Source organism: Curcuma longa, unplaced genomic scaffold (assembly GCF_044706935.1).
Source record: "Curcuma longa cultivar G26 ecotype Majalengka, Jawa Barat unplaced genomic scaffold, ITB_CL_G26_1.1 utg2798_np1212_758248_RagTag, whole genome shotgun sequence".
In the NCBI taxonomy this organism is placed as follows: Eukaryota; Viridiplantae; Streptophyta; class Magnoliopsida; order Zingiberales; family Zingiberaceae; genus Curcuma; species Curcuma longa.
Window position 1 is genome coordinate 288,364 of NW_027435600.1, and position 107,622 is coordinate 395,985.

The window sequence follows — 107,622 nt, forward strand, 5'->3', positions numbered from 1 at the left end:
TCTAAAATTACTCAATCTCTTTATGTATCATCTGATCAGATTATCCCCAAAACTAGATAATTATTTCACTTATTTTATGTTCCTTATTGCCTATTTAAAATCCTTCCCTTCACCATTCATGTATTCATTTCATTCTTGTGTTGAAAATGGATACTTTGGCTTCCACTAGATTGCGAAAAAAAATGAGGAACCAACCTTTACATCAGGCAATCACTCTCTTTCTCTTCTTAGGTATCTTCTTTGGGAAATCTCATTTTCCCTCATGTGCTAATGTTCAAGATGGTCGCTTTATAACATTGCAATTGAGGAGTTATATCATCATTAATTTTGTTTTATCTGAATCCTTGGGATAAATTATCGTCATTGATGATTCCTTGTACTATTTTCTCTTTCCTTTTGTCTGTTTCACCTTAAAAACTTGGAACAATCTTTGACCAATCACATTGGTAGATTAGTTGGCTTACTCAAATTAGTTACAACTGTTGTCTTTCTTTGGCGTTTTCACCAAGTGTTTTCTTAATGATTATCTCACACTAAAAAATAACCATAAATAACGACGGATTTAATGATCGATTTATAATCGGTCACTAATTTAGCAACCGATTTTTAAATTCGATCGCTAAATAGCGACCGATTTATAATCGATCGCTAAATTAGCGACGAAATTATAATCGATCGTTATTTAGCGACGGATTTTTTAAAAATCGATCGTTAATTAGCGACGAAACTTAAAAATCAATCGCTAAATTAGCGACGGAATGTATATTGGGTCGTTAATTTTTGAATTAGACGGTATCTACTTGAAATAAAGCTGAATTTTAGCTACCGACTAAGGTTCGGTCGCTAAAATTAGCGATCGAAACTTGTTTCGGTGGTTAAATCGATCTAATTACAATAAATTTTTTGTGATTTTTTTATCTGTCGCTAATCGATCGTTAATCGAATTTAACGACCGATTAGCAATCAAAAATTCAGTTGCTAATCATGTTTTTTTTAGTGTCATAGGAGTACAAATTCTTAAGGGCGAAAAAATTAAATAATACCTCTCGATATCGCTGGTGGGCGATAATAAATTGGTAGAGATTGACGACGATCGGATGGAGAAGAGTTTCTTAATGCTTTCTTAATGGTTGTCTCACATTACAAAAATAACTATAAATAACGATGGATTTAATGATCGATTTATTATCGGTCGCTAATTTAGCGATCAATTTTTAATCGGTCGCTAAATTAGCGATCGATTATAAATCGATCGTTAAATTAGCGACGGAATTATAATCGATCGTTATTTAGCGTCGGAATTTAAAAATCGATTGTTAATTAACGACGGAACTTAAACTAGAGTGATATCTTCTTCTAGTTCATGAATGCGTTTTCTAATTGATCGTTCAATAGCTTAATAACAAAAAATAATAATAATAATTTATTTTAACATAGAATCTAATAGTACATAAGTTCTGAATTTTATTACTTGGCACAGTTTCCACAGCCTTCTCTTTCCCTTTACCTTTCAATTTTGCTATATCATTTCTCATAGCATCAATTTCTGCAGCAATATCTTTGAAACCTTCTCGTATCCTAGCAAAGTGTAGACGATATTGATCAAATCGTTTATATATATCATCTGTTGTTCTGTCGGTCTGTGATTTGATAGCATTATTGTTAGGTTGCAAGAGTGTAAATATAGTCCCACATCTAAAGTACATGAAAAAGATCATGGGATTAAAAGGATGGAAAGTATCTCTATTGACATGAGACCTTTTGGGGAGAGCCCAAGAATAAAGCCATGAGGGTTTAGGCCCAAAGTGGACAATATCATACGATTGTGGAGATATTTTGATTCATCGGTTCTAACAATTATAAGTATTAAAAAAAAAACAAAAAGAATACAAAAAAAACCCCCAACTTATCTATGCAGTAACATTTTCACCTTGAGTACTACTAGAATCCCAATTTCAAGATTTTCACCAAGATTTTAGAATCCCAATTTCAAGATTACATTTTCACCTTGAGTACTACTAGAACCCCAATTTCAAGATTAGCTGTATCAAAAGCTTCATCAATTAAAAAATAATAAAATATATTATAAACAATAAAATGCATGTATCTAAATGTTTGACTATATTATAAATATGATTATTTAAAATGTTAAGTAATAAGTGGTAACAAAAATAATAAAAAATTTTAAATAATACCTGATCTGTTCTTCTGCACTATCAGATACATAAACAAGATGGTTGGGACTAACATTGTTTGACGATGATGTAGATGGCATTAGGCAAAGTCGAGATTAAGAAATAATGAAGGGACGACAATTAAAGGCTTCTTTGTTATCAATTCTTATCACAATCAAACAGTGCTAACAAGGAATAGACAAACTAATTCACCTTAAAAACTTGCAAACAATCTTTGACCAATCACATTGATAGATTAGTTGGCTTATTCAAATTACTTACAACTGTTGTCTTTCTTTGGCGTTTTCCCCAAGTGTTGTAGTTGTGTAATTCTTTATGTTTTCTTAATGATTATCTTACACTACAAAAATAACCATAAATAATGACGGATTTAATGATCGATTTATAATCGGTCGCTAATTTAGCAATCGATTTTTAAATTCGATCGCTAAATAGCGACCAATTTATAATCAGTCGCTAAATTAGCGATCGATTATAAATCGATCGTTAAATTAGCGACGGAATTATAATCGATCGTTATTTAGCGACGAAATTTAAAAATTGATCGTTAATTAGCGACGAAACTTAAAAATCGATCGCTAAATTAGCGACAGAATGTATATTGGGTCGTTAATTTTTGAATTAGACCGTATCTACTTGAAATAAAGCCAAATTTTAGCGATTGACTAAGGTTCGGTCGCTAAAATTAGCGACCGAAACTTGTTTCGGTGGTTAAATCTAATTTTTGATGAATTTTTTTATGATTTTTTTATCGCTCGTTAATCGAATTTAGCGACCGATTAGCGATCGAAAATTCATGCTAATCATGTTTTTTTAGTGTCATAGGAGTACAAATTTTTATGGGCAAAAAAATTAAATAATACCTCTTGATATCGCTGGTGGGCGATAATAAATTGATAGAGATTGACGACGATCGGGTGAGAGAAGAGTTTCTTCATGTTTTCTTAATGGTTGTCTCACACTACAATAATAACTATAAATAACGACGGATTTAATGATCAATTTATAATCGGTCGCTAATTTAGCGATCGATTTTAAAGTTCAATCGCTAAATTAGCGATCGATTATAAATCAATCATTAAATTAGCGACAGAATTATAATTGATCGTTATTTACCGATGGAATTTAATAATCGATCGTTAATTAGCGACGGAACTTAAACTAGAGTGATATCTTTTCTACAAAAGGTGGAATCCGCCATCTTAGCGGCCCCACACGGTCGGCCCCACGACCATCTGTGAGGAGGTAAATCGAGAAACTATAGAGTGATATCTTCTTCTGGTTCATGAATGCGTTTTCCAATTGATCGTTCAATAGCTTAATAACAAAAAATAATAATAATAATTTATTTTAACATAGAATCTAATAGTACATAAACTCTGAATTTTATTACTTGGCGTAGTTTCAACAGCCTTCTCTTTCTCTTTACCTTTCAATTTTGTTATATCATTTCTCATAACATCAATTTCTGCAGCAATATCTTTGAAACCTTCTTGTATCCCTGCAAAGTGTAGACAATATTGATCAAATTGTTTATATATATCATCTATTATTCTGTCGGTCTGTGATTTGATAGCATTATAAGTTTTTTTTAAAAAAAAACAAAACGAATATAAAAAAAAGCCCCCAACTTACCTGTGCGGTAACATTTTCACCTTGAGTACTACTAGAACCCCCAATTTCAAGATTAGCTGTATCAGAAGCTTCATCAATTAAAAAATAATAAAATATATTGTAAACAATAAAATGCATATATCTAAATGTTTGACTATATTATAAATATGATTATTTAAAATGTTAAGTAATAAGTGGTAACAAAAATAATAAAAAATTTTAAATAATACCTCTGTTCTTTTGCACTATCAGATACATAAACAAGATGGTTGAGACTAACATAGTTTGACGATGATGTAGATGGCATTAGGCAAAGTCGAGATTAAGAAATAATGAAGGGACGACAATTAAAGGCTTCTTTGTTATCAATTCTTATCACAATCAAACAGTGCTAACAAGGAATAGACAAACTGACTTATAAAATGCTATACAAATGGGCTACTTGGTACCTCAATAATCACAAAAATTTCAAAGCTGAGATGAGCATCTAAAATTACTCAATCTCTTTATGTATCATCTGATCAGATTATCCCCCATAAATATATAATTATTTAACTTATTTTATGTTCCTTATTGCCTATTTAGAATCCTTCCCTTCACCATTCATGTATTCATTTCATTTTTGTGTTGAAAATGGATGCGTTTTGGTAGGACACTCACCACTGAGCAGCAAACCAGCCTCATCAAACCACCATCGGATGACGAGATCAGAAGGGTCTTGTTTGATATTGGTGATCTTAAGGCGCCAGGGCCTGATGGGTATAGTTCTAAGTTTTTCAAGCATGCGTGGGATATCATCAGTGAGGACTTCCTTGCATGCATCCGGAAGTACTTCACGACGGGCAGGCTGCTCCGCTCTTAGAAGTTAGAACCATACACTTATTGCCTTAGTGCCTAATACTGCACATGCTACTACAGTGATAGAGTACAGGCCCATCTCTTGCTGTACAGTTTTCTACAAGGTGAAATCGAAGCTCTTAGCTAGTAGATTAGCTGACATATCAGATCACCTACTGCATCTTGCTCAGACAACGTTTGTCAATGGTCGTGCTATAGCAGATAACATCCACCTTGCACAGGAGTTACTTCGGAGATATACGAGGAAACGCATTTCCCCACGTTGCACACTCAAGGTGGACTTACAGAAGACCTTTGACTCAGTTCATTGGGATTTCCTTTTTGAGGTACTTACAGCACTATAGTTCCCTGCCACATTCATCACATGGATCAGAGAGTGTATCACTACGACAACATTCTCTGTAGTGATTAATGTCAGTCCATATAGTTTCTTTCGGGGTGGTCGTGGACTTCGACAGGGGGATCCACTGTCTCCATATCTATTTGGTTTTTGCATGGAGTACTTGTCACGATCCCTAGCGTGCCGTACAGTTAGATCAGATTTTCACTTCCACCCGATGTGCGAGAGTCTGCGGATTTCCCACCTGATGTATGTGGATGACCTGCTACTGTTCTGTCGGAGGGATGTATCATCGGTTACTCAGCTAGTTGACTGCTTACAAAGGTTTGCTCAGATGGTCGGCCTCACGGCTAATCTAACCAAATCGAGCATATACATGGCGGGAGTTGATAAGACCGTATGTCACAGACTATTGCAGATCACTGGATTCCAACAGGGGGAGATGCCTTTCAGATACCTCGGGATCCCCATTGCATCTCAGAAGCTGCGGATATCAGACTACACTATACTTTTGGATACTCTGACGAGGCGGGTCACTTCTTGGCCTAAGGTGACTCTATCTTATGCTGGAAAGGCCCAACTGGTGACCTTAGTTCTTCAGGGGATGGAGTGCTATTGGATGTCAGTATTGCCCCTACCCAGTGGAGTGATAGACCGTATATATAGGATTTGTCGTGCTTTTATGTGGACTACATCACATCCGCCGATTGCATGGAGTGAGTTGTGCAGACCCAGGGAAGAGGGTGGACTTGGCTTGAGGGATTTGAGTGTCTGGAACCGTGCCTTGCTGGCAAAGGTTCTATGGCGCATTCAGGACAAGCAGGACACACTCTGGATACGATGGGTTCATCACACATACTTGCAGCAGACTGACATATGGACATGGACAATGAGACACGGTGACTCACCGCTTATTAAGCAGTTACTCCAGATCCGCGATAGCATCCTAGTGGCATCAGGCAGCCCATCGGCAGCAGAGCGCTTATTGGCAAATTGGTTTCAGCAGCCTAGGGGAGTCGCACGAGCGTACGATCACTTCTGGGATGGTCGCCCACCGCAGCCATGGGTGCGGACAGTCTGGCGATCACCCATTCAACCGAGCCATGCTTTCACCTTGTGGCTCCTGGCACGTGGGCATTTACCAGTGAGGGCTCGGCAGGAGTATATGCATGATCGGCTATGCATTTTTTGTAGGCAATCGGAGGAGACGCTGGAGCACCTTTTCTTTCGGTGTGACGTCACTAGCAGGTTATGGAGGAGGACTTGTGAGTGGCTACAGATGAGACCGGAGATGAGCACTTACCGGGGCATGCTACGTACTTTCAGACGGCTATACTGGAAGACCTCCATTGCGTCATCGGCGAGACATGTGGCTATGGCGGCCTTAGTATACCACCTATGGGGTGCTAGGAATGCCTGGGTGCATGAGGGACGACGACTGGATGAGGGGCTCCTGTTCAGGCGAGTTCAGATACATGTATACCGGACACTTGGAGTCTACAATGACCGGGAGCTATGTCAGGGGTAGCGCCTTTACTGGAGCATTTGCATTTTGCCAGACTGTATACATATGCATGCATCCTCGTAACCTCACATATATACTGGAGACTTATGTCCGGTTGAGGTAACGAGCATCTCATTCATTCTCACATTCATGTACAGAGTCACATCCATGCATTTAGTGTTGACACATGTATTATTTTTCCATTTGAGCATTACATTATACACACATTCCCTGCATCTACATACATGCATACATATACATTGTGTATTATAAAAAAATAGTGAATGGATCCACCATGATTGATCCATCTAGTCCACAGCAAACGGCTCGTGGTAGAGACACTTCAAACCCGTTGATGGTTGAGGCTTTGCCAAAAAACCTATGAGGGTGAATAGATCCACCATGACTGATCCATCTAGTCCACAGCAAACGGCTCGTGGTAAAGACATTCCAAATCCGTTTATGGCTGAGGCTTTGTCAAAAAACCTAAAAGGGTGAATGAGTCCACCAGAATGACTCATCTAGTCCGTAGGTACAGCTATGGTAAAGACACATCAAATCCGTTGACAGCTGGTCACTTGCTAAAAGTGTGCAGTTTGTTGGAGGTGACATTGGTGATGCTGGTTGATTGGTGGCTACTAGGAGTTGACGGCGGTGTTGTGGACACGGTGGGCTGCGGATTGCATACATCGGCTAACTGTGGAGGACACGATCTCTGCTGGGAGGTGTTGTTGTCAGGTGGCAGACCTATGGAGGGTGCTGAGGCACAGCTCGGGGATACCATGTGGGCTGATGCAGAGGAAGGATGATGGTGTAGTGACTGATGGTTTGATGACCAGGTAGCTGTGATGGTGGCTCATGATGCACGATGTGATTGCCTCACTGCTGCGGATGTTGACAGGATGAGTGCAGTGACATAGGTACCTGCACGAGAGACAGAGTATGAGTGACATAGGATAGTGTTGGTTCACATGTGAGCACGTGTATTATGCACCATTGACGCTTACTCATATCTGACACTTCGTCAGACATGACGTGAGATAGAGTCATTGGTTATTTTGTATACTTGTGCTTTTTCTTTAATGATATACATTTTACCTTCATCAAAAAAAAAAAATCTTAACTTCGACTTTTCATCTCATGCCAAGTATCTAATCCTCCATGATCCACTTAGATTTTATATCTCATATCAAGTGTATAGTCTTCTATGACTCACTTGACTTTCCACCATCAAGTATTCAGTCAACCTGGACCTACTTGACACTTAACCAACATATTGATCAAACATCAAAATCTAACTCGATTCAAATCGAATTTGATCAACAAGATCAACCTTGACCTGAGATCGATTGCACTAACAAAATTAATAATTTTTCAATCAATTTGATTCAAACCTAGAGCGATATATTTTTACTTTAATTTATTAAATTATTATTCAATCCTTCAGATGGAACAAAATATTTTTTTTTCATAAGAAAAACATCTAATGTCAACTACCTATCCGGACCTATGACTCGTTAGAGGGGTGAATAGTTATTCATAATTTTCACTCGTTGTATTTGTCTACAAAGAATTAATACGCAACATAAATAAAGAAATAAAAATTACATAAAACACAAGTACAAGATTTCAATTTCAAGCGGTTTAAAATCTTCGATTCCTTTACAACACCTATTCTTATCGGCACACAAGTACAATCTGACTGCCAGGTTGATTGAATATATGCCGACTAAAATTCTATTTAAAAATCCAATTAGATTATAATCTTTCATCACACTTGTCTTCATCGATAGCACATATTGTGCTTTGTTCTGACTTACCTCTCTCTCATCCTACAAACACTCCTCAGTGAATCGTTGAACAGCTAGCAGGACCTTTAATGGATTAAACAAATAGTCTGTTCCAACTTGCAGTAGTTGGATTAGATGGATTGAAAATAAATAAATACATGAGAAATATTTTGATTAAATAACGATAATTTTTAATCATTCTATAATTCGTCTTGTCAAGTGATGATTTGACAAACTAATTTTCCACTGTGCATCCAAAAGCCATTGTCAATTCAAGAAATGAAGTTGTAACAATTTCGTCACTTGTAAGATGAGTTCAAAACTTCAAATGATAGATACTCTTAATTTGGAATTTGATAAAGCGATCGATACTGACTTCTCATTCTTTATTAAAAAAAAAGGAATGAAACTCGCATGAGCTACGAAAACGCAATTAGACAGAATCATTAGCTTGCTAATGCCAACTTAATATATATATTATTGGGTTGAAATGAGCCCATGAAGAAATGCTAGGCCCATTTAGCAAGCAGCGACATGAGACCTGCACCTACCAAAACTGCAAGATGGCACCACAGTTGCAGCCTCCCATTGCTCTGTAGCCTGGGATTTGTGAAGTCCGTCGCCAGCAGATCGACCAGCGCCATGTACACCAGGATGCCTGCAGACGCCGCATTGAAGACGCCCTCAACTATGAGCGCTGTCGTGCTCGTCTCGTCGTAGATGGAGGAGACGGCGATGCCCAGAGCAATCCCCATGGGAGCCGTGAAGGAGAAGAACACTGCCATCACCACCGTGGACTTAGCTCTGAAGCTCGCCTGCATTGCCACGACAATAAAGTAAACACGGTGACATACTCCATTAGATATTTGGATCGGCTTCGTCGCCAAACAGCTACCTACCTGAACAATGCATCCACCAAGTCCTATCCCCTCAAAGAATTGGTGGAAGCTCAAGGCCCCGACAAGAGGCCTAATCGTGGAGGGGTTCCCTGACGCACCTAACGAGATGCCGATAATTATTGAATGGACCAGGATGCCAAGCTCCAGTACCTGCACTAATGGCAGATCAAATCGTTGGCTCAGAGTTTGAGGAAGCATGCGAGCTATTTACCACATACTTGGGAAATCACTTGGTGCCTAATCCGCTCCGAGAGCGAGGCCTCCTCTGCTGCGGCCTCCGAGGAGCCGTGGCCGTGGCCGTGGCTGTGGCCGTGGCCGTCGAAGGGATGCACTTGCTCCGGCGAGGCCGCGCCCCCGTTCTCCTCGTCTTCTTCCCCCACTGGCCGCGCCTTGCTGAAGTGGGACCGCTTGTAGTAGCTGGTGGCGAAGGAGTCGATCATCATCGTAACGATGGCCGACGACATGACCACGAACCCTGTGACTGGGAACCGCCGCCAGGGCCGCTGGGCGAGGCACGGCGACGTCAAGCTCTGGAACGCCTCCGGGAGGATGTGAATCAACCCCGTGGCGAGGATGACCCCGGCGGCGAAGGCCTTGATGACGAAGAACAGATTGGACTCTGGGCGCAAGGCCGAGACAGATCTGCCGAGGATGGGGATGATCACGCCGACGGCGCCGGCAGCTAGGATGGAGGCGATGGCGACGAATTTTAGGCGCAGCGCCGCGGCGCTGTCGCGGCCTTGGACGTCTCGAGCACACTCGCACTCAGCAAGAGCTCCAAGAGGGAGGAGGAAGAAGAAGCAGAAGCAGAGTCGGGGCAGAAGCAGAAGCTTCATGGCTCGGTTTCCTCTCACAGGGACTGAGTAAAATTAAAAGCAGGTGAATAATACCGACGGCGTTGATGTGATGGAAGATTTAAATAGAGCACTGGAATGGGATTTGCCATGGACGATGGGCTCATCTTCGATTGTTGATGGGACAACGGAAGGATAAGTGGAAGGTTTGCAGCGTGGCATGAACTATTTGAGAGGGCCTACGCTGAGAAGGGAGGAAGCTTTTTTGTCCTCTTAGTGTTGACATAATGTTGTCATGATACGTAAAAGTAATAAAGAAGTATCTGCCAGCCAAAAATTCTTAAGTGTGAGCTCAATTCTTAACTATTTCCGAAATCAGATCATCAAATAGACGGACGTTTAGCATTCACTGAGCCACTCACTCACCACCATGTTCGTCATTCAATACTCTGAAGTCTGACCCACCCAAAGTTTACTATCTCATTGCACGGTTTACCAAGGAGAGGGGAGCAGTGCAGTTCAAACTTGCCCAGCAGCTGCGTCCTTTTCCTACCTTCTAATCCATAGTTTCACTGAGGAAGAAAGACCTGAAGCCAACATTAATCTGAGATGCAAGCACCATGAGGATGGTCTGTTCTGTCCAAAGATATTCTGAAATTTCAATTTCACTAGCTACGATCTAACTCCATCTCAGTTCAGACAGAGAGGGATGGAGGCATGAACACTGACCCTCCAGAAATTTTCCTCCTTGAAGCCATGGAAGGCCCCTTGGCTTTGAGGACTGAGAAGTGAGAACTAAACTAAACTCTAGGATTTCCATCATTAATTCTATTTTGGCGCCTGCCTTGACTTGGTGCTCCAAAATTGGCATGACCTCTGTAAGTATTTCTTTCTCCTATAAATATTAGAGGTGTGCAAACCTTCTAGTCTATCGAATTATGGGAATTAATTAATTCTATGCATGTTTCTTCTCTATTCTTGCTAACCACACGTATATAGAAACTTAAGCAATAACTCTGGTGCTCTTTGACATGTGTTGATTCACATAGATGCATCATCAACAGTGGTAGAGGTCGATCACTATCTCGACGTCACAGATTTTCACTGCATTATAGATAGATCTATCATTGCGGAATCATTATATCCTAGCTAAATTAGATCCTCAGCTAGTTCACTCAGTTTAGTGCGAGACTTTATTTATAAGTTTAAGATTGAGCTTATTTACTATATTTTACTTTGATGATGCACTATACTCGAAGAATTAATTTAATTTGTTACAAAGGATTATATATACATTTGTTTTCAAATGTATGAAAAAAAAATTATAATATAATTTATTTTCTCTAAATATGCACCTAATAACATGTGTGGGCATGCATATATCACGCCACTCACACTGGTGTATAGATAATAGGTTGTTCTTGACTATTTGTCGAGGAATAGAGTACCAACTACCAAGGGACATTAATAGAGCTGAGTCAGCTGACGTTGAAAGGTAAGAAACATTTCTATATGGAATCTAGTGGCCTAGGTAGCTTGGTCACGTACGTGGAGAAGCAGTGTCTTCTCTGACTTTCATGCCATCTTTTGTATGACTTCCTAACAAACACACGAATTGTGCAGTGATGAAACAACACACGTTTTAAATTAGACAAAAAATGAAAAGGGCATCCAATTAATCAATAAATCATAAAAAAATAATCTTTTAACAAAACAATCTAAGTCGAGAATATCTTTATCTTTATTTTTCATAATATTATAACAATTACCACTAACTATTATAATATATAGAAACTATTGAATAATTATTACAATATATAATATTTAATATAATATTATTATAGTATAGTAGGTACTTAATAGATTTTACATAATTGTAGTGGTTACTAAATAACTACTGTAATCATTTTTAAATGATTTAATCAATTTTAACTAAATTGATTAATTCTAATGATGTTTAAAATTTTAAGAGTCACAATATTGTTTATTGATTTATAATAACTGTTACGATTAAATGATTTTTATTACAGTCGCTACGACTAATTTTAATGATATTTAAATAAGATTGACTAAATTGATAAAAAGTATTTTAATATAATAATATTCAAAATTTATGATTAAGGATTTATAATTTTAATGAAATAGTTAATTTTGCTACCGAATAATTTTTATATTTATATATCATGATTAAATCCTAAATCTTAAACTCTGAATACTGAAATAGTTGATTTTTCCTAAAGTAGCAGCTATTAGATAGTTTTTATATACTCTAGTAGCTATTGAGTAGCTTCTGTGCCCTATAGCAACTATCGAATCACCTCTACACATTATGGTTAAATTCTAAATCTTAAAATTTTAAACCATAAATTTTTAATTTTGAACGCTATCATATCAAAATATTTTTTATCAACTTGATCAAAAATATTTAAACTTCAATAAATCATTTTAAATTTATTAAAATAGTTATAACAACTACTTAATTAATAATTTTTACATATTGTAAGAGTTACAAAGCAGTTTATATATATGTTGTACTTACTAATCTTCACAGTTAAAAAACTGCAGGAGTAATATTAGATAAAGGGCATTTTAAGATATCTTTTGACTTTTTTTTTTTAAGGAAACGTCTGTTTAATGATTTATATTCCAATCTAAGACGCTTTTTTTTATTTCTACCCTTTTAAATTTGACGTGGGGGACAAGATCGATCTAACTAGATTTTCCAATATATTGCCCACTATTCCCTTCACTGCTCTGGAATTTTTGAAAATCATCCCGGCTCACCCGATCGACTACACTAGTTCGAATCAGAAAATCTAGTCGAACCCAACAGACCACTTTCCTTTTTGGCGAATGATTCGGTCCAGTTAGGAATGAAAGCGAGATTTGATAGGACTGTCAATTGAACTTCTTCGTTTGCGTGAATCATGACTCAACAGAACGCATTCTCTCTTCTTTTTCCTGTTTTTCTGTGACTTGACGTGGGACTTCAAATTGCACAGGAGTCACCACAGAGACGTCCTGTCCTCGTCCTCCAATTATTCAGCTCTCTCGTGCCTAAAATAATGGGGGGTGCAACAGCTTGTGTAACAGTGAGGAGATATGCAAACACTGCTCGACAGGCGAAAGGGGCGGATGTGAATTTGCCCAGTAACATGGGACGTCGACTTTCGAACAATCAACTACGTACGACGCTTCGTGAGGTGATGCGGGTGGCAAGTATGGTGCAGACAGCAGAGAGAGGCTCCAGTGTCGTTAGGTCTACTGGACTCCACTTGTACGAATTCCCTATCACGCCACGCCTCTCCGCTCTGCGCCTCTGCCTATGTTTGCATTGTCATTTAAGAATATAGTTGCTCTCGAGGAAAGAAAATTGAAAAAGAGGAACATGAAAAGAGAGGTTGAGGAGGAAATGAAATGAGCAGGAAGAGTGAGTTTTGTTATTTTTTTTAATTGACATCAGTTATTCAAATGTCTGAAAAACTATAGAGATAATGGCTCTCAATCTCATGCTGCCATCGTTGACGTTGAGAGTCTGTAATCTCACTTGAATCCCTCTGGCGTACCTCTACCTTCGATTATCATTCTCTTATCGATCATTTTGCGAGTTTTAAAGATTTTGCAATTCAATTTCTCGGAACAAGACACTGTTGAATTGCAACTTTGTAGAAATCAGAGGATCGTTCTCACACAGTTTATTTCTAGCAGCACCACTAGCTTCACCGTCGCCAGCTGCAGCATCACATGAAGAATCAAGTTTCATTGCTTCATCCTCTTGGAGCCCAAAGTGCGAGATAGTTAGGGTAAAAATCAGAGGGAGGGTAATCTTATTGAATGTTTGACAGAAATGATGAACTCATAGGGTAATCCTATCGAATGAAACGATGAGATACCAGGAGCTTTGAATTCTCAACAAGTTACTACTGAATGCACTTCTAAATTGGCAATACTGGGATTGGTTCGAGTGATTATATTTACTGGGTTTGAAATGACGGATGAGAATGAGGTAGGTCCGAGCATATCTAAGATAAATTCAATTGGGAGATGGCGTGAGAAATGAAGGAACAGAAGAAGTTGAAATCGATACAAACCTCACATAGTTCAACGAAACAGAGGCCAGAGTGGCAAATACAATCTTGCAAGGAAAACATACGGCTAAGTTTTGTAGGCAATGTATACAGATCTCGAACCCTCACCCCATTTTGAGGCACAAGTGTTTTCATCCTCCTTTCCTGAGCTATCCATGTAAGATCAAATGAAGGTACATTTGCTACTAAAACAGATCTAAAAAGGAAGTGGTTATGGGAAAGATAATCATCAGGAGAAAATAGTGGATAAAAAATTATCAATCCAGCAGTGCAGGAAAGTGGTGAGGTGGAATCTATGGGTAGAATGGTGGCATCTATTAGAAAATAGAGCTTCTTTTGATAACTAAACATTGAACAAGTGGGTCTGGTAAACTTTGTATTCGTCTTGTAATATTAGAGGTGTGTGTCAGTTGGGCAAGCAGAAATTGCTTACATATAAGCTTGTAGTGGATGGTCTAACACTTCAGTTGGCACAGCAATTGCGTTTGTTTTGAGTTGTAATTTAGAGCAAACTCAGGACACTGCTTTCTTTACTTCTGGAGGAAGCAACATGTTGCATGTCTTATTAGAACTTTCCACTGAGCTTCATTGTAGATGTGCCGCCAGGTCATTAATCTCTACATAGATTGATGATGATACTCAAGACTTACATGGAGACATTTCACTGCTTTCATAGATTCTGAAACTGCAGTTAAGTATCAACAAATGTTTAGGGAAACATCCTGCTTTTGGCTGTTGAGTAGAACTCTAAATATTTTACTTTCGAGTTTTATTTTAGACAGTGATAGAGTTAGACTTTGTTATTCAATTCAAGAGGCCACAAGTTTACAATCTCTTACGTGACAATTTAAACTACTGTACTGATTGAATTACTGATATTTTCTGTCTGGCCAACGAGGGCAAATGGTGACTTGCGGTGTTAGTTGGGACATTGATGAAAATTAAAGGGCCCTCTGAAAATAGAATATTGAAGTCAACTCGGTCGATCCATGCAGATTGCAGTGTGGAAATTGTCAAAGGGAGAAAGGGTCGATCCATGGGAAACGGACAAACAGTTGAACGAGTCAACACGGTTTTCAGAATATTGAGCCTCACTTGCTTTTCTTCTGAACTTGCAACATCAGTGCAATCTTCATAATCTACTGATATTATTTTATATAATTTTATTATTGAGAAACATACTGATTTTAGCTTTCTAAGTTATTCTTTTCCAAAATGTGTATATATAAAGATCTATCTCAATAGTTAGTCCATGGAAATATGTAAGAAATAAAGCTTTTGTTGAGACAACACTACCGTTTTATTAAGCAATATTAAAAGCCTCAAAATCATGAAACAAAACAAGGAAAATAGCATAGAACTTAAGAAACCACTAGATATGAACAAGCCATCCAGGATCGTCAAAAAACTTTATCGAAAAATGTTTGATGGTGAGCATGCAGTTAACGAGTTAGTCGAGTGAGAATTGAACAAAAAGTTTTTATTGAGTCAGCAACTATATTTGATTAACTGATCAAACGATTGATATTTATCAAGAAATTTTGGAAGTCTTGTTCAAGAGATCAGTACTAATTAAAAAGGGAAAAGTCAAAAGGTGCCAATTATGATATAACTATAATTAAGAGATAGGGATTTTCGATTAGAAGAGCAATAAGAGAGTGAATTATGCAACTTTGATAAAGTTAAAAGAGAGAATAAGAGGTGCGTACACAAGTAGTAATTCAGAAGAAAGTAGAATAATACTTTAATAAGAGGACGAATAAGAAATTTAGATAAATACTAGACAAAAGAAAAAGGCATTTTTTAAAAATATATAAAAGTAAATAATATGTTCTTCGATAAATGCTGAAATATAATGCAATATATATATATTGTCTTTGAATCCTTTGGTTGTAAAAAATAATTTTTTGGTAAATGAAAATCCTTAACCATTAAAGAAAACCAAATTATGTATGTGACGATGAATTAAATGTCTCGTACCACACCAGCTAGCTCTTAAATATTTGACTTGGAACAATTAAATGGACAAAGCCATGGCTTGGATTTAGGGTTTGGAAGAATGATTTAGAAAGAGGAACAAGTACAGGGTTAACGAAATTAAACTTTCATTTTTCGCATAAAAAGATACAACACCGAGTTGAATTTGTCTGCTCGTCGGCTCTACGTACCAGATACGAGATCTTTCCTAGCTCGGCGGAAAAAACAAATTACAAAAGAAAGAGATTAAACTATAGATTAAACACAAAGATTTAAACTAATTAATTATATATATAGATATATATGTCGAGATCCGTGGACGTTTGGTTCACGCCACCTCCGGCGGCGGTGGTCGGTTGAGGTCGACATCGAAGGGGAGTCTTCCCTTTGACGCCTGAGATATCCCGAACTCAATTAAGGAGGCAGCCGCCGGCGCCCGATCCATCATCAGGAGGTGGTAATTGACGTTTGCTTGTTTCAACCTCGCCGTCGTCGCGACCGGGATGGGCGCGAGCCGATCGGAGGCGTGGCGGAGCTCGAGATCCAGATCCGGGTGGACGGCGGCGGCCGCGTGGGGGGAGGGAGTGGAGGACCCGAAGCTGCTGTTGCCGGGGCTGGAGGCGGCAGCGGGAGGCAGAATTATGGATGGGCAGGAGAAATTGGTCTTGGCCTTAAGGCCGCGGAAATGGATGGCGGCGGCATCGTAGGCACGCGCCGCCTCCTCTGCGGTGTCGAAGGTGCCGAGCCACACGCGGCTCTTGCCCTCCGGGTCACGGATCTCCGCCGCGTACCGCCCCCACGGCCGCTTCCTCACGCCCCTGAATCGCGGTTCTGTCCCCTTTCCTCGACCTCCCTCGCCCGCCTCGTCGAGAGCCTTCACCATCAGGTTCAGGTTAGGCGCGTAACCTGGCTGGAGAAGAAGAGCTAATGGAGGGGTTAATTAGGCAGCGGTGGAAGGAGAGGATGATCGAGGTGGAATATATAAGCGACGAAAGAGACGTGAAGAGGAAAGAAATTAAAGGGAGAGGTGGAGCGGCGAAGTTGAAGGGAAAAAACAATGGGCGCGTTAGACGGGCGGATTGACCGACCGCGGCCGCCGCCGCCCCTCTCTCTTTCTCGTGATCTATCGGATATATCTTACGTGTTTATCACTGCAGGATTCGGGTGGCAAGGCAAGGCAAGGCAAGGCACGTTAGAGATTAAACATGACTATTTTGGTTGATTAAGGAAGCGGCCAGGCCATCCGCCATCATTTTCACATCCATCCACTCGGATCGAGCCACTCGGTGGCGTGCTGGATCAGTCTCCTACGCTTTTGTCGGGCCACGACGGTCAGGGCGGCCGCGCCTGTCGCTGCCTCCTTCTCCGCGACTTCCTCGCGCGGTCCTGACGACGGCTAGGTGACGGCTGTCAAGGTTGTCGTTGCACGCGGAGAAAGCAGGGTGACGGCCGCGGTGGCGGAGGAGAAGGATGGTGGGCCAGCGGGTGGGGGCCCGCTACAGCTGTTCGAACTGGCTTCCGCGTGGCGTCGTCTCCGTTTCCGCGGCGTCGGCGCGGTTGGGTGGTTCCCACTGCGCGCTCGTCCGCGTGTGGCATTTAATTATTTGAGGTCGCGGCTACAGTGTTCTGACCCACTCGAACCAGGATCCACGAAATTTGGTAGGGCGACGGCCAATCAAATTTAATTAAAGTTACAATAATAAATAAATATTAATATGATATAAAAATAGTGGATAATTTATATGTGGTACGATTACATATAATTAATTTTCGTCCTTTTGGTTTTCTTTCAGTTTATGTCTTCGTCAAAATTACAAACATATTCATACGAGCTGAGTATGAACTATGAAGCAATTGCTTGCATAAGTACACACCTGCATTCGCACCACTAAAATGTGGAAATTTTAAAAATAAATATTTTTTAGTTTGTTATATTAGATTATTTTATGTAAAAATAAAATAAATAAAATTTAAGTAAAAGATACACTTAGAAAAAGTAAGTTTACAAAATCATCAGGAATTAAATTTTAATGATGTTTTTAAAATTAAAGGATGAAATCATTAAGAAAAATGGTGAGGGAAGCTATTTGAAAATTGTGACTATTTCATCGTGTTTTTAGTTTTATAAACAAATAATTACAAAGATTTGGTCAAATTGACATAAGTACATTGAAATTTATTAATTATAATTCATATATTCGAATTTCATCTGATTAATTCTAAAGGTAGACTATTTTTTTTTATTTGCTTATCTAGTAAATCCGAATTATAATTTATGCACGTTCAAAAATAATTTTTATAGTATTCGTTTCTAGTGAAATTCAAATTTTAATTCTCATATTTATTTGCTTAAGTGTTTTATCATTGCACTATATCCGCCAGAAGATTAATTGTGACTTCTAAACTATAGTAGGTGTTGTCGTTGCAAGTTTTTTGGCTAATAAGTATTATATATAATACTATAACGTGGTTTGATATGTCATCCATAAATATGCACTAAATTACCTCTTAAAACGAGGCAACAGAGTATTTGGTAAACTTTCCAAGGGATTTCATCAAGTTCTGATTTAATTTTTGATTTTCAAACTCTAAATATTTAATCCTAGAATTATAATGTCTACTAACACATGGGAAATGAATTAACTTTAATCAGAATCATACTGATTCAATTTCTAGGGAGTCTTTTTCCTAGACCCATCTTATTGCTTGGAATAAATGTACATTAAATCAAGAAACTTAGTAGAGAAAGAGTATTTTTTATTCCCATTGGAACTTCTCTTTGAGGTTCCCCTTAATTTAAGATTGCTCTCTCTTTGTTGAATTTGATTAAGCATGCTTGGTACCATATGCTATTTGGATTGCTCCCTTCCTTTTTTTTCTTCTTCTTCTCCTTTAGGTCTGAATATTTATCTAGAGCAATGGAATTGTGGTGGTGGTGGAGTATATATAATTGACCATCATAGCAAGTGCACAAATTATGAAAAATATAAGGATGAAATATCACAACTCACAAAAAATTAATATAGTTCTTATATAGACTTTAGAATAATAAATAATTTCCCAAAATTAGAGAATTTTGAAAAGTATTTTACGAACAAATTTAAACCTTTTACATCCATGCCAAATATGTTCTTTATATTATTTTTTAGGGTTTAACTCTAAAATTTAATCTTAAACAATTTGTAAGACTATGCAGTCGATGCCATAATTTATGATATATTTAATTTGCCGTTCACTTGAACCCTAAAATAAGAAACAAATCAGCCCGGCCCATTAAGTCAACCCACCCGCCTTTTAAGTTTAAAATTTTGCCCAGCGACTCGGCGAGAGCGCGGAAGATTACCGCGATGTAAAAGCCAATCTCGACCGTCGGATATCAAAATTTCGCACATCATCTGACGCCTTTCGTCGTTCCACGCTGGCAATCCGCGGGACGACCCATTCCCAATGGCGCCTTGGGCGCTCAACGCATCTATAAATTTCTGCGCAAACCCTCCCGATCTGGCATCCATCTCTGCAGTTTCTTCTCCCGGCGAATAGCTTCGATCTCGAGCGACGCGATGAGTTCGACGGCTGCGGGGGCGACGACGACTAAGGGTGGCCGCGGCAAGGCCAAGGGCACGAAGGCTGTTTCTCGGTCGCAGAAGGCCGGCCTCCAGTTTCCGGTGGGTCGCATCGCTCGCTACCTTAAGGCCGGCCGATACGCTCAGCGCGTCGGTTCCGGCGCGCCTGTCTATCTCTCTGCCGTCCTCGAGTACCTCGCTGCTGAGGTAAATCGCTTCGTTGTTTCACTTGGGATCCCCTTCTCTACCCAAACTTACATTTCTTGATTATTCTAGGTGTTGGAGTTGGCCGGAAACGCCGCCAGGGATAATAAGAAGAACCGCATCATCCCGAGGCACATTCAGTTGGCCGTGAAGAACGATGAGGAGCTTGGCAAGCTCCTATCCGGTGCGACGATCTCTAGTGGCGGGGTGGTGCCCAACATCCACCAGGCTTTGCTGCCCAAGAAGCAAGGCGGAGGGAAGGGGAAACCAGAGATCGGATCAGCCTCACAAGAATTCTAGGCTTTTTGCTTCTGTTCATCTTCCTGTTTTGGTTGCAAAGGAATCTTTGGAGTTGTAATTAGAAACCTCTTTCAATGGCAGTCGCTTTATATGCGCAATTATCTGATCTAAAATCATGTTTATTAGTCATTATCATACACGGTTAATACGATAATTTCGATTGACATAATCGATCAGGTAGCTTTACAGGATAGTCCTTGTTCTTGATATTACATGCTTTTGATCATAACTTGCCTTCTGCTGCAGAAGGATTGAATCCTATCACAGGCCTCTGTTAGTAGATCAGCAGGAATTCCAAAGAATATTCTTATCCAGTTCTTAAGTCCTAATACGGAGCCTGCAGTGGTACTTTTAAGAATTAATACTGTGAAATTTTTTTTCCATCTACTCTTTTGATCAGGAAAATCATGGATGTGCATTACCTGGTAGAACTAAGACTGATTCTTCTCTCATTAACTCGGTTACAAAATCCATATCATTTTCAATGCCAAACAGAAGTGTAGTGTTGATCTCAACCTACAATCGAAGGCAAGGTTAGTGACTGAATTCCATTGGACAAGACTGTGGTAGAGATGAATAAGAACTAACCATCATGAACATTGAACCTTGAGGTTTGGAGTGGCATTGCAGTGGTTTGATTTGCTCAATCTTTGTAAAGAGAGCATTTAGTGAGGATTCTAACACTGCCATGACTTCGGAATGGAAATCCTCATGAGCATCAGAAAGAATATTGGGAACTGCTGCCTGTTTGTTGAAAAAAAAAACACATGTAATAATATTGTATTCATTTTGCGGTATTGAATTTATTAGATAGAATCTACCTGAATCATTGATACTGGTCCTGCAGTAACATTCATAAGCATCTCTGTTGCCACCTTTATCTGTCACACAAAAGACAGAACCTTTCAGTTGAAGCAGATCTATTTTACAGTTTAGGCTCAAATAAGTATTACGATGAAAGATCTTGCAGCTCTTACCTGTTTGATAATCCCATAAGGATCACAAAAGGCCAGCCATCCGAGACGCCAACCCGGGAGCATCCAGCGTTTGGACAAGGCTCCAATTGTGATGACCGGCGTCGAGTGTGCAAAGGACGCCATTCGGACAAATTTGCTTCCGCCAAAAACCATATTCTCATATATCTCGTCTGCGATAACAGGAATGCCCAAGTCTCCTGCAGTTTCCGCAATCTGCCATCAACGAAACCTCGAAAGTTAATCAAAATATTGCACATACAGTGGAGCTCAATGACTGAGTTACGGCGCACCTGTTGGAGATGTGCAGGCGAGTAGACAGCACCACAGGGGTTGTTGGGGTTGATGATGACTAATCCGGCAGTGTTGGCGTCGGCCAGCCTGCGGATTTGCGAGAGGTCGAGCCCCCAGCCTCGGTGGGGCGCCAGGTCGTAGAACCTGGGCTCGATGCCTACGATCTCGCAGATGGCTTCGTAAGGAGGGAAGCCTGGGCGAGGGAGGAGCAGGTTGCAGCCAGGGCTTGCCAGCACCGTGAGACAGATCTGGATGGCTTGCGTTCCGCCCACCGTCATGTACACATCGTCCTCTCGGATTCCATGCTCCACTCCCTTCGACAGGTGCCCTGCCACTGCCCTGTTCATTCATTTCCAAGTCGTATAAGCTCTCCTAATTCATTCATATGAATGCTAATTAGTCCCATTGATTATTTCTGGAGATGATCGATCGTCCTACGAAAGTTTTCCACTAGCCATCAGGATAAATCAGAAAATACACGAAACGGTCAATTCAAGTCTAGTATCCTTTGATTGTGATCCCCATTTAAAAAAAAATTCCTACAAATACGTCGTAACTGAGATCGAACTGTAGGTACATAGATGATAACTTAGATGTCCTACCACGGCATTATTGCTCCGGGGACTCCTAATTCATTCATAAGATGTTTGAGTGATTGAGTCTATATCATCACTGTCATGATTCAGCCTCATAGATTTAGTTGCCATTGTTTTAGATTTTTTTTCCCAAAAAAATACTGGAGGGTATTTTGGTAAAAATGAAACGTCTGCTTTACAAAAGCCCAATTTGATAATTTCAATGTTAGTGGTCGATTTGGATATCTATCTAGCCAAGAAAATTTAACAATTCTAGTGGTCGAGAATTGAAATGGGGAAATCTCTAGAAGTAGAGACAAAAGACAAACTATATATTTACACACAATAATTGATAGAAAACAACGCATGGGAAAGTCACCACGTGGCAACATGGAGATTAAAAGTAGATTCATATGTTTAAGTAGAAACAAGCACACTAATTAACTAGAGGTAGAGATATATTCTATAGCTACACTAATTTAATCTCCACCTTAATTTATCGGGTATTTGTACTATATGGACTATTTAAAATATGAGAGAGCCAAAGAAAACAAAAAGATAAATTGGAATTTTTGCTAAATCAGAATTTTTTCAATAAAATTTGATAAAAAGACAACTGGTTGGCAGGTGAGGCGAATACAATCAATATACGTGGCGTGCTGGGCTCCTAGTGATGGTGTTGGATTGGACTAGCGATAGACTAGTTTGAAAAATGTACTCCTGCTTTTGTCATCCACGCGCCTGCTTCTCCATTTCTTTTATTTGTATTGGGTCCACACCACACGCTAATTCAATTAAAAATAAAAAAAATAAAAAAGAGACTTTTTGCCAAATCTAAACGTGTGCCATAGTTGAAAAGTATTTTATCTTTCAATTAACTACTGTTAAATTTTTATATTTAATTATATGATAATATAAGTTAGCTAAGATGGCCACCTCCTTGCTCTGTCATGAAAGATTAATAATGTGATAAGGAATGATATTGGTCCTACGTGTATTATCAGTATTGAATTATTTATATTTTATTAATTTAGAAACGATTCACAATTATACCAATATTATACCTATATTTGCACTGTATAGCTAAATTATTTTCTCCTAAATTAAGAAGTAGGATTTCTAAATAACTATAATCTAGAATTAATTTTAATTTTAAAGATGCGGGAATGCAAGCAAGCAAGCAACACGTGAACTCGAATGCGAAGGAGAATTAAAAAGAAGAAGAAAATTATGAAAATTAATTAATTACCAACCGACCTGCGGGCGAAGGGAAATCCGTAGGAAGGGGGGTAGCAATCGAAGGTGGCGGCGGAGACGATGGCGACGAGGGAGTCGGAGAAGCGCTTGCCCTGCTTGAAGCAGGAGAAGGCCGAAGCGTCGCCGACGCCGAGCGATATCAGCGGCTTGTTCTCCGTCTGGCGGGCCACCGCCAGCAGCTGCGCCACCAGTCCCCGTATCGACGTCTTGCTCTCCGACAGGATCGGGTTGCACCTGGCCGCCGCTGCGGTCGCCAGGGGGCCGTTCGCCTTCTGGGCGGCAACCCCAATATTGCTGTCGGCATCGGATGCAATAGGTTCCTGCGGAAACTGGTTGCTCGAGATGCGTAACTGGGACGTGGGCGCCATTGAAGGGTAGAGAGAGAGAGAGAGAGAGAGAGAGAGAGAGAGAGAGGAAGCGAGATTTGGGAGAGCTGCAAGTTCTTCTGTGATGAATTGGCTGCTTCGGGGAAGCGTCGCTTCAATTGTTCTGTTTATTTTGGGACCACGGACATAAATCACGTACAAGGCGTGGGCTATTTTCAATTTCTAGCCGGTTTGGTTCAATTGAAACCGCAACCGACCCGGGTGAGTTTGGTTCAAGATTACACGAATAATCTTTATTATGTGTAAATTATACAGAATAAAATATAATTTAATATTATTTATCAAGTAATATAATAAAAATTTTAATATATAATTTATTTTAAAATAATAATAATATAATTCATAATTATTAAGGAAATAAATTTCTATGAATATATAGAAATTATTAGATTTTTTGTCAAAAATTTTCAAGAATTTTGAAATATATTAAAAGGATTAAATCAGTTGTGTTTAAATTAAAAAAAAAATCTGCAGTTTTATTATCCTATTTAAATTGGGAGTTGATTGGAAGTTAATCATAAATTTTAAAAATTAAAATTTAAGTTTTAATTAAACTCTCCTGTGGTCGTTCCTTTTTAGTTCCTCACGAGCGCTTGTAACATTGTCGTCGCCTCGTCGGAGTAGTCGCCGATCGAGTTCACGTTTGCCAGTGTCGCCTCTGTCCACGCATGACGTCGGCGTCCCATCTTTCTCCTTCTCGAGCCACGCGAGACGTCGGCTGACATGCTCCTTTCCAGCTCCGACCCCCAGCGAGCTTTTGCGAAGGAATGGCGGCGACGTCGAGCCGACACCGCTCGTCGCCATGAATGGCCCAAGCGGTGAAAGAAAAGACTCTAAGTCGTTATCCTTTATATGGGGGGAAAACTTTGAATCAAACACGCCTTTCATCACCATCTCTAAGTTATCCTTTATCGTTAATTCTGAATAAATTTCAAGTAAAGATTGTAGTGAGGTCAACAGTAGTAGTGAAAGAAAAGAAGGAAACAAATTAAAAGCAACAGAAACATTGACGTTTTAGAATTAATTAGCAACTCTGAGATTTCAATGGAGACATAAGATCGATTAATAAATATATATTAGTGTATATACATATATGAGATTTCCGGCCTGCGTGTCAGTCGTTTGGATAAGAAGTGTACGTCCCAACTGTGGAATGGCCCTATGATTCTGAGCACATTATATTCCAATTAAGTGCTGGGAAACTTCCAAACTGCCATCCTGCCGACAGCCTGTTCGACGATCGAACCCTAAAGAACCTGCCAACCTCTCGACCTCCATTTTGTACTTGCTTTCAGTTAAGCCACCATGCACGGTCTGTCTCACTCGACTCAATTCCAAAATAACTCGACGTTCATGCATGTGCATTGAGGAAGACCAACAGCGACAGAGTTAATTAACATCTTACCATGGCACCGATCCATATTAATTTTCTGCCGCAGTCTTCTGATGATGATGGATTAAAGATTCTGTTATAATTAAGATAAACTTAATTAACTTATTAAAAGACTATATTATAGCTTTTCAAATATATTAATTGAAAAGTTTATTTGTTCTTACTATAGATAATAGTTTAAAGTCACAAATAATCTTAAATAGTTTTCATTTATCTTTGCGATGTAACGTACGACTCAGTTATCTCAAAACTTGTTTGATAGATTCTAATTTCTTTTATATAAATTGACAGCGTTACTTATTCTTTGTAAAACAAAAAATTATTTTTAATAAAATTTTAATATATTAGCCTAATGAAAAATCTAATATTATTTTCTAAAATGCTACATAACTTTTGTTTTAAATTTTTTTAATAAATTATAAAAATTAGCAACATGGATAACTTTAAATAAAATGAAATAATCCTTGACTGTGATTGCTAGACTATTAACAACTTTTATCTCAATAACAACTCATGAAGATATCAACAAGCAAATCATTTATCGAGATATAAGACACTAGTAATTGTTGAGCCACGTATTCTCGAATAATATGAAAATTAATCTCCATATATTTTATGCAGCATAAAAAATTAAATTATATTATTGTAAATATGTTGCTCTAATATTGCCACATCAAAATTTAAGTGTAATATTAATAGGGAGATATAATGATATAGTAGATTGCTTCTTAAAGTTCCATGAAATAATCTTTTGTCCAAGAAACATTACATATCTATTAATAAAGTATTTGCCATCAAGAGAGTTGACCCCATCTGTATATGCAATTCTTGAGATGACTAAGACTAATAATATTAGAAGAACATCATGTAAAATAGTATCTTTGAAGTATCAAAAAAATCCTTTCCATACATTTTCATTTTTTAGTGGGAGCCTGCATAAACTAACAAATATAGTTTACGACAAACGCAATATTAGATTGTGTGATTGTGATATATTGTAAGGTTTTAATAATGTTTTAGTAGATCTAAGGACCAATTATGACAAAAAAGGATGAAGGTGCAGAGAAAAGTTACTTATAAAGAGGAGAATAAAAAATTCGTGATTAAGAAAATAAAGTAAAGTTGGAATGCTTTCATCACAGCTAATTATTAAATTATCATCCATATAAATAAAGAAGAATATCATAAATCTATTATTGCATATGTAGAATAGTTCAAGCTTGAGAATTCACAGTGGAATATTTGAATCAAGTTTGACGTCATATATATAACTCTGAGATTTATTCTGTATCCATTTCCTTAAGGATGGGGCGGACTACGGAGAAGCCACTTACAAACGGTTTTTATAACAAATATAACAAGATAATAAATATAAATATAAATATAATTAAAGTAAACTACTTTGTATATCTTGCCTTAAGCATTTTCTTATTATTTGAAATTACTTCTTGTTGGTTTAAAAATGCATCAATACTTTATCCTCAAATCTCCAAGAATCGACCCCTTCTAATTATCACGAAATCCCTTTTTCTAAAGTTACAATCGGGTTGATTTCCACCTACCAATCGATCGATCTTATTCATAAATCAATTGTCACGTCAGATCTGGCCTTTTAAATATGTAGAACGGCTATTTTTTGCTTTACCAATCAATTGCTTTAGACGAATCGATTCGAAAGCATCCTGTTCACTGGGCACCTTTTTCCAATCGATTTCAAAATATTCTGTTCATGGCTAGATAAGCTACGAATCGATTGCACCTCAAGTAGCAAACTTAGAATTTCAAGTTTAAGATTTGTCAATTGATTGCTAACCTTGATTTCAGCCTTTTCAAGGTTGAATTCGCGTTTTGCTTAGTATTCGGTTGACCTCAACCAATCAATATTTCCTTTGCTCAATATCTAGTCGCCCTTAATCTGTTGAGATTTTTCATTGCCCCAACCTTGATCTACTGGGACTTTATCGTTGCCTAGTATCTAGTTACTTTAGCCTACCAGGACTTTGTTATCGTCTAGTATCCGATCGACCTTGATTTGTCAGGACTTTCTCATTCATTCCAAGTGTTCAGTCCTTCATGATCTATTTCGATTTTTTTTTTGTTAATTTCCTATTGGATTTTCAATCATCAGTGTCCGATCGACTATGACCCACTTGGACTTTCCTCTTGTTAATTTTCCGTTGGACTTCTGATCACCAAGTGTCCGATCAACCTTAATCCATTTAAATTTTCCTCTACTGTCAAGTATCTAATTAACCTTGAACTACTTGATATCAAACTAATTAACATATTAATTAAACATCAAAATCCAACTTTAGTCAACTCAAGTTTGACCAACTTGGTTAACCTTGACCTGAGATTAATTGCACCAATAATAACTCTTCTCCACCAACAATCTATCTTATAAATATTTCTCACGTTTCTGTGAGTTTCATCTCATAGTCCAATATTGACTTGACCATTAGAGGGGCTGCGCCGACAACGTTGACCCTCCAATAACGCATTTTGATTTGCAAGCCACCGAGAGCACATCGGAGGACGATCTAAGTTTACTTGGCAAAGGAAGTAGAGGAGTCCAAGTGGGTGAAAAAAGACATCTTCAAATTGACATCATGGAAAAGATACAAAAACTATACAATTAATAAGTTACATGATGAAGCAGCATCGTCCTGTTCTTCTAGAGACTACGACGAAAAAGGACAAGGAATTGAAGCCTCCTTCTTGGATCCCTCATGCCTGCCCATTCCGCAGCCTTTCTCTCCTCTGATAGCAGGATGAGTGGCTAGCTTGAGTCTGCCCACAACCACTCGCTTTGTAATGGGAAATATGAAACAGTTAAGCTTTCTATTTCAATTGTTATCAAACCTATGTCCACTCAAAATTTAATTGACTTTTAAAATATTTATCCCATTTAGGATTGTTAGTTTACATCGATTAATTTAGGATTGACGGTATCAAACATATGACTTTTGACGTGACATCCAACTTTATTAATTGTTCGAATGAATGATGTTTATATATGTGATGTGTGAATTTCACTTTATTATTTGAGGAAAATATTTTATACCTTAAATATGACAGAAACATGCCTCGATAAGAACTTGACATATTTTATTGCCATCTCATGAAATTGATTTTGAGAATTTCTTTGAATCTCGCCATGACAATATATAAATACGGCCACAATAAATATTACAATAAAATTGTCATTGGCCTTGTCGCTATTGTTCAAACTATGCTCTAGTCAAATGATGAACTCATTATTTGTCAATAGCTCAGTCTGAAGGACTCGTCAGCAACATGAGTCCTCATTGATCATTTATCAACTCGCCCCCGCACATGATGCAACGGCAACGACGTGCACACAAACTTAGACATATCTTAATTCCTGATAAAATTAAGCTTCTATATTTCTCCAACGAACAAACATGCATGATTTAATAATCATGTCTTATTTTTATAAGAGAGTCTTTACTAAGTAATTAATGCATATCTACAATATGCGATGAGCTTCCAACTCCCCTCATCGATTGCTCTCATAATTGAGGTTAGACAATATCTAACTCCATAATCATAATTAAAGATGCAAAATTAAAATGCTCATCCACCATTAACGATTTTCAATTCACTTCTTTACCACCGGAAGTTGCCTCTGTCGATATTGGGCTGGGCCGGTCCTGGGCCGAACAAGAACACGTCGCCCATATCCGAACTTGTTGTTGGGCCGGAATTATTGGGCTGGAGATACACTTCGTCCGCCTTCGGAAATTGCTGCTGCTGCTGCTGATGATGATGCGAGAACTGAAGTTGCGGAACAGCTGAGGCTGCGGGAAGTGCAGCGTCGGAGGAGGCATCACGATGGCCGGCGCCGCGTCGTGGAAGCCCGGCCGGTACTGTGGACCGGACGGGAAGCCGGTGAACTGCTGCACCATCGCGCGGAAGTTGGTGATGTCGGTGTTGAGCAGCGTCACCGGCGCCTTCCTCGACGCCCTCGTCCGCCGCCTCGCCGGCCGCGCCACCCTCCCGCCAGACGACGCGGCCGCCACCGCTGTCGACTCCGTCGCCGCGTCGAGCGCAGGAGGCAGGGCCGCGCTGCGCCCGCTGAACGGTACCCACTGGGCTGGACTCGAGGACGCCTCGCTCGCTGCCTCCATCGCTACGCTAGCTTGCGTGATAGAGGGAGGAGAGAAGAGAAGGCGTTGCATTTTATATTTACAGCGGGAGGAACTGGCGAAGGCTGACCGAGACACTACGACTGCCGTCGATTCGATTGGCTCGACGGTTGAAACAAATGCCACGTGGGAAGTTGTTTTGACCTTCTGGATGGAGCGAGGATGAGGGTTCGAGGAAAGGTCGTGGTTGATGAGCACCGGCGGTGGCGTGACATGTGAAACAGGCCGTGGATTTGGGTGCCGTCTCGTTTGTGACGTGTTGTTTTTGGAATTGGACCGGTCTTGGAATTAAAAATAAAAAACAAACCACCATCATGTCATACATTTTAGTTTTCTTTTAAAATAATTTAAAAAAAAAAAGAAAAGGGCACGAGGCGATTAATTAATTCGTTCAGCAGTCACACACCAAACGTCCTTTCGCCCACGATTGAGAAAGCATGGGTTCGTCTTAATATAATTTGAATTGATTATGATATAATAAAATTATAAAAGAGGATAAAAGTTTAAATTTTGATGAAGTTAGATAATATTTTCTTGTATCGTAATTAACTATAATTTTTTAATTTAACTTTTTACATATAATCATGAGATCGACTGTGTGAATTGTTAAGATGACAGATTCATCCTTCATTAAGAGAAAAGGACGATGAAGAACCCTTTATTAATTGCCGTACGTGTTCTTTAATACCCGTTGCATTCTTCTGATCTGGCATGGCTAATCACCATAGTTCAAAATCGACCATTCAAAATAAAAATATAATTTTATTTTTTATGCACCTTTTGTGCCTCTTGCTCTTGCACATGATTCTAATGATTTTTTTTAAAAAAAATCTAATATTAATATTATTATATTTTAGTATAAATAATTTTAGCTAAAATCACTTAATAATTTTGGTCAAAATTGCTCAAATATATAGAAATTTGGGTCAAAATTACTCTGAATAATTTTAATTAAATATTGGAAGTTGTAAGAATTTTTAATTAAAATTACTATAATAATATTTTGATTAAATTAGAACCGTTTTAATAAATTAAAATAATTTTAATCAATATTTAAATAATCTTGAATAATATTAAAATAATTTTAACTAAAATCAAATAAATTAATTGTCAGCATACCCTATTAATTTTGGCATGTTATAACAATGCTAGAATAAAAATGTTATTTTTAAGTATGCATGAGTTATGTTTTTAATTTATCTATGATGAATCCAAAAAAAATCATCTATCTAATATAAAAATAATAATAGATACTCTTAATTTGATGATAACAAAGTTGAAAGACATTTTTTGATTTTTATCCTAAATTATAAAACTCGAATGTGTCCTTAGTTATCCCTATTCAAACTAAGACATAACTTTTGATCCGAATCCAATAAAATTGACCGGTTTGACAATTCTCGGACCGTGTTTGATTCTATTGAAAATTCACGTGTTTGGAATCAGCATGGAGGCGAACCGGATGAGACGGCGCCGCCGACCATGCACATGTTACGGGCCGAACTCGAAAATGAAAAGCATGACATGGGTAGGAGAGTCAAAGGCCGGCCCCACCGTTTTTTAATTTATTCAAAAGAGAATTTGACTTTTGTTACACCACGCCGTCAATCCATCGACAAGGTTTCTGATACCGCGAATATATTAATTTTCCTTTCTCACCTACCTGCGAAGAAGCTCGAGACTGCAGTGAATTTTTCCGTTTTAAGGCTTTATTTTGAAACGTGGTGGCATGTCGGAGGAGCAGAGTCAACGGCAGAGTTAAAAATATTATAGCCCTCTGCCCTCGGATTAATCTTCAAAATCTTCTACCAACGTCTATTTTGATTTAATATAGTAGTTATATACTTGTCTTATTATTAGAGCTAGACATAGAAGATATATAGTTCATATGTAAATATATATTATTATTATTTACTAAAATTAATATATAAACTCGTACTATTATATATATATAATCACAAATATGAACTTTGATATATTTTATTATTTGGATCTACTAAATTTGTACCATTTTTTTTGTAATCTTAAATAGTTTAGGTCCATGTATTAGTTTTGTCAAAATTATTATATAAAGCTAAACTACCCAAATCTTAAATATGAACTCTCTATTTTAGTTACTCTTAAACAATTTAAATTAATTTAATTTTTGACAAAGCTAATATATAAACCTAAATTTGTCAAATTTAAAAACTGGACTCCGATCTAGTGGTTTCTTCGAGTATTTATTGGATTAGTACAGTGTTTCAATATTTACAATTTTGAACCGTTTATACTTATGAATCCACATTAATTACCTAAATCTCAAATAACCATAATTTTGGATTAGTCGGTTTTTGGAAGTTTGAGGACGAAGTGTTGGTGCATTTCTAGACCAACAAGAGACATTCTAATGCTAGCAACCAATCGCAATTAAAAATAAGATTCTTATAAAATTGTTACTTTTTTGTATTTACTTTTGTGTTTTTATTTTCTTGTTGGTTGTGAAAAAGTTGTAATTAAAAGATTTCTCTGTCTTTGAAAGATATATGAGAACAGGAAATAATAGTGAGAATAGTCGTTATGACTAGGTCTTGAATTGGTAGGTGGCGAACCAAGTAAAATTTTAGAGTTGTACATATGACATCGATTTTGATTCAAGTTTTTGTTGTGTATTCAAATGACAAGCACAAAATAGATAAAGTAATTAGAGTCGTTATGACTAGGTCTTGATTTGGTAGGTGGCGAACCAAGTAAAATTTTAGAGTTGTACATATGACATCGATTTTGATTCAAGTTTTTGTTGTGTATTCAAATGACGAGCACAAAATAAATAAAGTAATTAGAGCTATTTAATCCTCCTCCCTCTCTAGCTCGTAAGATTCTAACACTTACACCTTCATAAGTCTGCATGAAGTCCTAGAACCAAACTCAGCTATAAAAAACAACTCAAGATATGTTGTCCCTCAATCGAAGGATTCAACTACGCTAGTAGGTAGTCTACCCCTACCTAACTAATTAAATACATTACCTCTAATGATGTTGTCCAAATTAAAGTACTAAGAAATCTTCAATTACAATCACCTTCATAATCTCTTATGACTTTCACGTCTCTAGGTTTTGAACCTTGTCGATTCTCTTAATTGCCCTTCAGTCAACCTCAAGTTAGTCCTTCAGTCCATTAGATGCACAAAGTTAGTGAGATTGCTCCAAGTGTCATCCTTCTCCCCTCGCCCATGTCTTGTATTAGAACAATCTCCTTGTTCATATATATATATATATATATATATATATATATATATATATATATATATATATATATATCCATAACCACATAAAAACATCTCTGTTAGCATATATTATTCATAACTTGTGTTTGCTCAAATTTTATTTCTACCACCGATCATCATTCACATTGATATATATCTAGTAACAATTACGTCTATATTGTTGTAAATATATATATGTAATTAGCCTGTCAACATTAATTATTACTTTTTGAACCGTACCCTTTGGTTTAGTGTATTATATGCATACATGGATATTCTTTTTTCATATTAAAAAAAATGCCATGATGATAAGTATGTTGATGGAAGATTGAACAAGTCACCTAGCTATAAAAGTACTGAAAATATAATTTTTAAGTTTACTAAATTGACAAAATTAAAGAAGCTAAGGCCATATGTCCAAACGTGTGGTTTCCTAACTTTCCAGAGCTTGGAGATCTTTCAATCACAAAGTACGTAATATATGATATATATTATACATATATGAGGAACTCTCCATCAGCTTTTGGTGGATCAATAATCAATGTTTGGCTGCAAATAATATGCTTAGTGATTCAAGTCATCCACATTCTTGAAATGGGCAATGAACCTTCCTCTTTTGGCTTCCACGCCAATTCATGCTCCACTGCCTGTCATTGTTAAGAAACACAATTGTACTCTGAATTCTTTTCTTGTCAAAAACCAGTAATTATGAAGTACTTTTTGCCACTCTTGGTTAGGTTACAGAAATCTATGAGCAAAGTACCATGGTACTGATGCTTATCTAGAGCAAATTGAGAAGATAAAATTGCAGGCCACTTAATTAATATATAATCAATCAGTTTTCTCAAAATCCTAGTTTCTCATTTTCTGAATTTAGTAATAACCATGAAAAACACACTTGAATGAAATTGTATGAGGCCATTTAACTAACCCCTACAACACTGTTTTTTTCTTTCTTTTCTGTAAATAATAATAATAATAATAATAATACTTTCATTGCTAGCAGAAGAAGAAGAAAAAAAAAGAAGAAACAAATTTAAAAGAGAGCTCAAAGGGGCACAGTTTATTTCTCACCAAAGCTTTCTCTCCATCTTTAATTTTTCTACTCCAAGACATTCAGCTGATTCAAGGATCGACATGAACTCCAGTTAGTTTTGAAGCAAATAAATATTTATCTATAAATAACATGTTCACTTGAACATTAATTATCTAATGTGAAGAATTAACAAACACTATATCTCCACTGAAACAACCAATTTTGTTTACTAAGTTTTGATTATTGTTATCCTTAGCAACACTATACAGGGAATATGACAGTAACCACAATTACATCGATCTTTAATTGGTTCGCCTTGAAAGTATTGTACAATTTCACTTTCTAATTAGCACAACATCAATATGAATCCTATGAAATGAATTCTGAATTAATCAAGTATATAATTACTGTGATCTATGGTTTAGGTAACTTGTGATGGACAACATGGATTGATCAAAAGCTAAGGCATTGAAGAAGGGAAGGTGTGAAACCTGGAAATCTCTGACATCAAAGTCTTTGGGTACCCTAAACAAGAAAGGTGCTCAAGTAAAGGCATTACACATACCATGTGCATGCAGCACATATATTTAAGAAGAATTACAACTCTCTGCCTGTTCCTATCTGGGTTGAGGTTTCAGCTGTCCATTCCACATTTTCCCCCTTGAGGCAAAACCCTAATTACCTAGGCATCATGTGTTTACAAAAAAATGGAAACAATGGCTGAACAAGGAAGGGCCACCAGGTCAGAGGCAGTTAACAGTCCACAACAAGCTCCACTTAATAACAACTAAACTATATGCAGAAGAAATTAATTAGTTTTACTTAGAGTCAGGATTTTACTTAGTTAATTACTGTGCATATACAAAGGCCAAAACTCATAACATGGTGGATTAGAGTTACCAAAAGAAAGAAAACATATGAATTGTTATCTTAGTTGATGATCAAAACTAGTAAAGTCATGTAGAAATAAAAGACCTTGCTATATATATTTAGTGCCTTTCCTTCCCTACTTCTCATTCTTCAACAAGTCTGAGTTGCAGGTAGGCTCAAAAAGCCAGCTCTCTTCTTCTTCCTTAATACTACATCCTCCTCAATTCTTGTTCTATCAACTTTATTTCAAGAGAAAGAAAGAGTTGTTTTGTGATGCTTCTAACAAATTTTCTACTTCTGCTGGCAGTAATTACAGCAAGTAATCTTCTACAAATATAAGGCCGGATCCTGGATCAGCTTGTTTTTCTAGGTCATCACTTTTTTCCCCTCTATTTGATCGATATCTTTTAGTTATAATCAGCTTCTATGATCTCAAACTTGGAACTTTATGCTATAAAAAAAGGGGGACTGGCTAACTTTAAATGGGTTGATTTTTTTCTTCTTCTTCTTTTTTCCTTCAGAGGAGTGGATCAATCAATATGGGTCGCGGGAAGATAGAAATCAAGAGGATCGAGAACCCGACCAACCGCCAAGTTACCTTCTCGAAGAGGCGAGGAGGGCTGCTAAAGAAGGCCAATGAGCTTGCGATACTATGTGATGCACAGGTAGGACTTGTGATCTTCTCCAGCACAGGCAAGATGTTTGAGTACTGCAGCCCACACTTGAGGTATTGACATATAACTATCTTGTTCTTGGATTATATATGAAACAATTTCTTGGTTATCTTAATGAAAAATCCCAAATTCTTTTCATAATTAATTGCAATCTTTATCTGCAATATCTTTGAATTTATGTAAGATGGTGATCTGATACGCAATGATTACTTTTCTGCCTTTGCCATTGATTGCCACCAACTAGCTAAAGGCGAAGTTGGCATGATTAGGGTTTTTTATCTGATCTCTTACATGAGCAGATGTTTGTCGTTCTATACAGGCCTTCATTCAATAGTCATGTTTGGGAAAAAAAATTCTGTAAATTAATGTTAAAGGATTTTTTTTTCAATAATATTCTTAGTTCCCCCTTGCGTTCCAAAAATGTTGTCATCAGTTGGCCTGTAATTAAATCCTTCTGCTAATTTAGAGCTAAGTTTTGATCATGTCTAAATTTTGGTCTTTTCTTAATGAAATGTTATGAGAATTTAAGTTGTTATATATCATCATTAACAAGCTCATGCTTGATCAAGACTAACATTCCTCTTACCTTTCTTTTATTTTTGTTTAATTTAATGTGATCCAGAAGAACTTAAGAAGTCAATAAGTGTCATATATTAATCTAAAGACTTTTTTCACCATAAACAGAATACTTAACAAAATCAGTGATTTGTAGAGAATGAAATTTGACACAATTATATAACAATGTTGGCTCAATTAACTCAAGTCATAATATCAGCAGAAAGAGATTAAAGACAAGTTTATATCAACCTTCAATTTTTACAAAACACAAAACTGATTGATGAGCTACATCATATGACAATTTACTCTTAATTAGGAGCCATTTAAATAGGCAAGTGTATATATGATTTGCTAATTTGTTATCACTTGCTTTCAAACTATTAGTTATAGTTGTTTCAACGTATTTATATATAAAAGCAAATTTGGATGGATTTTTTTTTTAATAAACCATAATTTGAATGGAATGTTTTACTCTAACTCATACATAATAATATTCATTTTTTTTCTTTTGCAGCATGAGGCAACTCATAGATAGGTATCAAAGAACCACTAACACTAGTTTTGAGGAGATCAACAATCAACAGGTATCATCTTAATTATTTAAAATATCACTTAGTTTGGTAGGTTATGAAAATACCAAATTAATTGTTTATAATTTTCACTGTATTAGCATATGTTTTTTGAGATATCCCGGATGAGAGATGAAAACCACAAGCTTCAAGCCAGCATGAGGCAGTTCATTGGGGAAGACTTGGCTTCCATGACTTTGAATGAAGTGAATCAACTGGAAGAGCAGCTTGAGTTCTCTGTCAACAAAGTTCGAGCAAGAAAGGTAGCATTAACAGATAATGTTTCTTCTATTGCTGTTGGAATAAGATCTAGAATAGATTCATTCATCTGTAATTAAGTATGTAATGGAAACTGGTACTCTCTCTCTATTTGCAGCATCAATTGCTGAATCAACAACTGGAAAATCTGCGCCGAAAGGTACGTAATTCAATCAAGCAATATTGATCAACTCGACTTGTTCTTCTAATATATTGATCAACTACTGTGTGTTTGTGCAGGAACACATTTTAGAAGATGAGCATCAACACCTTTGCCGCATGGTAACTAATTCTGCAAACCCTCCCTTCTCAGCTCAAACTTATAATAATCGATCGATACATATAATTTTTGATTCTGTTGCTGACTTAATAATTAATGTCGTATATGGTACACAAAAACATATATACATATATATATAGATAGCAGAGCATCAGGTGGCCATAGAGCAGCAAGCGCAGCAGGTGGAGGTAGTGATGGAGCACAAGGTGGGCGATGTGCCGATGCTCGAACACTTCGGCCACTTCTATGCCGAGGAGACATCGAGGAACTTGCTGCAGCTCTCGCCGCAGATTCACGAGTTCCGGCTGCAGCCAACCCAACCCAACTTGCAGGATGCCACCTTCCAAGCAGGCCACGGCCTCCAGCTTTGGTATCTATCCATCTATCTATCTATAAACTAATGCTTTGATTTTCATAATTAGGGTTCTATATATATATATATGTACTCTGTCGAGTTTGATGATTAGAATATTGCACTTGATTTCTAGGTTTTGACTTCTTGCATCGGCTTATTGAACAGATCGATCGATCCTGCAGATGCCGATCGAGGAGGAGAGTGATGAATGATCGATGGTGGATAAGTACTTATAGTTTGTCATAAATTTTAGTTTCTGTGCGTGGTTAGTTTGGGAGAAGTGTGAAACACATATGTAATGTTTAAGTTAGAACGTATATCAACTTTGTGACATGCACGCTGCACTCTGTGTTCTGGCCTTTCTCTTTCTCTGCACGAGACAGCACTGGTTTAATTTTAAATCTAATAATTAAAGTTAGATCAAATTTAAGTATATTCACATGCATGATTAATTTAAGATTTATTATCTTTTGTGCACTTAGTTAAATCAAGATTATTATTCTACATGAATGGCGAATTATTTTTCAAATATCTCGTAAAAGAGATGCATGTGGTGTCAAAAATTCAATAGTAAAAAAAAAGTGGATTTCTAAATTATATTTTTCTGTATATTCACCTTAGAGATCATTAAATATATATGTACGATAATTAAAATCTAGTTGAAAGGTGAAAAATACAATTTCTATATTAATTTATTCTCTAAAATTCTAAAAGTTGTAATTTATTTTATACAAAGCAGAAAATATATTTAAATTACTAAAAAAAATTAAAAAATAATAAATCATTGCAATAAAAATCTTTCCTTTAACACTTCTTCTCATGTTGGAGCATGTGAATGTCAATAATTAACGCTTATCTTGCCAACTAATCGATAAAATATTATTTTACTTAATACTTTAGTAAATATATGTCTTTAATTTGATTTTCACTTGATATATAATTCATTTTAATTTCTCCTTTATCAATTTATTCTTTAATAATATGACAATGCAATTTTTTACTTAAAATATATTTTATATTCTCTTATGAAAGATAGGATTGATCTATACTCTTATTTGGCTGAAGGTCTTGAAACACTAATTTGCTTTTATAGAAAATTGAGGATCTTTTCAAGAAACATATAATAATAAATTGCTTATCGTCACGTAGTAATATCGCTAGCTTAATTTGTGTCATTTTAATTTCTCCTATTATGTTTAAATTGTTTTTATAAAGGAAAAGTAAACCTTGTTAGGTGAACCCTTTAAGTATATGAGTAAATAGTAAATAATGAATAAGTTTAATTTTCCTTTGTTTGCATCAACCTTGGTGAACCCTTTAAGGGTAAATAATGAATTGCATCAAAATAATTAGGCTTTAAAGATTTTTCATAGGAAACTTAGGGCATTTCCAATATAAGATTTTTGAAGAGGATAGATTGGAGAATAATAAATTTTTATACATTTGATGTGGCATATTAAGAATTAAAAAAAAACTCATTTAGAGCTATCCTCATTATGACTCCAACTAATCAAATCATATTTATAAACATTTTATGCAAAATTGCAACAATAATAACAACGTTAAGAATAAAGAGAAGTTTAGTTTTACTAGGGACACTGTTGAAACTATAAATTAAATTGTTTGGGTCAAAAAGTTTTCATTAAGTCCAAGTTCAAATTTTTACGAAGAAATATTTTTTTTACTAAATTAAGTTGTCTTAAAAATATAATGATTTATTTAGTATAGCTATTTGAATATAATCTTTTAGACTTATTTTGTAATGACTATATATAACTTAGTTATTTTTGTTAAAGAATAGAAAAAAAAATTCTTAGTTATTTTTCTCTTATAAATTTCAAAATATCGATAAAATTAAGTTAAGGGTGCAAACACTGATGGATTATTATTATTGAATGTCTCAATTTCAAAAAATATCTTAATTTTTGAATGTCTTAAACACTTCATCGTTCTATTTATTATTATTATTATTATTTATGTATTTGGATATGTAATTATTTTATCGGTAAGATTTATGGATGTGGATACTTATCAGAACCCGATCCATGCCATGCCTGTTACGGATCCTCAGTCCTACTTCCTAACCCGATAAGATGGGTCGGGTGGTAGGCGTCGGAAAAAAATCCGCGCCGCTGCCACCCCTGCCCTCTTCGACGGGTCGGAGATGGTGAAGGACGACACGGGCGGCGAGGAGAAGTCGCGTAGGCTGCATCGGAGGCGCTCGCTGTCTCCAGGTCGGCACCAGAGAAATCTCTGAAGTTTTTTCTGTTGATTTCTTTCCTGTCACTATGATTTTGGTTTGGTTGTTTTTTTTTTCTGATCCAGATGAGGAAGAGCGGAGCAGAAAGCATCGGAAGAGAGACGGGCAGGAAAGGAAGATCCGGAAGGACGAGAGTAGTAGTAAGGAGAAGAAGCGTGATAAGTCCCATAAGCATTCCAGGAGTGGGGACGGGAAAGGTTAGGGTTTGAATTTCTATTGATATTGAGGTTCATATTCAAATTTCTCTTGTGTAAGTATTTCGATTTCCCATTATGACTGAGTAAATTTTCGTGTTTGGTGCTAGCAATTTGGTTATTTGAAGAGGCTGGAAATTTAGTGCCTTTTTTCTCTGTAGATATTCTTATGTCGGAATAAGCGTAAGTGAGTTTCTTTTCTACTTTGCCTCTCCTTCTTTTGACAGGTAAGAAGTCAAAGGAGAAGCATAAGAGAAGCAAAAAGGATTCAGATTCAGTGAGTTCCCTTTCTATTTAAATAGCTACGTTGCTTGCTTAGTTTATAGCAATGCAATTTTTCTCGCCATATGATCCACTACACCTTTAATTTTGTAAGTTGTGGTTATGACTTGGGATATTTCGGAACTTCATCTCTAGGTGACAAATTCTTTGCATTTGATATTGTTTTTGGTTGATTGCTCCATCCGATTAAATTACTCCAATACATTTAATTTTTAATTATCTCTCATTCCTGTTAATGTCTCACTTCCCCAAAACAAAGAAATGCATGATTGGACAGATGATACACGTGTTTGATTTAAGGTAATGTCACTTAAGGTGGACATTGATACACAAAATGATTGATCAAGAACTTTTTACATAGTTTATATATGGAATGATTATGATGATCTTCTTAGTTTATTCACTATCATTAAGCCATCTGGCGATGTTGTCCTAACTGTACAAGATTAAATCATTAAAACTATTTAAATTGAATTGCATTTTTATTCACTAGTTTATTGTTTTCTGAGATTCAGCATCCACTTCTTGCACTTTGCCTTATTTTTTTATCAGTATATCATATAGGACTTTCTTTCTTGCATATTAGTATACATGTTTTCCTTAAGTCAAGATTAAGTCCCTCTAATTATCAGTATAAACAAAAAACAAGCAGTTTTTCATGGTATCAAGCACAAAAGACTACATATTCGGTAGATGCCTATCTCCAAGGTAGAAAGCAGGATGTTTATAAATGAGCACATCAGTCCTGATACTGCCAAGAATATGTCCATTCAGGTTGTTGCATTACGATGTTCTGTTTTCTGAACATCTCCAATTATATAAGGTCCTAATTTGCTGTCAAATGATCTAGTCCAAAATTTTACCATTAAATAATACCTAGATCCTTAATGTTTCATAGTATTTGGCCTAGAGGTGGTAGTCAGAGATTTTCTGTAGCCGTGGTTAACCATCCAGTTATCACCTACTCCGTCACATAATTCAACTAGTTTGTAACCATCCCATACCCAATGAATGTATATGAATGTATAGCAAGTTTTTTTAAAATTTTTTTTTGATTGGGGTGTCACCAATTACAATCATTTTCTATTGCTAGTGACTTGCCAACATGATGCTACCCCATAATCTTCTGATATGATTATGATTAATCAAATCCCTTCTCTATCGTAGTAATTTTACATCTTTTGTCTTCTATTTCATATTTTTTTGCTTTGTGCCTCAACTTTATCAGCTAGAAGCATATTGTCTCTGAAGTTCCTGAGGCTGAGTGGCAGAGAAGAATGTGTTGATTTACGACATCACAATGTACATTTGATATGTTACTACTAGACGAATGATCATTTTGGCAGATGATTAGGCCAAGCAAGTTAATTGATTAGTTCTCTCATCTTAGGAGATTGCGACAATTGGTATACCTAATCTTTGACATAGTGAGGTGTTATATCTGATGACAGAGCCATTGTTGGGCTTGACATGTGACAAGGATGTAAACCTTGAGTAGGAGAAATTGTGATAGTCCAATTTTGTCCCGTATGATGAGTTGTGGACTAATGAAGTTGGATGAAGTTAGTTAGGTCAGCTACTATTAACTTAGGCTTAAACATCATGGGCCAATGGTGGGTCTGACAAGCTAACAGATGGATTCTCTCATCTATGTGAGCCGTAACATGGTACAACAGGATCTTAGCTAGATTATTTTACTATGTTGAACCTTCATTTTTGGTATGGTAATCATGTGATTTGGTTCATGTATGACATATTGACTATGAAAGGTTTCTGTTCTTTGTTGGAATTGATTATGAAATCCTTATCTGTTGGAATCTTTAAACTAAAATGTGAATTCCATATGATTACATAAAAAATATAATGTGGGCATTTATAAGCAGAACTGCTGATTACTTTTTCCCAGAATAATTATTTGGAATCTGATATTTTGTAGTAGCATGACTAAGAGTTATAACTTACATGTCCCTAAATTCAAGGAACAATCCCTTCTCTTCTAATTTTTTTTTTACTTGTGCAAGTAAAGTTTGAAGAGCTCTCCAAGGATGACTACTTTTCAAAAAGCAACGAGTTTGCAACCTGGTTGAAGGAAAAGCGAGGGATCTATTTCTCTGACCTGACATCTGAGAAAGCTCGAGAGATTTTCATTTCTTTTGTGAAGGAATGGAATAAGGGAAACCTACAGCCACAATACTACGAAGGCATTTCTACTGGACCTCGAACAGCTCATAACTGGAAAATTAAACATGATGAATAGGTCTAGGGAACTGAGTGTTCTGAAGGTTCAAATTGCCTACTGCTGCTTTCTTAGCTAGATCAAGTTTGCTTATTTTGTAACCAAGCACATCTATTTTAGCAGATGCATATTTTGTACTGAGGAGGTTTGTTCTCATTATTGCTGTTCAAAAGTCGAGTAGAACTGTCAACTTTCCATATTTTAGAATAGATAAAGAAGACGTGTGCATGGCTTTACCAGATTTTGGTCTAATGAAACAAAACCTCGAGACGAATGTTGATTGTTGCAGTAACAATGGTACAACTTTGATGTCCGTGTGTAATGACTCAGAATTGTTCACTAGTTTTGTAAGAAATTCATGCAAGTAAAATTTTCTATTTATTACAATTTTTGGCTTAATCTTTTTGAGTTTCTTAATGTATTTTGATTTCTCAATTTTCAAGTTAGAGAATTTCTTTACAGCCCGCATGCTGAAAATTCTGTAATTTCACACTCAAAGTCAATGGATTTGGCAACTGCCTGAAATGTACTACTCCATGGAATACTGAATTTTCAGATTTAAAATTCACTGATACAGATCACATTTGCCTGATACAGTTGGATCGTCCCCAACACACAGGAGAAAATCAACTTCTTGCTACACGAGTTAAACAAGAACTTCAATGTGCAGAAAAGGATGTAGAGAAGAGCTCTCTGTTCTCAGAAGCACATATCAAGAAGGCAGCAGCAGCAGAGTGCAGCACAACTACAAACAGCATGAAATGAAAAGAAGGCATAAGATGACTTAATCATAAGCATTTAGCAGCTGAAGAGAGTTACTGGAGTTTCATTGAACAATTAAGTCAATAAATACCATCCTCTCCAGAAGCCATCCCCTCGGCTCTGCGTCTCTACTGGAGCATCACCCTTGGCTGGATAACCTGGCTGAGGCTGAGGAGGTGGTGCATACGACTGAGGGTAAGCTTGCCCTGGCGGAGGCAGTGGCGGCGGCGGCGGCGGCGCTGCTGCAACAGCAGCAGCAGAGTAAGTTTCTAGCTGCCGAGAGAAAAATTTTGTTGTTAAAATGAATGCAAACTGAATCACCTTGTGGAGGTGCTTGTGGCTGACCGTAGTGACTCATTCTTGGGATCTAGATACGAACCAGAAAGAAAACAAAAGTGAGAACAGAAAAGAATGCTATGGATGTGATTTATAGACGAGGATTGCTTGGTGCTGAGGGAATTGGAACCGGTGACAGTGGGTTGGAAAACTAAATGGAACTTTGTCGCCTTGCCGGCGTCGGAAGCGCCGGGAAACATGGCCGTAGCTTTCTAGCCGCTTAGTCTTCAACTGCTCCACTAACAGACTAACTAGGTAATAAATCTAGTTTCGGAGGTGGAGTTAAGTAATCCTTAATTATATATATCTCAGTTTTGCCCATGTTATATGATATCTTAGTTAAGTAATGTTTAAAATTTTAACATAAAGATTAATTTCACAATAACAACATTGTTATAGAATCAATATTTAAAAAAAATTATTATTTGATATGTGATTGTTGTAGTCATTGTTAGGAAGTCATGTATTAGTGTTATTAGTTTTTGAATGATGACGATGCCAACAACTTGAAGTAATAATATAAGAAAAAGTTTGGAATTTATATTGGTTCTGATAAAAAAATGTTTTTAAGAATTACTCAAAAAAATCTCTAACCTGATACCACTTTATTGAGAAAGAATATATATTTTGTAGAAGTTAGAAGAAAACTCTCTATATATATATATATATTTTGAATGATGAAAAAAATTCTTCTTTTAATTATATTGGTTAATGTCAATGCTAAGAGTACTATTCAGTTTATCTCGGGTTTTATAAAACATGCATATCATTTTCCCTTCATAAATGGAGTGATCAACCTAATGGATAAGTTTCATAAATTGATTTCGGGCACCTCCAAGCTAAGGTGCAACAACAATGACGTTTCAATGATGATTCGATTTGACTATTATCAGAATATACTCTGATAGTGGAATGAAAAATTTTCATAAGATCCATCATTTTGAAGATTAATTAATTCTAAAATTAAATATTTAAATTATAAAAAAAATTTGATTGGTCGATGGTCAATCTAAAAATACATGAATTAGGGTTTTAAAAATGATGTCAAGCGTGGAGAAAAACTATAACAACTGATCGCCGTCTGTGGGAATCGAACCCACGACCACGTGGTTAAAAGCCACGCGCTCTACCAGCTGAGCTAAGACGGCTTACGACACATTTTATCTATAAATTTTAATAATTTATATTTACATCTCAATTAATAAAACAAACCATCTGACAATGAATAATTGATCTTTGGTTTTAGTTGGCTTAGTGCTCTCAGTCCACCTAGTTTGACCAACTGAACCAGACATGCTAGATCAGTATATGTAGCTCAACTCAGAAGCCTGACCAAACTATTCCATCTAACTTGATTGACCCATAACTTTGTTCGACCCAATCGGTCCACTCCTCTTCCATACAATTCATTGGATTTGCTGACCTTGATCAATTTGCACAATACATGGTTCCCTCAACCTAACCAACTCCATCTAACTACTAACCAATCAACCTCACATATATCATCAATGACAAACCTATACAAACTTGGTTTTCTTGTTAATTAATGAAACTCTCTTTAAATTTAAAATTTCTAAATTAAATCAACACTGACAAGTATAGTATTATCGATGGCAATATTAATGGGATTTAGATTTCAGGACAAATTAACATTAGATAGACAATTGCTTGGACCTTCTTCTTCACATGAGTGGACACACAATTCATATTACCTTTAACAAGCAAATAACAAAGTTTTTAATTAAAAAGATAAAAGCCGGCCTTATTATAGTTTAACAAAACTAATTCGCCTTCCATGAGCTCTTGAGAATGGATTTTCTTTCTTCTCTCATCTCCAATATCTACTGTAATTTACATCTGGAAACACTTCACATGTTCATCTGCAGCTCGCAAAAAGTAGTTCTTTTGCTGTCCAAGTCACTTGAGAAAGATCTTGCAGTGAGTAAACTGTTTCTTTGTCCAATGGAAAAAGCTTTGGAAGGCACTCTGTTGAGAGATGAACAGAGAAATGAGAAACAGATGCATATATATAAAATAGCATCGACCACAATTCCTATACTTTCTGGAAATATGAGCTCTAGAGAATAATTGCATGAAACCATGAAGAAAAAGGTTCATTTAAGTAGACGAGACATTGCCTGGATATCTAACAAAGTTGAATAGGGAGAGTGAAGCCAACACCCTCTCATCCTGGGCTTTGTGATAGCTCAGGCTTTCAAACAAGCGCGGCGCGAGAGTCGAACAAGCATGAAACAGCAAATGGTTTGCATTCTGCCATGAAGCCAGAGAGCTGCTCATCCATGCCACTGTGACAAGGCATGAGCGCGAGAGACTCGGGATTCCTTCAGATATGCAATTTGAAAGAGCCACTAAGAACCTTTTATTACCACTGCTGAGCAAGGTGATGGCCAACTTCCTTAGCCACTCTTCGGTCACCTTTTCTTCTTCTTCCTGTTAGTTGTAGAAGGAAAATCTATAATTGGAAACTAAAAGAATAAGATGGTTATGAACAAATCAATCTCGAAACATACCGGTCTCACAGTTTCATCTAAAAATATCTCTCTGCTTCTAAATGAGTCTGAAAAACTATCTTGTAGACCTGCTCTCCTAAGTAACCATGCCTCAGCAGTGTCCTCCCCGAAACAAGAGAATCTGCCTGCCAAGAGCAAAAGAGCTCTGCTGCACTTCTCTTGGATCTTTCTGTTGTGTAAATTGTGTTCCAAGGCTGTGATTAGAGCATCAACCGCATCTTCTCTGTACATACTATGCCGCAAAGGATCTCCCTGAAACAGAACTGCCATATCGAGACCGCACATAGAACTAAACTGGAAACTTTTAACAAAGCAACAAAATGATGAAGATTTTGGTTGGAATTTGTACCAGCTGATCAAGCTGCAGTAGAAGAGCTGCAGCTAGTGGACGCTGTTCATTAGGCGCTTGTTGTAGATAAACCAACAGAACATGCATTGCATTCATGTAACCAGCATTTCTGAATTCATTCAGGAAGGTAATAATCTGTGTTGTTCTGTGTAATTAGAAGAATGGATGAGATTGAAGTTTAAGACAAGAATGTTGCATTGAACACGACTACAATCGAATTACAAGTTCACTAGAGTTGAACAAACCTGTTGAGACAAACCATCTCACTCAGTAAAGTAATTGCACTGCTGTTGGAATTCATTTGGTTGCGTAGAAGGAGTTGAACTATCGATGCTTTATTTATGTTTTCTGCCAAGTACTCCCTACAGCTTCCATCTGCTCTGACACATCTTGCTAAGAGTGAAGCACAGTGCGTCTCATGAGAATCACCTACTTCAAGTCTTCTCATCAACAGGTCCAGTCCACCAAGAGCGACCAACTGTTTCGAGTTCTCTACATTTCTGTCCACATCAAAGCCCGTGAGAAGCTGATCTAAGAGGTAGAATGCAGCCGTTCTGGGATGACATTTTATAGCAAACAGAGTTTGTGAAGCATCGCCATGGTCCATAACCCGCAATACCAATGGTATCCAGTCGACAGATAGCATTTGCTTAGCCTTTGGTCGTAACAGGTAAAGGACTACTGCTGCCTTTAAGAACAGATTTTTACTTCTCAACAGTCTTAAGAAAATTTCAAGCTGTGGATCTGCATGAAGTACTATCTGTCTGTTCACGTCGTTTCTTGCAACCAACTCTGCTAATATAGAGATCGATAACTCTAGCACATCATCATCTGTAGAAGTGAAATTTACCTCAAGAAGGCCCTCAATCACAGATGATGTAGACAGTGCTGTCACAAGTGTAGCATCTCTATGTGAATCACGCCAAGCTTTTGCAATTATGTGAATTGCAGCTTCGCATTCTTTGAGATTATCAGATTCTGAAATTAAGCCAATTGCTTTGCTAAGATTCAGTGGTCGCATGTTATTGTCTGGCTTTTGAGCAACCACAGCAAATTCCTTCTTGGGAGTTTGCACATGATGAACTGTAGCAGCATCTGGCATGCTCCGACATGAGAATAACCTAAAAGAATGTGATTTGTGTGGTATCGATTCTGCTCTAGAGATTAAATGCTCTTGCACTTTATCCGGTTCTCTTTGCTTAACACCAACATCACTCTGTCTACTCAAAACGAAGAACATGTAAGAAAACATCCAAAAGTTACTAGTTCATACAAGAGACTACTTTTCCACCTTAAATGAAAAAGCACAACATAACCATCTCTAAAATTTGAAGATTTTCAACGATATCAGGGTGCTTGTTTACTTCCGCCTTTCATATTTGACGAAAAAAGTGAAAAAACAATTCAGATAATGCTAATGACGTGCATGATCTGAAGAAAATCATGAACCAAGATAGAGAAGAATCTATATTCTATAGCACAAGAGCAAACATCTAAAGTATCAAAATCTCTTGCTACTATGATTAATTAAGTAAAGTAGCTGAAACCAGCATGGCAGCATACTAACAAAACTAAGCAGTTTCTTACTTGATGTCTAGACATGGATGCAGGACCATATCGACAAAATTCATTGAGCAGTATCTAGGAAGAGGATTTAACAACAATGAAGAGAACAACTCCTAATAATGCATTTTCTTTTGGTGTCAAGGACCCAAACAAATCTATCTACTGTAACTACATTGCTTGTATGAGAAGCAATCCAGCATGTTTGTGTCTCTATACTCACAATCATATACTTCAAGTACATTCCATTGCACAGAAGATCAATAATGCGAATAGGAGAATGAACCATTTGTTGAATTATTTACCGAGAGAAGCCGCATTGACTCACATGGACACGGTTTCCACGATCGGTGCTATCTGAATCAGCAGCCAATTGAGTTTCTGAGACTAATTTCGCGTCATCAATGAGGATGCCATCGCCGGTTTCTTCTCGTTCCAATGACGGACCAAAAACTGCTTGATATCTTCATGGAATTTAGAGTAACAAAAACATAAGAAAAGAGAGATTTTAAGCTTAAAGAAGAAGGGATTTCATGAAATTTACAGTGGCATGAACATAAAAGATTGTTTTCCAAGGACATTATCACATACAGGTTCTTATTGATGGAACTCCGTGAGAGTGATAGAGATCTCTTCCCCCATGGTTCGAGGTAGCTGGGCCTCGGTGGCAAAGACACGGTGGGAATGGGCGGCGCCTTGCCCTCGACCTTGATCCAGTCCCTGTAGTATACTGCGAATTGAGCGGTGCCGGCGTCCATCTGATCGTTGTAAGCCATGTTCAAGCTTTTCATTTTCTGCTCCCTGTCCTCCGCCTCCCAGCTGGCGACGAGCTCCACTTCTTTGGTGTACCACACCTTCAGATGCAGCAGGTGCGGAAGCAGGAAATGATCCCATAGATCGGGAAGAAGGTTCTTGCGCGCAAGGTAGGGCGCATCCACGAACACCTGGAGGAGGTGCTTGGCAGAGACGCGGTCGTTCCTCTCGATCTTGTACACGACGGCGAGGTAGAGTTGGGCACAAGCGGAGAGGTGGGCGTTGGGCACGCCGCAGGTGTAGAGGCCGGCCCGCGACCTGGGGGAGTTGAGCGACGCCACCACGCTCAGCAGACGAATGGAGTTCCTCAAAGATCGGATCTTGGAGTCCCCATCGCCGCCGATGTGGGGCCCTTCCTCCGCCAGCCTCTCGATGCTCTCGATCCCCAGCTCCAGGTTCGTGAGCACGGCGTGGGTGGCGGCGCCCTTCCGGGCCGTGACGATGCACGCAGCGCATTTGTCCCGCAACCGCCTCCGGAAGTCAGAATCCTTCAGGAACCGACCGGCGTAGCCGGAGAGGACGGAGACGACAGCGCAGAGCGCGGCCTCATCGGCAACCGGGTCACCATCGTCGTAGCCAGCAGCATCGACGGCAGTTGACCTGGAATTGGAGTTGGAAGGTTCGGAATGTTGGCCGGCGCAGCGGCGGGGACGGTCGAAGCTCCGGCGCCTGGCGGAGAGAAGCGGGGAGGAGCTCGTAGATTTACTGCGGTTGGAGTAAAGCTGTGAGCTTTCCTGAGCGAGGAGTTCCCGGAGAGAAGCAGCCATGGACGCGGTTGGCTCCGGATCGGATAGCTAAGTGAAAACAATGGGACCTTGTGAAGGGCATCGCTTATGGAGCAGTGAAAAAGATGCTACCTGAGTTTAACACAGCATGGCCGGAGGATGAAGACAAAGAGCGGAGTCCATTTCAGGGAACACAAACCGCAAGCGCAGTTGTCATACCCTCTGTCGCCACTCGGCACGCTGCACTCGCTCCATCTCTCTCCCTGAACAAATTTACAGCATAAAATAAACGAAATCCCATGATGGGTAACACGTGAAGAAGAGCGGTTGTCTTCGTAGAAACTCGGAGGGGGAAAACCAAAAATTACTGACCAAGACTGAGTCATCTTCTTTTCCATGCTCGATCGTTCCATTGTCCGTTGCAGGGGGCTGTTCTTGACTGCATGGTGACATGTGTGATTCTCTCAGGTTACGAGGAAAGGTTCGAAAGCTAAACACTTCCAAGTAATCTGCATGGTGACATGTGTGATTCTCTCAAGCTACGAGGAAAAGTGCGAAAGCTAAAAACTTCCAAGTAATCCAAGTTTGGTGGGGTTTGGCAGCAGGTGGCTACTTGTCTCTGAGGGGGACTATTCAAGGTACGCCATGCCTTCTCGCACTAGCCACTTGAGCTCGATTCTCTCAGCCTCACTTTGATTGGATCAGTATGTTCCACAAAGAGCTAGCGAAGGGTAATAAAAGTTAGAAAGTTGATGGGTAAAACTTGCAGGCGGCAGCTTCGTTGATGGAGATTGCTCAGGGGCTATTAAGTGATCGCCATTTGGCAGCCTGCAGATATCTTTATGAAACATTCAATCTCTGTGCTGGAGTTTGGACCCCCAATCTTGTTTTTGTTGGAGAAGAGAAGAGAAGAAGAGCAGAGAAAGACGAGAAGAGTATTTATAATCTCATTTTCATAGGCATGCACGAAGAAATTTAGATGACAGGTCCATAGATCTACTATGCTCACAGTTGTGTATCTGTCTCAATTATTCACTTGTGTCACAATATTTTGGAAAACATTCAGAAAGCTATTCTGATTGACAGCCTTACATTCTCGTTTCATTTTTATGCCAAGTAACAAATAAATTTGGCAAAACACTAAAAGGTGTTCCTTTTATTACTATTAAATTATCAAAATTATTATATATTTATTTTTAATTAAAATTTAAATTTAAATATACAGATGAGCTACAGAAGGTTCACTCGTTCTTGCAATGTAACCAGACAATTTAAAAACAATCATATAATAATTTTATCCAAAATAATTATATGGTTCATTTCTAAATTTTCTAAATTTGAATGCAAAAATATTTGATCCCAAATGATTGGTCGTCGTATGCGCTTCCCAATTTACTCTGATGGTCGGTGGAAAACTTCCGTGGGACCGAACTGACCATCCCAGGGATTGAATCCACTGAGATTTATTTATTTTTAATACAAAAATAGATATACTTTAAAAAGGTCATTATAAAGGATTTTTAAATGATCATTTATAGTTTTGATCAAAACTATTATAGATATTAATGTGTCGAAAATCTATCTTTACATTGGATGCTAGAGTCATCAAAGGGTATCAAAATTATCTTTTGATGCTTAAGTTACAAAATACTCAACAACACAATAATATAATACGATTAGGGTTAGATGTTCATTCCTTCCGTCGACTTTAATATTTATAAAAAATCAACATACTAAATACTAGGGTTGTTGGGCTTTGGAGATCATGGGTTTTAGTATGGGTGGTTGGGCCCATACTAAAAACTTTCTTGGTCAGGGTGCTTTTCCCTAAAACTCAATCTTTTAGTGTAACTTAAGCATATAACTAAGATTCAAAATTCACACAACATATGCAAACGACAAATGACATTTAAACAATTAGTGATACTAGGATGCCATATCAAGAGCCACCTCATTTTCTAGATTTACTTAGTATGCAAAATTTTGGTATGTACCATACATTTAAGGATTAATTGGCTCGTAAGATCTGGATACTTTGTAAACAAAAATAATAATAACAACAACATAGGGTACTTCATATGCCCGTGGTATTCGAATCACTCATGATGTTGGACTATCTATTAGGACTCACCCGTGCTTTTCAAATTTATCCTGAAGGTAGTCATAGAGTCGGATCGATCATTTTCAAGATTAATCAGTTTGAAGAATTGAATACTTGGATTAATATAAATAAATAAATGCATTGGATATACTGATGTTGAATGAGATATCATGTTTAAGAAAATTAATACAAGAAAACATACGCCAAAAAAAAAACATATCAAGAATGAAGAATTGAAACCTAAGGATATATTACTATATGCAATTGTAGAAGCAAAAGAAAACCAAAACGGGATTATTTGTTCTCTATCTTCCAATACTCCAGTTCCAAACATAGAACACTATAAAACTCATATTGAGACTGTGAAACTCTGAGAGAACTTAATTGAAAGGATATATGCACACATACACACCTATATAAATAGATTGATAGATATTGATATATCTATATATAGGACTCACTAATCGGTTACCTGCTCCACTTGTTACGCCCCGGAAGACGGCTTTCCGAGAAATTTTGACAGCATCTTTCCTGTAACAATGGACTTTCCCTGAATACATACACATATATAAGGCCCACACGGCCAATCCATAACAAGCTATGGATTTATGCAAGTAAAATAGAAATAAATGTGATCCACACGGCACTCAACACATCCTACTATAGTATCACAACCACGCATGTATATCAAATCCGTCCAGGAATTCGATAAACAACTCGAAATGGAAATCAAAAATATCGGATCAGCGGAAAAATCAAGTACTGAAGGAAAAACACATCCAAAAGTCTAACATGTCCAAATACACGTAAACTGTAAAGTAAATAAACCAAAGCATGGTTCGGGACTAGCAGTGCAGCTCTCCAGACGGCATCAACCTGAAACAGATACAGGTAAACGGGGTGAGTTCCAAAAGAAACTCAGCGAGTATCTAGCAGATATGTGTATAAAATGCTATCAACAGTAATAACATGCTGTACAGTCTACCGGAAGGTAAATAAGGTAGAAAACTGAATAACAGTAGATCTGTACATACCAGAGTCCATTAAACAATAATAAGGTGAAAGAGAATCCCCAAACCAACACATAGGTATCCTGTGCATGCATGTCATCCAAGTGCATCAAACAAGTGCAGCAATCACAAACAAATGCAATAGTGCAGTATGCACATGGTGCAATGCATGTCCTGGTCACCCCTGACGCCAGTCGGATCAGTCACCCCTCTAGTGGTGAGGTCGCATGGGAGCCAAAACCCGTCTGAGTACTCATCCACAGTGGTGAAGTCGTCGAGTGGGTAGGGCTGTGACCTCTGTGCACTCTGCCGTCACTGCTCCTGCGTGACCGAGTGGACAGGATGCCCTCGAGGTGTACACCTATCCTGGTACCCAAATCATAAGTGGGCGAGCAAGCTCTCATCTCCTGGTCACAATGACAGAGGAGGGATCCATGTAATGCTACCACGCTATGAAACCACTATCCTGGGTGGCCTAGCGGAGCTCCTATCAGGGCAAGTATGCACCAACCTAAAGGTTCCACTAACCCATGAGCGGAGTGTGTGTATAAATCATATACGAGTGACGGGCTCAAACTGTGCTACCTATAATAGGAGCGACTCGACTAAGATAGGAGCAGGAGCCGATGATCACAAGACATGCAATTATACACACCCTTTGGTTGGTAGCCCGCATGTAACTGACGCCGGACTCAACAACAATGGAATCCCGCACGTCAGCATGCAATATATGCAAGTATGATGTATGACACTAGTCCATGCAGCATATATCCAACTACATATCCATAAGTATAGTTCATGCACCACCTATCCAACTACCAGTCCATGTCATAAGCTCCAATAACCATAATGAGGTAAAGTCTAATGTTTATCACAAACACCGATACAGAATAAACTAAAACAAGCTAAGACATGTGAACAGGTATCAGGTGGTATCAAACTCAATAAGTATCAGATAATCAAACATGGTATAGGTATCAGATGGATTTCAAAAGGAGTAAATAACTGATAACCACAATATGAGTAAGTATCCAATACTATCAAATAGCACTAATAACTGGTATAGAAAGCAGATCATGGTATCAAGAGAGATAGATATAAACAGGATCATGGGTTACTGATAGCATGCAATACACATATCAATAAAGACATATCTATAGAAGATAAGTCAAGGTACCCGCCTTCCGATTGGTTGCGCGTAATCGCAAAGGATCCGAATCTGATAACGTCCGCAACCATTCAAAATCCTGCAATAAGGATAACTAACATTTATTAACAATCTAAAATCTCAACCACATCTTAAAGTTAGTTTAATCCTATCCAAGTTAACTCTTAATCCTCTACCTCTAAATATCTATTACCTTCTACTAATCCACCAAATCTGACTCAATCAGATAAATACCAATTCCAGCCAATAGAGCCTCACCTCGTAAGACGATCTGATCAGTACCAAATCTGAATTTCCCCCACTGTCTGTGATATCAATCTAACCTGAAATCCAACACCCAAAAACTCAGTAACAGCTCCTAACCAATTAGGAATCCAAATTGCTACTTCCTTACCCACATGGGACAGCACAAAGTTGAGTAGATGCTCACTAGCAGAGAAAGCAACAAGCGAATGCCTTCTACTTGCACAGCCGAACCCTATAGCTCCTGCCGATTCCAAATCCAACTCCCACAAGCTGTGAATTCCATCCAAAAATCAGGAATCATCATTCCAGATCCAAAGGTAACAAGAACTCCAACGAAAACACCATGATTCAGCCCCTTACCGGTCTTCCTCTTCGATTAGCGCTGAACCAGCACTCCTGAAGCTCGCGGCGGTGTCCGGCTCCAAGCGGAGGAAAGGATGCAAGAAGGAAGGCACGGCACAGCAAAGGGACACACGCCGAGCAAAATCCAAGGTCTGAAAATCCGAAGACCTTAGATCTACGATCAAACCAAACATGAATCGGAAAATCCAACTTCGATTCTTACCGATTTCTCCTCTTCCGATTTGCTGCCCGCTCACGCTCGCGCTCGCCCCAAATCGCCGCCGACCGAGGTCCCTCCGGCGAGAACCAAGGTCCAATCCCTCTCACAGTTGATCGCCGGTCCCTCCTTCGGTTTCCAGCTCCGGCGTCGGCCTGTTCTCTCTCGATTCCGGCGGAGAAGCAGAGAAGGCGTTGCGATCGGGAAGAGGCGGAATACGCGAGGAGAGGTACTGTAGCTTTCTTATAGGGTGGGTTTAACTTAACGGGTAGGGTAGGATCCAATAAACCGTTACTCCTTTAAACCCAACTCAACTGATCTGGTCAAGCCAACTTAAATCAGTCGAACCCAAATCGAACTCAATCTGACCTGAATCGGTACTGTAGCAAACCAACTCAAGTTTGGTTCGCTTGGTTCAGAGGTCAAACGATCTCCGTTTTGGTCCAAACAAATTCCGTTTGGTTCGTCTTCGCGAGACGAATCTTTTCGTATCCATGGAAAAAAAATTTTCGATATCTTACACTACTGGCCGGGAATTGCAAGAGACAAACCATTAATGATGAATATGAAATAATTTAAGTAAAATTACTATTATATGTTATAACTTATAATACAACTTCTACTACACGAATTATAATCATAGACGCTGTTAAAATAAATAGATTTATAGAATAAAAATAAAATAAGGCAGTTTTTATTTAAAAATAAAATAAAATATTTTTTAAAGATCACGAAAATAAGCGTCGCACTTTTTTGACTTGAGTTTTTTTCCCGCGAGGGTTGCAGGTAAAAAATTCCAACGCTTGGGAATTTTGCCGCATAAATTTTCTGGCTCATTCATTTCCCGCCACGAGTCTGCACTGCTACACAGAAGGCCCGGAGAGAAGTCGGCGGCGGAGAACGGAGGGACATACAGTGATGGAGAAGAGGGGTTCGGGAGGCGGGACGAAGGCTGCCCCGACGGGTTGCTTCAAGTGCGGGAGTACGGGGCACTGGTCTCGGGATTGTCCTTCCTCTTCTTCAAACCCTAATGAGCCTAGCCCTAATCTCGTCGCTACTCAGCCTCTCGGTAAGGCCTCGGCGGCCGCCAAGCCCTCCATGAAGAAGGCTCCTAGAACGAGGCCCAAGCTCACCCCGCAGCTCTTGCTCTCGGAGGATGGCCTTGGTTATGTGCTTCGCCATTTCCCCCGCGCCTTCAAGTACCGCGGCCGCGGCCATGAAGTAAAACAAATATTATATTTGTTCTCTTTCTTCTTTAGTTTATTTTTTTCTTGAAATCATTGTTTGCTCTCCCTAGTTGAGAGCTTAGACGAATGATTACCTTACTTCCTTTTCCTTCTTTTCTATTTATTTTTGTGCTTCAACTAATGGACAAAATCTTTGATATTAGTGACATACTTAATTCACCTTCACCGTTGATATGCGATAAATTATTCTTCTCAAAGTTAGATAATGTGATTTGGTGAATTTTGAGTTATTTGAGATGCATTTTTGAATGATTCTCTTCTTTAGACTGGATTATAACTCAGTTAACGTAGATGTCAGCTTGAAGCAATTTGAATCTGATCCAAAAGTAAAATTTATGTGGGGATTTTTCATGAAAGAAAGGGTTCATTTTTTTTTTTTTGGGTGTGTGTGTGTGTGTGTGCTTAGACACAGGCGATTAAGCTACATTCTATTTTTTCCAGGTTGCTGATCTTGGTAACTTGATTGGTCTTTACGCACAGTGGCATTCTCAGTTAATCCCTTACTATTCCTTTGATCAGTTTGTTCGCAAGGTTGAGCAAGTTGGTGCCACTGCACGAGTTAGGGTAAGTTAATTATCCTGTATAAATTATAAGGTAAATTTTTTATAGTGTGTTGTACTTTTGTTTATCCTCTTTTGTGAAGCTGCATATATGTTCATGATGTACCACTGTTGTTTAAAATTGACAGCTAAGATAAAACAAAATCACTAGATTTTCCTATTTTAAGTTAGTTGGTGTAGGTGCTCTACAAAGCAAAGCCTACCAGAGCACCTTAAATCTGGTTAGGAAAGAGAATTCAGTCTGGTATGCTCTATAGGTGCTCACATAGATGTTTCATACTTTTTTCAATATAAACAAGTGATGTTGTAACGATGTGAAGATCATTACAATTTTGAACAACAGTTAATAGTTTTTACTTGCTCCCTTATTTGTTTCTCTTCTATTCCCTTCTACTACATTAGTCACCCCTTTTTCTTCTTTATTCTCTTTAACAAATGTTTGTTCTGTTAATAAAGACGCTGAGGATGCAATTTTCTGGCATTCTTTTATTGAAAATTTGAATTGCTTATTATTGCCCCTTTAGTCATGCTAACTCAAATATAAACTACTATCAAACTTGCATGCCGAAGTAAAATTTTAAACTATCCACAAGTTTGCTCTAGTAAACATAGATATGCTTGAATGGTCATCTTTCTCTTCAACTTTTTTTACTTTCATGTCAAAGGAACAAAACATTAAATGTGAAATATGATTATTAAAATAAATGCACTTGATTTGTTTGTGCTCTCACCTAGCACCTTTGGTAATCCAGGGCTTGGCACCTTAAAGTATGAAGACCTTTTAACAACACTTGATTTCCTTAACATGCCTTGTCTACTATGTGAACATCAGATACAGTTTTGTTTGTGTTTACTTCAATAACTTCTGTTGGAACTTCAAATCCTTATCGAGCTCAATGTTTCTTTACATGTTCAAAATATGGGATATTGATTATCTTCACCTTGCCCTTTTTCTTTTCGTTCTTAAATGGTTATTCACATTGACATAAGTTTATCATGACTAGTCTAAGACATCAATGCTTTGCATGAACTATTCAATCAATTTTTAACTTCATGTGATTTTAGTATACTTTATTCATACAAAATATGAAATATGCTAATATATCTGTTCTACAAGTAATGATGAGGCCGCTTGAAAAATTACTTTTTTTCCATTACAACTATGATTTCAATAGTTTTTCTGTTTAAACTCCTTGAAAAATTTGTGTACTTGTGAAATTTAAGTAATGAACAACAACTTAAAATGCTAGATATTGTCTTAGGTAGTAGTATTTGAAACTTCATTAATCTAGATTGAATTTTGGGATAATAACATGATTTTCTTAGGATAAAATGATGACAGATTTGGACTAACAAATAATATTAATCCGATGTGCCTTTGATGGCTACTAAGATTAAGGTTATGGAAAAAACATTTCATAGTGTTGGAAGTTCTAATATGAAGAGAAATTTGAGTCGTGTGTTGAACACAAAAGATTGTCAACATAAGGAAAACACTTTATGCTTAACAAACTTTATTAGAAAAGCTGGAAGAAAGTATAAGGTAGCTAAAATAAGGATGGAGATGTTGTCAACAAAGCTGTCATACTTCAGATAGAGAAGTTATGTATTAGAAGTTATAAAAGGTTCCTCAAATTTCTAAATTTTGTTTTTAAGTGTAACTTTAGATAACAGCTAATATATAAAAGAGTGAGATGAGATAAGTTCTTGTTAACAATAATGAGTTCTATGATATCATGATTTACACTAAACATGCAAAACCATTACATGATAGAAATTATAATGTTTTGTAGATTTAATCAAACAAGATATAAGCTTTTAAGAAAGTAAATAGAAATGTTGATTTTGATGGACGCTTGGGGGGTATAGGGCAGAATAATTTGGATAACTTGTTATATATATTATAATAATAAAAGAGAGTGTACAAATGGAGGTAAAAATGGTCATCACCCATTTATCAGATTAAGAAAGAAAACATAGAGAAATTTAAGTCATTGTTTCAATATTCAACTTTGATAATAGAAGGTGCATTGACTGTTTCAAAGCATCTATTTAATTTTACAAATGAAAGATCAATACTAGGTTATAGGAGTTCAATTGAAATTTTACTTAACCAAGATTTCAATTGATCTTAGTATTGCTATGGTTAAAGACATGACGTTACACAGCTCAATGGTAAGTGAAATCAATGTATAGATCTGAACTTGTTGTATTGGTCATGGAGTACCAATACCAAGGATGAATGCATGATGTTAAATATTTAATATTAATATTTAATTCACTTTGTTTGTCATTATAATTGGTGAGCAAATTCATCTGTAGATTTCTGAGTGTTTCTTTCTTTCTTTTTAAATTTCTTATATTTGAAAGATAGAGTTGCCACCTAATGAAGTAGCTTGCTATTATTTGCAATGAAAATTTGTATTGGTCATGAAAAAATAAGGATACATACTTGAAGGCAGTTTTCTACCTAGTTGTTCCATATACTATTACTCTACAAATTCTTTCAGGTAAATGCATATTAATATTTTCTGATTTCTTTATTTTCAAGAGATGCATATCAGAATTGAAGGATAGGGTTGCCAATGGTGGGGACCCCTCAAAGCTTCATGAATCCCCTATTGAAGAAGTTGCCCCTGAAATTGAACTAGGTATAACATAATTGTGATAATTGCATGAAGTTGAAGGTATATTTTAGTCGTACGTACTGTATTAAGCTAAAATCTCTAATTTATACTTCAATTGTTTTACCATGGACTGGGTTTATCCAAAATCACACCTCACTTAAGTGATAAAATATCAACTATTTCCAAAGGCTTTATGTTTTGCCACTGTAGATGATCCAACTGCTGGAGAACCAGTTGCAGATGCAGTAGATCCATTATTTGACTCCATTGAAGCAGACCACATACAGGAGGATGAGATTTTCAATGAGATTTATCACAAAGCTACTGAAGTAAGTCATTATATTTTCTTTTCCTGCAGTAAGTCATTGTATTTATTGCAATGAAAAGGTGCTGTAGCATGATTTAAGTTAACCTCTTGATACAATATCTGCATCACTGACTTTTATCTTATAGTTCTTAACCCATCGTCAAACAGATAACAACAAACAAATCCAGTGATTAGAAGCATGCAGGCCAGCATCCTGTGAGGAGTGCATGAGTAGCTGTGAGTTGCAACATTTAGGGGCAACTTGAATAAGTAATAATTGAGTTGTTCTAATCTTGTAATTTTAAAAGTTTTCATCAATCGAGTAGTGTTCAGTTTGAATAAATAAGTCAAATTATGATCTGGTGTGTAGCAGCACCCTACGTTTCTATTTCTATAAAAGAAGTCAAATTAAGCAAATGCTTTTGTACACTTCATCATGTCTGCTCTAAAATCAGGTCCCCATTCACCTAACCACTTGTTCTGCTAGTTGTGAATTATTTGTATCTAGTAATGATATGTTTAATATTGTCCAGGTTAGCTGAATGTGCTGGAGAGTAGATCTATCTCCTGAGCAATTAGTACACATTTTGGAAGTATGAATACAAAAAAGTTTCTGAGAATTGGCTTACTTTCATGATATGTTAAATTCGGATTGGAGTATGGAGTAGGTCTTCTAGTCATATGTCAGCACCAATAAGATTTGATTTTTAGGACTGCCACATAATTAGTACATTGTTATGGATTCTGATTTGGTTGTTTTTTAAAATATTTACACGTTTTAGGAAGATATCAGTTCTGTCTGAGTCCCATTGTCAAAGTTTCTAGTCTCTAACAAGGTTGGAAATAGATTAAGAGTTTGGAGTATCACCTACTGTCATAAGAAGCGAGATCAGTTTAGTAATCTACTACCTATGTGTTAATCTGTTTTTAAAAAAGTACACCTTAATGCAGGAACCTCATCATCCTTCAGCAATCCTGGTTGCTACTCGGACAAATGAATCAGCACCACAAGAACAAGTGCCAGACGGTGGTGCCTCTGTGCCTAGCAAAGTTCAGATTTCAGAAGAACAAAGGGCGCGGATGGAAGCCAACCGCCTGAAAGCACTAGAAAGGGCTGCAGCTCGTGCTCGTTCACAGTCACATGCATCTTGAATGCTTCTAGTAGAGTGTATTCGAAGCTCTCCACAGCATTAGCTTTGAATGTCCATTGCAATCTAGTTTGTGTTGTTTGCTAAGCATCTCCACCTTGTGATCATGCCAACCATTTCTTTCTTTATCTTCAGATGGCCAGAGAGTGAGGAAGTGTTCAATTGCTGCGGTTGGGTTTGCACTTTGCATATCCTGTCAAGTATAGCAGTAGCCCTAAAGTTGACTTGGGTATGTTTAAATAGTTTTGTTTTGACAAGATTGTTGTTATTGGCTGTTTGTAGGCTTTCCAAATGTGAACCAAGAAAATTTCTGTGATTTCTTGAGATCTGATACTCATGGTATCTACCTTGCTCTGAGTTCTGTTGAGTCTCTTGAGTTGTTTTTTGGAGCTCAATCTTGCTAGCCATGTGTTGCATACCTCATTCCCTTTGAACAGCAAAGACTGCCATTCCTCACCTGCTTGAAGTATTGTTTCTATGAATCCATATATTCCATAGCCAATTTTGGCATCGGGTTAAGATGATTCTTCTATTTCTATTACTTAGTTACTCCTAAAAAAAGATTGGTTGACACAATCTTCCATCTGTAAGCCAAAAGTATTTGCCAGGCAATACCAACTTGTTTGTCATATTGTTTTATAATTTAGATATTTAGTTCTTTCAAACTGATGAAGTCCTAGAGGTGATCAGCTTAGTCCTTCAGAAAATTTTTACCAACTATTAGGGTAGATTCAGAAGTGCACATAGCTCTTCATCTGCTAATGTTTTAGGTTTTTTATTCCAGAGGAAAATGTTTTGTAATGTGACGTAGTTGAAATCTGAACATGCACGTGGCTCTTCACCTGCTAATGTTTTAGATTTTTTATCCTATTAGAATAGAAAATATCTTGGAATACGTTGTAGTTGGAAATTAAATCAAATATCTTACCACTGCAGTATTGCTGGGGGCTGTCTTTATCAACTTTTGAATAGATGGAACATGGATTCATCTCATGAATTGCAGAAGATACAGAGGATCAATCATTGGTGTTCCTACTCTGACGAGCCATGCCTTAGAGTTCAGTCTATTATTTAGCAACCAGATAAAGGACTGACCACTGAGTGGCCATCTGAGAGTTTTTAGAACAATTATTAGTTGAGTAGAATAAAGATCTTATCCTCTTTGGAGCAAAGGATGAGCATGTTCTAGGAAATATATGTTCTAGGAAGTGTGCTAAACTTAAGCATTATAAACATTTTTATCATCTTTGGAGCCACAGATGAGCATGCTCTAGGAAGTATAAGTTCTAGGAAGTATGTTAAACTTGTGCATTCTGCCTTGATATTTCAAGTTCACTGATATGTCTGGCATTCAACCCAAGTCCAATATCATGTAATTGATAGATGAGATGACTGATATCAGACCTGCCACAAGCTTTTAACAGATTTGGAACTTCAATCTAATGTGCCTGGGCACATAGACCATCCATCTATTCAGTCAAAACCAAGGGTTCTGACCATCTTGAATTGTTAGTTGATAAGATCTTTAACCCAGAAAATCGTAGATAGGATCATCGCCTATTGTTCATCTTCACCATGTTGTAACGAATGTCTAAACATTGCAACCTCTGAAATTTCATGCCAAGCAAGATTATGACATCTAAGAACAACCTATATATTTAGTCTACCAAAGCACCATTAGATTAATTAATGGATAACTTTTATATATATAACAATCAATCAATTTGATGATCATTATCCATGAGTGTGGTCTACTAACAATGAACAATAATTTGTTGGCAATCAATTTTTTTAGGGTGCTAATATACTTTTTTATTATCATTATAGTGTATTATGTTCAAATCAAATATTTTGGGCATCCTTTCAAGGACAAAAGCTTTATTCCAACTTATCCATCCATCTAATAATTATTAGTTGATCGATCTATGTACTTAACCTTATCAACTAATTTATCAAACATAAACTACTCAAATATGGTAGTAGTCAAGGATCAAAGCCCGTGATGGACTAACATGTTATGTATCTGAAAGTTCAAATTGGATTAATAAGTGCAAACTTGAGCTATTGTCTAATTGTATTGTGTCAAAACCATAGTAAGCCAGTACTATTTCTGTAAGGATGCCATAGTCTAACATGGCATCACGAGTCATTGTAAAATCTAGGTACTTTCATAGACAAGGAATCTAATGGTGTCATATATATGCAGACTGATTGGTGTGGACAGTGCTCCAGAGGTAGAGGTAAGAATGCAAAAATTATGAGTTGAGTTGGTTACGACGGAATAAAGTTGTTGAAGTGGATAAGGGTTAATCTTGATAAAGTCAAGGTAATGCCCTCCTCTGTCGTGGCTAACTGCAGCTTCTTGATTTACCTCTTCACAAATGGTCATGGAACCGACCGTGTGTGGCCGTTGGGGTGACGGATTTCACTTTTTCTTGCTGAAGAATGCAAAAATTACTAATAAAATTTGAGTTTAAACTCTTATAATATTCATGAACAAAATTATATAAATATATGATATATAATATTAATTATCTAACTACAAATATGATAAATAGAAATTTTGAAACTTAATTGATGAATAGTTAGATTGCACATTAATTTCCTTCTATGATTCATGCTCTCTATGTGTTGATTAGGAAGGTTTATAGAGTCAATTTTTTCTCTCTAGAAATTAGTGCAATTATCTAAAACCATCATTTAATTATTTATTTAAAATTTTAATAATTTATATATATGATTCATTACAATAGACTAGAATATACGCTCCAGAATTCAAACTAAATTACTGTAAATTTGTCATTCCTATATATCTAATGTAAAGACTGTTTGAATCTTCGAATGAATGATCAAAATTGTAAACTTATAAGATCTGAAAATTAACTATACACCATAAAAATTAAATCTTTTGGTAGCATTGTCGAGAGAGAATCAATCAACAGTAGTCTCTCTCTCTCACACACAAACACACACAACTACAAGTTGTCAAGCTTCGCGCCGTCCAATGCCGCTCTCTCACATGTAAACAGGCATACCACAGTGTGGAGAGGAAAGGGCCAAATTCCATGAAGACAAAGCACAAGAAACATCCCTTGTCTTGGAATCCCTGCCACCTCTCTTCCCTTTAGGTGGAAAGCCATCTGCCTGGTCTTTTCTGAAACCCTAAACGTGCATGCGTTTCCTTTCAGGCGAGCAGAAGAAGGGACACATGGGCCAGTACTGTGAGTTTGCATTATTGAGATATATATAATTCATCAGCTTGCTAGCTAGCTTTAATATTATATTCATAATCTTCTCGATCTCTTTGATTTCCAATGGTATATATCAAGCATATATTTAATTCTTGGAGATTTCAATAATTAAGAACGTCAAATTGTAGTGAAAGATAGGAAAGCAATGAGCCAGTCGGTAGCATCTCAATTGTGGATGTGCCAAGGAATGATCAACGTTTTTAAGGTGGTAAGTGATCAGTGAAAGAAAAGCTGCTGCACTTTCCCATCGTTTCATGGCTTACTTTATATCTGCAATCTATATACCACTTGATGCATTCTTTGAGAATGTGCCTGATCATATGTACATGTCCCCCAAACTTTTTATTTTAGGACTTTGAAAGTAAAAGAGACGAAACTATATATAATTAATGTATTTTCTTGAGTGTCATAGTCGTCGAAAAAGCCTAAAATATTGAAAAGAGTCTTTACCTTCACTTGTGTGAATGGTCAACACCCTAAAGTGAAAACATATATAAGGGTTCTAATTAAAGCCCTTTATCGACACGCATTAAGAACAAAACCTTGATAAAATATAAGATCCACAGTAATCCTACTAAGGCGGCGCTAGTGGACCAAATTAACTTTCCCCTAAATTATGAGCGTGTTGCTCGAAATCTTAAAGTTTGGTTCATAATTTTTACTATCATTACTTTATGATTCACATTACTAAATCTTTAATTTGTTATTGTCATTATTGATCGATGCACTTTTATTGTTTCTATTTATGTTCAAAATATGGCATGTTCATTTTCTTCTGCATAAGGTGGAATTCACCACCCCCAACGATCCCACACGGTTGATCCCACAACCATTTATAAAGAGGTAAATTGAAAAGTTACAATTGACCATGACGAAAGAAGGTCAAAATATGTCATGCTCCATTCATTATTAATGCTCCATAATTCATGATTTATCCATCAGATAAATCTGATAATGTGAGCAGTTCGATGATCCAATAGTCCAGTTGTCTCAGTAATTCATATTCAATAACAAATTTTTTATTGGTCCTAAGATTTAATTGTCTTATGTAGAGCTGCCCTATTAAATAATTAAGCAGATTTGATTGAAATTTTATCAACATATTTTAAAGTGGATGTAGATGAGCCGACCTGTCTAAGTCCGTGACTTACATGGATCGGCCCGTGACGGATTTGAGTTGTCTGCAGATTGAAAATTTTATTTTTTTTCAAAATTTAAAATTAAAATAAAAAATTTAATGGATTAATGAGTTTGACTTTTCTAAATTGTAATTCAAATTTAAAAATTTAATTTAATCTATTTAAATTATAATCCATCATGTTTAATCTGATGAAATCTGTTAGGTTTTAACTGCATTTCATCGAGGGGTTAAATAAAAAATTATTGCGTGGTCTTGAATGCAAATATAAGTACAAATACAAGCTACAAGCCTCTCCCTGTCTGGGCCCCACCAAGGTGACATAGGCTCTTCTCCCTCATCATCTCATCAACCACATTCTCCTCCTCCTCCCTCCCATCGCCCCTTACTTACTTGTCATCCTCCTCTCATCTGACTAACCTTTTTGTGGTGCAAATTAAAGGGCAAAGGAAAGATGGCTAAAAGAGAGGTTTGGAGGAGGAGAAATCCATGAGAAAGACTACCTTCTCTCTCCCCCTCTTTCTCGTTTTCTCCCTCTTCATACTACTCGTCACTCGAGTGCAACAGTTAGTTTAATTTGGATCCTTGCCTCCTCTTTAATTTGTTGTGTAGCACAAGCAGAATTTGGAGGCTTTTCGGTGGCTGTCTTCCTCTTGTTCGTATAGTTCCTGTACTTAGATTTGGGGATCTTCCCTCGTCTTTATCCTCTTGTTGATTAAATAGATTCAGAACGAGATCGAACAAACTGTTATTCCGCCCGGAGAAGCAACCAAAAGACAGGTAGCTGGAATTAAGAGAAAATTAGTTTCGTGTTGCTTTCCTGCATGCTTCCATCCAAACCCATGGCAGCAGCTTCTTCGTCGGTTCCTTGCTTTGGAATTAGAGACAAAGACGAGCACGAGCTCAGCCAGCAACAGTCGTCGGCCGCCGCTGTCGCTTCTGCACCAGCTGCTCCTAAGAAGAAGCGAAATCAGGCTGGAAATCCGAGTAACTCATCTGTCTTCTTTATTTTGTTTCGAGTATTTACAGTGTTTTTTTATGGTGATGGACGGCGGCGGTCGAATGATCAGATCCGGACGCGGAGGTGATCGCGCTGTCGCCGAATACGCTGCTGGCGACGAACCGGTTCATCTGCGAGGTGTGCAGCAAGGGGTTCCAGAGGGAGCAGAATCTGCAGCTGCACCGGCGGGGGCACAACCTGCCGTGGAAGCTGAAGCAGAGGAACCCGAAGGAAGCGCGGCGGCGGGTCTACCTCTGCCCCGAGCCCTCCTGCGCCCACCACGACCCCTCCCGTGCCCTCGGCGACCTCACCGGCGTCAAGAAGCACTACTGCCGCAAGCACGGCGAGAAGAAGTGGAAGTGCGACAAGTGCTCCAAGAAGTACGCCGTCCAGTCCGACTGGAAGGCCCACTCCAAGACCTGCGGCACTCGCGAGTATCGCTGCGACTGCGGCACTCCCTTTTCCAGGTCCCCCTCGCCTATTTCCGTGTCCATTCCTTCACCTGCACTAACTCACATGCAAAAAGGTGAGCTTCGATTAGGGTTCCGTGATCTAGGGATAGGGTTAGGGGGTTTGATGTAGCCGGAAGGGGAAATCAAGAAACCAACTCTTGCTGCTTTTCTCTCCTCCTGATCATTTCTTCTTCTTCTCTCTCTCTCCTCGGTTCACGTGGTCAAGGGCATTTTGTTGGGTTGTGGTTTGGAGAGATGCGGGTAGCAGCACTGCCGTCTCTGACCTCTGTCGACGAGTAAAACTTGGATTTGACCGAACGCTATCCTTGTCCGCCGATCAATCAGAATCGAGATGACATGATTTGGTACAGCTCGATCGGTAAACCCGTGGAGCTTGATTCCGGCCGGTTGATTAATGCTTTCATGGATTTGGTACAGCGTCGCGGCGTGCGTCGAATAGTTCATGAGCTGGATTTGCCGTTTGACTTTAGATAGATTTATTCCTCTTTCGTTTCAGTGGATTTGAATTGTTTTCCTCTTTCGTGTTTCATGAAATCGAAGAGTGTTCATTAAATGCAGGCGCGACAGCTTCATCACGCACAGAGCCTTCTGCGACGCGCTGGCTCAAGAGACGGCGAGGCTCCCCCACGGCATTTCCGCCATCGGAGCCGCCGGCGGCGGAGGAAGCGGCGGACACTTGTATGGCGACGATGCCGGCGGCGGCGGGATCAATTTGGACCTTGTTCCTCCCCCGAATCCACAGTTCGGCCACTTGATCACTGCGACCTCTTCCTTGTTCCGGCCGACGCAATCCTACCACGCCGGCGCCGGATTCGGCCACGACTTAAATAGCTTGATCCAAGACACGCAGAGCAACATAAATTCCTGGCCGGGAAGTCTTTACAACCTCAGTTTCTTCTCCAACAACGCAGCCACCGGTGGTGCCGGCGGCGCCCCTCACTTACTCATCCCTTCAGATCAATTCAACAATTCAAGATCCGCCGGCAGTCTTTTCCCCAGCATCGGCATGAGCAACGACGACGCCTCTCCTTTACTCGCTGCCGGCCCCACCGAGCCCGCTGCTGCAGCTCCGGCGGCGCAGATGTCCGCCACCGCGTTGCTTCAGAAGGCCGCGCAGATGGGCGCCGCGACGCAGAACAGACGCGGCTCCTTGCTGGCCGGCGCCGCCTACAACTCAGACATCTCGAGAGCGCAACCGATGGACACCGACAGGACCTTTCAAACCCTAATAGATTCCCTAAGCGGCGGTGGCGTATACGGCAACAACAACGCTAACGTGGTAGACGACGCCGCCAAGTTGCACCACGCCGCCGCCGTCACGGGCACGCCGCCGGCCGACAACAGGCTGACGAGGGACTTCCTTGGCGTCGCCAATTTAAACGTGTTGGAGTCGGAGATGAAGTCGGCTTTTTCCAGGAGGAGCAACCCGTGAGAATATAATATATGTAATCTCATTATAATTAGAATCATTAATAATAATTAGTACTTAATTGCATGATCGTATTCGTAGCAGTAGTGTGATATGTGGAAGATTAGTGTTAATTAAAATGATTAAAAGTTGATTTGAATTAAAATCATCATAATTACGATGCATGAGACTGCTCCGCTACGCTACGTTTTGTTGTTTGCATGGTGACGGCTGGTGGCACAGAGGGGAGGTTCACGTGCATGGGAGCGTGACCACTGACGAGTCCATGCAACACTGCAAACTGTACTCCTCCTGAGTACAATTTTAATCTTCACTGGAAGAATGCTAATTACTTCTCTTCCTCGATCTCTCGCTTCATCATAATCGTCTGAGAAGTGTCTTCGGTGCAATTAAGAAAATTAATTTGATTAGTTAAATAAAATTGATTCTGTGTCAGTGAGCAATTTGATACATGAATCTTTTGTATCATACTTTGGGATCTAAATAAAACATATATACTCAAATCTTTTTTCCAAAAAATACTTATTTGGAAATCTTTTATTATTATTTCCAATACAATGCATGTGTGTTTTTTAATTTTTTTATTATAGTATATATCTTTATTTAGTTGTAGTAAATTGATTCATTTGATAAAAAAAATCACTAAAATGTAAAATATATTTTGGTTTATGTTATAATTATAACATATGTGTTTTTAATTATTTAGTTATAGAAGATGTCTCTATTTTGATAAAAAAATTTGGATCAAAATTTAAATTTTAAATAGAATGAATATTTTAAAAATAGATTTCTGAATATACATAAAATAAAATAAAATGTACGTGCTCTCTATTTACATTTCAAAACTGATCACGTTGACCGACCAACTACGTTGACCATTGGCCCCACCTGGGACGATTCTGCTTGTCCTGCGTACGTCTTCTTGTCGTCGGAATCTCGGGCGGCGCGGCGCGGCCATGACTCGCCGGCAAACTGTACACCCGATGCGATGGAATTTTACTCGAAGAGGATGCTAACTTTTACCCTCTCGATCGCTTGCAACAAAAAATTGAATACGACTTGTGATATTTGCGAAAATCGGTGGTTCACATGGAGAACAGTGAGCAGCTAGCAGAAGTCTGCCTGCAGGGCCCCCAGAATATATTCCTTCTTCACATATTGTCAAATTAGGGTTTCTTGTGTGTGTGTAGCAGTGGACATGTATATATATTTATATATTCCTTCAATTTCTAAACTGAAACTGATCAATTATTGAACTATGGATGAAAGTATAGCGAGTTCAATAATATATTTGGTCGTCGTCTTCTTCATCGATCATTGAAAAAGATGAAGCATTATTGATCCACTGGAGTGGAAGATCAGTACGTACGTGTGAGGTAAGTGATATATCACCATGCATTTTCATGGAGAATCCGATGCGAGGGTGTGCATTCTAGATAGCTCCTGAAAGTAGTGTACCATATTGTGAGGATCGGACGATCGAGTTAGGAAACTAAGTTTATATGTGTAGTCAATCTACACATACATCAATAATAATTTTATCATTTTACTCTGGATGAAATCAAGAATTTTGAATAGCATGATACTTAATTATGAGACATTAACAAAGAAGATAATTTAAAAATCATCTTGTGCACCAACTCGTGGACATTTTATTTTCATGCAAAATAATGTATAAATTAGATCGTGCCAAGAATTTTTAAATAAAAATAGGTATCTAAGTCCTTTGTAATCCAAGATCATAATCAATAACGAGTCTATCAAATTTCAATTTGACATCAACTATGAGCTTTGACTACCCAAGCAAATTCACAAATCTTCTCACATCATGATTCATCAACAAGAGAATAATATTTGAGTTCCTTTCAACCTAAGATAATCAATTTGTGGTCATCCGCAACTCAAGCATGCACAAACTTAAGGTGCCCCTGCGAGTAGAGCTGAGTTGATACTTAAGTGGTAGATTATCACAAGCAGAGAGCAAAAGTCGAATCCTCAAGGAAATAATCTTTTGAGAAATAAAATTTCTTCCACTTGAAAAGGCCTCATTCAGTCACTATAATTTATCTCCCTTTAAATTGGTGTGGCAACTGATATTGAGAGGCTAGCTTGAGATGAATGTTATCATCTTTCGCCACAAACTAAAGGTTTTTATAGTTGTAGATTGATTTGCTTGCATGGTAAAAAATGCAAGATGACTCGCAAATAAAGTTAAAGCATCTGACAACTTAATTTTGCAAGAGCTTGCTAAATTTTTACCTTGCAAATTGATTCACAGAGCTGCTTTGTAGGACATTTTATGTCAATGCGACTCCACCTCTTAAATGCCATATCTTCATATCTACAGGTGAAAATGAAGCAGCTGAGCACAAACATGCCTAGTGGTTGTCCTTCAGATAATAAATGCATAGATTAAGTCAAATGAGAACAGTATGGTATTAACTTTAAAAAGTGTGATGTGATTGAGATATGGAAGAAGAGTTCAACCAGCAGTTGTTTGGGCAAAAATTAAATGAGTGTTCATCATTTACAAAGTCTTTAAATAGATCCTTTTAATAATGGATATCCTTTTAATTAAAATTAAATGGATATCCTTTTAATAATTTTATTTTAAAAATATCTTTTTTAATCCAATATTATTATAGTAGTTATCGGTAACTGCTACAACATATAAAAGTTACCAAGTAGTTGCTATAACATATAGAAGCTATCAAGTAACTGTTATAACATATTTAAAATGAGTTTATGATTTATGATTTAAGATTTATAATGTATAGAAATTACTCAGTAGTTGTTACAACGTATTTAAAGTGAGTTTAGAATTTAGAATTTAAGATAATTTACACCGTGTAAAAACTATCCAGTATCTACTACAACGTGTTTAAGATGAGTTTATGATTTAAGATTTTGAATTTAGGATCTCTGAATATTATTATATCAAAATATTATTTACCAACTTGATCAAAATAATTGAAACTTTATAAAAATTATTTTAAAATAGTTGTAGAAACTATTATATAGCTGCTACAATCCTACATTATAAACTCTAAACTAATCCTAAGTAAGTTGTAGTCACTAGTGGGTAGCTTCTGCATATTATAGCAACTAGCTTTTATACGGTGTAAAATATAAATCTTAAATCCACTCTAAATATGTTGTATTAATTATTGGATAGTTTCTACATATTGTAACAGCTTTTGAATAACTTTTATACATTATAGCAGCTAGTAACTGCTACAAGAGTATTGGATTAAGGGGTATTTTTAAAATAAATCATTGATGGGCGTTTATTTGAATTTTTTGAAAAACAGATGCTCATTTGATGTTTCTCTTGACTTGATACGTCATTTTCATTTTTTTCCCCCTAATTGTTTCCTATGTGAGACAGTGAGAGGGGATGATATGTTTGAAAAACTAATATGCCAAACTCCATTTCCATTACTACACCAAGCTTCTATTATATAAATATTTTTCTTTTACCTTTTCTTTCCTTTATTTTTTTTCCTTCCTTTTCTCTAGAAAATTTTCCCCTTTTTTCTATTTTGTTTTCACCTTAGAGTTCTTTCTAATTTTCTCAATCCATACCTCGGAGTAAATAGAACATAAATGACTAGGTGAAGATAAGAAAATGAGTCATCAAATTACTCCACACACGCTTCTAAGAGTTTATTCATGTCCTCCTTCATTTGGGGTTCACATTGATGATAGTAAATAGGTCACCATCAAACTACAAATTAAATACACTCAATATTCCATCTATCCATGGTCTGGCAGGCTCACCCATATGAGAAATAGAATTGATGAAAAATACAAATGCAATAATATGTTTTTTCAGGCATCAAGGGGCCAAGAAGGGTCAAGAACAAGCTTTAAGGGATAAAAATCTAAATATTTCTGGGAATAAAAAAATCATCAATATCTTGACCTGACTTTTTATTTATTTATTTTATTAATCAAATATCTAATTTTTTAAATTAATTAATTTTAGATGTGACTAAATCCTATAAAAAGTTTTCATTAATCATTAAGATAAATGCTTGCGTAGTCAACGTCCTAAAATTATTTTTTCATTAAAAAAATTAATCTATAATATATACGTCACAATTAAAAACCGATCCACTAATCGACTACGAAAACTTCTTGCCGTTGCATCGTAGCGCGGAAGGGGGGAGGGGGGCTTTTGTTTTCTTGAATTTGCCTCGTCATTCAACTTTAATGATTATGAATGTTAATATTGAGTCCTAAACAAACAGATCTAATTCTAACAGTAAATACAATCAACATTTTCAATTCTGTCATAAATCAATGAATAATCTTAAATATTAAATTCTCGAACTTAATTTACAACTGTCTACTTATGAAATTAATTTAAAGAATCAATTATCCAACACAACCAAGCTGAGCAAGTCACACATGCTAACAAAATGAGCAAGCAAAGATGGCGTCAGTTAATAATTTAATAAATTAGAATCAGAAACAGTAGAACAGTTCTATAATTTGAGTTGCAGTAAATTGGTGATTCAATTAAAAAAGTGTCACAATCGTTTTGTACGTAGTCAAATATAGGATATATCAAAACAATGAACAGAATGCTGTCCCGTTAAATTAGACAAAGAATGATATAATGAGATTGGTGTGTTCTCAGATAATATTTGCCAATAAGCAAAAAAATTGGAATCACAATTCTGACTTGCGTGCCTGTGTGCCCAGTTGGCTGAATAAAATGGCCATATCCATCCCTTGTATCATGGTAGGCATAGCTGTTTCGTAGGGACACTCTTTGGAGAACCCAACCTTGTTGGTCTTTTTCACCTTCTTGATGCAGCTCTTGAACTTGTCGTGACATGGAACACTCATCAGACCTGGAATTAGTCAACAGTGGCAACATCAGAATATGAACTGCAGAAAAACAAGAGAATGATATAGGCTGGACATGGAGGATGTATCTCAATATGCAAGCATGAGAAAGAGTCCATGCTTATAGATAAATAACTAACACGAGTCCTATAAGCTCAAAGCTAGTAGAGCAGAGCTGTAAACAATGAATGGAGAGTAACAAGTAATATCTTCTTGATCAACAACCTCACACCATTGCTTCTTCATAGTTCTGCATTCCCATTGTCGATGATTCACTACGAGGACAAATTTTTATTTTAAGAGAAACTCATGATAAGGCTTTATTAGCATAACAGGTTGATACACAGGTATAGTTGATCACCAGCCAATGCTAAGACACTTCACACAAAAGTGGCATACTAAAAACTTCCCGCAGGAATGTTTTTGGTCAATCACAGCACATGCTTAAGTGGCATTTGGTTGGTCAGCCAATTGATTGCCAGAAAAGTGGCTAGGTTTTCGGTTTTTATGTGTGCCAGTCCTTTTTACACTGTAAACTAATACTTAGTACAGTCTATTTTGAAACGGAGAGTAGAAACCCTCCTGATTCATCTCATAGACAAGCTGCGTTCCCAATATGATCTGAGTCATGTGGGACCTCCTCGGCAATGCAAACTCAAGAAATTCAGCACAACCATGACTAAAAAAATGTATAATTTGGATAACTAAATGCTGGCTTGATTCGGATGACCACTGAAAATAACTAATCACAATACCCCATTAAGGCTTGAAAGGCTCACGGAGCCTGCCTCATAAATGGGTGGATCATGAGCCCATTTGCACAAGTAGCAATTTAGTTATAACCCATCTATTATACTTGCAATATCAAGGACAAACACTACTTCGATACTTTCTATTATGCGCATTACACGTTGAAAGATTGAACATCAGATGCACGGGGATGAACCATAATGGATCCCCCATTGCCTAGATGCTAGGTAGTTGGTCGACTATCCACTGCCGATAATCATCTTTTATTAATATCTTGTTCATAACTTTTTCTGAAAGCTAACCACAAACAATTAAGTTTGTCATTTTCCCCAGCATTCTATGCTAAGTTTAGTTGAAGAGCAGATCATTATCCTCTACCCTTAGCAGATTGAGTATGGCTTCAAGTATTATCTACTTTCCATATTACCATTGGAAAACCATATGCATATGTAGTGTTGCAGCATTACAGACATGCAATCACATAAAATTTTATTTTTCAAATGGTTTACCTACACCACCCTTATCTATAAGTTCAATCCACTTTATGCCTTAGAATAAACTAGAAATGAACATAGTGCATCTTATTAATCACTAATTTTATTTAGATATAAATAATAAAAATAAAAAGGAAATCATATCCTTGTATGAAAAAGACATGATTATGTTAAAGGAATATCTACAATGATTAGTAACAAAATGAGACTACACTAGCATATAATTTGGCTTCAGATTCGGCTGTAAAAGTTTCACAATGTTTAGATAAATAAAAGGAATGTGATGATTAAGAGGAATTCACAGATGATTATCCTTTCTGAAGATTGCCAACTTTGCAGATTAAACTACGAATCTATTTACTTAAGCACTACATGTTTTCCAGATTGGTGAGTACTTAAAAACTTATCTTATTTGCATTTTCCACTAACCAATAATCATTATTTGGTAGGTGGAACTTCTATATTTATCAACCTTTCGTTTTGACAAAGTTATTAACAATTCAAGCTACATTTTATAAATTGATTTTCTTAATATCATTCACATAAGCATCAACATAAGTGATTGCATTCAGCATCTGCACTATGTGTGATACAATCACCTCACTGGGCATAGGTTTTTCCCAACCATGATATAATCAATTTATCCCATTCTTCTAAAGATCTAGACACGAAGGGGAGCCTTGGTGCTAGGGGTGTCAAAAATGAACTTGACCACCCAATCCAACCCGAGTCGACCCAAAAATATTAGGTTAGGATTGAAGGTTTTAGGGTTTGGGTTGGACCCAAAATCTGACAAGGGAATTTTTTTTGAGTTTGGTTGGATTCAGGTTGACCTGAATTTAGGATGGAGTCTAGGGTTTTAGAGTTTAAGGTATAGGGGAAAAATATTATTATTATGTGTTTTGAATTTTTATTTAATTATTTTGTTAAAGAATAAAAGAATAATATTTAGATCGAGTTAGTTGAGTTATTCGGGTTGGTCGGATTATCCGAGTTCGGGTTCATAGTTTTCAGGTTGGTTCGGGTTCAAGTCTGGTTCGGATTGGAAATTTTTTTGTAAAACCTTGCTTCAACCCGATCTGAACCCACCCGACCCACTCGAATTGACACCCCTACTCGGTGCAATGGTAAAGTTGTTGCAGCATAACTTGAAAATCACAGGTTCGAGTCTCGAAAACAACCTCTTGCAAAGCAGTGTAAGACTGCGTACAGTAGACCCTTCTCCGGGATCCCACATTCATGCACTGGGCTGCCCTTCTAAAGATCTAGAAGCATAAATTTTATCCATCAAGCAAATATCCATATTGGCTATCAGCTCACCAAACAGGGGCATGATAGTCATAGTATAATTGTCTGAGATGACATTTATCTATTGTGACATTTATTTTATCTTATTCGTATTAGTCAATTAGAGTTTCACAAGAGACCTTATAAACTCCCTCAATCTACAGGTAGAGATACCAATGCTTTATCTACTTTTCCCCTTTTTTTCTTTTCATAAAAATGAGGAATATCTATAAAGCTAGAAACTTCCTCAATCTACAGGTAAAGATATCAATGCATTATAAACTTTTTCCTCCCTTTTTCTTTCGTAAAAATGATGAGCATCCATAAAGCTTAATCTATACTACATTATTCAGGTGGAATACAAAAAAGTTCAATTTCTAGATCTATTATACTAAGATAAAAGAAAACCAGGCGAGACGTGAGAAAACAAAAACGCCAACCTTTTTTCTCAACACACTCGTCGTGGGCTTTGCAACAAGCATCGAGCTCATCACAGGGTTTCTCCCCAGGGCAACCAGTCCAACCCACGCCACAGAACTTCCCATATCGAATACCAATGGCTGATCAAACCAACAACCCAAAAAACGTCAATTTATTTTAAATTTTAACCCCAAGACGTCCGATCCCTGAGCCAAAAATAACTCACAGTTGCAGTTCTCCGCTACGCATCTCCTGCTGCAATTGATCTGCGAGTACAAGTTAAGATCTCAGAAATAAAGCCAAACCTAGAAGCTAAGATCACGATGCGAGGAAAAAGATGGATCGGTACATCGGCGTGGGAGTGGCTAGCAGCGATGCGCTGGAAGAAGACTGCGAGGAGGAGGAAGCAGGCAACGAGGGAGACGGGAGATCTCTGCCGATGGCTCTGCATTCTCCCTCTCGGGGATTCTGCCTTCTGCGCCGCGTCCGACCGCGTCGAGGTCGCTCGCTCGCCGGGCTCCGTCACTCGCCCAATTCCTAATTGCCAACCGCCCCCTCCGGCCCCTTTCTTGGTTTTTCTGAACCGGACGGGCCGTTGAGACCTAGACCTAAAATTTTCAGTAAATTTTTCAATAAGCACCGCTATAGTTGATAATTTCTGAAATTAGATTATTAGTATCATTTAAATTAATTAATGGCTAGAATTATATTTTGGTATAATAGGCTTAGATGAGTTTGGAATGAAAAATCAACCTCTTGTCTTAATTTAATTGTGAAATATAAATTAATACTCGTCTCACCAATAGTTTATCTCATTCCTTTTTCAAAACATCCAATCATAGAATATTCGAATCATCCAAATATCATGTTGAACTATGTGCTTATCTTATTCATATTTGCTCATTTGATATTTTCTTATTAATTCTCTTCAAATTTTAGGCGAGTCAACTTGCATATATTGGATGTTAGATCAATTTTGGTCAAGGGTAGTTATTTATCGACAAGGATACCTTAAGTGTCTCTCAATACCAATTCTTTGTTTTTATCCATTCATAAGAGTACCAATGATTCCTTGTTGAATCATTAGTAAAAAGGGTTGTTCACTTGGCAATATCTTACATTAATTTATATTAAGTTAATCGATTGTTAGGGTGTTGATACCTCAATGCTTGTTAGGATAATTAGTAATTAATCATCAAAGAGAAAAAAAAGGTAAGATAGGGAACGTGAAGCATCATGAGAATAATCAATGCACAACACATGCCACCATCATGTCTCAACTAAACAAGCATCTTTCGGCTTTTGCCCCACAATGTGCAAGGCACTTCCTGATCTCTTAAGCTAACCTCATTAAATTTAGTTAATTTCTTTTAGATTAATAAGTACTTAATTCTAATAACCACTTAACATTTTGATTATGATAGGATAGAAGATTTGCCATGCCTTTTCTAACTCAAATAATTACATACTATTTTTAGGGGTTTCTTACTCTTTACCATTATACAAATAAGGGTAATTAAGGAATCTCATGGATGACTTAGTCCTGCCTCTTAATTATTTTATATTTTATCCTCAACATTAACAAATATAAATGATGAAAAATAGATAATGAGATCCAACTTGAGCTAGTAGAAAATATATTTGTTCTTTAAAAACAACCTATGAAATAAGGTTAGTCAACTATGGCCTTAACAATCTAACTATTTGGTGTTTGTAGAGATAATATATATCTAATTTTCAAATGTGTCATGTTGCACTTGATGATTGCATCGAATGCTTAATCATAATTCATGTTACACAATATACACTTAATTAATAAAAGCTTTTAACCAAGCACACTAAATTAATAAAAATGAGATTGCATATAAGCTAATAAAAATGAGGGTGTTAATTAATGTGATAGTTTACTTGGATATTAAATATTTTATTTATGATCCATTGGTATATTAATTTATTGTTATTATCATCATTATATATACATATATATTTAAAAAAATAAAATAAAAAGAATAATTTGCTTAATTAAAAGAATTAAATAGCAGGCCATATAATTCTCCAACGTCATCCCGCGGAATGCCTGGGAAGGCGGCGACGGAGCACGGAAACCGTTATATAAAATGGCGCCAAATGTAGCGCGGCAAAGCAACGGCCAATCAACCTCCGTTCCCGGCTGAGCTGTGAGCCTGTGACAGCCTTCGCAAACGCCCGCACGTTTAATTAGTCTCTTTGATCCGATCGAAATAAGTTTTTAATTCTGAAACAAAACCCAAAATTATAATCTCCTACGGAGAATCAAAAAAATAACAATAAAATGCCACTACATGATGAGCACGAGCAAGCTTTTAGGGATAAAAAACGCCGGCTTTAACCGCGACGCTCTTTTGCTTCCTTCTTTTGCTCTAAAAAGCTCGACTTCTCCTCGATTTCTATCATTGATCCATGTCTCCTTCTCCCCCTCATCTGCTTCCTGCTTAGATCCTCGCGGAAACAAGCGCTGAGAAAGGAAACGGGAGAATATTTACCAAAAAGGTTCGAGCTTTTCTTGATGAATTTGGAGAGATTTTGATCGATCTTCGCTGTCTCTAGTTATCTATAGTTTGATGCTTTGTATTTATCTTGCCAGGAACTTGTGTTCCTGTAGTTTTAACAGAAAAACTTAGCATCAAGTGCGCGAGCAAGATGCTTAAAGATTTTTTTTTCTTCCCTTCTTCTTGTCATTCTTTCTAATCCTTGTTCCAATGATTCTGCTGATAGGGATTTGTGCCTGCAAATCGGTTAATCCATCTCTTCTTTTTTTCTTGAGAATTGCACATTGAGTTTGAGTTATATTTTCCTTGTCGATCTTCATCAGCATCCACTCCATGTCATCTGTCTGAGTCTGAAGATTCAGAAATCAACCAGTGGCCTCCTCTGGCAGTTGAATCTTAAGTTATTATTTCGTGGAAAAGGAAATAACAACACTCTACTTCAATCATGCAATTTCTGATCCAAAATTGCTGTCCTGAGAGTGCATATACATGAAGGATCACATATTCAGAATACAAGGAGGATGCCAGGGCATATTGGAGGAATAGCTTACTTTTTCGACTCCAGCAAAATGGATAAATCCCACAGATGGGCACAGAAGAAGCATGGAGATGGTAAGGACTCAACTCACAATGCTGCTCAAGTTTTCATTTCAGAAGACACTGGAAAGTTTATTGCAGTTTATTCAATTTATTTATTTTTCTCTCTTTACTCTCTTGGCTAAGTTCTTGTTGATCATGGTAGGTTACGAAGCTCCCCGGAATAGCTTGGACATATCCAGTGCATCTAGAGGGTATCACTCTGTCACTGGAGATGTTCAGGTAAGCTTTATGTGTCATATCTAAGTTTCAAATGGTGAGAAATATATGATCAAGGATCCCTTGTTATGCTTCTCATCACTGATGACATCCTTTTATTCTGACACTCAATGTGTCGACTTACATAGATAGGCAATCTGATTTATGTTTTTTTTTCTTGGATCCAGTTCTATAATTAATCATGCTCTTGATTATATTATTGTCAAATTCTAGATCTAATATGACTACTCTTTCTAGGTGAAAGCCCGTTTCTCTGAAGTGAACCATCGTCGCAATGGAACCTCTATGAAGAGGTTGATTGATGGAGAGACTTGTAGGCAAACAAGTGATAGTTCCGTTGGACCGAGTGTCGTTGCCCGATTAATGGGAATGGACTCAATTCCAGAACAAAGTCTGAAAGTTCACACAAAGGAACATGAAATCTATAGATCAAGAAGATCTATGGAAATTAGCAAAGCCACTGTGATCAGTTCAGGTACGCAAAATCCATGCAGTTCTACACCCTCCAGGGAATCAAAGGACAGCTTACTTGTAAATAGTAAAGGAAGGCATTCAAAAGCTGAGAGCAGAGGAAAGCCACAACGACGACAACATCCACAAGAAGAGCAGCTGAAGAAGTTCAAGGTGGAGTTTGAGGCATGGCAGGCTTCCAAGGATTACCGAACCCTTGCACAAGAAATTCTGAACAGGGAAAAAATGGCCAAGTATTTGGATACCAAGAACAAAATGACCAAAAAGAATCCTACTGGCCTCATAGATGTTGCTTCTCCAGGAAAACAAATAATCGATACGAAAGAAGAGACCACTCTTTCTTTCAGTAACTCTAGCATGCCTATGAAACTTACTACTGAGGAGGACAGTATTGATTGCTTCCGAGTTACTGAGACTGATAGGAAACAAGAGAGAACTAGTTCAGCAACGCGAATTGTGATACTGAAACCTAGTTTTGACAGGATTGACGGCGACGAGGAGAAATTAGCTGCATTGTCTGATCAGTTAGGGAAGGACTGTAGTATGGAAGATTTTCTTGAAGAGGTGAAGCAAAGGCTCAGAACTGAAGTTCAAGGAAGGAGCAGTAACAATTTTGTATGCAGAGGAAATGTAGTGAGGACTTCATTTGATGAAAGTTCGATGAATCCAAAACAAATTACTCATGACATAGCAAAACAAATAAGAGAAAGTGTGTCCAGAGACATGGGAATGAATCTGATGCGATCAAACTCTACTAGAACTGTTAGGAGTGACACACAAATTAGTCCGGTTGACTCACCAGAGTTCATTGGAAGAGATATGAGGAAATTTCTATCCCAGAAATCAAAGAATGTACTAAAAAATGAGTTACTTTTGGAGAATCCTTCAACTAACCATGGAGATTCAGGTGCTTCCTCCAACAAAGGAAAGGAAATACCAAAGTTGATATCTGATTTCTCAGACAAAGCGAAAAATGTAGACTACTGGAAAAACAGCAAAGTGAATGAATCAGATCCAATTCCAACTCAGAAATTTCTGACAATCAACTCAGACTCAGAACCACAACGTAACCTGATCAGATCATTTTCTGCACCAATGTCCGGAACAGCTTTCGGGAAGCTCTTCTTAGAGGACCAGCATATTGCGTCTGCTCAATTTCACAGGAAGCATGAACCATCTGATAATAATTTTTCAGAATCGAGGAAGCAAAGAAAGGATAGTTTTAATTTGAAAGGAACAGTAGCCAATCTGAAACATAATTTAAATCTTAAAGGAATGTTGTTTAGGAGAAAGAATCAGCCAATAAAGGAATCGACTCCAGGCCAATTCATTTCAGTGGACAAACCAGCTGCACCAACTATGGTTACCAATTTTGGCATGGCTCAGGCAAGGCCGTTCTTAACTTTGTCGAAACTAGTTTAATTATCTGCTATTAGCAAGTTGTATCATTGTTTTGATGCAAACAATTTGTTCTCAGGATAATGCTACAGATGTGCCTCCCAGTCCAGCATCTGTATCAAGAAGTTCTGAAGAGTTTTGCAGGCAAGACAACCCGAGTCCGATATCACCACTTGAGGTCATGGCATACCACACTTCACCCTGCATCTCAGAAGAGTTGAGTTCCAATGCTCCAGGAAGAGGTAGAAAGTTATCATCTGTTTTGAGTGCACTTAATTCAAACTAGAATTGCGTTCTCAAGACTTGAAGTTGTTTCATCTTATCTAAACTGTGCACCTTTATTGTCACACACTAAGATCGCGACACCTCTATCGCAGAACCAGATTTATCAGAAAATCTAGAGCATGGTGGAGCTGAAACGGCAGTATCAGAGCAGCCTCAAAAGCAAGAAATAACTGACATGGAGAACAAGGATGTGTCTCCCTTGCGTGGTATCCTTGCAACTGCTGGGTTTTATGACTCAAAGTTGGATGAATTATCAAGGCCAATCTCATACCAGGATTTTGAAGTGGAAGAAGCATACAGCAAATACGGCAAGGTGGATACTGATTCTTCTATACCTCGCAATGATGATGTAACTATACGACACAAACTTCTATTTGACTTGGTGAATGAGTCTATGCAAAGTCTGCTCGGTCCTACCATAAAATGCTCCATGTTCAAGAGATGGATTCTAGGCCCAACTTCCTCATCACAAGGAAAAAGATTGTTGGAAGACTTGTGGAATCAGATTCAGTTGCTCTTAAATTCTTCCATTGATGGGTCGTCTAATGCTCTAGATAGCATGGTGGCTCAAGATTTGAAGATGACAACTTGGCCGACGATGTCGTACGAAGACATGGATGTCGTAGGAAGGCAGATCGAGAGGGTCATTCTACTGAATTTGATCGACGATATTGTGAGAGATCTGTGCCTTTGGCACCATTAGAACAGTGCTTTATCTTATATTTTATTCTAAGAATATGGTTATTTCAGTGTCATTGTAACAGTTCAGGAGCATATCTGTTACCATATAAAAAAATTTATTCTAACTTGATTTCAGTAACCGGTGGCCCCACGAAAGTTTCCCACCAGTCACCAGGGTAAATCGAGAAGTGCACACAGCAGCCAGCCCAGACACTCAGTATCCTTTGATTGAGCTTTCCATTTGGAGAAAAATTCATATAAATACGTCATAGTTGGGGATCGCACCTATAAATAGGCCGTAGCTGGGATCAAATCGCAGGTGCCTAAGTGACAACCTAGATATTCTACCATGACACCATGGTCTTCGGGACTTTTTTTGTTTCTTCCACATTCTAGCTAGTAGTTATGCCCTCTAATTAATAGAAAAGTATTAGAAGAATAATATTCTCCGGATAAAAATATAGGATTGTGCATTGCTTTTTTTTTTTTGAAAACAAAAACCCTTTTTTACTTATACCAATTAAAAGTGAGTTTTTTTTTTATTTTTGCCAAAACTAAATCTAATCATTTAAAAAAACTTAATGACTAAACTTGCCTAGACTACATAAATATCTTCATGTTTATCAATTCTAGTTCATTCTCAAAATCTATATAAGCACATGGAAAATATTCAGATGTAAAATTAAATTCATTCTTGAATATTTTTAACAAGAAAAACTTTAAATCAGTCACCACACCTTTTAACAACAGCATTTATTAACTTATTCAATAAAAACTAAAAACAGTATGTTATCAAATATATATAACAGTAGAAAAATTATAACAATATTTATTAAATAGTTATTGGTTAAGTAAGAAAATTTGTCAATTTAAAGCAAAGCATTAATGATTTAGCATTTAATTGTAAACTCTGCATTAATTGGAAAATTCGAGTATGACATCTGAATTAGCCTAATTCTTTATTATTCAATTTATATATATTTATAAATCGATCTTAAAAAGATTGGTCTCTATTCCTTTTAATCATGTCATTAGTTGAGGAGACAACGTGATTAGAGAAATAACACTTGAAACAAATTGAAGTTTAATCAACATTACTGTGGTACGACTTAAATTTAAAACAATTTCAAATTTAGAAACTGTCTTTAAAATTTTGCTTAAATTGGAAAGCTTTTTATCTTCAATTTTTTTTAGAATATAATTTTTCTAAGAAGGTGTTGGTGTTTTTGTTCGTTTTCTCCACTTGTTCTACTTTTCTACGCGAATGAGGCTCCGAGTTCGAGGTGGAAGAACCAGCCGCCGGAGTGAATTCGCCAAAGACTCGCCTTCGATCCACCGTCTGCACTCTCCTTTGCTTGCTCGGGTGGTTGGTGTTTCCGATTCCCCCCGCTTTGGATTCTTCCGTTGTCGATTAGAGTGAGCTCGGTAGATGATCTGTTGATGCTTCTGTGATCTTGATCGCAAACAGATACAAATTCGTCTCTTGTTTATAGCTAACTTGGTGCATCCTCTGGTGGTCAGTTATTGAGGTACGGTTTCAGTAGGTTTTCTTGCTGGGGTTGAAGCGATTTGGCTGATGGATGCAGTTCCTGAGAGTTCACTGGCGCGAAATCTCTCTGATGGGGCTGCTGATTTGGATTTGCTGGATCAGTTTCTCTCTGGAGATGGCTGGATGGAAATTCCTGAATTCCTTGATGAATTCCAATGTGATACGCCTAACTCCATCAGCCCCTTCAATCCTATGAGCTTTTCGCCTCTTTTCGAGGTCAACGATAACAACCCTAATCCGGGTTTGCTGGAGAACTGTAATCGAGAAGACATAGGAAGGCCAGATGCATCTACATGTCTGCCCGGGGATGAATCCCTGAACGAGAATCTAAGCTCGGAGTCAAGAACGAGTTGGCAGATTCAACCAAGGGATTCCAGTTTCTCTGTGAAAGAGAAATTCGTTCAGGTACTTGATCACTTCAAGGAGATCGAAAGGGATGGAGAAGTACTAGTTCAGTTATGGGTGCCTGTGAAGAGAGGAGACCAAATGTATCTTACAACTTACGGTCAACCTTTCTCACTCGACCCGAATTGTGAGAGACTTGTAAATTATAGACAAGTCTCCACCAGCTATCAGTTCTCAGCCGAAGAGAGCTCTGGAAAGGCATTAGGTTTGCCTGGTCGAGTATTTATAGGAAGATTGCCTGAGTGGACACCAGATGTTCGATACTTCAGCAGCTATGAGTACCCACGTGTGGATTACGCACAGCGGCTTGGTATACGTGGAAGTATAGGAATTCCTCTTTTTGATCATGGCCGTCGTTCTTGCTTGGGAGTTGTGGAAGTTATCATGACAACCCAGAAAATAAACTACACGTTTGAACTTGAGAAAATTTGCAATGCTCTACAGGTTATTCTTAAGCTTTTATGATCTCCCCTTTCGAATTATCCTTTTCAGACTGAAATGATGATTTCTATCTGCCTCCTATTCTAGAGTTTTTTTTTTTCTTGTTTGTCTCTTCTAGTTGAAGTTTGTTTCTTTTTCTTATCTTTTTTGAGATTTTGCTGAAAAATACTAAAATTTGCAGGAAGTAGATCTTCGTACTTCTTCAGCAGTGATTGTTCCACAGATTACGGTGAGCTAGTAGAGTACACAAGTATCATGATCGAGTTCCTATTGATCATAGACGCTGATGTTTGTTCTTTTCTTCTTTTTTTCCTGTTACCAGGTGAGTAGTGATTCTTACCAAGCAACTGTATCTGAGATTCTGGAGGTCCTGAAAACTGTTTGCAAGGTTCACATGTTACCATTAGCTCAAACTTGGGTACTATGCTCACAACAAGGTAAAAAAGGCTTCCGCCATTCTGATGAAAACTATAGGGAATGTGTCTCTACTGCTGATGCTGCTTGTTATGTAAATATCCCTTCTATGATTGGTTTTTATGAGGCCTGTTCCGAGTATCACTTGCTAAAAGGACAAGGTATTGTTGGTAGAGCTTTCATCACAAATCAACCATGCTTTTTTCCGGATGTTACCACTTTCAGTAAGACAGAGTATCCACTTGTTCACCATGCAAAGTTGTTTGGTTTGAAAGGTGCTGTTGCAATACGCCTTCGGAGTATTCTTACTGGAAATGCTGATTTTGTATTGGAGTTCTTTCTCCCTATTAATTGCTTACTGATTGAAGACCAAAAACTGATGCTTGCTTCAATATCAAGAACTATGCAACATGTTTGCCAAAATTTAAGGGTTGTCACTGATAAGGAGCTAGCAGATGATTCAACATTATGGGTAAATAAAATGATTCCTCCAAACTTTTTGATGGAAAGTTCTTCGCCTGAAGCAGAACCAGGTAAGATAGATCACACTGTCACTAATATTGAAGGTCAGATAACAAGGATATCTAGGGATGTTGCACCTTTATCAAGTACAGAAGGAGGCTTGAAGAAAAAAACAAGCCAAGATGATCATAAGGATGAAATTGAAAGACTTGGTATCACATGCGACAGAGATGATGTTGAGGTGATATCACATGCACTAAATATATCTTCAAAGCATAAGCAGCATCCAGTAGGCTTGGGTAAAGATGATAGTGATAATGAAAATTCTATGAATTTTGGTAGTAGCAATCCTGTGGTGACAAAGACAACAGAAAAGAGGCACAGAAAAGCAGAGAAGAATGTCAGTTTGGAAGTTCTTCAGAAGTATTTTTCTGGTAGCCTGAAAGATGCTGCAAAGAGTATAGGTGGTAAGATTCATTCTCTAATGGAAAAATTAACATGGGTTAGATAATTATTTTTCTCCTTTTTTTATGTTTCTTTGTTTATTCTCAACAGAAGTGTCATGAAAATATAACAACAACAACCAAGCCTTATCCCACTAGGTGGGGTGATGACTAAATATAGTGATACTAAATTTCTTCTTGTTCTTTCTTTCTCTTTGTTAAATAAAGTCATACATTGAGTCCTCAAAGGAAACTTCGATTCTGATATGATGGAATATAATACATATCAATTTCAATGGAAGCATAAGGATCCAAGATCTTAGTGCAACTCTTGAGTTGAACTCTTCCTAGCTAAGTGTTGCTTGTGTTGTTTGTTCTTTTGCTGCATAGTTGTCAACTTGTAAGTGAAAGACTAGGAAAGGGAAAGAACATTATTAGATGGTAGGTGGTGCCTAGGCGGCCTGTATCAAAATGACAAAAAAAAAAAAAGGATATAGGATCCATGTGCACCAATGAGTTCTTTTTTCTTCAAATTTGGATATAGAAATTATGAAGAGATATGTACAAAAAAATTAGGGTTGCTGAGATGTGAATGTTGAGATGGATGTATCATGATACGACAAAGAATGAAATAAAAAATATCAATAACTGAGATCAGATTGGTGGAGCTATGCCACAATGATGATAATATAAGAGATATAAGTTGAGATGGTGCAAACTGTAAACATGTCGAAAGGTGAACAATCGATTATAGTTACAAGAGTTAAATCATAGTTGTAAGCAGTAGGAGACCAAGGAAGATTTAATTTAACAGAATAATGATTTTATTGATTTAAGTATTACATTTGATGTAGCTTTGCATAGAGATAAGCTCTATGTAACTAATCCCAGATAATTGGGACATGATGATGGAAGGAAAAGCAATTGGCTAAAAAGGATCACCATAGACTATAATTTTTTGCTTTCAATTTATCTATTATCTGACTACAACTTGGGGCTTCCTCTTGGTGATATTTTTATGGTAGTTTAGTTTTTAGGGGAAATTTCATTTACCACAGAATTTACATTTTTAACAAATGGCCCTCTAGAGTGTATTTTTTAGTAATTTTTTATTAAAATGAAAATTTACTTAGTTTTTGTGTTGGTACCTTACCGGGTTATATGGATGCCCTTTTCTGTCTCTACTGCTGCAATGATTCAGTTATTTTTCATTTCAACTATACTTGTGGGAAACGTTGCATAGTTCAATCAACAATCTGACTGATGATACTGTTGTCTATTAACTTTTCATGTTCCAGTATGCCCTACTACTCTTAAAAGAATCTGTCGGCGGCATGGAATAACTCGTTGGCCTTCCCGGAAGATAAAGAAAGTAGACCACTCTTTAAAGAAACTGCAGGTTGTTATTGACTCAGTTCATGGTGCTGATAAAGCCATTCAACTAAGTTCCCTGTATAAAAATTTCACAACAGTACCCATCTCAGAGAAGAATTCATCAGGAGACTCTCAAGATAGAAACTCATCAGGAGACTTTCCAGTATCCAAATCGATCCAAAATGACTGTCCAAATACTAATCAGGGCGTAGATGCTCAATTAAGTCATCACCATTCATCATCTTCTCACTCATCATGCAGTCAAACTTCTACTCCAAGTCTCTCATCTCCAGGTGGAGAAAAGCACTGTATTCAGATTGCTAACCCTCGAATGAAGCAAGAAGAAAACCATGAGAAGGTTGGTGGTATTCCTCAGGGAGCAAATAGGGAGATGGATTTACATCTTTCAACTCAAAGCACATGGATTTATCCTAATGAATTTCAGAGTCACAGGTCGCTTGGAGAGCATTGTTCTTCTGGAAGTTTGGAGCCTACCGGAAATCTTAAAAGCAGTTGGATGATAGTAAAAGCCACATATGGTGAAGAGAAAGTTAGGATACGATTAGATCCTAGTTGGAACTTTGGAGAGTTGAGACATGAGATCTTGAAGCGGTTCAATATAGTTGTTGAAAATTCTGTGAATCTCCATTATGTCGATGATGAGTCGGAGTGGGTTTTACTAACATGTGATGCAGATCTTCAGGAGTGCATTCATATATATAGATTGTCAGATGTTCAAACTATAAAAATTTCTGTCCAAGAAATTGTTACTCATCAACTATAGCATCTCCATGTAACATCTGATGGAGTTCATCATTTGAAGGTCAATCTTCTTTCTTCCAGCTATGGAATTTTTCAATGATAGCCTGATCTTTGCAATGATCCGTGATCATGTATCTGTCAGTGTGGATTGTTGGCCATGGACTCTCAAGCACATGCTAATGCTCCATGCTGAAATACTAATGCTCATGGAGACCATCCTGTATATGAAACAAAGTAGCACACTGATATAAGCGTGAATTGATCACTTAAAAAGAATTTTATGGAACTGACTATTCTGTTAACAAGAGGAATCACAAGATAGATTCCTTATGCTCATTCTTAAGGGGAAAGACTTCTTAACAATGTATAAAGATCAAAGGCAAAATAAACTATAGATGCAATCAGTTTCACATTTATCATGCTCACATCCTAATTAAAGATCCAATTGGTTGTCAGCATGAAAGGCAATTACAAAGATTGTTGGATGTTTAGTGTGCTCCATTGATTCAAGATCAACAAACTCCAGAGTCACAATGGTAAGCAGCAAAAATAACATGCTCAAAAAGAACTGATGCTAACTGGCTACTGGCAAGGTTACAGAGTGTGAATGAGTAATTCCAAATCAACACTTCTCCAAATTCAAACGCATTGGAGTATTGCTCAGTTTTGCGCTTTGTTTAACGTCCATAGTATTTACAATTGGATTAAGTTCGATGATTTCAGTGGTGTTGTCTATTTCCAAGGTTTTAGATGTTTGATATTCATGGATAGATTTACTAAGCAGTTTTGCCAACCAAAATCTGGGCTCTAGTTAGGTAGCTTGATTGAGACATGGAGTTCCTCTGAGGAAAAAGAAGGGATGAAGAAGAAGCAGGTGAGCATCAGGAGGGCTACTCGAGCTCCGTCTCCAGTTTCTCACCTGACGAGACAAGGGGCCTGGAATCTTTAATAGAATGGTTAGTCACTCGATGGACTTCTACTTGACAATGTCATTGTCCCTGCTCTGATCAAAAGAGAACAAGTCTGTGAGATGCCTTGCTGATGGAAATGTTGATAGAAAATAGATTCAATCAACATCTAAAGACACCATATAGATTTGTTCCTTTCACCAACATTCTTACTTATTGGAGCTGAAACTTCCATGCACAATGAAGCTTTAAGAGTTTGTTTTCCCTTTTTATTTGAAAATCTTGTGAGGGAAATGCCCAGGAGGCAACAAGTTTGTGTTGCAGAAACTTAAGGAGTGTGGTGCATGGGATTCTGGTTTGGGCCAGTAGGATGGTCTTCCTTTGAGTGGCTTTCTCATTTACTAAATTTGGAGGTCTTTATCGTATCGGTGATGCGCAAAGTTAGCTGGTGATCGGAGCTGTTTCTTGTAGTCTTGAGGCTAATGCCGACCTTAACTCTGTTCTTTGGCTGGCTTTGGGAGGTACACCTTTGTAATGGCTCTTCTTCTCCCCTTCTTTTAGGATGTTGAAGAGCTATGAACGGGAGAATGTATAACTATGATGAGATTTTGATCCACGAGACAGGCTTCGGATACTGATGTTTAGTTTCTTTTTTCAGAAAACGAGATGAATTAATGGAAGTACTGCGAGTATGAATATTCAACAATAATTAAATTTTATCTCATTAGATGAAATGAAATTGGCTACATAGAATCTTTTTATATCAGTGAATTTTATTTTTTATTATATTATTATTTATATTTAAATAAAATTTATTTTATTTTATTATTATTAATTAAAATTTTTAAATCTTTTCTTTCTCATGTACATATTTAGTACATATTTATTATAATTTTATCGTCTAATTAGAGTGTCTATATGTCTTTTGAATTTTTTTTTCAATAAATATAATTTTGATTCTTTTTCATATTTTTATTTTTTATTTTATCCATTATTCATTCAACCACGTATAAATAAATATTAATAAATAAATTAAAATTTAGACATCATTTCATCAATTCCTCTATTCATTACAAATTTGGAAGATATATTTTCATAAAAAATAAAAAATAAAATAAAATAATAAAATAAGTGTGAGCATCTTATTAAAATTGAATTGATCCAATTAAATTTGTTATCAATAAATTAATTAAATTATTTTTTCCAACCATCGAAATTTTATTATTATAAAAAAATCGATAAAAAATTAATTAATTCAAATTAATTATTTTTTAAAATTATAAATATATTAAAATAAAATTCAATATGATAAATTTTTATAATTTAAATTAATACTTTAATAAAAACAGTTAATAAAAAACTTAATAAATTCAAAACCAATAAATTTAATCAAAATACTCAATATTTTTTAAAAAAATATTAAATTTCTAAATTAATCAAATTGAATTTTTAAAGTAATTAAATAATCGATCCATATTTCAATTAAACAAACGGTATTTACAAGATTTGAAACCAATATTAATCAACAATACGATTAGCTTTTCATTCCATTCCCGATTCATTCACCCAGCGCAATGGACCCTACAATATTAAATTCGATACAAAAACTTCAGAGGAGATTCTAAAATTCACAATTTGAATCAGTTGGGAAACAAAGTCATTGTGCAAGTATCTCATGATATTGATAGGACTGCACGTAATCAACTCAGAATGAACTGATCTAAGTAGAACACATGAATAAATGACAATAAGCCACCGAAATTAAGGAAACAAAACTGGCAGTGCCAGCATAAATATGTGAATTTTAAAAAGGAAAAACATTGTAATAATAAATTATTTTTTAAAAAAAGTTAATCTGTGCTATTCTAGTGTAAAGAGACTACCTCAGTCGTTAAATAAACAACAAAACATGCCTCAACTAGTGCCTATACAAGAGATTGCAAACTGAAACGTGTTGGTTCGAAATTTGTGTTCCCGCAACCTGCATTCCCTGTTTCAATCAACGCAGGCAAAAGTACTTTACATACACATTGTTACTATGAATATAAGCAACAGACACCCATGCAACCAAAAAAAAAAAAATGGAACTACTTACCTAATGCACACAGAACAGATGATCATGTGCTAACAGATAACCATGATGAGAATGATGAGGCATCTGAGAGGTAGAAAGTGTGTTTTTGGCAAATGTTCACGTCTTGCACTGCACCAAGTTCATCCTGATGCAGCAACAGCAGCAGAAGTGGCAACAAATACTCGAACACACTCTTGCTTTTTCAGAGTGTCACAAATTCTAGACTGTAACAAACAGGTGGATTGCTGCAGCATGTGGTACTTTGCCTCGCTACGACAAATAAACTGAATAATGATTGAACAAGTGAAATCAAGCATTGGTATCAAATTATCTGCTCCATTTTCAAACTCACTGCTGAATAATAAGAGAGGACAAGAACATATTGGTACTTGCAGGCTTGGAGTGTGGAAATTGTTCTCCATCTGTTTTCTCCCAATACCACCGCAAAGACAGCTTCCCAGAACTTGCAGGTCAAAATAATCATGAATAATTGGACTTTCACCTCAAATCACTCCTAGCTGTTTGATGTTTTTATGTCGTCACTCAACATCATTCCAGAACTATTCAGCCTAAGTTCACTCCATGATTCTGGATTGCTTTTCAGAAACTCCAAAGACCATTCAATACAAAATACGTATCCCTACCACTGGAAACATATGAAACGGAGCTAACTCGTAGCTTTATCAAATGGCTGGTTCACTTTTCCACCAAGCATCTGTTGTCGTATGCTACGCTGGCAAATTAGGATCCAATACCAAGATGACTTCATTCCTTTCTTAGGAAGGGCATAGAATCCATTCGGAACATCTGTCATCAATCTTGTCTATCCATCCTTTGACAATTTACTGTATGGAATTTAATTTTTAGCAAGTGTTCGTTCCTAGGTTAGTGTCTGTGCTCCATAGCCCCATAGCCAATGAATCACTTCACTTGTCAGGCCTCCCCATAGTTCACTTGTAAGGCTATCCATGGCATGAATTCTTTGCCTTTTCAATATAAGGCAGAAGATCAGGCTTTTAGACTTTGTAACATCTCAGTGAGACCAACCAAATGAAAAGCTCAATAAAGTGATGCATAATCCTACGACCCTCTTGCATCCTCTCCAGCCAATTTTTGTTTCTCTTCTTCAGTTTGCTTGTTAAGTACCTTATATAATTTCATGGTATTAGCAGAAAAATTTTCCACAACTTGAAAGATATGTCTCAGACTTGACTGAAAACTTATGACAGTCGACCCACGATCCTCATGTTCAATTGTTGGCATCCCGTTCTCGCTGGAAATTATAAGTAATTTCTTTCTCTGCTTATGCAGTTCTTGTTCTTCCATTTCAATTGACCTTAGTTTGCTATTCTTATCTTTATTTGTTAACTGCCTCTGCTGCTGCACAGATTTGTGCTGTTTCCATATATTTAGGACATTATCGAGAAACGACTGGGCTGCTTTAATAACTTCCATTTCAGATACCATACATATACTGGAAGACCAGTAATTGCAGATAACAAATACAGGGGGTGCACCTAATCTCCCAGGAGAAAAAGGAACCTCTCCATCATCAGTAACCTCAGGCTCATAAGCTATACCTTTCCTTAACCATCCATTTAAAGCGTTGACATACATCTTTTGAGTGGTAACCCAAATAGAGAAATTGGCAATCCATTCTGCCATAACCAATTCTAAATGCTTTATTGTATCCAAAGCATCAGGAGGCTTTCCTCCAGGCACAACAGAGTCTAGGTTTTGTGCTTGGGATATTGCTTGATGCTGAATATGATGGCATTCTGACATGACTCTCCACATGTCTTCAAAACTGCAAAGTTATAACATTGCACCTTTAAGATGGACAAAAGTGAAACAGCATAAAATTGAATTTTGAGACAATTCTGCATTAAGATCTCACACTACCACATACAAGCTGATATGCACCAATATTAAGATAGATTATATCAAACAGCTCAATGAAACAAATATAAATCTCATATTAGACTACTATTTGGATTATTTCCATATTATAAAATAATGATGAAACAAGATTTTGATAACTCATTTCTAGAAGCTTAATGGAATAAATACAAATCACATACTAATTACAATTTTATTTCTCTTCATCATAATTTAAAAGGACAAGAAAATAAAAGTTGATTCACATTTCTCATAACATACACAAACCTACAGTGATATTGATGCTTTGTCCCTGATAAATCATAGAGGATATTAACTTCGGAATCTGATAATAATTACTAATTTTAGAGAATCAATAAGACTCTAGTTTATACAAAATTGTGGCCTCAAATACTAATATAACATGCTGAGATAATTTGTTCTTATCCCACCACGATACAGCTTTATATAAAACACAGGAGCCCACTTAAGACACCAAATGTCCTTTTCTCAGTATCATCAGAACATTAGAATTGTAAAAAAAAAAAAAAAAAAAACACTCAGTATACATAAGATGGTAGACATAGCAACTGTTTACCAGATTGAACAACCCATCAATCAATTACAATAAAATGAAATAGAATAAAGTGTATCAAGGGAGAATTGAAAAAAAGGTTATTAAATGAGCAACAAGAGAGTATAACATACCCCAAACAAATGGCATAGCAAATATGGTAACCACGTGAATATAATGAACTACTTTATATTTCTTTCTTTATAAATATAATGAACTCCAAACAAATAATTCGTCAAAATTGAGAATTAAGTCCAAAAGTACCAATAGAATAATTGTTTGAAAAGACTCGACATTACTTTAATTCAAAATTTCTTTATTTATAGATAAAAAGATCAAAAGGGCATAATGTAGAGACCCAAAGATGGTAACAGACCACAATAAGAAGCATAGGGAACCAAATAAATTTTTCTGCCTTTTAAAAGAATGTACATCAAGGAATCACAATAGTGGATACAGTATGTTACTGAGAAATCAAATATATGGGCAGGCCTCAATCTTCATTGTATAAGAAAAACTCTTATGACCATGAAAGGTCGTCCACAAGACATCAACACAAAATATGCAACAATTCTTCCCAATTAGCGATTATAATGACTTGCTACCTAGAGGTCAGGATACCAGAGATATAAACTGCATTCATGGGAAATAGTTAAACATACAAATTCATATCACATCCAATTAAAGTAACTCAGTGTGGCAACACTGTTTTATTTTTAACATTACGTAATCAACAAGAGCATTTCAAAACAAAATAAATAAATAAAAAGAGCGACAAATACATACCCACTGATAATTTCACAAACTCGTAACCAGAGTTCTCCATCCCTTAGCTGATTAATTTTATTTGAAATTGTGCCAGCAACCTGAATAGATATTCTTATCTTTGTAGATAACTTTCTAATGGAAGATTCAACTGCCTCAAGCTTTTCAGTTTCTGCACCCCTTTCACTCAAGTACCTCAAGTATTGACGTTTTCTTTCATATTGAACCCTCATCTCTTCTTCAACCTGCATATAAGGTTAGCATAAAGTCATGTAAGCTAGACAAGCACATACCTTTCCAACTTGCGTATATGAAAATAGCCAAGGAACAATGATTCCTCAAACAGTTACACATGAAACTTCATCAAGACATAAACCATAATGAAAGATTCAATGCAACATACATAATTGCCTTTCACAATATTTCACAAGGCGGATGCACTATGTATGTGGCATGCATGAATCCTGCAGGAGGATTCCTGCAGTTCACATATTCAAAATGCTAGAATATCAGGGTTGGTCCAGATTGATGTTCTAGGTACATTAAATATAGCTGAAACAATGTGAAGGTCAATAAACACATACAAGCTAGAATTAAAAAAAAAAAAAGATGAGTTTGACACAAATGGCATCGTAATGGATTAGATCAAGGAACATGCCAACCAAGTTCAAAGACACTTCCCATTTTGGAACATAGCTCAGGTATTGCTATGGATAATATTTCCAAATCAAACACAAAAACCCTGCAAGTTTAATATCAGAGGAGGTATGTAAAGTCAACTACGAACGGCCCCAACTAACCAGATATTGGTTGAAAACAATAAAGTAGAATAACTGGCACATTAAATTACTCAAACTTTTGAAAAAAGACCTGGAGAAGTAATCTGAAGGGAAAAAAAAAGAAAACCTCTTTGAGAAGTTTGGTCAATGGAAAAACTAAAGTCTTAAGTATTATTTAAGGAGATAATAAAAAGTATTTTTTATTTCCTATGACAGCAAAAGAATTATTGCTTTAGATTATATAAAATCATTAGCTTCCCAGGTTTCACGTGTGATCTGCTTGTGATCAACCGCCTCCATATAAATATTAAAATCAAATGACATGACTATTAACCCTCAAAAATATGATCGTTGTACTAACCATGACTTCTGCAAGAAGCTTTTGTTCCCAACTGTAGAGTTTCTGCAATGTTGATGAAAGACTGTCATCTTCTTCACATGAAAGATCTGCATTGGTCGGAGTTGGAGACAACCCGCATATCATCCTGACAGAAGTTGCTAAAAAACAACAAGAACAATATTAATAATAATAATAAATAAATAAAAGAAACATGTCCCACTCAAATTGCAAAATAATTGCGAGCTACGTGCCCACCTTTGTGGGAAGAATCTTTTTTCTGATATAGAGTTTTCCCCACTTCAAGCATCTTGGACGCTTGCTCAACCGATTGCGAAACCCTATCAAACTGAGTCTTTATCTCCTGTACGATCTCAGAATCATTCTGGTAATTTCGAGAAACTGTAAATCCTGCACTGCGCCACTCTGCAGGTTCAACCACCACACTCTTCTCAATCACGTGAACCCCATGCTCCGAGCTGCTCCCTGCCTCCACTTGCTTAGCCTTTCGTTGGGAACCATCATCAGCACTGCTGATCTCAACTTCTTTTGATCCCCTAGCAGTCTTGCCGGAGTACGTTGCATTCGCACCATTCGCAGCGGCTGATGTGGAAGCTGTGAACTTTGGATCGCCATATGCTTCCTTGACTACCTCCTGGTTTTCGTCTTCTAGATCAGGGATCCCTTCCTCCTCTCTCAAATCCTTTGAGCTACGTCTTGGCGAATATGGAGCAAAATAATTATCAAACGATTCAAATGGATTCAAAAAGTCCAATGCTGAAGCCGTAGAAGGTGGAGGCGGTGGAGGCTCTCGGGAAGTAGGACTCCCACTTGCTGCCACGGTTGTTGATGGAATGTTTGGAAGTGGCGAAGAGAAACCAAAGAAACCACCACTCATCCCATCCCCGTAGTTCATGTGTGATTGGTAAGAAGGATAGGAAGGGTAAAAATTGGAATTTTGAGGAGGATACGGGTAGCCATAATAAGGGTAAGCCACGGAAGCTGGTTCGTCGACGGAGCCAAAACGCACCGGCTCGGAATTTGGAGGCTGCTGCTCGTGGGTGACCGACGACTGCATCGGGCCCTTTTTCGCATAGTTAAAGTTGACGTAGGTTTGCCCAACGGCGGGAGAGTCATCCGCGGGCAGGTGGTGAAGCGGAGAACCTCCATCCGAGTGAAATGGAGAAATATCATCCGAGTCGGAATCGGAGGGGTGGAAATTGATGTGCGAACCAGAGTGAGATTGAGAGTGGCCGTGGACAGTGGCAGAGGGAAGGGACACAGCCTCTGCAGCGCCGACGGCGGGGAGTGGTGAGGGCGTGAATAGCGGAACAGGATCGCCCTTCCTCTGGGCAGGAAGTGGGAGGACGGGGGACGCCTGAGGGGGCGGCCGGGTGCCGTATAGGAACTCATGGAGGGCGACAGCGACGGATTGGAGGGATCGAGCGTAGGCGGCTTGGGCGTCAGCGAGGGCGTATCGATAACGGATGGCCTCGGCAAGGAGCTGGGATCGCTGGCGGCAGAGCGCCACAGCGGCCTCCTCCGGGAGCTTGGAGCCTCCGCAACCCATCCCGAGGCGAACCCCAAATCCACCCGCCAAGGAGACCCAAGTCCAACTAGCGGAGATCACAACACCGGAGCTTCTCCGGAGGAGTAGCCGCCGTGTTCGGCAGCGATCGGAGAGATTAGGGTTGTGCGATCGAAGAAGAAGAGCAAGATTCCGCCGTAGAAGAAGAGCGTCGTAAAAGCGAATTGGTATTTGGCTTTTGATGGCGGTAGGAATTGCGTAGAGATGAAAACAAAACAAAAATAATAATAATAATAATAATAATAATGATAATAATGATAATAATAATAATAATGATAATGATAATAATAATAAACGAATGTAATTATTCGGTACGGGCCTAATCAAAATATTCCCATGTGCCACGTCATCTTGACGGCTCTCTCGCAGCAATTTTTCCTTTTTAAAGTTTTCCTCTGGCTGGCCGCTATCGGCGACGGTATCAGGTAATTGTACCGCATTTTGGCAGGATATGACCAACTTGTTTTTTATTTATATTATTAAAAAGATGCCTCTCTTTTGAAAATTTTAAAATAAAAAGAATATTTTTATTTTTATTTTATTGTAGAAGTTATGGGATGAGTGTTAGAATATAGGTGAGAGTTATTATAATTTAAGTAAAATATTATTTATTATATTAATTAAATTATTCAAATTTAATTAAAAAACATTTATAGCAATTGTTACGACTATAATTGCTTCAAGTGCAGCAATTTATCAAAATTATTTACAGTATATTATAGTAGCTATCATCATAATTGTTATAATAATACTAAAATAATTATATTTATTAGATAAAAATATAATAAGATGTTATTTTGATTTTTTTAAAAATATTTTTATTAATAATAAAAATAAAAGATATCCTGTTAATTTGTATCCATCATGAATCATATCAAAAAATTAGAAAATGATTGTTTTCTTGAAGTGTAGTGTAATGCTAAAGTACTTAAAAGAGGTAATTAGAAGATCAAAATTTAAATTATAAATGAGATGGATTTTTAAATTTATATAAATTGTGCTCTATATTTATATATTCAATAAGTGAATTAAAGAAAAGATTCATCTATTTTTAAAATTAATCGGATAAAGTTTGAACATATAAATTATTTTAAAAATAAAAATAATTTTATTTTAAATAAGATGAAAATATAGTAAATAAAAAACAGTAGATGAATTTTTAAGTTGTTGACTCAATCAAATTGACGCTTTGGCTACATAGTCAACGCGTGCGTCCTTGTTCTAGATGAAATTAGTAGCATTTTAAAAAATAGAATTAAAATGGAAGGAAGTAAAAGGTGGACGTTGCATGCCTTCATATGCTTCTTGGTCTACGTCGCATGCACGTGTCCAATTTCAGTAACAATAAATTAATTTGATAAGTGATAATTAATTTATTTGCCTTAGGTTGAATCATGGCGATCCAACTAATTGGCCTTTTTAATTGCTATGACATATTTGGTTGAATGAATGAAGAAAAAAAAAGATTAATTTACTTCTGAATGGAGGAAATATATAGTTCTTTAAAATAAGTGTAAATTTAAGATCTAATTTATACTAAATTTATTTGACTAATGTATAAGTATAATTTATGCACATCTAGTCGAGATAAAAATGATTCATGCAGATCCATTTGTGTTAACTGTCAATCACTTTATTTTTCTTCTACTTCAAATTTAAAATAGACACATTAATGAATATTGTTGGAAATGGTCGACCATTAAATGAGTGTCTGCCTAAGGATTAATAGTCAAATAATAATTATAAGAGCCTACTCTCTCAGATAAATTTACTATTTGAATTTTATATTTCCATTTATAATTTTGTATTCGTCCGATTCAATATATTTTCCTTTACTATTGCTTACGTACTAGGTTGCTTGTTTTGATATATACTAGCTCGGTATCGATTGTAGAAAATCGTGCATATATTGATACTTTGAGTCAGCACTTAACACCTTTATAGATTGCATATAAAAATTTATAGCTCTCGGAGCATAGTTGAGTTGGTTATTGCGGGATAGACTTATTGAAGTGGATAAAGATCGAATCTTGATGAAACTGAGAGAATACTCTCCCTTGTAGTGGACAACTATGACTTTTTGATTTACTTTTTCACAAATAGTCGTTGAATCAATCATGTGGACGACGTTGTCGAAATTTGATCCTTGTCCACTTTAACAAGTCTGCTCTATAGACTATAATAATCAACTCAACCATGCTCCGAAGGTCCATGTTGAACACCCAACACTAACATTGACATTGTGAGTGGGCTATCAAACCATATCTATACCTCTATAGTTGTAAAATAATTAGATAGTAGCGATTTTTTTTTCTATTTGCTCTTATTATATCTCATATTAAAATCTTTACAATGTTTACTAGAAAGGAACAAATGAGTAGAGAAAGGGGGAGACCAATTATATTTGGAAGTAAAAGAAAAGGATGATGAAATTCAATTTTATTGATACAAATTGATCTTTGATTAATGTTAATTTGGTTGATAAATTCGAGTTGAATTTTGATCTTTGATCAATATATTAATTGGTTAAATGAGATATCAAGTAGATCAAGACTGATCGAATATGTGATGGTGAAGAAGTCTAAATGATCACAATTGATCAAATACTTGACAGTTTAAAGTTTAATAGAGAGTTAACAAGGGTGCAATCCAAATATGTTGAGATTGATCAAACATTTGATAACGAAGAAAATCCTAATAGATCATAAAATATTAGATATTAAACACGAAATTAGAAGCCCTGACAGAATCAAAGAGAGGCTTGGTTTGGAAGCTGTAACATTCGGTTGCTGGAATAGCAAGCAAAGTTAAGTTGTTCTAGCAGCTGAATCTGAATGAAATTACACAAATGGCTAATTGTTTTTGTTTGACTTTCTTCTCCTTTTTGCACTTATAAGACACCTGACTTTATGTGATGGTTAAGATGTCTGGTAAGGCTGAACCTAGTAGGAGCATTGAACCATTTAGTTAAGAGTTATGAGTACAAAAGTTCTATTTGTTGTCTAGCGTATACTTGGTCCTTGAAACTTTGATAGGTTGCAGAGTGAACTTCAACGTGACTTTAAGCATCTGCCTACAGTAGTAGTAGAGTAGTGGTATATCTTTTTTCTGTCTTTTAAATGTTATATGCTAAGTTAGCACGATGCCAACTCGCTTGGGAAATTAAATTGTAGTGGTCTATGTCTTTGTTTTTTTTCTTCTTTAATGGAGTATGAGCATCAATCCGTCCAACCGCATGCCATCTTTTAAATTTCATGAGGGTATTGTAATATTGGCATTGCATTCCAGTCTTAAAACAGCTATGCACTATTGCTATTCATGTTCATGGTAATCATAAAATGTTAATCTCTTTGAATGTTGTGCACTTATTGCAGAATGGACAATCATGCTTTGGTGAGAAAATATAGCACTATGATAGCCTTTTGGATATTGTTTGGACCTTTCATATGAACATCATATTTTAGAAATTGCAAATAGGATTGTGGCTGCAACCCATTGATGGAGGATGAGAGGTCATAGTAGGCATCCGGAAGTGAAGACAAAGAAATCTTGGCGAGGGAAAGTGAAAGGTGTTGTTGCTGGCACTGAAAGTTGTTGCTAGAAAAATTGATTAGAACTCTTGCTTGAGAGTGAGTGTGAGAATTAGTCATGCAAGTTATACATTTCATGCCAATGAAAAAAAACCTTTGATCCCCCAGACCCCAGCTCCACTCAAACCTTGGATCCCCCAATGCAACTATGCACCTCCAGTTTCCCCTGCAATTCAACATCACAAGTTCCTCATATAGTTTGGCTTCCTAAGTTCCTCATACAACTTAATTAGCAATTCAAGTCCTCTAGAAAATGCCATGCAACTTGGCATCTAAGTCCCCAAAGCACTCCACTCAGGGTTATCCCTAAGCTCTGAGCTCAACTTTCCCCTTTGAGTGTTCTGGACTTCTCAAGTCCTCGATGTTGAGCCTGAAATTTTGAGCTCCTCATTCTCCTTACAACCCCCAATTATATGGTCCTCATCGATATGGACCATAATTGGACTTCACGGGCTATAACCCATAATTCATAAGGCTCAACAATCCTAGGGTTTAGGATGTTGATCCTTTATAAGCAATAAAGTCGATGGTGGTATGGATATTTGACCTTAATCTTACTCTTGTTTGTCATTACTATTATATATATTCTATGTGCAACCATCGCATAGTAGTGCCTTAAGCATTAAAAGGGCTTCGTCTGGACAACTCCGATTCCCTTGGCATGCATGTGTTGCCTTACATAAGACTGTCTTCATCCTAGACTAGGACTGTTTCTTAAGCATCGATTGACTTTGACCTCATGGTAGAGATATATGGAAGACTTCCATCAGGATGGAATCCTGCAAAAGTCAAGTTTGCTAAGCTTGCAGCATGACGGCAGTAATGCTCTCTCTCTCTAAAATAGGGACGCCATCCCTTGGAGAACTCAACTCAACCTGTAGAAGGGTGATCAGTAAGCTTGAGTCAAGTGGGAACGAAGGACACTTGGAGGTAGTTTAAAAGCTTAGTTAAGGAGCTTGTCGCCTGGAGAATGCACATGGAAGAACCTCCATGCTACGTACCGCGGAATGCTTCTCACCATTGCCCCTACATTAATTAATTTCTTAAGGGATTCAGAGTCTTGTAATCCCTTGAATCAACAGAGTTCCATTTAGAAATAAGGTCCACAACCAATATATTTTGTTGATATAAATTGTATATGTTGACCTCTCATCCAGTGGTCGAGTCCTTCGTAATTTCTCTCAAAACTTGATAGATTACCTAAAGGTTATGGGATAGAACTCTTCTCCTTAATTCTCCTTAAGGTAAGTGAGTCGCCTGCCTAAACAATAAGGACATGATAACATCTTCTTGACTTTAGTGTAAGTAGGTCACCATATGTCTTTTTTCAAGTTGTGCTCTATATGATCCATTTGAAGTCATGTGCAATAGTAAAAAGTGAGATAAACTCTCGCAAGGTATATCATACTTCTGCGATGTTCAAACTACTTAGGATATTGGATCATCTGTCAGGACTCATCTGTGCTTCCCAAATTTATTTTGGTGGTTAGTAAAAAACTTTCGTGAGAATTAGATATCTAAATTACAAAAAAAAAATATTACACAAACATTTGTTGCCCACTAGATCCAACAAGCTCGCAAATCCATATGTTAAAACCTAAATCAACTCAATTCGATTAATTATTGTCAATCAGGCCCAAACCAAATCCATTAATGCATTGAGAAGTTAAAATTCCAGAGGAATTAAAAGGCGGCACCATCAAAATTAAATTAAATTTGTTTAACCTAGAATGGACATGACATACTGGAATTGCACAACACGGGATTGGATTTGATGGAGGCTGGAGCAGAGAGTGCGTTTAATAAGGAGTCAAAGGCAGGTGAGGCAAATGATTATATTCCCTGCTTGAATACGGTCAAAACTTAGAATGTCCCATCCAACAACAAAACCCTTCTTCAACACTATCAAATTTGCAGGCCTAGCTAGCAAACACAAGTTCCCATGGTCTTATATTATAACAAATTAAAAGCCCTTTATCTCTTCTGCCTTTTGAATAAAAATATAGGTTCCTTGTTTCGGAAAGCGTGAAGTTTAACTTCTTTAATTTCCCCACTTTATTATATTTAATTATATATGACATCTTACTAAGTTGCGCATCAGAGGCTGATCAAGGTTTCTAATATTGATTAGTTAACTCTAAGATCGATGATGAATAGGCTGAAGGTTAATTATTTGAAGGAATGACATTGAATTCATGATTAGTAAATATATAAATGACCACAAGTTAAAGGTGTCATGGAGATTTGTTGATCACCCTACTTTCACTTCTAATATACATTTATATATCGTGTTATAGGTGGATGGACATTGTGTCATTAGATAATTACAAATCAAGAATAAATAACGAAAGATACAATCAAGGTTTAGGAGTGTGTATATTATACCGAAAGGCATACTCAACTTGGTAATTAAGTGGCTCTCTAAAGAAGGTGATGAGTGATTTTGATAAGACTTATAGTGATCTTTCTGGATACCTAGCTACATAAATTAAGATTCAAAGACCTAGATATATATATATATATATTTCACTTAAGACAAATGGCGCCAATTAGTTTGAATGATATTTTTGGGCCTTTGTAGCTAGTGGGAGAGTGTTATGAATCTACCTTTGCAAGTTCAGTGAATCAGTGTGACACATCTAACTGGCAATAGCATGGAGTTTTGTGGATAATTATTGTAATAGATGGAAACTGCAAACCTATTCTCATACGATTGGCAATTACTAAAGTTGAATGTGTGTGTACCTATTCCTACCAATTGAGTCATCTAAAATGAACATTATATTAGATATACATCATGGTATTATATTAGTGTTACATACAATTGCCCTGGGGCATGGTTGACTTGGTTACTGCAAGGCAGACTTGCTGCAGTGGATAAGGGTTAAATATCGACGAAGTCAAGACAATGCCTTTCTCCGTAGTGACTAACTGTAGTTTCTTGATTTACCTCCTCACAGATGGTCATAGGGTCGACCATGTGAGGCCGTTGGAGTGACGGATTCCACCTTATGTTGTAGTGATGCATACAATTTATGAGAGGTCATTCATGCTTATTATTGCTACTACTTTTCACTTAACATGTTTATTACCTTGGGTCTCCTTTAGGATGCAAGAGAACAAATATGATGGTTTAGTATGATATGACTGCGTAGAGGATGTTATAGAGACATAAGGAACACATAAGTGGCCATAATGTTGGATTTTAGTCTGAATTTGTGTGAATATCTTAGTTGGATCAATGTCTAAAGATGTTCTCAATGAGAACTCATCCTTATCCGTTCTTTCAACAGAAAGAACCACTCTACTCTAGAAGCTTACCTTGTCAAACCTTGGTCATCAAGACCTATTTTGGCTTCTTGATTAGTTTCGATCGCTTGACCCCCGGTCCTTGTCCGACTTGATTTCTTGTCTTCTCTGTTCCTATTAAGTCCATCCCACCTGATGCCCTAGCTGATTTGCTAAGACTTTCTTATCTAACTTACAGTTAAGATTTTACCTAGCCTAACCTTTAGTTACAAACTTTTCTGATTGTGCTACCTACACACTTAGTCAATTTGTTAAGTCATAAATAAGCTTAACTTTGATCTTTTTCCATTATCAAAATTTAAGTTCGATTCTGATGCTCCCTGCATCAAGATATAATGTTCAATCCTATCAAATGCAATGCTAAGAAAAGAGAAGATGATAGTTTGAGTTGAAGCCTTCTGCTTTGTTCAATCCCTCATAGATTTTTGAGCAATATAATGTTATATAACACACATTTAGAGGAGTATCTAAAATCATTTTTAGAAATTTAAGTTTGTTGATGGTCGATTAGATATCCCTATATTCTTAATTTCTTCTCGATATAAATATTTTTAAAAAACAAAACTTTCTCTGAATACGATTAATGGACTATCTAATATAGCATCCACTAGTATATATCCTATCATTCATTTGTTCACCCTGTAATAGATGATAATGTTTTTGTACTTGTTTAAATTAAAATAATATAATGTTGTTTCAAACTCTTTTGGAAGCTTGACGTGAGACTTCTCTCACATTTCTTTTCAACAAAAAGCAATGTCTTGTCATTCTCATTAAAACATTTTGCTAAAAAAAAAACGAGGGACATATATATATATATATATATAGAAGACAAGAAGATTAATGATATATTGTGCCGTGTCTAATCCTCTACTGTCCTAGCTAGCTATATCCCTATGCATGATAGAAATAAAAGTCAAAAACTATATTTAAAATTACTACAGAAATTATAAATTATTTAATATAAAGCTTTCTAATAAAAATTATTAAAAATATGCAAGTAGTCAATTTTTTTACTCAAATTTTAAATTAAAAAAATATAAATGTAGTGTACAGTACACTAAAAGGCTATTGAAATTCAATTATGCTTTTAATCAAATAATTTAAAAATTATTATGTAATAATTTTTTATTCAAAACTATTATATGATCATTTTATATTCAAATTTTAAATCTAAATATATAGATATATTTTATCCATGCATGCTTCCTGAGTTCCTAAAGCCTATCCAAGCTTTCAAAGTTACCAAACGCTCAAATATAATCATGTAGTAATATTGACCAAAGTCATTTTTTAGTCATTATTTGAATTTGAAGTCATTGGAGTCCAATCACCTATTAAAGTGATCAAATGACTCAAAAATAATCATGTTCCATTTTTTTATCATTTGTGTAACAGTTTTGATAAAAAAAATATATTAGGTCTTAGTTAAAATTATATTATTAGATCTATATTGACTAATCAAATTATTTACAGCAATGACAAAGGTTATATAAACACTTCTTAATCATTTGATCACTTTAAAAATATTGGATTATATATAATGGCCTACTAGAGTACATTTCTACATTTTAATTTAAATTTCAAGAAAAAATCATCATATAACAATTTTAACTAAAATTGTGATTTGATAACTTTGAAAGTATAAATTAACTCCAATTGGTTATGGTTACAAAAATGAATTTATATTTTCAAACTTAAATTTTGAGCAGAACATAACCACGAATAATTTTAGATTGTTACATGACTATTTTTTTTAATATTTTAAATTTATAAATTTTAAAAATTATATTTAATTATATAATAGTTTTAAACAAATTTACGATAAAATTTATGTCATAGTAGCTGATAGTTTTATAGTTAAAATTATATTTTTGATATTTGATAATTTTTTAGTGATACCTGATAGTCATAGTAGCTTATATGTCTATTTAATATATAGTTGATACCTGTTTAGTTACACAGTTGGACATAAATTTAGTTTTTAAATATTGCATATATAGAATTATTTAATAAGTCACACATCGAATTAGTTATAATACAGGTGGATATAAATTTACTTAATCACTTAATTTCCTTGGCAGATGAAAACCTTAATTATACTTAAATAAATAAATAAAATATATGTAAAGCACGCTGATATTAATGTTTTTTAAAAAGTACATGCTTATACATACACACACGTACACAACTAGTGATGCTGGGAGAAGGAGCCACATGTGGCAACAACAGTTTTTATCTAGATGGTTGGACACATGACTAGTGGATCAACGCTGATAATACTTCACTGAAGGAGACTACATCAACCACAGGAGGAGATTGCAGATCAAACATGTGCAGATAGGAAGTGACTCAGACTGATGGATGCATGATGTCTATACACTGGAGGATCAACACTATATAGGGTTCAGTTAGAGGCTACACACATCACAGGAAGAGGCTCCATCAGTTGTAGAAGATATGGAGTCACTTACATGACCCCCAATAGATTTCGGTATGATGACATGTTGGATGGTGATAGTTTAACTGTGAGGTTGGTATTCATATGAGGGTTGATATGCATGAGAGCATACACACATGTATATGGTTCCATATACTTTGAATATCTACTTCAGAAATCTGATACTTCATCCTTCCATCCGGCAGGAAATGAATAGCTACCCTAGGACGCATGTATGTTTCATATAGGGGCGGATCTAAGATTTTAGGTTTGCGGGGAGGACCATAAATTTTAGGTTTGGGGGCCACATACTAAGTGATGAAAATAACTATTATACATTATATATAGCTTTCAATAACAAAAATATAATAATAAAAAATAATTTAGTAATCAAGAGGTGTGTCAAAAAAAAATAATTTTATCATCAGACCAATCATACATATTTATCTTAATTTAGAGGGGTAAACTAATATATATATATATATATATTAAAAATCTATATAATAGTAATAATGTATTAATGTTATTAAAGGGGAGGGGACCATGGCCCCCCCTAGGCCCCATGTAAATCCATCCTTGGATTTGTACATTTGATGATATCTATTTATCTTTCATCAAAACAAGAACTAGTGAGATTGGAATGTCGCGTTAGGAGTTACTGTTGGAATACAATCAAAGTCTCACATTAAAAATACATAAAAAAGATCATGGATTTATAAGATAGAAGATATCTTTATTGGCATGAGTCCTTTAGGATAGAACTAAAAAAAAATCATAAAGATTTAGACCCAAGTGTATTGTGGAGATATTTTGATTTTATTGGTATTAATAATTACTTGAATTTATTTGATAGTTGGAATACGAGGTCGGACCATCTACCTCAAGATTAATCAATGAAAATTGAATATCTAATATTAAAAAAATTAAATCTTTTGAATATTTATTTTAAAAATCTCTCGTACATATATACATATTGATTATTACCTTATTTTGTGATTGGTATGAGTTTGGCTGCAAAGAATCTAGTTAATCCAAGTGCTCCAGACAAAGCCAAGTTCAGAAGATCAGTAAAAGAAAAAAATATATGTCCTCGAGAGTGGACTGAGCAAAGCCAGCAGGCAGGCTTTACTTGTTTTCTCTGATTACCCCCTGCGAGCTGGGAAGGATTGTTATAGCTACCTATCTCTACTCCTCTCCATCTCAATCCCACTATCAGTGCTAAGCTAGGGTTTTGTTCGCTTTGAATATGTTATAATTTCTTGGGGCTTATTTCCTGGCAAGGGTGTGCTCTAGCTTGCCCTCGCATGCACCATAAAGTGGGTCACTTACGGGGTTGGTAATATTTTAGTTCATGTTTTTGCTTTTTCCCTGTCTTGGTGGCTATAAATCCTCCACACCAACTCATTCTTGGTCCCTCATCCTTTTCCTCTCTTCTTCTTGTTCATATTTTTCACTTTTCATACAGCTCAGAGAGTAGGTGGTGGTGGTGCATGGTGTTTTAGGTTTCTTGTCTCAAGATCATCAAGAGGCTTTACTACCTTTTATAAATACTCTCTCCTTTGAGGAAGAGAATTGCATCTGAGAAAGAGAAGACATGAAGAATTGAACTGTGAGTCTGTGATGATGTTGGAGAGTAAGATTTACAGGTGAAATGGATGTGCCTGGCTCCCTGTATGCCACACACACAGATCAATCCATCATGGGATTGGCTACTCTGGGTGGCGTGCAAGGAGCCAAGCATGTCCTCTCTCTCTCTCTCTCTCTCTCTGGTAAGGGATGTGAATTTTAAGTCTTTTATTTCACATGCATGGTGGCGGTGATACTCTACATGATATTCCGGCCGGCCACATATGATCACGTATATTTTTAAGACTGGACTTGGTGATGTCTTGATGTCTGTTTCTTTCTTTTGCAGGAGAGTTCAAGTTTGTTGATTTGCAAATTCACGTTCCCTATATACTTTAGTTAATTTGTCACTGAGGGTGTTAGGGCAAGTTCTTCTAGCTAGCTCGTTGATGCAAATAATCAACCATAAAATTATAAATCCAGCATGTTTGTGACAGGTCAGTACTGAGATGGTCAATAAGTTTTATGATTCTTACACCATCTTGGTCATAATACAAGATATGCTAGTTTTTTCCCCTTCTTTTTCTTGCAAAAAAAATGGGGTGTCAGAAATGTAGAAGGTCATGATGAAGTGTGTGCGACA

General features: G+C 36.9%; 13 protein-coding genes, 1 long non-coding RNA gene, 1 other non-coding gene and 1 pseudogene across 17 annotated transcripts; 7 read left to right on the plus strand and 9 right to left on the minus strand.

Moving 5' to 3' along the window:
* The first annotated feature begins 5,224 nt into the window (after positions 1-5,224).
* Positions 5,225-6,535, plus strand: LOC141820142 (uncharacterized). Its single transcript, XM_074707415.1, has one exon. It carries the CDS (start codon positions 5,225-5,227, stop codon positions 6,533-6,535), a length of 1,311 nt encoding a protein of 436 aa, XP_074563516.1.
* A 2,199-nt stretch (positions 6,536-8,734) lies between these two features.
* On the minus strand, positions 8,735-10,085 carry LOC141820195 (zinc transporter 4-like). Its single transcript, XM_074707475.1, has 3 exons — positions 9,419-10,085; positions 9,201-9,350; positions 8,735-9,116 (listed from the first exon to the last, which is right to left on the minus strand). The coding sequence occupies exons 1-3, from the start codon at positions 10,034-10,036 to the stop codon at positions 8,811-8,813; spliced, it is 1,074 nt and encodes a 357-aa protein (XP_074563576.1). The 5' UTR covers positions 10,037-10,085; the 3' UTR covers positions 8,735-8,810.
* Positions 10,086-16,170: 6,085 nt separating this feature from the next.
* Positions 16,171-17,162, minus strand: LOC141820247 (ethylene-responsive transcription factor 11-like). Its single transcript, XM_074707538.1, has one exon. The coding sequence runs from the start codon at positions 16,940-16,942 to the stop codon at positions 16,388-16,390; it is 555 nt and encodes a 184-aa protein (XP_074563639.1). The 5' UTR covers positions 16,943-17,162; the 3' UTR covers positions 16,171-16,387.
* Positions 17,163-19,577: 2,415 nt separating this feature from the next.
* On the plus strand, positions 19,578-20,206 carry LOC141820167 (histone H2AX-like). The gene is made up of 2 exons (XM_074707440.1): positions 19,578-19,829; positions 19,899-20,206. Exons 1-2 carry the CDS (start codon positions 19,620-19,622, stop codon positions 20,124-20,126), a joined length of 438 nt encoding a protein of 145 aa, XP_074563541.1. The 5' UTR covers positions 19,578-19,619; the 3' UTR covers positions 20,127-20,206.
* Positions 20,207-20,224: 18 nt separating this feature from the next.
* LOC141820165 (nicotianamine aminotransferase 1-like) lies at positions 20,225-23,679 on the minus strand. Its single transcript, XM_074707439.1, has 7 exons — positions 23,227-23,679; positions 21,394-21,733; positions 21,104-21,316; positions 20,948-21,007; positions 20,715-20,870; positions 20,549-20,642; positions 20,225-20,463 (listed from the first exon to the last, which is right to left on the minus strand). The coding sequence occupies exons 1-7, from the start codon at positions 23,592-23,594 to the stop codon at positions 20,336-20,338; spliced, it is 1,359 nt and encodes a 452-aa protein (XP_074563540.1). The 5' UTR covers positions 23,595-23,679; the 3' UTR covers positions 20,225-20,335.
* A 4,741-nt stretch (positions 23,680-28,420) lies between these two features.
* On the minus strand, positions 28,421-29,163 carry LOC141820245 (uncharacterized; annotated as a pseudogene).
* Positions 29,164-34,864: 5,701 nt separating this feature from the next.
* LOC141820143 (MADS-box transcription factor 29-like) lies at positions 34,865-42,188 on the plus strand. Its single transcript, XM_074707416.1, has 10 exons — positions 34,865-35,052; positions 36,072-36,141; positions 36,228-36,389; positions 36,503-36,544; positions 36,625-36,666; positions 36,805-37,034; positions 39,129-39,253; positions 39,345-39,476; positions 39,701-39,750; positions 41,782-42,188. Exons 1-10 carry the CDS (start codon positions 34,865-34,867, stop codon positions 42,010-42,012), a joined length of 1,272 nt encoding a protein of 423 aa, XP_074563517.1. The 3' UTR covers positions 42,013-42,188.
* Positions 42,189-44,164: 1,976 nt separating this feature from the next.
* Positions 44,165-44,237, minus strand: TRNAK-UUU (transfer RNA lysine (anticodon UUU)). The gene has a single exon. It is a non-coding gene; the product is annotated as a tRNA-Lys (tRNA).
* A 482-nt stretch (positions 44,238-44,719) lies between these two features.
* LOC141820210 (putative E3 ubiquitin-protein ligase LIN-2) lies at positions 44,720-49,163 on the minus strand. 2 transcript variants are annotated; one of them, XM_074707494.1, is made up of 7 exons: positions 48,124-49,163; positions 47,861-47,996; positions 46,215-47,185; positions 45,970-46,114; positions 45,621-45,872; positions 45,228-45,540; positions 44,720-45,075 (listed from the first exon to the last, which is right to left on the minus strand). In XM_074707494.1, the coding sequence occupies exons 1-7, from the start codon at positions 49,110-49,112 to the stop codon at positions 44,966-44,968; spliced, it is 2,916 nt and encodes a 971-aa protein (XP_074563595.1). In that variant the 5' UTR covers positions 49,113-49,163; the 3' UTR covers positions 44,720-44,965. The 2 variants fall into 2 exon arrangements, with proteins under 2 accessions (XP_074563595.1, XP_074563594.1); XM_074707493.1 differs by having other exon boundaries at positions 46,215-47,189; positions 47,838-47,996.
* Positions 49,164-51,854: 2,691 nt separating this feature from the next.
* On the minus strand, positions 51,855-54,377 carry LOC141820221 (uncharacterized). Of its 2 annotated transcripts, none has more exons than XR_012601118.1 (6): positions 54,161-54,377; positions 53,956-54,089; positions 53,744-53,865; positions 53,608-53,672; positions 53,363-53,428; positions 51,855-52,047 (listed from the first exon to the last, which is right to left on the minus strand). It is a non-coding gene; the product is annotated as an uncharacterized LOC141820221 (long non-coding RNA). The 2 variants fall into 2 exon arrangements; XR_012601119.1 differs by having other exon boundaries at positions 53,359-53,428.
* Positions 54,378-55,020: 643 nt separating this feature from the next.
* LOC141820235 (uncharacterized) lies at positions 55,021-60,340 on the plus strand. The gene is made up of 5 exons (XM_074707520.1): positions 55,021-55,375; positions 55,843-55,965; positions 58,513-58,612; positions 58,799-58,917; positions 59,847-60,340. Exons 1-5 carry the CDS (start codon positions 55,073-55,075, stop codon positions 60,045-60,047), a joined length of 846 nt encoding a protein of 281 aa, XP_074563621.1. The 5' UTR covers positions 55,021-55,072; the 3' UTR covers positions 60,048-60,340.
* A 4,469-nt stretch (positions 60,341-64,809) lies between these two features.
* LOC141820191 (protein indeterminate-domain 4, chloroplastic-like) lies at positions 64,810-67,431 on the plus strand. The gene is made up of 3 exons (XM_074707469.1): positions 64,810-65,419; positions 65,503-65,899; positions 66,464-67,431. Exons 1-3 carry the CDS (start codon positions 65,257-65,259, stop codon positions 67,335-67,337), a joined length of 1,434 nt encoding a protein of 477 aa, XP_074563570.1. The 5' UTR covers positions 64,810-65,256; the 3' UTR covers positions 67,338-67,431.
* A 4,411-nt stretch (positions 67,432-71,842) lies between these two features.
* On the minus strand, positions 71,843-75,658 carry LOC141820239 (putative phospholipase A2 homolog 1). The gene is made up of 4 exons (XM_074707523.1): positions 75,492-75,658; positions 75,369-75,408; positions 75,163-75,282; positions 71,843-72,196 (listed from the first exon to the last, which is right to left on the minus strand). The coding sequence occupies exons 1-4, from the start codon at positions 75,591-75,593 to the stop codon at positions 72,012-72,014; spliced, it is 447 nt and encodes a 148-aa protein (XP_074563624.1). The 5' UTR covers positions 75,594-75,658; the 3' UTR covers positions 71,843-72,011.
* A 2,533-nt stretch (positions 75,659-78,191) lies between these two features.
* Positions 78,192-81,343, plus strand: LOC141820144 (uncharacterized). Its single transcript, XM_074707417.1, has 5 exons — positions 78,192-78,282; positions 78,413-78,489; positions 78,724-80,343; positions 80,435-80,597; positions 80,733-81,343. Exons 1-5 carry the CDS (start codon positions 78,192-78,194, stop codon positions 81,341-81,343), a joined length of 2,562 nt encoding a protein of 853 aa, XP_074563518.1.
* A 1,292-nt stretch (positions 81,344-82,635) lies between these two features.
* Positions 82,636-88,739, plus strand: LOC141820170 (protein NLP1-like). The gene is made up of 5 exons (XM_074707444.1): positions 82,636-82,746; positions 82,843-83,719; positions 83,898-83,945; positions 84,039-85,059; positions 86,334-88,739. Exons 2-5 carry the CDS (start codon positions 82,898-82,900, stop codon positions 87,191-87,193), a joined length of 2,751 nt encoding a protein of 916 aa, XP_074563545.1. The 5' UTR covers positions 82,636-82,746; positions 82,843-82,897; the 3' UTR covers positions 87,194-88,739.
* Positions 88,740-90,179: 1,440 nt separating this feature from the next.
* LOC141820171 (uncharacterized) lies at positions 90,180-96,203 on the minus strand. The gene is made up of 4 exons (XM_074707445.1): positions 94,745-96,203; positions 94,511-94,647; positions 93,392-93,615; positions 90,180-91,960 (listed from the first exon to the last, which is right to left on the minus strand). Exons 1-4 carry the CDS (start codon positions 96,054-96,056, stop codon positions 91,234-91,236), a joined length of 2,400 nt encoding a protein of 799 aa, XP_074563546.1. The 5' UTR covers positions 96,057-96,203; the 3' UTR covers positions 90,180-91,233.
* Positions 96,204-107,622: the final 11,419 nt, after the last annotated feature.

What these genes read in the sequence shown, in the direction of transcription:
- LOC141820191 (XM_074707469.1), top strand. Translation starts at nt 65,257, where the DNA reads ATGCTTCCATCCAAACCCATGGCAGCAGCTTCTTCGTCGGTTCCTTGC. An exon ending in AAATCAGGCTGGAAATCCGA is followed by an intron (nt 65,420 to 65,502) that starts GTAACTCATCTG and finishes TCGAATGATCAG; the next exon opens with ATCCGGACGCGGAGGTGATC. An exon ending in TGCGGCACTCCCTTTTCCAG is followed by an intron (nt 65,900 to 66,463) that starts GTCCCCCTCGCC and finishes CATTAAATGCAG; the next exon opens with GCGCGACAGCTTCATCACGC.
- LOC141820144 (XM_074707417.1), top strand. Translation starts at nt 78,192, where the DNA reads ATGCCAGGGCATATTGGAGGAATAGCTTACTTTTTCGACTCCAGCAAA. An exon ending in CTGTCACTGGAGATGTTCAG is followed by an intron (nt 78,490 to 78,723) that starts GTAAGCTTTATG and finishes TACTCTTTCTAG; the next exon opens with GTGAAAGCCCGTTTCTCTGA. An exon ending in TTCCAATGCTCCAGGAAGAG is followed by an intron (nt 80,598 to 80,732) that starts GTAGAAAGTTAT and finishes CCTCTATCGCAG; the next exon opens with AACCAGATTTATCAGAAAAT.
- LOC141820167 (XM_074707440.1), top strand. Translation starts at nt 19,620, where the DNA reads ATGAGTTCGACGGCTGCGGGGGCGACGACGACTAAGGGTGGCCGCGGC. An exon ending in TCGAGTACCTCGCTGCTGAG is followed by an intron (nt 19,830 to 19,898) that starts GTAAATCGCTTC and finishes TGATTATTCTAG; the next exon opens with GTGTTGGAGTTGGCCGGAAA.
- LOC141820143 (XM_074707416.1), top strand. Translation starts at nt 34,865, where the DNA reads ATGGGTCGCGGGAAGATAGAAATCAAGAGGATCGAGAACCCGACCAAC. An exon ending in TACTGCAGCCCACACTTGAG is followed by an intron (nt 35,053 to 36,071) that starts GTATTGACATAT and finishes TTTCTTTTGCAG; the next exon opens with CATGAGGCAACTCATAGATA. An exon ending in GGCCACGGCCTCCAGCTTTG is followed by an intron (nt 37,035 to 39,128) that starts GTATCTATCCAT and finishes GTCGGGTGGTAG; the next exon opens with GCGTCGGAAAAAAATCCGCG.
- LOC141820235 (XM_074707520.1), top strand. Translation starts at nt 55,073, where the DNA reads ATGGAGAAGAGGGGTTCGGGAGGCGGGACGAAGGCTGCCCCGACGGGT. An exon ending in GTGCCACTGCACGAGTTAGG is followed by an intron (nt 55,966 to 58,512) that starts GTAAGTTAATTA and finishes TTTATTTTCAAG; the next exon opens with AGATGCATATCAGAATTGAA. An exon ending in TTTATCACAAAGCTACTGAA is followed by an intron (nt 58,918 to 59,846) that starts GTAAGTCATTAT and finishes ACCTTAATGCAG; the next exon opens with GAACCTCATCATCCTTCAGC.
- LOC141820142 (XM_074707415.1), top strand. Translation starts at nt 5,225, where the DNA reads ATGTGCGAGAGTCTGCGGATTTCCCACCTGATGTATGTGGATGACCTG.
- LOC141820171 (XM_074707445.1), bottom strand. Translation starts at nt 96,056, where the DNA reads ATGGGTTGCGGAGGCTCCAAGCTCCCGGAGGAGGCCGCTGTGGCGCTC. An exon ending in AGCTTCTTGCAGAAGTCATG is followed by an intron (nt 93,616 to 94,510) that starts GTTAGTACAACG and finishes CCTTATATGCAG; the next exon opens with GTTGAAGAAGAGATGAGGGT. An exon ending in GTTTGTGAAATTATCAGTGG is followed by an intron (nt 91,961 to 93,391) that starts GTATGTATTTGT and finishes ATAACTTTGCAG; the next exon opens with TTTTGAAGACATGTGGAGAG.
- LOC141820165 (XM_074707439.1), bottom strand. Translation starts at nt 23,594, where the DNA reads ATGGCGCCCACGTCCCAGTTACGCATCTCGAGCAACCAGTTTCCGCAG. An exon ending in CGCCTGCACATCTCCAACAG is followed by an intron (nt 21,317 to 21,393) that starts GTGCGCCGTAAC and finishes CGTTGATGGCAG; the next exon opens with ATTGCGGAAACTGCAGGAGA. An exon ending in GACCAGTATCAATGATTCAG is followed by an intron (nt 20,871 to 20,947) that starts GTAGATTCTATC and finishes TTCAACAAACAG; the next exon opens with GCAGCAGTTCCCAATATTCT.
- LOC141820247 (XM_074707538.1), bottom strand. Translation starts at nt 16,942, where the DNA reads ATGGTGAAGGCTCTCGACGAGGCGGGCGAGGGAGGTCGAGGAAAGGGG.
- LOC141820170 (XM_074707444.1), top strand. Translation starts at nt 82,898, where the DNA reads ATGGATGCAGTTCCTGAGAGTTCACTGGCGCGAAATCTCTCTGATGGG. An exon ending in TGATTGTTCCACAGATTACG is followed by an intron (nt 83,946 to 84,038) that starts GTGAGCTAGTAG and finishes TCCTGTTACCAG; the next exon opens with GTGAGTAGTGATTCTTACCA. An exon ending in TGCTGCAAAGAGTATAGGTG is followed by an intron (nt 85,060 to 86,333) that starts GTAAGATTCATT and finishes TTCATGTTCCAG; the next exon opens with TATGCCCTACTACTCTTAAA.
- LOC141820239 (XM_074707523.1), bottom strand. Translation starts at nt 75,593, where the DNA reads ATGCAGAGCCATCGGCAGAGATCTCCCGTCTCCCTCGTTGCCTGCTTC. An exon ending in CTAGCCACTCCCACGCCGAT is followed by an intron (nt 75,409 to 75,491) that starts GTACCGATCCAT and finishes TTGTACTCGCAG; the next exon opens with ATCAATTGCAGCAGGAGATG. An exon ending in CGTAGCGGAGAACTGCAACT is followed by an intron (nt 75,283 to 75,368) that starts GTGAGTTATTTT and finishes TGGTTTGATCAG; the next exon opens with CCATTGGTATTCGATATGGG.
- LOC141820210 (XM_074707493.1), bottom strand. Translation starts at nt 49,112, where the DNA reads ATGGCTGCTTCTCTCCGGGAACTCCTCGCTCAGGAAAGCTCACAGCTT. An exon ending in AGTTCCATCAATAAGAACCT is followed by an intron (nt 47,997 to 48,123) that starts GTATGTGATAAT and finishes AATTCCATGAAG; the next exon opens with ATATCAAGCAGTTTTTGGTC. An exon ending in GAGATGGTTTGTCTCAACAG is followed by an intron (nt 46,115 to 46,214) that starts GTTTGTTCAACT and finishes CTAATTACACAG; the next exon opens with AACAACACAGATTATTACCT.
- LOC141820195 (XM_074707475.1), bottom strand. Translation starts at nt 10,036, where the DNA reads ATGAAGCTTCTGCTTCTGCCCCGACTCTGCTTCTGCTTCTTCTTCCTC. An exon ending in GGCACCAAGTGATTTCCCAA is followed by an intron (nt 9,351 to 9,418) that starts GTATGTGGTAAA and finishes CCATTAGTGCAG; the next exon opens with GTACTGGAGCTTGGCATCCT. An exon ending in TTGGTGGATGCATTGTTCAG is followed by an intron (nt 9,117 to 9,200) that starts GTAGGTAGCTGT and finishes GTGGCAATGCAG; the next exon opens with GCGAGCTTCAGAGCTAAGTC.